This window comes from Mesocricetus auratus, unplaced genomic scaffold (genome assembly GCF_017639785.1).
Source record: "Mesocricetus auratus isolate SY011 unplaced genomic scaffold, BCM_Maur_2.0 Super-Scaffold_100125, whole genome shotgun sequence".
NCBI lineage: Eukaryota > Metazoa > Chordata > Mammalia > Rodentia > Cricetidae > Mesocricetus > Mesocricetus auratus.
In genome coordinates this window covers 241598-370944 of record NW_024429248.1, presented here as the reverse complement: position 1 = coordinate 370944, position 129347 = coordinate 241598, and the positions used below count along the sequence as shown (strand labels likewise).

General features: G+C 48.4%; 4 protein-coding genes and 2 long non-coding RNA genes across 13 annotated transcripts in view; 3 read left to right on the top strand and 3 right to left on the bottom strand.

Moving 5' to 3' along the window:
- The window catches only part of Znf282 (zinc finger protein 282), a 26444-nt gene extending 21145 nt beyond the window's left edge, over positions 1 to 5299 (bottom strand). Inside the window, exons 1-2 of the mRNA XM_005087168.4 lie at positions 4996 to 5299; positions 2378 to 2797 (exon numbers count right to left, since the gene is read on the bottom strand). Coding sequence (XP_005087225.1) covers positions 2378 to 2797; positions 4996 to 5160 — 585 coding nt within the window. The 5' untranslated portion in view covers positions 5161 to 5299. The remainder of the gene's footprint in view (positions 1 to 2377; positions 2798 to 4995) is intronic.
- A 9866-nt stretch (positions 5300 to 15165) lies between these two features.
- On the bottom strand, positions 15166 to 42552 carry Znf398 (zinc finger protein 398). Of its 2 annotated transcripts, none has more exons than XM_013126030.3 (6): positions 42281 to 42552; positions 37558 to 37953; positions 24947 to 25073; positions 24500 to 24613; positions 19183 to 19299; positions 15166 to 17087 (listed from the first exon to the last, which is right to left on the bottom strand). In XM_013126030.3, the coding sequence occupies exons 1-6, from the start codon at positions 42302 to 42304 to the stop codon at positions 15931 to 15933; spliced, it is 1935 nt and encodes a 644-aa protein (XP_012981484.1). In that variant the 5' UTR covers positions 42305 to 42552; the 3' UTR covers positions 15166 to 15930. The 2 variants fall into 2 exon arrangements, with proteins under 2 accessions (XP_012981484.1, XP_005087226.1); XM_005087169.4 differs by having other exon boundaries at positions 19183 to 19296; positions 42281 to 42550.
- Positions 42553 to 43081: 529 nt separating this feature from the next.
- Positions 43082 to 46807, top strand: LOC106022639. The gene is made up of 3 exons (XR_001197563.3): positions 43082 to 43140; positions 43288 to 43390; positions 46608 to 46807. It is a non-coding gene; the product is annotated as an uncharacterized LOC106022639 (long non-coding RNA).
- Positions 46808 to 55701: 8894 nt separating this feature from the next.
- Positions 55702 to 73670, top strand: Znf786 (zinc finger protein 786). 7 transcript variants are annotated; one of them, XM_021223658.2, is made up of 6 exons: positions 55872 to 56190; positions 56868 to 56977; positions 57199 to 57247; positions 60296 to 60422; positions 65245 to 65400; positions 69126 to 73670. In XM_021223658.2, the coding sequence occupies exons 3-6, from the start codon at positions 57218 to 57220 to the stop codon at positions 71111 to 71113; spliced, it is 2301 nt and encodes a 766-aa protein (XP_021079317.1). In that variant the 5' UTR covers positions 55872 to 56190; positions 56868 to 56977; positions 57199 to 57217; the 3' UTR covers positions 71114 to 73670. The 7 variants fall into 7 exon arrangements, with proteins under 7 accessions (XP_040592790.1, XP_021079317.1, XP_040592791.1 ...); XM_040736856.1 differs by lacking the exons at positions 56868 to 56977; positions 57199 to 57247 and adding an exon at positions 55702 to 55803 and having other exon boundaries at positions 56069 to 56190; XM_040736857.1 differs by lacking the exon at positions 56868 to 56977.
- LOC121136439 lies at positions 66760 to 76525 on the bottom strand. Its single transcript, XR_005873506.1, has 2 exons — positions 76476 to 76525; positions 66760 to 67840 (listed from the first exon to the last, which is right to left on the bottom strand). It is a non-coding gene; the product is annotated as an uncharacterized LOC121136439 (long non-coding RNA).
- A 253-nt stretch (positions 76526 to 76778) lies between these two features.
- On the top strand, positions 76779 to 96492 carry Pdia4 (protein disulfide isomerase family A member 4). The gene is made up of 10 exons (XM_005087172.4): positions 76779 to 77052; positions 82136 to 82310; positions 85039 to 85244; positions 87035 to 87173; positions 90292 to 90497; positions 90618 to 90776; positions 91691 to 91842; positions 93849 to 94005; positions 94688 to 94921; positions 95740 to 96492. Exons 1-10 carry the CDS (start codon positions 76965 to 76967, stop codon positions 96153 to 96155), a joined length of 1932 nt encoding a protein of 643 aa, XP_005087229.1. The 5' UTR covers positions 76779 to 76964; the 3' UTR covers positions 96156 to 96492.
- Positions 96493 to 129347: the final 32855 nt, after the last annotated feature.

Genomic DNA, 129347 nt, shown 5'->3' with positions numbered 1-129347 from the left:
GAGGGAGTCCAGAGAGATCAGCATCCTAGAAGCCACATGCAAGGTGTTTCCAGGAAGGAGCAGCCGCCTGCTACTGGTGGCGGGCTTAAAATGGTGACGGCAGAGACCAGACTAATGGTCTTATACTGTGGACATAATGAGGACCTTAGGAAAACCATAAAAAGTCTGGCAGGAGTTGGTTACACAGGGAGTTATCTAGTGACCAACTTACTGGAATATTGACAACAGACAAACCTGTTGGATGAGAACAAAGGACCCAGGCAGCCCAGTTCCTCCGCTACATAAGGTGCAAGGAAGGATACAAAATGAAGGGAGAGCCTACATATTTCAAAAAGTCCTAGGCCAGCAAGATGGCTTAGCAGATAAAAATTTATGCCTCACGCCATATGGTGGCACACCCCTTTAATTCCAGCACTTGTGAGGCAGAGGCAGGTGGATCTCTGTGAGTTCGAGGCCAGCCTGGTCTACAAGAGTTAGCTCCAGGACAGCCTCCAAAACAATACAGAGAAACCGTGTCTCGAAACCACCTCCCCCGCAACCCCCCCAAAAAAAAGAAACCAAAAAAAAAAATTAATGCCTCACAAGCCTGATGATCTAAGCTCAGCCCCAGAACCCACGGCACAAGGAGAGACTCACGTCCTGAAAACTGTCATCCAACCATGTTTGACTGTCAACTTTGATTAAAAAAAAAATGGAGAAAAAGAACCGATCGGGGGCAGAGTAACGTGGAACTGGTCATACTTTAAAAGGAGCCCTTACATTTCAGTGTGAATACTGAAATATTTACGAGTAAGATGATGATGATGATTAAAAGGGCAGGGCCTCACTTTGTAGCCCTGGCTGGCCTGGAACTCACTGTGCGGATTAGACTGGTCTCAAACTCACAGAGCTCTGCCTGCCTCTTGCCCCACAGGGGCTGGGATTAAATGCATGCCCCATGATGGCTGGTGTGAATGAGTAAAACTACTGATGCCTAGGGTTAGCTTCCAAACAAAACAAGAGCTGGGAAATGAAGAGGGAAAAACAAAAACAAAAACCCACATCAGCCAAGAGTCTGATTGCCGAAGCTCATGACCGGCACTCGGGGTTCATTACAATGTCCTATCTGTTTTCGGCATGCATTTGAAGGGCCTGTAGTAAAGCGACAGGGAAGTACTGGATGGGACAAACACAGATAGCTCTTTGGAGGCGCGTCTCCGCGCTGATGGTGAGGATGAGGGTGAGGTAGGGGGAGGTGTGGGGTGAGCACACATGATGGTGGGGGTGACCCAGGAGAGAGGAGACAGCCGAGGAGGAGGAGGAGGAGGAGGAAAGGGTAGGGGTGCGCAGAGTCACGGGGCAGCTGGAAGCAGAACCCACACAGACCAAGGAGTGAACTTCTATACTCCTATTTATGGTAGCCTCTTTTTTTTCGTTTGTTTGCACATAAGAGGATAATTTGTGGGAGTCAGTTCTCTCCTGCGGTCTAGGCTCCCTGAACCAAACTTAACTCATCAGGCTTGGGGAGAAGGGCCTTTACCAAGCCGTTACCAGCCCTATTTTGCCTTGTTTTTAAATTTATTTGTTTTTAAGTGTGTGTGCACGGTGTGTGTGTGTGTGTATGTGTGTGTTGCGAATGAATGCTGGTAGCTGTGAAGGGACTTTGGATCCTCACTCGAGTTATAGACAATTGTGAGCCACTTGATGTGGATGCTGGGAATTGAATCCAGGTCCTCCGGAAGGATAGCCAGTGCTCTTAACCATTGAGCCATCTCTCTTGTTTTTGTTTTACTGAGACGGGGGTCTCACTCTACAGACCTGGGCTACAACTCACTATGTAGCTCAATCTGCCCTCGAATACACGGAGGCCTACTGCCTCAGCTCCTGTGGTGTTTGGATTCCTGGTGGGAGCCACCACACCCAGCTTTGGAGGCAGGCAACAGGGCCACTGGCTTCAGAAACGGCAGTGCTGGAGAACCAGGAGGAGGGTGGAGGAAACGGCAACAGAGCAGAATTCTAGGTTTTGGAAAGACCCGCCTGAAATCAGTGACCTTAACTCAAAAAATGACTCTCGGCAGCACTGCAGTTCAGACCCGCTGTCAAGTGCGTGAAACCAAACAGTAAAGAACCACAGTTCAACCGGCAGCGAAACAACTCAGGGAAGCTGGGGCAACACCAAAGCCTGTGAGATAAGCGCATGGGGGCTGCTGTGGGGAACGGGGCCAGCTCTGCTGGGGCACAACACTCCGAAGGGCACAGGACAGACCTCACAAAGCCATCGAGACAACAAGGAACCAGTGACATCTGCGACCCTTGACAAGATGAAGTCAAGGGTTTGTTTACCTGCCTAGGTCCTCACCTCTCTAGCCCTGCCCCTGACTCCGCCTCCGCCACATACCTTGGGGGCCTCCCCCTTGCTGCCAGGGGGCAGCCGCAGGACCCAGAAGTTCCGGTTGCGCAGCAGGTTCTCCAGGTTCTCCAGCCGGCGCTGCAGCAGCCCGTACTCCTGCAGCAGGGTCCCCAGCACGGCCCACTTGCTCTCCATGTGGTTGCCGAACTCCACGGCCGTCTTCTCGCAGTCAGCCAGCTTCTTCTCCGCCGTCCCCGTGCGCCCCTCCAGGTTCAGCAGCTGACTGGCCTGGGCGTCCACCTTCCTCTCCACAGCCTGGATGGCAGCCACCACGGTCCAGAGTGAGATCTCTGCGGTGGGCAACTGGGGTTCGCGCATCATGCGGTCAGGAAAGACCGGGGCCCTATCCGGGAAGGGCGGGAACTGGAAAGGCATGGGCCGCCTGGCATCCATGTCCCATTCTTGAGCCTGTTGTACAAGGGGAGAAGGGGAGAGCTCGCGATAAGGACACGTGTGAGAGGGAAGGCCCGAAACAGGGTAAACTAACCAGATGCTATGGGGCATCTTTCTTCCACCCAGCCTCTGCCTCTGGCTGTACTCGTCAATGACGCCAGTGATAGCTAGGGCAGTCACCCATCCGTCCACCTAGCCACTCTTCCTTTCCTTCTCACGAGAGCCAGGCTGGTTACTGGTTCACCTGCCTTGGCCCCCTGGCAAGTCTAGGTCGTGGCCCCCTGCCCAACCTGTCACAGACCCTTCCTTCCTCTGAATAGGACAGCTGCTTTCTTCCCGGGGTACACCGAATGTCAAACTTCCCATTTGGCTCTCACTCTCCGTTTCGAGGCAGGGATTTCCGTGTAACCTGTCTGAAGTTAATCTTCTGCACAATCTCTCTTGCAGGTTAGGGCAAGAATGACTGTCTCTGCTTTACAGATGACGAAACCGGGGAACAAAGACGCAGCTGGTCATCCTTCAGCACCGCCCCCACAGTGCCAACAGGCAGGGTTCTAGGTGCCACGGGTAACACAAACGCCTGGCAAACAGGCGGCCGCTGCCATCCCTACTAGGCCTCCACGCACAGCTACTTTTTCATAACTATGCAAAAATGAAAATAGGTCTGCTAGACAGTATCACTTATTAGACAGGAAGAGGGGACGTTCTTCACCCTCACGAGGGACTACGAGGAAAAGCTCTGTACGCTTCCTTCTCTACTTCCTGATGAGGGGGGTTCCCCATGACCCAGACAGAGCCTCCTTCTTTATTTTCCAGGAGGTACAGGCCGGGAGCTGAGCCCTATGGCAGAGAAAGGAGAATGGAAGGCAATCGGGGTGTGCTGGGTAACAACACAGGCTGATAACCCACACAGGGACAGGAAGTGTCTCTTTCTTTCTGCGCTCCCTGCTTCCGCTGCTGGGAAAAGTGGAATCCTACAGCCGTGAGGTGAGCCGGACAGGCCTCTTGACAATCATACAAACTATTTTTCTCAAAATTCAGGGAAGCTGTGACAGTCAGAGAACCACTCCCCTCTGACCCGGGAGAGAGAGCGCCGGGGCCCTAGGGATGCCAGCCCCTGCCCGGGACGTGGTGACTCTGGGGTGGCCATCAGTGCCATCCATGGGGCTTACGGAGGGTTCAGAGAAGGGGATAAACAGTGGCGGTGGAAGTTTAGGAAGTCAGAGGCTGTTGCATTTCAGACCTACTGCTGATCCGTTCTGCTCAAAAAAAACAAAACAAAACAAAACAAACACCGCGACTCCAGATTGACTTGTCAAGTCCTAAGCGGTTGAAAATCAGCGGGGAGCATGGGAGCCTTCTGCAAGGCGTCCAGTCCGGGGGGCAACTCAAAGCCTCCCCCTCTGACACAGTGATCTGCATCCACTCTGAACCCTCTCCCCCCCACCCCTCCTTGTGTTTTATACCCAAGGCCGCGCTGGCTAAGTCTTGGGCACCCTGAGATCATTTACGGAGCCTTAAAGAAACAACCGGAGTCTCCTCTCTCAGCCCCCCACCCCACCCCACCCCAAGACCACGCTCAGGGATGCGGTTTGGGCGTAGTCGGTTGTCTTAAGCTGCTCGGGCGATTCCAATACCGCAGCCAAGTTTGTTAACCCAAGACGACAAAGTCCCCTCCCTGACCCTCCCCCGGCTCACACCCCCCCTGTCCAGAGGGAAAGTGGACTGCTCTCTACACTCGGAGAAAGACAGCACCAACCAAACAGCTTTGAACCCCCTTTTTTTCTTTTCTTTTTTTTTAATCAGACTGACTACAGTGTAAACATGGTTGGACTGCTCCCCCTCTGCGGGCCGGGGAGAAGGCCTGCCGCAAACCCAGGACGCCAAGAAGAACCCCGGGTCTCCCCGCTCAGTGAAGCCGAGCCGGGTCCGGAGCAGCGCGCGGCCCCGGTGTCTGCATCCCGTGGGCCCTGGGCCCCCCCCACCCCCGGGCAAGCACCGGCCCAGACAGCTGCACCGTGGCGGTGCGGAAGGCCCTGGTTCCCGGGGCCTGCGCCGGGAGGGTGGGGGCCCCAGCTCGGGCGGCCGCCCGGGACCGCAGCCGCCGCGAGACTCCCCCGAGGCCCAGCCCAGGCCCCGGCCCCGGCCCCGGCCCGGGCCCCGCCCCGCCCCCCACGGCAGCGGCCATGGCGCCCGCGGGCGCTGCACCCCACCTGCATGGGCGGCATTCCCTCGGCCATTTCCGCGCGCAGCGCCGGCTCCTGGTGGCAGACCTCCTCCGGGGGCAGAGCCTGGGCCCAGCTCCAGCTCCCGCTGTCCAGCCCCAGGCCCTGGATGCCCAGCTGCTGAGGCTGCGGCCGTGTTGACACAAACTGCATCCTGGGAGTGCTGTTTCCCCGCTCGGGCCGGCCAGGGAGAAGAAGAACGTTTTCCAGGCGCCTTCCCCCTTGCCGGGGCCGGACAGCTCCATCTACAGCCCGTAGGAGCAAACAGTCCCCTTTGGTTGACGCTCCCCGCCCTCGCAGCCGGCGCGCCAGCCAATGGCCTCGGAGCTCGTTGCCCGCCCGCCTTGCAGGCTGGCGGCGGCGGAGGGGGACGGGGGGGGGGCACTCCCGCCGCCCTCAAAGAGGAGATGTGGCGGCGGCTGACCCGGCCTCTGGGTCTGGGGGTGGTCATCCTTCATGCCTCCAAGCCATGCTGGGGGCCTGGGCTGTGTGGGGCTTTTGATTTCTATGACTTCGGACATCCCAGGAGAAAATGGTGCCTCCACCCTCGTGAAAATGTCACTGCAATGTTTGCTGAACACCTACTATGTGTCAGATTCTGCATAGGCAGAGGGTGATTTTTTTTTTTTTTTTTTTTTTGGTGGTTGCATGTTCTTGGGTTTAAACCGCAACGTCACTGGCTGGCTGTGATTTTTTTTTTTTTTTAACTATGTGCTGTCTTGTCTCCAAGCTGCCCATGCTCTATACAAACAAGGGTGGAGGTGTGTGCGTTAGTCGTATATTACTGCTGAAAACTTAGGAACTGATGTCTGGTAGGCTCCCAGCAAAGGTAGTTAACCGGATCCTTTTGCCAGGCGTGGTGATAATAGACCAGCACTTGAGAGATAGAGACAGGTGGATCCCTGAGCTTGTTATGGCCAGCCTGGTCTCCAGAGTGAGTTCCAGGCCAGTCTTAAAAAAAAAAAAAAACAGAAAACAAACAAACAAAAAACCCAAAGAGGTAATTACACCCCAAAGGTAAGTCCCTGTAGTTATCTACAGCATACTGTCCACTTTGTCTCCCTAAGTGACCAGTCCTTATCTTGCCTGGGGCAGTGAGTGCTCTACAACGCTTATCACCTTATGGAAAAAGCCAGACCTGGTGGAAACCATGAGTTTTAGTACACTTAAAATTGAGAACAAAGCCGGGCGGTGGTGGCGCACGCCTTTGATCCCAGCACTCGGGGGGGGGCAGAGGCAGGTGGATCTCTCTGAGTTCGAGACCAAGCCTGGTCTACAGATCAAGTTCCAGGACAGCCTCCAAAACAATACAGAGAAACTCTGTCTCGAAAAATAAAACAACAACAACAAAATTGAGAACAGAATGAAGCTGTGGGCAGGGGTGGAGTGTAGGGGTGGGGTGCCAGAAGAGCTATATCTTCAGAAGGACAGTTACCAAGTGCTTTCTGAGGCATCCTTCCAGAATACAGAAACGAGTATTTCATAGACTATTCCCAAGGAGCTTGGGGGCTATAGTGAAGGCTATGCTTCCAGAAGTCAGTGATTTCTCTCCCTGTTTCCTGGATACAGGTTGTGCATGCGTGCAAGTGCACCTATCCACTATTAATAGAGGAACCAGGCAAGTTCAGCCTGGAAAACTCTGGGCAAATATGTTTCTAACAACAATCCACATCTTAGAAGACATATTCTGACCTGTGGGATGTCGTCAACTCTATTTCCTCTTTCCTAGAGATGGAGCAGTAGGTTTAGTCCCAAGTGTTTAAGCTATCTCCTCGGGATAAAACTAATATGATTTCCTGCCTTAAGTATGTAGTGAGTGAGTCATAGCTATGTCCCTTTTTATACAGCGAGACACCACCATCTCGTTCAGTTTCCTCTTTGCAGGTAGAGCCATTCACGCCTTTACCCCGTGGCAGAGTTTCTGCTCAGGCTAGAGGTCCAGGTCACATTTTTTTATATGAACAAAATACACAGACAGGTTCAGATGTACATTTTCAACATATCTGCATTATTTTGTAACCATCAAGTCTACAGGGCACAAAACTCTATAATTGATAGGAGGTGTGGGGTAATTAAGGAGCACTTCTGGAAGAAAAACAAGGATGAGCCTGAAGGGGGAGCTGCTGGAACCGCACTGGTCATGGGTCCTATGATAGGTGCTCCAATGACCTGCAAGGCAGCCTGAACTGGGAGTGTCCAGCCATTTATTAGAGCAGTCTCCAGCAATCACTGGTTAACTATGAGCTTCCTGGGGGAGGAAAATGGAGGTTAAAGTATCATAGTTAATGTATACTTTTTGCAAGAGGTAGACTTGGGCTTAGCCCTTGATCTGCCAGGTAGACATTGACTGTTTCCATCTTCTCTCCAAGAATTCTATAGCTATTGCTCTGGACAAAGGACAAGAGAAGGGGACTCAAAAATTTTAGAACATTTATCTACCATTTCCTAAAGCTCTCCAAGCCTCCAGTGATATATATCTATATCTCTCTCTATATATATAGATATAGATATCTATCTATATATATATATAGTGGGGGTATGCTAGTCTATTTTAATGTTGAAAATTATAAGCTAATGTCTGGCGCATAGTAGGTACTCAGCAAAGGGAATTACTTCGCCTCTTTGCCAATATGGCAGTGCACACCTTTAATTCCAGTACTCTGGAGGCAGGCAGGTAGAGTTTTATTTGATAAAGGAAACGGAATAGGTTTACGCTCCGCTTAAGTGAAGGGGAAAAGACTTCTATCTACTGAATTAAGCTCCATCCCTGATTTAACCAGCAGGCTCTCCACATGTGACACTGAGCATCCATCATCAGGAAGATCAGGAGTTCAAGGCCAGCCTGGGCTGCCCTTGAGCCGGTCTCAAAAACAACGACAAAACCAACTAGCCAGATAATGTAACAATCCAAAAGAGGCTATGGGCTGCCAGTGTGACCACTGGGATTAGGAAACAAGGGCAACCTCAGACTCGAGCCTTCCGCCCTGCTGGCATGTGCGTGGCTATAGACCTATACCTCCAGAATAAAATCATGGCCTCCCACTATGGCGCCAAACAGCCTTTATTATTCTCTAGTCCCCACTCTCTGCCCTAGGAAAGCAGGCCAACTTAGGTTACTTCCAGTTCAGAAACTAACTTTCTCATTCAGTATCTTCTAATTCTCACAGGCACTCTGCAAGCACTTGAGGGAACTTGGAAAAATACAATCCATTCTCTGTCACAGAGCAATGAAGCCATGCCAGCCAGAGTGGGCCCCTGGCTTTTAAGTTCCTCCTAAGCCTCCAGGTCATTCTCATATTCAGCCAAGAACAAACTAGTGCAATAGTCATTTGTACATCTCCTTGCCCTTACCCCACAAGATCATATGAGAAAATGAAAATCCTGAATCCTACTGGCTAGTGTGGGTTAATTATTCTTGGTATCTGTATCCTGTTTATTCACTGAGGTTGGCTGTTAGACATTGCATTTCTTATGCTATTTTTATTTTTTTAATTATAAACTAGAAGCCAAGAACTGATTGGCATACATTAGTTCATATACATTCTTAATTTTGAATTGTTTGGTTTGGTTAAACAAAATCAAGTCTCCAGGAATGTGTCTGCTACCTTCCTGACCTGCTATTCTCCTTATATTTATGAATATTATATATGAAGCATATAATATGATAGTAAAAGCCTATAATCTCAGCCCTTGGAAGGTGAAGATAAAGATCAGGAGTTCAAGGTCATCCTCAGTTATATGTCAAGTTCAAGACCATACTAAGCTACATGAGACTACGTCTTTAAAAAAAAAAAGTTGTCTTGCCGGACAGTGGTGGCAGACACCTTTAATCCTAGCACTCCGGAGGCAGAGGCAGGTGGTCTCTGAGTTCAAGGCCAGCCTGGTCTACAAAGTAAGGGCCAGGACTACCCAGAGAAACCCTGTCTCAAAAAAAAAAAAGTTTCTTGCAAAAAGTCACAATCCTGGAGCTCTTGTTACAGGTAGTTATGAGCACCCAACATGGATGCTGGGAACAAAATTCTGGTCCTCTGCAAAAGCAACAACTGCTCTCAACTCCTAAACCCTAATTCCTAAACTCCAGCCCATATTTTTAAAGATAATTTCAAGCCCATAATTTTTTAGGATTTTTATTATAAATACTGCTTTGCTAATAAGCACAAACCTACACAGTTCAGTGTAGTTTTATAAAGCCCTTTATTTGGAATGTAACTTGACTGATTTGAGAACTTTGGAATCACTGTTTTTGAGGCTGTTCTTTCTACTGAGACTGTATTGTCCTGACTTCCGTGCTGAACTTAGGCATGATATGGAGGGGACATTTAATTGACCAAGTTGACCAAGGCCATCTTTATGTCTACGACCGTGGTCAGTTCTATAAGAAGAAAGAGAGGCTGGGGGTTGCAGCTCAGCTGGTGGAGTGCTTGCCTAAGAAGCACAGAGCCCTGGGTTTGGTCCTTAGCACTCCATAAAACCAAGGTGAGGTAGGAGGATCAGAAGTTCAAAGAAATCTAGGCAAATCAAGTTTGCAGCCAACTTGGGATACATGAAACCCTGTCTCAAAGAAAGCAAACAGAAAAAGGAGAAAGTGTGGGTTAGGGTTAGGGTTAGGCATGATGGCATTCATCTGTAATCCCCTCCCTAGGGAAGCTGAGACAAGATTGTGGGGCCAACTGGGTTACATGGTGAAACTTGGTCTTCAATAAACAAACAAATGAAAACAGCAGCAGGGTCAGAAAAGGATAATACCTCTCCCTCCCTTGACTTCAAGTGACAAATGACTCCTTTCACAGGACAAACAGCATTTTTCCAGGTATTTTGAGAAAGGACACTGTCGGCCTTATGATAGTATTTGTGAAACGGAAATATTTGAAGAAACCTCGATAACCATTAGACAGAGATTCTGTCTCCTCTGGAAGCGCTAAGCTGCTGTATTGTTCCCATTCCTGGATACATTTACGAGGTTCACAGATCCTGGTGTAGGGGCCAGGGGAATTTTACAGCTGACTGAGTTAAGATGTGCATGGGAAGAGAACCTGGGGCAGATTCCCAATCATAGAATCTAAACTGGAAAAACTGAGAAACATGTGAAAGAATATTTTTTAATTCCTTTTTTTTTTGTTTTTTGTTTTTTTTTGAGACAAGGCTTCTCTGTGTAGCCTTGGCTGCCCGGGAAGTAGCTCTATAGACCAGGCTAGCCTCAAACTCGCAGAGATCCACCTGCCTCTGCTTCCAGAGTGCTGGGATTTAAAGATATGCACCACTATCACCCTAAAACTCTTCGTTTTAAAACAGTGGTTTAGAGCACTTGTTTCTCTTGCAGGGGACTCAGGTTCAATTCCCAGCACCCACGGAGCAGCTTGCAAACATAACTCCAGTTCTAGGAAATCTGACACTCTCTTCTGACTTTTCCAGGCACAAGGCATGCTCATGGTGTACACACACACACCTACATGCAAGCAAAACATTGACACGTAAAATAAAATCTCAAAAGTGAAAATCTTTAAAAGAGGAGTAGGAGGAAAAAAAGAAGGAATGTCAAGAGAGAATCAGAGCTACATGGAATTGTAGCATCAGGAACATGTGGACTGGCAAGTGCAGAAAATAATCAGTAAGAGATCATACTAAATTTATGAAAAAGATGGTAGCAAAAGGCTGGGCCAGCTACGAGTCATGTATTTCTATGGAGAAGTCTTTTTTAACAAAAGATGTTTGTTTTTATGTGTATGAATGTGTATATATATGTACCACAAGCATGTCTGGTGTCTGCAGAGGCTAGAAGAGGTCATCAGACATCAGATCTCTTGACACTGGAGTTAAAATTGTAAGCCACCGTGTGGGTGCTGCGAGCTGAACTCAAGTCCTCTGAAAAGGCAGCGAGTACTCTTAACACAGAGTCATCTCTCTTGCTCCAACTCTCTGGCTCCTCCTTGTCCCCTTCCCCCTTTCAAAAACAGGGTTTTCTTATGTAGCCTTGCCTGGCCTTGAATTCTCAGCCACCTTCCTGCCCCAGCTTCCCAAGTGCTGGGGTAACAGGTGTGAACCACCACACCTGGCCAGACCTTGGTTCCTAACACTTGGCACTTCCAGTTCAGCCTGGCTTTGTAATTACCTTTCAGGTTAGTTCTGTACAATGCTGTGTTGTGGGTTCTTAAGCCCTAACACCTGTGACATACAAGAGGCATTACCACTATCTTATAAAGAAACTAAGTCTTCAGAAGGTAAAACAATAATGTTCTATTACTTGAGATTTGACTTTAGGTCTGATGTCAGAAGCTCTGTTCCTAGACATTGATACTGTACAAATGATGATGAGCCTTAAGTCCCTGTACCCTCCTTAAGCCCACTCCAAATCAGTCTGACCTTTGTGTGTGTCTTCGTGGAGACCGGAGGACTTTGGGAGCCATTGCTCAGGAGCCACTGACTTTGTTCTTTGAGACAGGGTCTCACTGACCTGAGGCTTACCTTAGGCTAAGCTGGTAGGCCAGCAAGAGCCTCCCCAGTGCTGGGATCCAAGCCCATGACATTGATCCTGGCCTTTTCACGAGATCTAGGGATTAGACTCAGGTATTCATAAATAGCAAGCACTTTACTGAGATATCACTCCAGTTAATCCCTAATTTTGACTTCTTTTTTTTTTTTTTTTTTTTTTTTTTTGGTTTTTCGAGACAGGGTTTCTCTGTGGCTTTGGAGGCTGTCCTGGAACTAGCGCTTGTAGACCAGGCTGGCCTCGAACTCACAGAGATCCGCCTGCCTCTGCCTCCCGAGTGCTGGGATTAAAGGCGTGCGTCACCAACGCCCGGCTTAATTTTGAACTTCTAATTATCTTATTTATAGAAACCTAAAACTTGCCAAAAGATCAGCCTATTGTATATATCCCATATGGTAAGAGGCTGGCCCATTGCTACAGTGAACCAGAGTGAAATGAGCAGTCAAAAATATCCATCTAGGCCGGGCGTTGGTGGCGCACGCCTTTAATCCCAGCACTCGGGAGGCAGAGGCAGGCGGATCTCTGTGAGTTCGAGGCCAGCCTGGTCTACCAAGCAAGTTCCAGGACAGCCTCCAAAGCCACAGAGAAACCCTGTCTCGAAAAACCAAAAAAAAAAAAAAAAATCCATCTAATGGCACATGCCTTTTATCCCAGAACTTGGAAGGCAGAGACAGGAGTTCAAGGCCTGTCTTGCCACTACAAAGGCCAGCTTGATCTACAGAGCAAGTTCCAGGACAGTCAAAGCTACATAGAGAAACCCTGTCTCAAAAATCCAGTCTGTGTGTGTGTGTGTGTGTGTGTGTCCAAATAGATATGTATATAACAACATTAGGTCCTCATTTGAAAATGCCTCATTGCTTATCAGGCAACTGCAGAGGCTGCTTTTTTGTTGTCTAAGAAGCTGAGGCTTAATAAGAGGGGAGGAATGTACTGTCTCCCTCAAGAAATAACTTTGGATTTCCAACCCATTGAAATGAAAGGAACTTAGGTACCTTTTTTTTCAGTGAAACTTTTGAGACTGAGACAGTATTTGCTATTGTCTCATAAGCCATGGGAACTGGCTAAGACAGATACGGATATCATCTCAAGAGAAGCCTAGGGGAGCCCCTACCAGAAACTTTGTAGTTTATTAATGAAGGAAGTGATGTAGAGCATGTGTCTCTCTGGAGTTCATGACTAAGGTGTTTTCCATTACCAAATGCCCTGTAGGAAGGGACCAATCATCTTTCACTTTCTAAACAATTAACCAACTTACATTTATTTTCATATCTGTGGCTGAAACAGAGCTTATCCAGTGTTGACAATAAAAACCATAGCAAGTAAAGAATAGTTTCCGGTTAGCGCCAACTCCTGGATGCACTCTGAGGAGCAGGTTTTGGGCCATCATCTAGGGGACAGACAGATCCATAGGACACTTCCGGGGTTCCCTCTTCCCTACAGGGATTGGACATGAGCACTAGGCTCTAGGTGCCTCTTTAGTTGCCAGGGTTAAATGTATAGTTTCTCTCAAGACACCAGATACACAAAGAGATTCTACTTGCTGAAAAACTCTGTTGAACTTTACATTTTCCAATGAGCCACTTTTGAATCTTTGACAAATAGGTTCTACTTGATAGAGATTGATGAATGGAAAGAATTGACTATTCAACAGCTGACGTCCCTACTTTGAGCCAGACTAAGGACTAGTATTGATTCCACATGCTTCCAAGTCTCTGGGATGGCCCTGCACATTCTCTTTCATTTGGTTTTATGGCTCTTGTTTGGTTGGCATTTGAGCTATATTCTTTTTTTGGGCAGTTAAGATCCCTGCTGGCTATGGCTCCTAACAGATCAGGCACTGGGATCCGTTGGTATCACTCTGGTACACGGGCCTCTCATTAACTTTTACGTCCTTGGTAAACCTGTTGAGTGCAGATGAGCTTTAGGTTTTATCTAGCTCCACATCACAGCTTCAGCAGGCATCTCTTCTTGAGCTCACCCTGAGGATAATGCTTTCATTCCTTCTTTCTCAGGTGCAAATATCACATTCAAGCCCCTAGTGGGCTATTAATGAAGCTGGAACCTGATTTTGGATTTCAGAATTTCCAAGTTTTCCTGTGGGATGGTCCAGGTTCTGGTTAAGCTCTTTATCCCAATAGACCACAGTTCTGCCATCATCTGTCTTGTCTATGCCTTTGGGGTTTTCCCTGACAACAGGCTGAAAGTTAGGACAGCAGACCAGGTCTCACATGCATTTCCTATGTCTCCCAGGATCCTTGGTATTAATGTCATGAAACAGCAATCTATATACATGATTATCCTGAAGAGCAGCATGTTCAGGCAGAACTTTGCCAGGCAAACACCATCTCCTACCACAGTTACACTAACTATGCAATTGAAGGTTGGGCCTAGTAATAAGGAGAAAGCATTTTCTTCCTTATCCAGAAAGTGTCATGTCTAAACAGTTATAGATCACATTCTAGACATCACAGAAGACTCTGGGGGAATGATGGGGTGTGGGAATAAACAGCTTCCTGACCCAAATATAGGGCTTTTACGTTCTCTGTATTCTACTTTAGGGCCCACTAGGAGCAGAACAAGACAAGCTGGTTTCCACCACGTTTCCACACGAGTTTCTCTGCTTTGGTTTCTCTGCCTCATTTGGCTTTGTCTAGACAGAAGTCAAAGGAAGGGCAGCATTTTGGCAGAGAAGAACTGTATCACAAGATTCTTTCTTTTTAAAAAAAGTTTCTAGAGGCTCACCCAGCTTCATTCTGGTGATAGAAATGTGAGAGCTGGAAAAGGAAGAGGACACTTGGGAAGAGAACTAGGTTCAGATGCTTTCAGATGACTAAGTGAGCCCAAGAAAAGAGTGCATGGTTGCCATGACCCCCTCAAAGTACAGCAGGTGGCTGAGCATGATAGTCCATGCTTTTAACCCTAGCAGTCTGGAGGCAGAGTCAGACAGATCTGAGTTCCAGACCAGCCAGGGCTACGTAGTGGAGCCCTGTCTAAAATTAGCACAACAGGTAAGGCGGATATGATATTCAGCTCTCAGTGACTGAGGAGGGGGTCTCTGTTCACTGTCAGGGGGCGTGGGAGCAGGCAGAGATGTGAATCCTTCCCTCAAGAGCATCACATCACAACACGGCTATCACACTAGGAGGGAACAAAAGCCCTGAGCTCAGTGGCACTTTCTAAAGTGCTTGGATGTCTTGACAAAGTACCGTGAGGATTGTAAAGAAAATCAGGCATGAGGGTGTGCCCAGAACATGAGGCAGAGGCAAGCAGATCTCAGAGAGTTCAAGGCCAGCCTGGTCTATGAAGCAAATTTGAGGCCAGGAGATACGGTGAGACCCGAGAGAGAGAAAGAGAGAGAGAGAGAGAGAGAGAGAGAGAGAGAGAGAGAGAGAGAGAGAGAGAGAGAGAGAGAGAGAGACAGAGAGACAGAGAGACAGAGAGACAGAGACAGAGAGACAGAGAGAGACAGAGAGACAGAGAGAGACAGAGAGACAGAGACAGACAGACACAGAGACAGACAGACACAGAGACAGACAGAGACAGAGAGAGACAGAGAGACAGAGAGACAGAGAGAAACAGAGAGAGACAGAGAGACAGAGAGAAAATCAAACATCAGAAATGGCTTGGAAAAGAGAAGTGATAAATTGATATAAATGACTCTAAACTCATGATTCATGACTCAGGCAGACTTTTAGGCCACGATAGATATCGTTGTTGTCTCTGGGATCTTTAGCCCCTAAACCTGGAGAGAAAAACTCTTCTCCTAATTTTCTAACTAGGACTGTGGTAAAGTTCTCTATCCTTTTAAAAGCTGCTACAAGAGTCTGAATGTTTCAAACCAAGCTAGAAAAAACTAAGAACTGTCCCCTTAAATAAGCTATCAAAGTCAGATTTCTTGTTCACCAACATTAAACAAAATGTGTTAGCAGTCAGAATCTCGGCCTAGGCAGGCAGCCTCAATCATCACGTTTAAGGGAAAGGTGACTACGCAGGTGTGAACAGAACTTAGCTGGTTTCGGAGACACGGCAACATAGCAAGCAGCTAACGCACATTCCCCCAACGGCCATCTCACCACCGAGGAATTACAGAAAGGCTCGGAGCATTCTCCCGCCCAGATGGCTTTAAGGTTCGGGGACTCTCTCCATGCATCTGTGTCTACCTAGAGGCAACTCTCACTCTGCTATCCAGACAGAAGCCGAACCTCAATTCCCAAACCCTGCTCTTGTGGTATCTGAAAAGACGCGGGTGCTGGATTCTCTTCCAGTTTCCAAAATACGGTATTCTTGTGGACTTCCAAAGCACAAGCATGTCTCTAGTATAGAGTGCAGACTCCCGAATTCCTTTATGTACCAGGTAATAATTACTGTGGGTCGCGGAGCTTGTAGGTTTTTCTCCTTGACCTTCTGCTCTGCTGTGAACACAAATAACCAATGGTCTACAAAACCACCCCTCCATTCCCTTCCCCATACCACTGACTAGATTCTAGACCTTCGGTGCTAACACCTAGGCCAGAGGTTTCCAGGGCAGTCAAGAGTGGACCGGGTGGGTCCGGTGGCTGTGTGGAAGGGTCCCTATCCCCGGCGCAGCCCCCACTGTGACCGGTCCGCAGGTGGTCCTTGAGCGTCTGCTTGTAGCGGAAGCTCCTTCCACACAGTGCGCAGGGGTAGGGCCGCTCGCCCGTGTGGATGCGCTGGTGCTTTATGAGGTGGTGCTTGCGGATGAAACTCTTGCCGCAGTGCGGACACTGGAAAGGCCGTTCCCCCGTGTGCAGCCTCCGGTGGTTTAACAAGTGTTCCTTCCGCATGAAGCTCTTGCTACAGTCCGTGCACGGGTAGGGGCGCTCGCCTGTGTGGATCATCTGGTGGCGAATCAGCGCCGAGTGGCCATTGAAGTCGATGCCACACTGAGGACAGGAGAAGGGGCGCTCCTGTGCATGCCCCCTCTGGTGCAGCAGGAGGCTGATCTTCAGGCTGAAGCTACGCCCGCACTGCGGGCAGCGGAAGGGCCTCTCGCTGGCATGGGCTCGCCGATGGCCGGTGAGTCGAGCCTGGTCGGCGAAGCGCTTGGGGCAATCGGGACAGGGGAAAGGGCGTTCCGTGCTGTTGTGGACCCGAAGGTGGTATGTGAGTCTTGACGGGTGGGTGAAGGTCCGGGCGCAGTGAGGACAGGTGGGTGGCGTGTCACTCGCGTGGTCCTGGGAGGTGCTGCCGAGATCCACCTGTGGGGCGAAGAGCTTGGGGCACTGGGCGCAGGTTAAGGGGGGCTCGGCAGCGTGGCTACACTGATGAGTCATCAGCGTGTCTTGGCTGAGGCTCTTGCCACAGTGGTGGCAGGAGAACATCTGCTCTCCCATTGGAGGCGGCAGCGGGTAGCTTCCCAGCTGAGTGAAAGTCACCTGCCCCTCTGAGGCTTCGGGCAGCTCAGGCGCTGTCCGTCCGAACGGTGTCCCGGGCGCACACTGCGGGCTCTTGAAGGCTACGTCTGCAAACGTATCCTTGGCTGCCTGTGGTGGGGGCGCAGAGAAGGCGGCTGGAACTTCAGGACACAAGGAGGCTCTAGCCAGGTCTTCAGCTTTGATGACAAGTTCTTCGTCTGAAAGAGGGGACTCAGAGTCAGCTCACCAGCGCCTCTCACGAACGAACAGGTCTGGCAGGTTGCTCTAACTGCTCAGGGAAACTCGGGCAAGAACTCTCATTACTGACAAGGCCCCCGCCGAGTGTGGGCCAAACCGTTACAAACAGGACTGTGCGCCGATGCTCCATCTTGCAAAGGCTTAGTACCAATCTTCCCCATACTGTTCTGTTTCACTTCTCCACTGCCTGTCCTAAAATCATCTTTTCGCTTCCGCTCTACCTCCTATGAGACACTTCACTTCCGCTCTACCTCCTATGAGACAGACCCTTCCGCGGAGTCCGCCGACGCTGTCTTCCCTGAAATAAGAATGTCTGCCCTGAAATAAGAACGCCTTTCCACCTCTATATCTGGCCATTCTGCTCTCCCTTTTCCAGGGTGCTTTCCCATCTCTCTCCCTGTCTTCCCAAAGCACTGTCAATCTTTTAGGCCCACCCTGACCTCACACTCTTTACTAGGGATGGGACTGGCGGTGGGTGGGGCATCAGACAGGGTTTCCTGTAACTCAGGCTAGCCTCAAGCTTGAGTCTAGCCTTGGACTCCTCAAACGCGGGGAATATAGGTTGGCTTTGCACACTCTTGGTGATGCATTACCCAAATACCTAAACTAAAACGGACACATTTTTCGAAACCTCAAATGTCTTTAAGTCATGCATATCTAGCTCACTGCTGCACACCTAACAACGACATGCCTAGGCTGGTGTGCATGTCTGTGGTGTCAATCTCCTAAAGAGCAGAAGCCAGCACACTCCTCAGCTGCACTTCCCAGAGTCTAGAGAAACATCGGACACAGACATTTTAAAAAGCATAAAACAAAACAAAACAAAACAACAAAACCCAAAAAATCCAAACAACAGATTCTATTATGCTATATAAATAATGGAGTCCTCTCTGATCTTCAGATTTTCTTTTATAAATTATACTGCCATGCTGCAGATGTGGAGGTCAGAGGCCAACCTGTAGAAGTTGGCTCTGTCCTTCCACCGTGTGAGTCTTGGGAAATCAAACTTGGATGGCCAGGCTTGGCAACAGGTGCCTTTACCCACTAACGCATCTCACTGACCAAGCATCTCTTTATATTTCAAGAAGTAAATCGCAGTTGACCTTAAATCTTGTTATAGAAGGAAACACTTGTTTCTTTGTCTACTGTTATTTTTCCTTTTACTGAGGGGAAATATTTCCATTTGCACTCCTCCAACACTTTTGCCTATTTCTCTCTACCCCAGTCCCCATTTTTGTTCTATTATATTTTGACTGACTGATCTATTTGATTGAGTGACTGAGATAGAGTCTTGTTGTGTATCCCTGATTGGCCTAGAACTTACTAGTTCTGCCTCCTGAGTGCTGGGATTACAGGCCACCACGCCTGGCTCTGTTCTAAGTGATTTTTCAAATGCTCTGTTTTTCTAATTCCCACATTTTTAAAATTCACTTATACATACTTACTATTCTTCCGTTTTTCTGAGCCAGGCAGTGGTGGCCTGGCTCGGGAGCCAGAGGCAGGCAGATCTCTGTGGATTCAAGACCAGCATGGTCTACAAGAGCTAGTTCCAGGACAGCCTCCAAAGCCACAGAGAAATCCCATCTCGAAAAACAAAACAAACAAACAAACAAAAACAAAACAATCCCATTTTTTCTTTTTTAATATAGTCCTAAAGATTAAACCTAGGGTTTTGTGCTTGAACCACACTTTTATCGCTGATGTACCCAGTCCTAACACTTCTAATTTGCTGTGTAAGAGTACATTTTCTGGGCTGGTAAAATGGCTCAGTGGTCAAATGCATTTGCCATCGAGCCTGACAACCCGTGTTCAATCTCTGGGACCCACATGCCCTTGGATTTCTGCATGTACCTCCCCGCACACTAAGAAATTAGTGTTCTCTAAAATGCATTTCCTACTTAAAATTTATCTTGGTGGCCTTTTGGTTTCATTTCTAACCCTTATCTTTCCTTTCTTCCCCCTTGTTTCTTGTCTTTCTAGAACTTTCCAGCTGCATCCTTCCGTCACTCCCGATGTGAGCAGAATCTGAACATCTCTGTTCCCTCTGTTACTCACCAGGATAGGAGCCCTTGTACAGGTCACTCTCTTTGGACTCCTGGGGGACTCCAACCGGAGGCTCTTCCTCTTGTTTGATCCAAGACAGAATATCTGAGGTTGACAGGCCAGGCTCTACTTGTGGAGAAAAAGAAACAGTGGTTTTTCAGGGACTTGGAGCAGAGGGTGAAACCGGGCTGGAGAGTTGGCTCATTGGTTAAGGCACTTGCTGCGACTTGAAAAGAACCTGGGTTTGATTCCCGGCACATAACCATTTGTAATTGCAGTTTAAGGGGATTCGGTGGCCTCTTACGACCTTCTTGGGCATTCAGTACACACACACACACACACACACACACACACACACACAGGCAAAATATTCACATACATAAAATAATAAATGAATCTCTTAAGAAGGTGACATAATCATGTTCATTGGTTAAGCATGACATAATTTTTTTGTTGTTGTTTATTGTTTGTTTGGGGTTTTTTTGAGACAGGGTTTCTTTGTACAACAATCCTTGCTGTCCTGGAACTTGCTTTGCAGGTTAGGCTGGCCCTGAACTCATAGAGATCCACCTGCCTCTGCCTCCCAAGTGCCTCGTGCTGGGATTAAAGGTGTGTGCCACCACTTCACGGCTTGACATTATTAATTTTGTACTTTTTTCCCTTGGCTATGTGGCTGTGGCTGGCCCTGGATTCACAGAGATCTACCTGCCTCTGCTTCTGAAATACTGGGACTAAAGGCATCACCACCACATCTGTTTACTACAACTTGTTTTTTTTCTTTTTTTTTTTTTTTTCAGTTTTTGTGGTTTTATTTAAATGCAGATAAAACACGCACACCAGCCATCTACCCGTTTTCTTCACTGCGAAGCCTGGCGTTGGGACTGGTGACTCTGGTGGCCTGCTGTGCTGCTCTTTCTACGATGGATTTCCGGTTCTTGGAGGAAACGCTGTGAGCAATCTCAGCACAGAAAGAGTTATTGCGCACCAGAAACTTCCGGAAGCCGCATGTGCTTGGCTTTCTGGTTGCTCCTATAACCAACGTTGGGCATCAGGATTTGGCCCTTGAATCTTCTCGGATCCCCGTGGTCAATACCTCTGTTTCCTCCAGTTTTGTTTAATTTTGACATATCGGTCTGACTGGTGCTGGATGAACCTCTTGCCCTCTTTTCGTTGATCTTGGACTTCATCGGGGGGGGGGCAGCCATGATGCCACAAAGGAGATGGCAGCCACCTGGCAGGTAGCCCCGAGGAAGCTTGTTTTTTCCTTTAAAGACATAATAATCTCATGTATCCCAGATTGGCCTCAAACTTGTTAGGTGACCAAGGAAAACATTTAATTCCTAGTCTTTCTGCCCCCGCTCTATCTGTATTGCTGAGAACACAGCTTGTGCCATTATGCTTGTGAAGCGTGACTATAAAACCCGTATTTCTGATGGACGGGGTTTCACTCATTTGGGACCATCTCTTCATAACCACCAGCCTTCTATAATTTTATTGTGTGTGTGTGCATGCGCGCGCGTGTGTGTGCGCGTGTCTATGCGCGCGTGTAAGCTTAGAGCAAAACCTGAAGTAGTTGATTCTCTACTCTCTTTTAGCTTAAGTTTAATTTTATTTAATTAACATATTTTTCATTTATCTTACATTCCAACCACAGTTTCCCCTCCCACCTCTACTCCTGTTCACCCCCTCCCCCTCCTCCTCCATTCAGAAAGGCATAGGCTTGAACAAAGCGTGGCACAATCAAGGTGAGGTAGAACCAAGTTCCTTCCTTGTACCCCAAAAGTCAGCTAAGTGCAGGGACGGACAGGTCCTGATCTCACTGCTAGGATCCTTACAAACAGACCAAGCTACACCACACGCAGAGGGCCTTGGTCGGTCCTATGCGGGTTCCCTAACTGTTGGTCCAGAGTCCATGTGCTCTCCCGAGCTCAGGACAGCTATGGTTACCTGTTTTCACTCTGTGGGGTTTAGGGATCAAATTCAGAGCATCAGGCTTGACAGCACATATCTTTACCCACTGTCTCAATGGCCCTACCTCTTCCTGTCTGTCTGTCTGGGTCTGTCTGCCTTCCTTTCCTTTTCCTCCCTTCCTTCTACCTTCCCTCCCTCTTCCTCCCTCCCTCCCTCCCTTGCTTCCTCCTTTCCTCCCTCCCACCCATCCTTCTCACCCTTCCTACCTTCCTTCCTTCCTTCCTTCCTGTCTGTCTTTGGTGGGGAAGGGAGGCAAAGTCTCCATTTGTAGCCCTGACTAACATACAACTTCCTGTGTAGTCTAGGCCAGCCTCAAACTCACAGAGATCCACCTGCCTTTACCACCACACCCCACCCCACCCTTTTTTTTTTTAAAGATTTATTTATTTATTACTTATACAGTGTTCTGCCTACATGCCAGAAGAGGGCACCAGACTGAATTGTAGATGGTTGTGAGCCACCATGTGGTTGCTGGGAAATGAACTCAAGACCTCTGGAAGAGCAGTCTAGTGCTCTCAACCTCTGAGCCATCTCTCCAGCCCCACCCTTTTCCATATATATATATATATATATACAAAATCGAGGAAGGAACAAAGACACGACTGGACTTCACTTACCAGCTTTGTTTGTACCTCACAGTAGCAAATAGGAAAAGCAGGTTGCTGTTACTGAAATCTACACAGCAGATAGTCTAGTCTTTGGATTCTATTCTTATTCAACCTCTGCACATAGTTTCTGGCTGATTTAAAAGACACTGGAGGGAGCATGGGAGATAGCTCAGCAATTAAGAACACTGGCTGCTCTTCCAAAGGACCTGGGTTCAATTTCCAGAATCTACATGGTAGGATAGTAGGTCACAGCTATCTGTAACTCCAGCCCGGGGGGATCCAATGCCCTCTTCTGCCCGCCATGGGAACTGCACACATGTGGTACACCAACAAATATTCAGGCAGAAGACCCATACACATAAAATAAAAACAAAGATAAGCACTAAAGAAGCAGAGGCAGGCAGATCTCTCTCTGTGAGTTCAAGACCAGCATGGTATACATACTGAGCTTAAGGATAGACAAGGCTGCAAAGAGAGACCCTGTCTCAAAAAAGAAGAAGAAAGAGGAGGAATAAAGGGAGGAGAGAGGGTAAAAGGAGGAGAGGGAGGGAGGGAGGGAGGGAGGGAGGGAGGGAGGGAGGGAGAGAGAGAGAGAGAGAGACAGTGTGTGTGTGTTTAAAAAGACATTAAAAAACTTAACATAGTGGTATATGTCTATAATCCTAGCATTGGGAGCTGGAGATAGAAGATTGTGAATTTGAGGATGGAGAACATAAAAAGACTGTTTCAAGAAACAAAACAATTAGTACAGTAGTTATTTGTTTTTGTTTGCAAGAAATAAAACTATAATTAACCTACGAGGCCTTTTGAAGAACTAACTATAGAGAGCTTTCATTTATTCTCTGGATATTAGCAGCTTTCTAACTAGCCCAATTTAGCCAAAAAATAAAAAGGGGGGGGCATCCTAGGCCTGGGATGTAATAATAAAAACAAGAGCTGTGAAACAGTATGTGTGTGAGGAAAAGTGGAAGGGGGGGTGGGGAGTAAGAGAAGACAGACAGACAGACACAGAGAGAGAGAGAGAGAGAGAGAGAGAGAGAGAGAGAGAGAGAGAGAGAGAGAGAGAGAGAGAGAGAGAGAGAGAGAGAGAATGATGAAGCTCTTTGGAGGGGGAGAGTTCTTTCAAAAAGAATCCTTAATTCCGAAATGACTTAATACATCTCTCCCATGGTTCCGAAAACAGTGACCTGTGCCATTTAATAGGCAAATATAAGGATCAATCAAATGGCACACACCTTTCGGCCCTTGGGAAGACTGCTAATTGCTAATCAGTTATCGTTATTTTTGTATCTTTTCAGTGAACAAGGCTACAGAGTACACACCATTTAGGGGGGAAAAAGCATCATGATGTCATTTTAGTATTTTGGATTCACATTTAAGATCACCAGATGTGATGATTGGCTGTAACTGTCAGTTTGAGTCTCAATGAGGGACGGTCTACGTTGGGGTTGACCTGCGGTCATATGGAGCTGTGTGACGTGAGTAAATCAAGCTGAGCACCAGACAGCAAGCGTGTGGGCTCGCATGCGTGCGCTCATGTCTTCTGCTCTTGACTGCGGATGAGGCGTCACTGGCCTCTTCAAGCTCCGTGCTGCAGCTCCTCCACAATGATGACTGCTGCCTGGAACTGTAAGCTAAAGTAAGTGCTTTCTTCCCTAAACTGGGTTTCGTCGGGGCATCTTATCACAGTAGCAGAAATGAAACTAGAACAAGTGGTTAGTAGTCCTCTCCACGGGAAAGAAACAGGGCTCATTTCCTGTGTCAGAAGGGAAATTCAGCACAGGCCGAGACGTTCTTCTTGAGAAGGAACTGGAAAACTGAGCATCTTACTATGCCCCAACTGCCAACAGTATGCTTTCTTCTGACTGCCTACTTTCCTCTTTGCAGCTCTGTAATTTGAGTACCTTAAGCAGAAGAGGCCTGTGTGACAACCCCAAGAAAACCCTGAGTGTCATTATAAGCTTCTATAATGGTTTTTTGGTATTCGTTGTCACATTCAGTGCTGGGGGGGGGGTTAAATGTGTTTTGTGAGATCCCATAGTGAGGGGACTCTGGGAGGCTTCTGGCTTCCTCCATGTATTTTTTTTTATGCTGCTGCTTCACATCCATTTGCTGTAGTAAATCTTAGCTGTGAGTCTGACTGTATGCTGAATCCTGCGAGAGTTTGTTTTCTGATTGGTTCAAGTTACACGAATCATATTCTCGAGTTTTCATAAATATCTATGCCGATAATCACCATTGCAAGCTAAAACTATAAACCATCAAAACAGTATTAAGAAAATCAAACACGGCAGGTGGTGGCCTCAGTGTAAGTCAGAACTCGGGAGGGAGAGGCAGGCAGATCTCTTTGAGTTCAAGGCCAGCCCGGTCTATAGAGTGAGTTCCAGGACAGCCAAAGCTACACAGAGAAATCCTGTCTCAAAAGCAAAAAGAAAGACACAAAGAAAAAGAAAATCAGACACACTGTTTGATCAGTTTCAGCAAAAAAAAAATGTACTGATCTAAATATATGCAAAAAAGAAAAATACATACCTCAAAAGAAAAACAGGAGGGGGCTATTGCTCAGTGGAAGAGTACTTTATTAACATGCAGGAGGCACTGAGTTCCTTTAGTGTTCAAATGTCCATTCAAAGTGTAAAGCATTTTATCTCTGAGCGGCTCTGGACACCTTTAAGTCACACTTTCTTCATATTAAGCCCCCTTACCTGACCAGGAAAAGGAGCTTAAGAGTATATAACCTTTTCTCTCACCTTCACTGGCATCTGCAGGGATCTCACTTGCCTCTGGTCTTGGTTGGTCATCTGCACTGTGTTCTCCTTCTGGTTGAATCTGAGATAAGACATCAGGTTGACTCATGGCATAATCTAGGAGAGGAAAAATGGAGAGCAGGTATGACAAAGCGATAAATCAGTATGACAACCAGGCAGGCAGCTGAATGTTTGCGCTCCACAGTCAAGGAATTAATTTCCTTTAGGTCCTTTATCACTTCTCCTCATCTATGGACCTCCAACGATTTACTCAAGAAAGCAGGCGAAAGAAAATGTAACGTATGAGAAAATGCACACAGGAGGTTAGCTCTGTCCTCTTTGGCTTAAAACCAGACTCTGAAATGTATGAGGACACTGGAGGAAACGGAACTATCTAAGCCCTCTTGGGACTACTGGCACCTCATTCAAAAGGTGCCAACTCAGCCTCACCCATGGAGACGAGAGACTCGTAGTTGCCCTTCATGATGTTCTTGTAAAGTTCCTTTTGCCATTCTTCTAATTTTTCCCACTCTGGAGTGGAAAAGTAGATGGAGACATCATCAAATGCAACGGGCACCTAAAATTATAATCACATGGGTTAGTTACTCCCTCCCATACGAGTCGGCTATCCAATAAATCTTTTCCTCCACGCATTAGCTATTTCACTTAATTTTTACAACCTTAAAGGGAGGTCAATAAGTATTCTAGGGCCCGTGAGATGACTCAATGAGTAAAGGCATCTGTCACCAAGCTTTGTGGCCTGAGTTCAACTGCCACAGCCTATGGTAAAAAGGAGAGAGGGGAGAGTCTCCTAGTTATCCTTGGACCTTGACACCTGTGCTGTGGTGCGTCTGTACCCAGATATAAACACATGAAATGCAGGTGTAATCTGAAAAAAATACTTTAAAAAATATTCTAAACTGGGCATGGTGGCGCACACCGTTAGTGCCAGAACTTGAGAGGCAGAGACAGGCAGGTCCCTGAGTTTGAGGTCAACCTGGTCTACAAAGTGAGTTCAAGGACAGTCAGTGCTACAGCTTGTCTCAAACCAAACATACTTTTAAATAACTTATGCTGCTTTTCTTGGGGTTTTTAAATACTATTTTTACTAATTGAGAATTTTATCTGTTAGCTTACTTTGTTTTTTTTCGAGGGTTTCTCTGTGTAGCCCTGGCTGTCCCGGAACTTGCTCTGTAGACCAGACTGCCTCTGCCTCCTGAGTCCTGGGATTAAAGGCTTGTACCACCACCACTTGGCATTAATTGAGAATTTACACAATGTATTTTAATCATATTTATCCCCTCTTCACAGATCTACCCCCACCTTCTTATCCACCCAACTCTTTGTTCTTGCTCTCTCTCTCTCTCTCTCTCTCTCTCTCTCTCTCTCTCTCTCTCTCTCTCTCTCTCTCTCTCTCTCTCTCTCTCTCTTCTAAAGTCCCTTAAGTATAATTTGTGATGTTCAAATATTCTTGGGTATGGGGCCTGCATGCCAAGAGTCATTCTTTATATTTTAGTGTTCCCAAACTTATCATTCATCATTAATAAAACCCTAAAACCCTTACAAAACACAAAATAATATGTAGCTGGAACCCTTCCAGAAACATATTTAGATGTCTTGTAAACACGTGACATTGAGTAAAAACATCTCAGTGTCACAGGTTCAAACTTCAAGCTGAGAGCAGAAGCCCGGCTGTGGTGGTGCACACCTTTAATCCCAGCATTCTGTATTGTTGTGGAGGCTGTCCTGGAACTCGCTCTGTAGAGCAGGCTGGCCTCGAACTCAGAGATCCGCCTGCCTCTGCCTCCCCAGTGCTGGGATTAAAGGCGTGCACCACCAACGGCGCGGGTCCAACTCTTGATACAGGTGGTTGTGAGTTACTGTATGTGGGTCCTCTGAGAAGCAACTGCTGAACCACTCCTCCAGTCCCTCTAATCCTTTATGGGCCTCTAAGACTTGTACTCTCTCCTGCAGTCTCTTCTGTTTGTATTCATGAAGAGATTTTCCCTTTCTGGTCCACTACAGGTCTGTCTTCATGACTACATTGTTTCTCCTCTGACGCATTCATTCACCTACTGTGTCTGTTTCTCTCTTTTGATATATTTCCAACTTCTAGTTACACTTTTTCAGCTTGGCTTCTTAATTTTTAGCATCTAACCATGTCCTTCAATATCTGGTTTGTGCTTGGCAAGTCATTCTTTGACTAAAAAATAAGTCACTTAAACCTACAAAATACCCATTTGCTATTTTGGATCATATGGATCATAATGTTCATTGTTTCCCATCTTCAATGCATTTTCCATCTTCTGCATCTCAATGTTGCAACTTGTTGCTGTTTCACCAACGCACGCACTGACGCTCCTTTCTAGCCATCTCTGTACCATCTGGGAAGCCTGCAGTGTTTTCACACTTATCTTTTTCAGACTGCTTCTAGACATCATGTCTCCACTTTCATTTTCTCTAAATACATGAATGTGTTTTCATATTCTAGTTTTTTTTTTCCTTTTGGGGGTTGGGGTGGGTTGGGTTGGAGAGTCAGCCATGGGTGCTGGGAACCAAACTCTATTATCTATTTTTTGTGTATACAGTCTTCTGCCTACATGCCGGCGGAGGGCACCAGATCTCATCAAGGTGGTTGTGAGCCACCATGTGGTTGCTGGGAATTGAACTCAGGACATCTGGAAGAACAGTCAGTGCTCTTAACCGCTGAGCCATCTCTCCAGCCTCCGGGAACCAAACTCTCACATTTTTTGGTTTCGAGCATAGCTTTTAATACCTAAACCACTTCTCCAACCCTCAAATTTGTTTTTCCCTTATAATATAAAAATACCACAAAGTACCATAATTTCTGATGAATGTCTTCCCTTGCAGCACATGTTTTACAAATTCATTCAAGATCTTTTTTTCTTTTAAGAAATGGAGGTTTTACTATGTTGCCAAGGATGCTCTTAACCCTGAGCGCAGGTGCACAGCACTGTCCTAAGCTCCCTTTAAGAATACTCTGTCGAGAGCCGGGCAGTGGTGGCGCACGCCTTTAATCCCAGCACTCGGGAGGCAGAGGCAGGCGGATCTCTGTGAGTTCGAAGCCGGGCTGGACCGACAGCCTCCAAAACAACACAGAGAAACCCTGTCTCGTAAAAAAAAAAAAAAAAGGATTCTCTGTCGAGCTGGGTAGCGGTGGCTGCAGCCGGTAACCCTAGCACTGGGGGAGCAGAAGCAGAAGCAGGCTGATCTCCGTGAGTTCAGGGCTACACAGAGAAACCCTGTCCCAAAAAAACTAAACCAAACATACGAAACTCACCATCTAGTATTTATCAGCAGAGTGGGACATTTCATTATCTGACTATCCATTTCACCTCGAATCTTATTCCTCTCTGTCCAGTTCACACCTAGCTCTTATAATTTAGCTGATATTACCTGTTGTTAGAGAACAAACTCATTACACTGGCAGTCTTTGAAGGACATTTCAGCTTGTCTTTTTAGAGATGGAGTATTTGTATGTAGCCCAGTCTGACCTGGACCTTGCTGTGTAGCCAATGGAATGGATCTGATGCGCCTGTCTCCACCTCCTAAGTGTTAGATTCTAGGCATGTGCCACCAAGCTCAGTCTCTTTGGAGGATTTCTACTTGAGTAACAGAATTTTTTTGGGGGGGTGGGGGGTTCGAGGCAGGGTTTCTCTATGGCTTTGGAGGCTGTCTTGGAACTAGCTGTTGTAGACCAGGCTGGTCTCCAACTCACAGAGCCTCTGGCTCCTGAGTGCTAGAATTAAAGGTGTATGCCACCACTGCCTGGTTCAGAAAAACAGGATTGTTAAAGGAAGAATAGTAAGTATATATAAGTGGATAAAAAATATGGGAATTAGAAAAACAGTGCATTTGAAAAATCACTTAGAATAGAGCCAGGTGTGGTGGCCTTTAATCCCAGTGCTCAGGAGGCAGAAGCAGGTGGATCTCTGTGAGTTGGAGGCCAGCCTGGTCTACAAAGCTACACAGAGAAACCTTATCTCGAGCCCCCTTCCCCCGGGTAAAAAAATCTGAAAGAAACCTAAGTCCATGAAAGACACAGAGAATAAATAAAAATAAAGTTAAAAACAAAACAAAAACAAAAACAAATGGAACAGTCTTAGTTGGAGGTGGTGGTATGGTGCATGCTCTTACTTTTAATCCCAGCACTTGGGAGGCAGAGGCAGGCAGATCTTTGTGAGTTCAACACCAGCTGGATCTTTGGCATGGTTCTAGGACAGCCAGGGCTACGGGGGTGGGGGGGGGGGCGGAGGAGAAGAAGAAGAGGAAGAGGAAGAGGAAGAAGAGGAGGAAAAAGAAAAGAAAGAAACAGAACTGCATAGAGAGCTCTGCTCTTTTATTCACATTTCTACAGCTAGATCCCAAAACCACACTCTCTCACTAGTTTCTAATTCTTGTAGTTTTAGGTTCATAATAATTCAAGTTTTTATGGAGCTAGTACCTGGTAGCATCGTTTCTTCTAAGTCTTCATTTTTTTTTTGTACTAATTCCCCTTAAAGCTCTTCAAGCACAACTGAAATTTTTCCTGGTGACTTTATTTTTCACTAAAGGCACTTAATAAGTTCATTTTATAGCACCGTGTGTTCATTCCACATCCACTTTCAAGAGTCAGATGCTAGTTTTATTTTACTATTTGGCAGTTGGTTACTTACTGTTTTATTTTTGAGACCAGGTCTCACTCTGTAGCCCAGGCTGGCCTGGAACTTGATATGAACTCACTGAGCTATGCCTGTCTCTACACTGAGTGCTGGGATTAAAGGCCTGAACCAGAGTTGATACCTTTAGAACCCTGACTAAGAATCTGTCAGCCCACTATCTTTTCCAGGAGAAAAACAGTAAGGAAAAGTGTCCACATTGGAAAGTGAGCGGGCAGTCATGAAAAAGTTCTGGTTTCCTTTCCAGGAATATTTCCCATTTCCTTCTTACTAAGGCAGAACCTACAGGCCAAACTGTACCAGATTTACACACAGGGTTGCCAAAGGGCAGGGAAGGGTACTTCCATAGCGCTGGCTACTAACACACACTCAGCCCATCTCACAGCGCACTGGGGCTAAGCGATGAGGCATTGGCTTAAAAAATGTGGTCCTATGGGGGGGGGTGTTGGTTAAGCCCACCACACCTATAAGGTCTCCCAGCAAATAGGGGATACAGCATGCAAGGAAGGACAATGAGAGGGCATAGTGAGGAGGAGTCCCAGCAGCAGGAAGGAGAAAGTGGAACAAGCAGGCACAGCAGCAAGAGGAGGAAAGGCAGAATCGGGGAACAGGAAAAGCTCACGTCCCAAAGAAACACCAGAGACACGAGGAGGAGCAGCAAGGGGAAGCCTTGAAGCAAAAAAAGGAGGCTGCCCCAGATGGAATCCCGAGAGATTCAGGAGGAAGACAAGAACTCGCTGGAGAAAGCCCACAGGAGTCACTACCTCAGACTACTGTCCTTCCTCCTCAACCTCCTTACTCAATAATATTTTCATTTGTCTTTTTAATTATTTATTTATCTTTATTTTATGTGCATTGATGTTTTGCCTGCATGTATGTCTGTGTGAGGATGCCAGATCTGGTGGAACTGGAGTTACAGACAGCTGTGAGCTGCCATGTGGGTGCTGGGAATGAACTCGGATCCTCTGGAAGGGCAGCCAGTGCTCTTAACCACTGAGCCGTCTCTCCAGCCACCATTTGTTTTATTAATTTTTTAGATAAGGTCTCATTATATAGCCTAGCTGGCCTAGAACTCGCTGTAGAACTTAAGTTGGCCTGGAATGCATGATCCTCCTGTCTCAGCTTGGCTTCATTAAATAAATCTTAGTATCTACTTAGCTGTGAGATAATGAAAAAAGATGTTGGAAAACTTAACGCACAGTTCACAATTGCTTCAGGGAAGAAGGAGTTAACCTCTAGAGCTATGCATTTTGGGAAGGTAGAGACCATTACTTACGGTCACTGCAAAACAGTTCTGAACATCCACTACAGACAAAATTCTCCCTAAGCACCAAAGTTATTAAAGTATAGTTTCTGGTCAAAAGGGGCATATGATTAAATGGAAATGGATAATAGAGACAGGAAATTTTAGAAACAGATTTCTAATAGATGACCATAAAAGAGATGGAATTTGAGTTTAATCTATAAGTTTCAGGCTACCCTGATCTATGTAGGGAATTGCACGTCAGTCAATGATGTATGATAAGACCCTGTCTCAATAAATCAAACATAGAGGGAGTTAGGCAGTGTCTCAAAATCTCTGAGGAAGAAGTATTTTCACAAAATCTTTGAACTAGTTAAAAATACCAACCTCACATTAAATTATTATTACTCTATATTTTTGTTGTTGGTTGTTTGTTCTGTTTTTTTAAAGATACTGTCTTGCTATGTAGCTCAGGCTAGTCTTGAACTCACAGCAATCCTTCTGCCTCAATCTCCTGAGTACTGGGATTACAGGTATGTGCTACTATGTTTGTTTGACATTTCCACATTAAATTAAAGACATTTCCAGCCAGGTGGTGATGGCACACACCTGTAATCCCAGCACTCAGGAGGCAGAGGCAGGCGGATTTCTGTGTTGGAGGCCAGCGTGTTCTACAGAGTGAGTTCCAGGACAGCAAGAGCTATGCAGAGAAACCCTGTCTCAAAAAAAAAAAAAGTTAAAGACATTTCCAACATGAAACACGTCTCCTATACATCTTTTCTTAGGAAGTTTGAGGACGTACTCCAGGAAACAAATGAGTAAGAAAGTATACTGGTGCTCGAGACACGCTGCCTGCCATAAAGGAATGAGTTAACGCAGTCTCAGGACAAGACAAGTACAGTAGGCTAAGAAAGCAATGAATCCGTATTAGACTTAAGATAGAGGAGAATGTGGACTATGAATCCAGGCCAGCAAAGGAGAAGGACACCGGGAAGTCTTAGAGGAAAGAGAATATGCAGTAACAGAATAGACAGCAAAGAACTCTCAAAGACCTGAGGCTGCAGTAAACGTAGTGAGCTGAAAAGGATCACCTCTACGGGAAGATACAAGAACAATGTGAGCCTTGGAGAAATGCAGCAAAGGGAGAGATGCACAAGGAAGTGTGCTAGAGGCCTCAGAATTTCATTTAAAAAAAAGCATGTGAATAGCAAAGGTTTAAAAAAGGACTTTTCCATCACTTGGCAACAAGGGAATAGTAAACAAAATCCTACTTGTTCATTCTATAACCAGACTCCTTTATCAGCAGGCAGTAATCCCAAAGCTATACATAGAAATGAAATCTGGCAAATGAATGTGTTTCACTTTGCAGAATTTCAAAAATTAAAATATGTGCACCATACAATAGACAAATTTTCAGGGTTTCAGTGGGCCACTGCTCTGAGCTCTGAAAAGGCTGATTCTGTTAATACACATCTATTAGAGATAGTGGCTATTATGGGTATACCTGCACAAATAAAAACTGACAATGCTCCAGCATATGTCTCTAAGCAAACTGAAACAGTTTTTTAAATATTATAACATAAAGCATATAACTGGTATACCACACAATCCTACAGGACAAGCAGTGGTTGAGAGATCTAATCGTATTTTAAAGGAAATGCACTATAAACAAGCAGGGGGAGAACAAGTACCCCCCAAACACAGATTATGTAATGCTCTGCTAAAATTAAACTTTCTTAATGATATTGAGAATGGAAAAACAGCCACAGAAAGACAATGAACAACAGAAAAAAACTTCTGAACTAAACCAGCCAGTGTACTTCAAGGACATGTTGACCTCAGTATGGAAACCAGGATATGTGTTACATTGGGGTAGGGGTTTCCTCTTTGTTTCTACAGGAGGACAAAAGCTTTGGATACCATCAAAGTTGATCAAGATCTGGTTTGAACAGGAGAAACCTCTTTTTTTTGCTTTATTTTTATTTTACGTGCATTGGTGCATGTGCCATGTTGTCAGGTCCCCTGGAACTGGAATTACAGACAGTTGTGAGCCGCCATGTGGATGCTAGGAATTGAACCTGGTCCTCTGGAAGAGCAGCCAGTGCTCTTAACCACTGAGCCATCTCTCTAGCTCCAGGAGAAACCTCTTGATGAGGAGAAATGGTAGGTCATACACCAAGGTATATCCCACGAGTTGTATGGAGACCTCACAAAGGTAGGGGGAGTGTTTTGTTCTTGTCTTTATAAGGAAAACAGAAAAAAGAAATCTCCAAAAAGCAAAAAGACACCGAACGTGTAGATGCCTAAAGAAGACAGAATAGCTATCCTGAAGGAACCGTCTACTCTCACTTAAAAAACTTTATGTATATAGTTTTACCTGCATGTATGTCTGTGTGTCATATCCATGCCTTGTGCCTGTGGAGGTCACAGCAGATGCCCTGAAACTAGTTGTGAGTCTCCATGGGGAAGCTGGAAATCGAACCTGTGTCCTCTTGAAGAGCAGCCAGTGCTCTCCAGCCCCTTACTTTTAATAGCTCTATACTTAGAAAAAGAGAAAGAAAGAAACTAACTCCATTTTTAGCACTCTTTTCTTCCCATTTACTCTACAACTGTGCTATTCTTATTCTGTCTTCTATCTCTATCTCTGATTTGTTTTCCTGATAACTCACTGGTATAACCTGCTGAGGCTCCTCTACTTATTTCTTCTACCTCTGAAGCTTAGTCTCTTGTTATTCACTAAAGACAACTCTTCCATCTCATAACTGACAATACTATCCCCATGTCAAGGACTCTTCACCCTTCCTTGAGCTTCTGGAACCCGACATTGATTGCCCAGTGATAACGACTCATTCCTTCTACTCCCTGAGGTACTGTGACCAGGCAAGGCAGCGCATAGGTTCCTCCATCTTATATCCTTGCTGAAGCCATTCCAGGTTTAACTAGAATCTCATCTCCTTGACCGTGAATCCCATGGAAAACAACCCAACTCTATCCTAGGAACCAAAGGTCAAGATGCCCTAGCTAACTTACCTCAGCCTTTGCTAAAACTGCCTGTTTGTGAGGAATCTCCCCTCCAGCTAACTGTTTATCTTAGCTGCCAGTTTGTGAAAACTCCCCTCCAACTGACCACTTATCTCAGCTTCTGTTAGACTGCTTGCTACAAACTGCTTACTTCTCGAAAGCGCTCCCCTGCACCTACTGAACAAGGGGCCAGGGTGTAGTTTCAGCCTTTAAAAACCCTATGTAGTGGATGGGAGTTGGGATGGATACTCAGGTCCCTGAACACTTGGATGTGGTCTCAGTCTGCCAGAATAAAGACTTTCAATTGGCTATACACTGTGTCTAAGTGGTCTGAGTGGGTCATCTCTTGGGAGCTCTCCTAAAGGAAATGATACCATCTATTCAGTTCATTTTCGTTTTCTAAAGATTTACTTTCATTTTACGCATCAGTATGAGTATTTTTCCTGCATGTAAGTTTAGTGTGTTGTGTGCATACCTGGTGCTTGCAGAGGCCAGAAGAGGGCACGGGTCCCCTGGAACTGACTGGGACCTGACCCCAGATCCTCTGTAAGAGCAACAAGTGAGCCATCTCTCTCTCTCTCTCTCTCTCTCTCTCTCTCTCTCTCTCTCTCTCTCTCTCTCTCTCTCTCTCTCTCTCTCTCTCTCTCTCATATTTTGGTTTTTTGAGATAGGGTTCCTCTGGCTGTTCTAGAACTCACTCTGTAGACCAGGCTGGCTTTGAATTTAGGAGATCTTCCTGCCTCTGCTTCCTGAGTGCTGGGACTAAATATGTGCACCACCACCACTCACCTGGGAATTTCTCAGTTATTAAAATAAGAGCCTAAGAGTCCGTAAAGCTACAGAGCATATGCTTCAGATCCAGGTGGTTAAAAATACAACCCCGTTGTCTATTGTTAGTAGCCATAAGATACTGGGCAAGTTAGGACTTTTAAGAAAATTATAAGCCTTGAAATAAGTAAAACAGAACACTGAGTCATTTATCCCACAGTCAATTTACAATGATCGTTATTCTCATTTCAAATTCCCGACAAATAAAATCCTATTTCCAGTTCCCGTTTCTGTCTACTCCTCTTCATCTTATTGCCATAGCTGCTTTCATCCAAACCACTCTCACTTTGTTATTAATGCTCCCTCGCGATTTCCACTGTTGCTGTTCTTTCCCTGACAAATCTCCACAAAGCAGCTAGCATAAATCTTTACAACAGCCAGGCGCTGGTGGCGCACGCCTTTAATCCCAGCACTCTGGAGGCAGAGGCAGGTGGATCTCTGTGAGTTCGAGGCCAGCCTGGTCTACAGAGTGAGTTCCAGGACAACCTCCAAAACAATACAGGGAAATCTTGTCTCGAAAAACCAAAGAAATAAATAAATCTTTAAAACACAAGCCAGAAATAATTCCTGCACTCAAGTCCTGTAGTTTCTTCCCATTGTACTTAAGTTTCTACTTCAAATTCCTTTCCTTGGTCTTAAAGGTCATAATCTCAGTCATGTATTATAATGTCTATGGAGTTTATAAAATTATTCCACTTTGAACTCCAAAATATTTAAAGTATACCAAGCCAGTTGACTTTCTGCTGTTGTTTTTGTTAAGGATAAAGTCTTGGCAGGCTGATCTCTATGAGTTTAGGGCCAGCCTAGTCTACAGAATAAATACCAGGACAGGCTCCAAAGCTTCACATAGAAACCCTATCTCCAAAAAAAAAAACAAAAACAAAAACAAAAACAAAAGAATAAAATCTTGGGCTGGAGGGATGGCTCAGAGGTTAAGAGCACTGGCTTCTTTTCCAGAGGTCCTGAGTTCAATTCCCAGCAACCACATGGTGGTTCACAGCCAACCATAATGAGATCTGGTGTCCCTTCTGTCATGCAGGCATATATGCAGGGAGAACACTTTATACATAATAAATACTAAATAATAAAAAAATGTTTCAGGATAAAAAAAATAAAGTCTTGCTAGGGAGGTGGCACACACCTTTAGCTTCAGCATTCGGGAAGCAGAGACCGGCAGATCTCTGTGAGCTCAAGTCTACAGAGTGAGTTCCAGGGCAGCCAGGACTACACTGAGAAACCCTGTTTCAAAAAAAAAGGAGAAAAGAATAAAGTCTTATTTTTGTAGCCCAACTCATTTCAAACCTCCATTCTTAGTTGGACATGGTGGTGCATGTCTTTAACTCCAGTACTTGGGAATCAAAGGCAGGTACAAGCAGACCTCTGTGAGTTCAAGTCCAGCCTGATCTACATAGTGAGTTCTAGGCAGCCAGGGCTATCTATGTAGAGAGACCATGTCCCGAAACAAAACAAAGCATCAATTTCCATCCTCCTGCCTTAGCCTCCTAAGTGCTAAGATTTAAAAGAATGTGTCATCATGCCAAAGCAGGTGATTCCTAGGAACAATGAGAATTAAACAATGATTTCACTACCTACTTCTTCTGCCAACCATGCTTTTATTCAAGTATGCATACTGGCTAACTGGCCTTTTTGGCCCTTTTCTGTGTTATAAATCTACTGTGCCCTGGAGACTTTGTATCAACTACTCTTTCCTACCTGGGAAGCCCTTCCTCAGATCTTTCCATAGTCTTTGCCTCTTCCTGAAGTTCACGCAGCTCTAACACACACACACACACACACACACACACACACACACACATGTCTACAAATGTTTTGCTTGCATGCATGTACACTTGCGTGCCTGAGTGAGTGGTTGAAATAAACACGTGGTCCTATAGGAGAGCAGCCAGTAACCCTAACCACTGAGACATCTCTCCAGCCCTACATTCCTACCCCTTAAAACAGGACCTCACTGTATATCCCTGGCGGGTCTGGAACTCCCTATGTACCATAGGCTGGTGGCAAATTTACAGAGGTCACCTGTTTCTGACTCCCATGTTCTGACATATGCTACCATACCTGGCCAAATACAGTTTTCTTGGTGAGACCTTCTCAGGCCTCCATATGAAAACAGACCACTAGAAAGCACCTGACTTTATTTTTATCAAAGTACTTAAAAATGTTTTACATGTTACAGTTTTTTTTTCTTCAGGAAGACGTGTAAATAAGCAGAAATGTATTCAAGAAATACTTGTGGAACCCATGTAAAATGCTCCATGCCATTACATGAGATACTGAAGCAAGATTCTAAGTTGTGAACAGGTCTGGGCTACATATCAAACTCCTAAGTCAAAAAAAAGTTATTTGAGGCAAGGTCTCTCTATGTATTCCTGGCTGTCCTGGAACTGTTATGTAGATCAGACTGGCCTCAAACTCACAGAGATCCTCCTGCCTCTGCTTCTAGAGTGCTAGGAATAAAGGCATGCCTGCCCCTAAAATTTAGAACTAAAAAGGTCCCTGTCTATGAACAAATGTGTGAATGAGAAAGTATATTTGGAAACTAGGTGTCTCACTGTCAAACAGTGATCATCAAAACTTCCTTTCTGCTTTATGAACTAGTTCCTTCAGAAGACAGGGTACTAGCATCTCAGCACGCTTGTTCTATGAATGACAGCTCAGACTCACAGATGACCCCTAGCCCTTATAAGAACCACATGATCACAATCCCTTACCATTGTCTTCCCTCTAACTTTTCACCACAATTGTCAGCCAAATTTAAAATTGGATGATTTAAATGAAACTGAATTCAATTTTCTCACCAAGATTGTGGCAGACAGTTTTACAGAGAGAGAGAGAGAGAGAGGTGACTCATAAATGCAAAAGTGAAAGAAAGTAAAAGAAAAAGGATCCAGAGAGTCAACTATGGATGGGAAAGAGTTTTCGATCTTTCTATCCGAAGCTTGACTTTCTAAATGTGTACTGAGCCACTGATGTCCGAAGCCTGTAATCCTAACACTTAGGAGGTAGAGGCAGAAAATCAGCAGTTCAAGACCAGCCTTGGCTACATGACTCTGTCTCATAAACACAAAGGAAAGGGAAGAAAGACATGAGCATTGTATGGTTCTTAAGTGAACAAATATAAAATACCTTCAGAGTTCCATCAACCTAAGAAGTTTTAAGAGGAAATAATAAAAAAAAAAACCCAAGTAAATAACTGACCACCAAGACCACCCCCTAAAGTGCTAGTTGTCCGAGCTAGGGGTACTACTGAAACCTGGAAGTTGGGATATTACCTTTGGGATATCTCCTTTAATACCTGGAGGCAGCCGCAGGATCCAGAAGTTCCTGTTGCGGAGCAGATTCTCCAGGTTCTCCAGCCGCTGCTGCAGCAGCCCGTACTCCTGCAGCAGGGTCCCCAGCACGGCCCACTTGCCCTCCAGCTGGTTCCCAAGCTCAGTCGCTGTCTTTTCGCAGCTGGCTAGTTTCTTCTCTGCTGTCCCTGTCCTGCCTTCTAGGTGGAGGAGTCGCCGGCCGTGGACTTCCACCTTCCTCTCTAAGGACTGCACAGCAGCCACCACTGTCCACAGGGAGATGGCTGCGGTCTGCAGGTGTGCCTCGTTTGCTGCTGGAGGTGGAGGCAGAGGAAGGGGCTGCAGGGATGTAAGGCATTCCGAGTCCCAGTCAGAGGTCTACGTGCAGTGGAGAGACGGGGCAACACATTGAGAGTTAGAAGGAATCCTAACTCTAAACCACAAGAAGAAAAGGAGCTACTAAACTGTCCAGCTGATAGTAATCGAAACAGTTTCGGTATAGTTTTACAGTGCCCGTGTCAGCCTTGTGCTCTGAAGCCTGTTGGCATTGAAAGCCAAGGGAACTGTTTTGGTGGGTTCAATAATGAGTTGGGAGGAGACAGCAAATAAATAAACTGGCCCGTTTCTCTAATAAAAGGCTCAGACGTCCAGGCTGCTGCTGCCTCCTCTGGAAGAGGCGAATGTACACAAGAATTCTCACCAGGTTTCACTGCCCTCTGACAAATCTCTTAAGAATTTATACTAGCCCTGCCAATCACTCAGTTTATACACTACAACGATACCACTGGTAATAATTGGACACGCTGTGGATATTGAGTCTAGAGAGAATAGGACAACCGTTTTCAAATATTCCAGGGTTATAATATTGAAGGGAGAACAGAAAAATCCAAAGGACACACTAGAAGAATACATGGAAATTTTCAGGCTGGTAACAATGTTTCAATTAGATGTTTTCTTCCAAGAAAGTCACAGGTTATTTGTTCATTACTGAATGAACTTGGACACAGAGTATCATTAATGGAAGAAATCTGTACAGCTAATAGGAGGCTGGACTAGGCCTCCGCGAGGTCCAGTTCTCTGGACCCGACAGACCATTCTGGCCTCTTCCCTCCCCACTTCACGCCCTGTCACGTCCTCATTTCATCTTATCCCCACCGCGTTAATGGTAACTTTAGTCCTGTGATGATTCCATTGGCTCCTGGCCCACCACCCGTATATGGCTTTGCTTTCTTCCCTGCTTGGCCATTTCTGCCACTTTTCAATCCATTTCACTCATGTCTCTACTACCTCACTTCCTTGTCTGACTTCCTACTTTGAATGATTCACTTTCATTCACTTTTTTTTTGTTTTGTTTTTGCTTCTACAAGCAGTCTTGAGTGAGATCTTAAAACCACGTGAGATGCTGTCAGCATTCACCAATTTGTCAATGCTCAGTGCCTGGAGGTAGTATCTTCCACAAACTCTCACACTAATGTGCAAAAGAATCAACTGTAAGGCCGGGCGCTGGTGGCGCACGCCTTTAATCCCAGCACTCTGGAGGCAGAGGCAGGCGGATCTCTGTGAGTTCGAGGCCAGGCTGGACCGACAGCCTCCAAAACAATACAGAGAAACCCTGTCTCGTAAAAACCAAAAAAAAAAAAAAAAAAAAAAAAAAAGAATCAACTGTAAGAAGCCGGGCAATCAAGTCAGTGAGGTACCAAAGCAGAGAAAGGCACTTGCAGTCAAGCCTGATTATCTGAGATCAATTTCCTGGGACCCAAACAATGGAAAATGAGACTCGACTCCCCCCAATGTTATCTTCTGCACTGAGGAAACCAAGTCAGGAAGATTGTTGTGAGTTTGAATGCAGTCTGGGTTACCTAGTGAGTACCACCAGCACGGGCTACAATAGCAAGACTTTAATCCCAAGTCTCAATGCAAAAATAAAAATAAAAAACAAAAAGCATTGAAAACCTAGGTAAAATACATTTTTTTTCATTCAGTAAGTGTAAGGAAAAAAAAATGGAGATGGTGTGCTTTAAGCAAGCTCATGGGGGATGGATGCCGCATCTGCTGACCCAGGAAGTACACAGGGAGGACAAAGACTTGTCCACACTGTACCCTTACTCTCCAGAGACGACCATGGTGTCTTACTTTAAGAAAACAGCATTTGGGAGGCAGAGGCAGGCCAGCTTGGTCTACAAAGCAACACAGAGAAATACTGTCTCGAAAAACCAAAAAAAAAAAAAAAAAAAAAAAAAAAAACAGGGCTATACAGAGAAACCCTGTCTCTGAAAACAACAACAAAAGGAAACTGAAGTAATGAGACCTAGCTTTTTCTCCATACTTCCACCCCACAACAAACCTATCAGTAATAATACATGTGTTCTTTCTTCCTTCCAAGGATTCTGATCTTATTTAAAGCCAGTCCACTTGGACTCTGAATACCAACCCCTCTTGCCTTAAAAGGTACATTTAAAAAAACAAAACAAACAAACACTTAGTGTGGTGCACATGCCTTTGATCCCAGCACTTGCTGAGGCAGGAATACTTCTGTGAGCTTGGGGCCAGCCTGATCTATATGTTGGCCAGTTAAAGCCACACAGAGAGATTCTGTTTCAAATAGACTCAGTAGTAGTAACAGTAGTAGTAGCAGTAGTAAAAAATTGTCAGTGAAGTGCTCAATCACCGACGGGACATCCACATCACTGCCCGACCCCCCAAGGCTCAGAGACCATTGAGGAAGAAGGGGAACAAGATCCTAAGACCCACGGTTGGACTGGAGTGAGTCCGTGTCTTCTGGACAGGACAGGACGGCTGCTCTCGTGAGCTCCTGTCCGCTGTGGCTGCCTACATGTACAATCAAGCGAGTGGACATAATAGCACAGAAGGGGAAGAAGAGGGTCATGAGCCCCCACCCATAACTGGGGAGCTATCAACAACCCGCGGCATCTGGGGTAGGGAAAAGTCCATCTTTAGGGGTGTGGCCCCTGGTGGGTCAACGACATTTCCAGGGGATGGCCTGCACCGAGGAGTATATGAGAAGCAAAAACTGGACTCCATGGGTTATTTTATTTAAAAAAGAGACAAAAATTGGGAGACACTGGTAAGGGAAGCAGGAGCGAATCTGGGAGGATATATTTTAAGTCATTCAGGCTTGTTCTATGTATATCAGTGTCTCGTCTTCATGCATATGTGTGGCATCGTGTGCATGCCTAATGCCCTCAGGGGTCAGAAGAGGGCATCAGACGCTCTAGAACTTGAGTTACCGAGCGCTGTGAGCCACCACGTGAATGCCGGAGCTGAACTGCCGGAGCAACAAGTGCCCTTAACTACTGGGCCATCTCTCCAGCCCCTACAAATATTTCTTAAAATTACAATTAAAAAAATATCAGTATCTCCCAATTCTTCTTCATAAACCAGACTTGCCCAGGTCAGTCATCATAGCCACTGATACCGTGTGATCCGTGAGGACTTGAAATTTGGTCAGTTCAACCGAGATATGCTGAATATATATAAAACCCAGTGGTATGAAGACTTAGTATGAAAAGCTCTAACATCTCATTAATAATTTTGTAATATTGATTACTATTGAAATTTTGCATACGTTAAGTTAAATAATTCACATCACTGAAATTAATTTCCTACTTTTACTTTTTTTCCCCTTTCCTTCTTTTTTTAAGACACATAATCTGGTTATTTGGCCAAGGATATCCTAAAATTTCTGATCGTTCTCTCTCTCAGACTCCCAAATGTGAGCCACGCATGGTTTTACCTCCTAGAACATGACTAGTAGGGAATTAAAAGTATGTGCACAGCTTTCAGCAAACACCTACAGGATACACGATGGTCTCTACTGTGTTTCAAATTATTTCTGGCTCTGAAAACAAAACAAAAAAAAGTCCGGGAGCAAGGACGACATTCTCCCCTGTCCTATTCCCCCCAAACCACCGCTCCTCTGTTTCCTTCTCTTATTTCTTAACCATTTCTCAAGCCGGACCTGCTTTAAAAAAAAAAAAAAAAAAAGTCTCTCTGATCTGACCCGAAGGCTTCTTAGGTGGCAAACAACAAGCAAATAAATACACTTTCCCGGTCAGAACGCAGTGTTAAGCAACCGTTCCCCCTTTCCTTAATGGCTGTGTGCAAGGGACTGGCCCCTCCCGGGTGCCCTGGGGGCTCTGCCATCATCTATCTGGTGCCCGGCCGGGCCCCGCTGCAGGCCTGCAGCAAGCCGCTCAGCGCAGCGCGCGCGCGCACGCACGACCGCTAAGCCTGCGCTCTCTAGTCGGCCCTTCCGAGGTCCCCCCGCTCCCGCCCCGCAGGGCCTGCCTCGGCCTGCCCGGGGCTGGCGGGGCACGCGCGACTCTGCCCGCCGTCGTTCACGCAATCTGTCTGGGGGCAGCGGCGTGGCGGCTCCCGCCCTCGCCGCCGCGCAGGTGACCTGTCCCGCCGCACCTAAGCCCCGCAAGAATGTCTGGCGGATTTCGGAGAAGAAAAAAAAAAAAAAAAGAGGCGCCTCGAGCCCGCTTCCCCGTCCGGCGTCCGGCAGGCTAACGCGCAGGAGACGCACCGCCGCGGGTGAGCCAGAATCCCCGGATCCGGGTCCCCGTCCCCACCCCTCGCGGTGGCCCTGAGCCGCAAGACCCACGCGGGCGACCAGGCCCGCGGGCGTCCCCAGCCTCCTCGCTTCCCTCCCCGATGCCCGGGTGACAGAGGCGCCCCTTACCGGAGCGGCGGTCGCTTCAGCCATGACCCCTTCCTCCGCTGCCCGGTCCGGTCCCCGGGGGAGTCGCCGCCGCACGCAGGCCGGGCTGCTCTGGGCTCTCCGCGAGCGGCGAGAAGCGGGTCTCTCGCGTTGCTCTCACTGACAGAACTCGCGGGGCGGCGATCCGGCTTCCGGGAGCGCAGGGACGCGGGGGAGCTGAGGAGCAGCTGGCAGCCTCCGCCGCACCGGGCTGCAGCCACCTTTCCAGCCGGGCGCTTTGTGGACAGCGAGGACCGCAGGCGCTGCGCCGGGGCCGGCCTAGACGCGCCCCGCTCCTGTCAAGTCCTGCCGGGCCAGCGCGCCCCCTGGCGGCCCCAGGATCTGGCGCACCCTTCCAGGGGTCAGCTTCTGGGAAGAGTTTTGGGGAACGGGAACCTCCCCTCCACACCGACTTGGTTGGTTTTCTCATCCGCCCAGAAAACCCCGCAGATGCTAAGTAGTTTAAGGCGCCGGAGGCAGCGTCTGGGCTGGACGATAGCCCCATCTACTACCAGGGTAGAAATGAGTTAGGGTGGGGTGATGAGGTTGTATCATTCGTAGAAACTGCAAACGGGTGAAGAAAAATCACATTCCGCGTGGCTTGTACTGGCAACAAAGACCATTCTGTTTGGGTTACTGCTTCTCTTGGGCTTGGCTGAGAAGTGGAATTTTTATTAATGTTTGCTTATTTTTTAGTGTGTGTGTGTGTGTTTCCCTGTACTTGGGCGTCTGGTGCCCATGGAGGCCAGAAGAGGACGGAGGATAGCTTGTCCTTGGAGTTGCAGACAGTTGTGAACCATCATGTGGGTGCTGGGAACCAAACCCAGATCCTCCGCCGAGAAGTGAGCTTTTTGTGGTTATGTATCTGCTGGGTCTGGACTAAGGGACAAGCGAAGACAGAGTTGTGTGTTTAACAGACTGTGGGGTAGAAAGATAATCATACAACCGTAACATTCCATCATACCTCTCCTTTTAAACATGTATTTCAGCAAATGAATGCATTTAACAGCAGATAATTCCCCAAAGCGTGAGGATCACCCTGTTGGACCACTTCCACTGACAGCATACTGTGTTATTTCATGTCCATACAAGGTAAGTACCTTATATGTAATTTGAGCATGAACTGTGGCCAGATGGTACATAGCTGAGAGTTAAAAATCACCATTCTCCGAACCAGAACATCACCGTAACAGAATGAACTTCCAGAAGAAGATGAAGAAGACTGACCTCGGGGAAAATATTTAGTGGTTTTATTATTGAAAGACATAGTTTTAAAATTTGGACTTAAAAGGTAAGAACAAAACCTGGTATGGTGCTATTTGTCTAAAAGGGTAGATTATTGAACCTACTCTGAAAAGAAAAAAAGGGGGATACAGATATGATAGAATAAAAGGGTAGATTATGGAATCTGCTCTGAAATGAAAAAGAGGAGGCTATAGACATAAGACAAAAAGGTAGATTATTGAATCTACTCTAAAAAGGAAAAATGGAAGATATAACTATGACAAGACAAGAAGGTAGATTATTGGATCTACTTTTTAAAAAGCAACTACTAGTTTTAAATATTTTACATCGGATTGGACTTTTGTATATTCTATACAAATTTTGTATATTGATACAAAGTTGCAATTGATTTTGTTAGAACATGTTGTCCATCCTTTTCTAATCTTGTTCAAGGTATATAGTTCATTTAACAATGTAATGCAAATCTTTAGTTCTTTAAAGTTATTATTACCAACTGTGTAGGATAATAAGGAAATGCAGGTTAGTAATTAGTCACCTATTATAATTAAATTTGTAGTCATATTGGGTATATTTTCAAGGTTAAAAGAGATGTAATTTAGATAGAAGCGCATCCTCAAACACTTCAGAGAGCTATAGACTATGACATTTAAGATGTTTTAATAACAGATCCTTTTGGGTTTTTTTATGACAATGAGACATGCCTGCTCTTGGCAGCACCAATCTACTTCAGAGATGATGGGCATCAAAGAAACTCCCACATGGAGTTTACTTTCTTTGTGGCAAAGGTAAGCCACTGGGCAAGAAAGTGCCCTTGCCTCGACTGCTGATAGTTTGCTGTCCAGATTGGACAAGCAGGACACAAAAGAGAATCACTTCAACCCTTGCCAAGACAATGCAGAACCGTCCTTCAAAGCTCCTACATTATTATCCTGTTGAATAATCTAGGCTTATAGGCTGAAGATGGATGTCTCAACGTTGCAGAGGAACCTTGGGTGACTGTCCAGGCAGCCAGATGTTTTTGTCATTTCTCACATTTTTTTGAAAGTCTCTTGCTTGTGTGTTAATATCATTTCCTTCTCGGGTCTCTGAGGGAGTTGAAGACTGGATAGTTATAGTTTTCCTTGTTTACCAGATGCAGAAAGGAAACTCACTAAAGAGGTGTAAAGCATAAAAGCTGGAGAGACATAAAAAGATAATTTTGAGTCTATAATGCAAGTTAGAATAGAAAGTGAATTAGGTACAACACTTTTGGATTCACCAAGATAGGATAAATGTGTAGTATTTTCTCTGAATTTGTCAAATGCAAATGGACTAGACATTGCTGATATATTTATTGCATGTATATATTATATATAGTTATTGTACTTATCGTATATAGTTTTTCTTATATTAGTTATTGTTAGAATGGAAGCTTTTCCCGGCTCCTGGCATCCGTATACCCAAGGAGTCTGTGATGTTACGGTGGAAGTTCCACCCAAGCCCTCCTCCCCTGTGTCCCTCCAAACCCTGCTGCATCTCAGAAAGCCTGACAAGTGATGACCACCCCCCCCCAGGTTCTCAGGACCACTCCCACAGGGTAGTTAAGCTGTCTCCCAGAGAACAGACTCATGGTTTTTCCAGTTTCCCTTTCCTGTCTCCTTTCTGGGGCACTGGGAGGCCTTCTGGGAGCATTGTATCCATTAAATGTGGGCTTTTTTCTAATACGGTTTGATTTGGTCTGATTTGGATTGCTGCGTCAGTGGAGAGGCTTATCAGGGTGCAGAAATTTTTCAGTTATAACCTTCTTTTTTTATTTTAGACCAAAAAAAGGGGGGGGAATGTGATGATATTTTGTCTATAGTCTAACAAATAAAACTTGCCTGAAGATCAGAATACAAAGCTGGAAACACTAGTTAGCCATAAAGGTCAGAAAGTGGTGGCTCACACCATTAATACCAGCACCTGAGAGGCAGGGGCAGACGGATCTCTGTTAGTTCAAGGCCACCCTGGGCTACACAAGATTGAATCTGTCTAAAAGAGGTACAGAGCTCACTCACACAGAGGTGATCCCAGCACTTGGGATCCCAGCCTTTAATCCCAGCACTAGGGAGGTGGAGACAGGGATGATATGCCTGGGTGGAGAGAGGAATATAAGGCAGGAGGAGACAGGAGCTCGATGGGATCTGAGCCAGTCTGAAGTTTGATGGAGACAGATACAGTCTGAGGCCTGAGGATAGGATCGCCCTGTTAGTCTGAACATTGACAGAGGTTCTCTGATCTTCAGCACTAACCCCGATATCTGACTCTGAGTTTATATTATTAAGAACAATTAGAATTCCTGATCTCTTGTGAGTTTAAGTCTAGCCTGGCCTACATAGCAAGTTCCAAACCATCTAAAGTGACACAGTGGGACCCCGTCTAGCAGAAAAAAAGAGTAGCAATTTCCATGCTCTCTGGGCCCCTGTTAAATTGTCAGGTGTACCTGTGGACACTAAATGTGGACATTTGTATTACTAAATAAGATTCCATGTCTTTTTATTTATTTTTGGCTTTTGAGGTACATAACACAGGTAGTGGAGGATGACCTCAAACTCCTGATCCCCCTGCCTCCACATCCCAAAGCCTGACAGACGGCTCCCAAATAATGACATGGAGACTTCTTATTAACTATGAAAGCTTGGCCTTAGCTTAGGACTGTCTTAAACTCTTGTAACTTCTTAAATTAACCCATCCCATTCATCTGTGTTCTGTCACATACCACCCATCCTGCTTCCTCTGTCTCCCGTCTCTCTTGTGCCTGCGTTCATCTCCTCTTCCTCTCTCTCTCCCTGGAAGTCCCACCTAAACCTCCTGACTAAGCTATTGGCCGTTTGGCTTTTTGTTTATTATACCCATCACAGCAAACACATCTTCACACAGTGTACACATGTCCCACGACAGACGAGTGAGACACTGAGTTCCACCAACTAGCTCTGCCTGTTCGAAATGGGGATGCTGTCACCGAGCTCTTAGATGCTTCTTCCCCTAACAAGAATTGTTAAAGACTTCTCTCATATTTAATTATTTGTTTTAAATATTTTTTCAGGGAGCACTGGATCTGGAGAGATGGCTCAGCGGTAAAGAGCACTTGCAGGACTGTGATCCTGTCCCCAGAACTACATGGCAGTTGGCGGTCATCTGTAACTTTAGTTCTGGAGCACCTGGGTGTCCCGCGCTACCGTCTCGCCAGCAAGAACGACGCAGAACACTCGGATCCTTCTGCAGTAAAGCTTTAATGCATCTTGAGAGATAGATGATCAGCTTCTTAGAGGGAGACCCCAAGCTAAGAAACCCAGCCCCTTATATAAGCCTAGGAGCTCCGAGTGAGACGTGTAGAGCCGGGATTGGTGGTTTGCACATCACCCCAGATGACGCCACGGGAGAGGCACAGCTTAAACGGTTAACTCCAACTGACAGCAGATGTCAGCGCCATCTTCTAACGGTTAACTCCAACTGACAGCAGATGTCAGCACCATCTTCTAACGGCAATAGCGATAGCGAGGGCGGCTCCTCACACCTGGGGACCTCTTCTGGCCTCCGGCTCCTGCGCTCACACGATGCACAGAAATTTACAAAAGATCACACACATAAATTAAAAAAAAATAAATCTAAAAACAAGAGAATGGCTTGCTCGGTGGTTAACCGTGTTTCCTGCTTTTGCAGAGGACTTAAGTTCTGTTCCCAGCACCTACGTGGTACTAACAACCATCTGTAACTCCAATTCCAGAGGATCTGGTGTCCACTTCTGGCCTCTTCTCTCATTTCATACACATGTGTACAGACAAACAGGAAGGCAAAACACTTTTATACATAAAATTTTTAAAAATCTTTAAAAACAATCCATGACTATATGCTCACATTTTAACACGTAGTTGCAGCCTAAGGGTTGTCATCTCAGAAAGCAAAAATATGTGCTTACCCTTAGACCTCTAGTGATTGTGCTTGGTTCGTTTTTTTGTTTGTTTGTTTGTTTGTTCGTTTGTTTTGTAGTAGATAGAAACTTTAAACAGGCAGCTGTCCCATAGCTGGAGAATAGTTTGTTTTAACTGGTAAATTTATACTTTGTAATATTGCTTACCAAATAAAGGGAATAAAATAAAATATTGACTATAACAGTATACCAGTATCAATTAGAATGACTGTACACCTTGCCAAGACAAGGCAAGACAGAATTGTGGGTTTAAGCTCCACATTGTGTGCTAATTTGTAACATGAATTACTAAAAACCCAGAGATGGATATTGGGGTTCAAGCTGATGGTCAGGTAAGCAAAGCAGTCAGGCCACTAGCTCTTACCTCTCTACCTCAGACCAAAATGGGTGATCTGTCTCCAGTTATCCTCAGAGTACAATCTGGACTGCTATGCTCTCTTCAATGTGGCTGGAGAATAAATCTCTAAGACTGACTTTGCTTCTTCTTTTTTTATCTCTCAAACCCTTATATTAAGGGCATGTGATCCCAAGTGCTGAGAACACCTTTGGGTGAGCCGTTTCTCTTTTGGACTGGATCAGTTTCGTGTAGTCGAGTGTGTCCTTGAACTAACAGAGATCTGTCTGCCCGTCTCCTGAGTCCTGGGATTAAAGGTGCATGCCACCACTGCCTGGCTCTGTGGCTTGAGTCTAGCTTTTCTTTCTGTTCCCTCAGGCAAGCTTTAACAAATCATAAATAATATATATATCACATCAACTCCCTGGTTTTGATATTATAACATAATATATAGTGTGACCTCTGGAGGAAACTAGTTTCGGAAGTTTTTTGTTGTTGTTTTGTTTTGTTTTTTGAGACAAGGCTTCTCTGTGTAGCTATGTAGACCAGGTTGGCCTTGAACTCATAGAGATCCGCCTGCCTCTGCCTCCCGAGTCCTGGGGTTAAAGGTGTGCACCACTACCACCTATCCAGAAGATATTTTTTGTACAATTTTTGTAACTTCCTGTGGCTCTGTAGCTATTCCAAAATATTTTTTTTAAATTAACACAGCCAATAAATACTGGGCCCAGTCCTGAATGGCAATGGTTACTTTTCTAAATAAGGTATCTCCTTTTAGATGGGGTGTGTGTTCCAAGGCTTGCTAGTCAATCACTCTCTTTGCTTTATATGTGTGATTCTTTTGTGTTGCTCATTGTGTGGAACCATTTAAAGGTAGCTATAGATAGCATACATAAGCATAAGTATGTTTTCTTGTCTTCTACTTGTCTTAATTTTATGTGTTGAAGTGTTTTTGCTTGCATGTATGTACGTATACCATGGACATGCCAGGTACATTGTAAGCCAGAAAGTGGGGGGGGGTGTCTTAGAACTGGAGTTACATGTAGTTGTTAGATGCTACATGGGTGCTGGGAGCCAAGCCCAGATCCTCTGCAAGAACAGTGTCTTAGTTACTTTCTTATTGCTGTAATAAGACATCATGATCAAGGCAATTTATAGAAGAAAGAGTTTATTTGAAGCTTACGGTTTCAGAGGCTTGGAGTCCATGACCATCGTGGTAGCCGGCAGCCGGCAGGGGCGGCACTTGAACAGTGGCTGAGAACTCATATCTGAGTGTACAAAAAGAGTGGCCAGCATCTTTTGAGACCTCAAAGCCCACTCCCAGCGACAGATCTCCTTTAACAAGGCCATACCTCCTAATCCTTTCCCCAAAAAGATCCACCATCCAGGTCCCAAGTATTCAATCGTCTATGGGGCAATTATCATTCAAATTACCACAAGTAGCCAGGCAGTGGTAGCTCACACCTTTAATCGCAGAGTTGTAAGGGCTTTGAACTACTTTATTTACGTTTCCTGATTTGTAACCTGCCTTACCTGATTTGCTTGCATCCGTGTAGAAGGTAAGAACTCCAGAAATAGGCGTTTTTTTCTCACCATACGTGGAAGAATCCAAATCGTTTTCTTTATTAATTTGATTCTCTCTGTTTTACTAATCATTCCCAAAAAGTTACTGCAAGCCACTTGCCAATATTCATTATCCTTCCCTAAGGAGGAACAATGCCAGAAAAAAACACAAAAACAATCTCAAGTCCTAAAGCTGCACCACTCATTACTGAATGCTAAGGATCTCCAACCAAAGTGATTCATGTACAGTTCTGGATCTTATCTGCTTACTTCGGGTCGTGCCAGACAGCGTCTGGAAGGGACCGAGAAGCCTCGCGTCCGCCGCAGCCTGCTGGGATCAGAGACCCACAGTCCCGCAGTCCGAGGCCACCGTGGTAGTGGTCACCCGAAGGCTTGTGGGCTCCGGGGAAAGAAAGACCCCTACCCCGTCAATCGGCTGACATTTTGGAGGCAGAGGCAGGCTGATCTCTGTAAGTTTGAGACCAGCCTGATCAGCAACAGCTAGTTCCAGGACAGCCTCCAAAGCCTCAGAGAAACCCTGTCTCGAAAAACAAAACAAAAACAAACAAACAAAAAATTACTACAAGTAGCAACTGCTCTTAGCCGTCTCTCCATCCTCCAAAACTCTGATTTTGCTGTTGTTGTTTTTAGACAAGGTTTCACTATATATCCCTGCCTGACCTGGATCTCAGTATGTAGACCAGGTTGACTTGAAACTCATAGAGAACGACCAGCCTCTGCCTGCCAAGCGCTGGAATTAAAGGTGTGCGCCACTACACCTGGCTTTTACCTAGCATTTCTAGCTGTGGGAAAAGTGAAAGAGGAATGTGGTGACTGATAAGGAATTCAGAGCTGAGCCAGGCATGGTGGTGCACGCCTTTAAGCCCAGCACATGAAGGGCAGAGGCAGGTGGTTCTCAGTGAGTTTCAGGTCAACCTGGTCTACATACTGAGATCCAGTATAGCCAGACTATCCCGGGGAAGCGGGGAGAATTGCAACATAATCTAATTGCCCCTAGAAGTGTATTCCTTTTATTTCCTTAACTAATACTTTGATGCCTGCTCATGCTGCCAAAATAAGACTAATTTCCTACTCAAGGAATAGATTAAATAGAAATTTGGGGAAATTATACCTCAACACTTCTCAAACTCATTAGTTAATTCTTGTATTGTGAGGATCTTTTTTTTTTTTTTTTTTTTTTTTTTGCTTTTTCGAGACAAGGTTTCTCTGTGTTGCTTTGGAGGCTGTCCTGGAACTAGCTCTTGTAGACCAGGCTGGCCTCGAACTCACAGAGATCTGCCTGCCTCTGCCTCCCGAGTGCTGGGATTAAAGGCATGCGCCACCAACGCCCAGCTGTGAAGGCTCTTTTTACTGATAAAAATTAATAAGTAATTCCAGTCTAACCTGAAGGCCATTCCTGTTTGGGGAGTTATACTTCCTTTTATCAGTGGTATTAACAGCAGCCAACCACTTGAAATCAGAGAGAAAAGAATTCTTAGCAGAAGGAAGAAACAATGCAAATGTGTGAAAATAATTTTAAGGAGCTGGAGGCATAGCTCAGTGGCTAAGAGCACCTACATTGGCCGGGCATTGGTGGCGCACGCCTTTGTTCCTAGCACTCGGGAGGCAGAAGCAGGCGGATCTCTGTGAGTTCAGAGGCCAGCCTGGTCTACAGAGTGAGTTCCAGGACAGCCTCCAAAACAATACAAAGAAACCCTGTCTCGGGGGAAAAAAAAAGAGCACCCACATTAGTCAGTTGCCTGTAACTCCAGATGATCTGATATCTCTCTGACCTCTTCCTACATATATGTGTGAGTACATGCCCATGTGTGCACGCGTATATGCACATGTGCACACATGCATACACACACACACACACACACACTGATTTAAAAAGAGAATGGTATTGAATGGTATTTGATAAGCTTTTTTTCTGGGGGCACTTCTTGAAGCTATAGCTTGCGAACCTAGATGGAGCAATGGAGAATGCTATCGTTAGGCAGAGACCAAGGGTACTGCAACAAAACAAAAGTGGCAGTTAGGCCCTCTGAGGATGACCTGTTGGCTTTGAAAAGCAGAGGTGACTCATCACACTGTGGTAAGATGACCTTAAGATGACGAATCATCGGGTTTTCCCAGTCTTGTTTCCTGGATCTTTCTTTCTGAACAGTTGGTTAGAATTAGCAAGAATCATGTTGCTGGGTTGGTTTGTTTTGTTTTCTGGAGATAGAGCCTCACCGTGTATCCCTGGCTAGTCTGGAACTCTCTGTGTAGATCAGGCTGGCATCCAGCTCACAGAGATATATGTGACTCTGCCACAGAAGTTCTAGGATTAAAGGGATATGCCAACACAGCTGACAAAAAATTACTATTTTAATAAGACCTGGGTTTGATCCCCAGAACTCACATAAAAATGCAGACATGACAGCAATTCAGAACTCATGTAAAAATGCGAGGTGTGGTGTGACAGGCAGACTTGTCCTCCAGCCTCCATGCACATCCATACAGATTTATTTATTTATTTATTGAGGTGGAGTCTTACTACACTGTCTTGCCAGCCTGGAACTCATAGGTAGCCCAGGCTGGCCTCAAACTTACAGAGATAAGCCTGCCTCTGCCTCCCAAGTGCTGGGATCAAAGGTTTACACCACCATGCCCAATGTCCCCCCCCTCCCACCTCATTAAAAAAAAGGATAAGGGGCTGCTGAAGTATTTATCTAATTATTCTTTTGTCAATAAAAACTCAGGAAAAGGAGTCATGGCTCAGGCCTTTAATCCTAGCACTCAGGATGCAGAGGCGGGTGGATCTTAGTTCGAGGTCAGACTGGACTATGGAGTGAGTTCCAAGATAGCTAGGGCTACACAGAGAAACCCTGTCTCAAAAGAGAAAGAAAAGAAAAGAAAAGTTTTAAAGAGTTAAAATAGAACCAAAGGATTATGAGATTAGTGGCAATAATCCCATGATTTTGGTTTTTATTTTGTCCCATACCAGGTTGGCTTTTCTTATATGAGACAGAGATTCTGTATTTTCCTTTAACAAGTATGCTTGGGTTTAGAGAAGGCAAGAGCCATGTTCCAACTCCAAAGCCAGCTTTAATTTTTAATTGAATTGGGACTACAACAAGGCCATTTGTCTTATATGTCTGTAGAGAATGGCAGAAACATTTGGGAAGGTTTATGAAATTTTAACCTGTTAGAAATATGCTATGCCATTAGGCCAGTTTATTCATTTTTGGGGTACATTTTTCTGGATGTCTCATTTGTTCAGTGGTCTTTAGATTATCCTGGGAAGACAAAAACAAAACCCTGCCCCAGCCTTAACTTTGTGGAGTTTCTCTTTTTGGCAAGTTATATATGATCAAATGAAAGGCATTTGTTAGTCTTATAAGTTAGTTTAGACTGAATGGCCACACTGTTTGGTCAGCTATTGCCTCTCATAATCAAAAAGTCTCACCTGCTTGAATCTAATCTTTATCAAATTTGATGGTATCCATAACTTTTCTTCTCCTGTAGAAACAAAAGTCAAACCATTCCCCAACATAACACATATCCTGGTTTCCATTCTGAATTCGACACATCATTAAACTATTAGTTTAATTCAGCAGTTTTTTTTTTACTATCCAATGTCTCTCTGCAGGTGTTGTTCCTATCTCATTAACATTTAAAAAATTTAAAGTTAGGTGTTGCTCCAGCCATCCCCCATGGTAGAGGGATGAAGGGTCCGAGCTAATGGGTTTAGCTCATTAAACAACTACAATAAAACACTCTTTCTTTTGCATTGAAAAAGAATTAAAGTTAATAAAGCATTGTGTAATCAATCTATCTCCGAGGGTCTCTATTACCCCTTTCATTTATTTATCTTTTAAAGTGTGATTAGATATTTTTATAACTGCTTGTCCTGTAGCATTGTGTGGTATACCTGTGATATGGTATACCTATAACACGCTTTATGCTGTAATATGTAAAACACTGTTTCATTTTACTAGAGATGTTTGCTGGAGCATTGTCAGTCTTAATTTGTTCATGTATTCTCATGATGGTCATAAGCAGTTGCCCATTCAAATCCTGAATATGTATCTATGGTATGGTGGACAGTTGCCTCATGATCTCATGCCCAGAGTTGATGAAGAGTTTATCTAATTATTCCTTTATCAATTAAAAACTCAGACATCAGATATTGGGGTAAGAACTTGATTGATCAGAGAAGTGGTGGAGAAGCGGCCAGTGACCTCCTCTCTCTCTCTCTCTCTCTCTCTCTCTCTCTCTCTCTCTCTCTCTCTCTCTCTCTCTCTCTCTCTCTCTCTCTCTCTCTCTCTATCTCTCTCGCCTCCTTAGATTCCAAAGGGCTGAGCCTCTTTCTAAGCCCCTCCCTACTACTTCCTTGTTTCTCTATATGTCCTGGGTCCTCCAAAACCCCTATGGCTAATCCACTCTCTGTGGTGATATTTTGTTTATCATCTAACAAGATCAGATTGCAATGCTAGCCACACGAGCTAGCCATAGAAGATGGGTAGTCACATAAATTTCTGTGAGTTCAAGGTCCCCTCCGGGGCCTTGTGAGAGTGAATCAGTCTAAAAGAGTTCACACCTTTACTCCCGGCACTAGAGAGACCGTAAGGAACGCCGTGTGTTCGGTGGAGTCTGAGGATTTGTATGAGTCTGAGGTAGATAGAGGTAAGAGCTAGTGGCTGGCTGCTTTGCTTATCTGGTCTTCAACTTGAGCCCCAATATCTATCTCTGGGTTTTTATTATTCGTGTTACAGCTCTCTGACTCAAGGTAAACTTTATTGCAAGTCTCAAGATTGTCAGAGCGCAACCAAAATATCCCAAAACAGATTGCAAAAATGGCTCGGCTGTTAAGAGTGCTTGCAGAGGACCTGGGTTGGATTCCCAGCATCCATGTGGGATGTCATTTATATCCCATGTCATTTACACCCTTTTCTGTCCTCTGAGAGGTACTAGGCACATGGTGCATAGACATACATGCAGCCAAAACACTCAGATACATAAAATAAATCTCTCCTTAAAAGGGAGAGGGTATTGGACGTAGTGGTGCTCGTATTTAATCCCTGCACTCTGGAGGCATGTGAATCTCTGTGAATTGGAGGCCAGCCTAGTTTACATAGTGAGTTCCAGGGCGGCAGGAGCTATGTAGAGAGACCCTGTCTCAAAAGAGGGAGGGGAACATGGTGGTGCCTGCCTTCAATTCCAGCACTCAGGAGGCAGAGGCGGCAGGATCTCTGTGAGTTGAGGCCAGCCTGGTCTACAAGCATGTTTCAGGATCACCAGTAGTATATAGAGAGACTTTATCTCAGCCAATCAATCAGTCAGTCAGCCAGCCAGCCAGCCAGTGAGATGACTCAGCTGGTGTTTTGCTTACACTTATGCTCACCAAAAGAGAACATTGGGTCCCATGGTGAACTACAATTACATATGGTTTTGAGCCACCATGTGGGCTCTGGAAATTGAACTCAGGACCTCTGGAAGAGTAGCTACCTTAACCACTGAGCCATCTCTTCAGCCCTCTGAACTGAGTTCAAAGATTAAAAGAACCCTTTATACTTAGAAAACAGGGAAACAGGTGAGATAAAATGTTGCACACCTGTAATCCCAGCATTTGAGAGGTAGAGACAGATTAGGAGTTCAAGGGCACCCTCTGCCACAAAGTGACTTCGAATCAAGCCTCACCTAAATGAGATACTGTCTCAAAAAAGGTTAGGGCTCTGGAGAGAAGACTCAGTGGTTTTGATTCTCAGCACTTACATAGCAGTTCAGGTCTGGGTGTAACTCCAGTCCAGGGATCCATTGCCCTCTTCTGGCCTTTACAGACATGTACAGACATGCTTGTAAACAGTAAACAACCATATACATAAAATCTTTAAAGAAAAACAAACAAGAAACCAAAGTAAAAACAGACTGTTTGGCATGGTGGCCCATGCCTTTCATTACAGCACGGTAAGGTGGGTCTCTAAATTTAAGGCCACCCTGAAATTCATATTGATTTCCAAGAAGACAGTCAGAGCTACATAGTGAGATCCTATCTCAAGGGGATGGGAGAGGTCAGTTTTTACTACACATTAAAATTATTTGTGTTATTTTGTTAGGCAGGGTGGGTGTTGGGGGCTGGGTGACAACTTTGCAGAATTGTTTCTTTTTCCCTCTCTTAATCTCTACATGAATCCCTAGGGTCAATCTGAGGCTGTCAGGCTTCGGCAGCCGGTGTTCTGCCTACTGAGTCAATTGGCTGGATCCCATGTACGCTGTTTCTAAAACAAACCACTCAAATAGCAACACGTATGTGTATTACATGCCACTGTTCTGTGCCAAGCAGGTACATGCGCACACTGGCATAACTATTCAGGGCTATTTTATTTCTCTGTCTACTGGCTCGAAGCTGCACACTTTTTCTCTATGGTACTTTAGCCAGATACCTACCTCACCAGGAAATGGTTTGAAGTTAATCGTGGGGGGGGGGGAGGAGTGGATGCCAGCTGTCTTCCGTTCATTCTCCCTTTCACACGTTTCTGTCAATTTCTTACTCTCTCGCTGTGTTGCCATTTCTCCCGTGTCCCCTTTTCTACGTGCTTCCCCATCTCTTTGTCTGTTATCTTTAGAACCTAAGGCTTAGATGTGGTAGGTTCTCTGTTTTCACTCCGAGTGTCCGCCTGTCAACCTACAGCAGGAGCCTGATGCCTGACTGGCCAGCTTCGTTTACTAAAGCTTCTCTCGTCAAGGGAGGGAACTCCACCCATGCTCATGGACAGCATTTGTGGAAAAACACGCACCTCCGGCCCTGACCAGGTATACCTAACCCCTTTTCTCTTGTGTCAACCTGTTCCCGAGTCGGGGAGGCCCTATTCCCCAGCCACTTCCTTGCCCGTCTTAGTCTCCCCGTGTCAATTCCTGGGCCCATTTCAAAGATGGACCTTGTAGGGTCCCTGTCTTTGTCTCAAACCCACTCTGGAGGTCTCGGCCTCCCCTCCCCTCCCTTCTCTCCTGCTCCATCTTTGCAGCTGCAGAGAAAAGTGGGCTGTGGCCACGAGAGGCTCGGGGCGGGGGTGGGGTGGGGTGGGGTAGGGTGGGGCGGGGGTGGCTGACCAAAGCCGCTCCTCCTGCCCGCAGGGGGCGCTGTGGGGGCGCAGCGGGGGCGCAGCGACCGCTGCGTTGCATCCGCGCTGGGGTTGGCTCTGGGTCTGGGGCGAGTCGGGTTGGTGGCCTGGGCTCGGGGAGAAGCAGGAGGGGCCGCTTCGTCGCCGGGGAGCGTGGGCGTTGCCAAGGCCCAGGTTAGGCGTGTCCGCGCTGGCCATGGCCCGACCTGCTCCGGTAAGGGCCCCCAGCGCTGACCGGGCTCAGGGCGGGGGCAGGGGCGGGGCCGCGGGGCGTGGGGACCCCCAACAAAGCCGGGTCCGGCAGCCGCTTCGCAGCCGCCTCTCAGCAGCTGAGCGAACAAAACGCCTCCGGGGTTTGGGTCTCCGCAGGTTTGCGGTGGTGTCCTGCGCGCTCACGGCGTCGGCATTTAGCCCGCAGACTGTGGCGTTCCCTGCGCTCACGTTGAGTGTGTGAGGAAGAGGGACCTCGCGCCAGGAGGGTAGGAAAGGGGCAGGGAAATCTGCAAGGAGCTCCCGCTGTTTGATTTGTTTCGTGTTTTGTTGACATCAGGGTGTAGAGGGAATGACTTGTTTTGTTTTGATTTTTAATTGTGCTGTCCTAACTGCTCTATTAGGCATTCATGGTTATGTTAAGGCGGAGATAACTAATTTCAAAACACTGTGCTTTCTTCATGAATGTACAGTTTTTTTTTTTCTTCAGGGTTACGTGTATACAAAGGATGGGCAGCACGTTTATGAGTAGACTTTTGGTAAGTGGCGAATGCCCATTCCTGTAGATGGAAAAATAAGCAATAAGAGATATTCTTCCATAAATCCTTTTCACTTTCATGAAACGACGGTTGTGAATTTATTAAAATAGATAAAAAGGCTCAGTTGCAAAAGTACAATAGTTTCTCCTAATCCACAGGGTATGTTCTCTAACCTCCTCCCGCCCCCCCGTGGAAGCCTAAAATGAAATTACAGTTGGAGCTCTAAGGTGATACTCGACTCTTAACCAAGCACCTACCGTAGTACACTATTGCTTGGAACTCTTGCACTTTAAATTATGACGGCAAAACGGGCATGGATTTTTTGTTGTTGCTACCATCATCACAATTTCACAGGTTGAAGGTTCATTCTTGCTGCAAATTTTAGCGATTTCAGCATAGAACTTTTTTTTGTTTGTTTTGTTTTGGTTTGGTTTTGGTTTTTACGAGACAGGGTTTCTCTGTATTGTTTTCGAGGCTGTCGGTCCAGCCCAGCCTCTAACTCACAGAGATCCACCTGCCTCTGCCTCCCGAGTGCTGGGATTAAAGGCGTGTGCCACCACCGTCCGGCAGAAATTTTTTTAGAGTGGAAAAACGGGAAACTTTACTCCTGAAGGAAACACTTTGAAGCTGGACATGGCATTGGGGAGTCAGAAGCAGGAGGATTGCTGTAAGATTCGGGCCAGTGAGACTTGGGGCGTGAGACCTTGTCCCAAAAACCAAAACAAAGTACAACTTTACAGCTTTCCTTTGACATTTTTATCAGAATTGCCGCAAATACCTCCTCTTTCACTTTGGTGGCATTAAGAAAAGTAAGGGTGTGTGAACACATATTTTGATATAGAAAAGGAGTGGATATATATATATATATACATATATATATATATATATATTGTGGGGGAACTGGGCTGTGTTTTTTAGCTGAAAATCTCTAGATGCCAGTTAGCACACCTCCTGGAATTGTTACAATCAAAATTGTCTCCAGGCATTGCCTGTGTCCCTTGGAGGGCAAATTGCTCCAAATGAGCTCTGTTAACCTAGTGTTTCTCACAGAGGAAACTGCACATAAGTAGATAGGAAATTTTCTTTTGTTTTTCCTTAATACACCAGCCATGTTAGGACAAACTGGTGGGTTTGTTTTTGCTTTTGTATTTTGAGACAGGGTCTCTCTACATAGCCTTGGCTGTCCTGGAACTCACTCTGTAGATCAGGTAGGCCTGGACCCCAGAGCTTCCTGCCTCCAGAGTGCTAGGATTAAAGACATTCGTTACTATACCTTACCTGGCACAAAGTTGTTGTTTTAAAATAAATGTTGCTGGGCGTTGTTGACGCACACCTTAATCCCAGCACTTGGGAGGCAGGAGGATCTCTGTGAGTTTGAGGCCAGCGTGTTCTCCAGAACGAGTTCCAGGACAGGCTCCAAAGCAATACAGAGAAACTGTGTCTCAAGAAAACAAAAACAATAAAAATAAGTAAATGTTATAACACAAGTTACTTGCATACTTAAAATATTGGGTTTCACCAGGGTGATGGTGGTGCACACCTTTAATCCCAGCACTCAGGAGGCAAAGACAGGCAGGTCTCTGTGAGTTCGAGACCAGCCTGGTCTAGTTCCAGGATAGTCTCCAAAGCCACAGAGAAACCCTGTCTTGAAAAGCCAAAATCCAAACCAAAACAACCAAAATATTGTGATTTACCAGGTGGTGGTGGTGGTGGTGGTGGTGATGACTGCGGCGGTGGCGGCGCACGCCTTTGATCCCAGTACTTGGGAGGCAGAGGCAGACAGATCTCTGTGATTTCAAGGCCATTCTGGTCTGTTGAGCCAGTTCCAGGACATCCAGGGCTAGAGAAACCCTGCCTTTAAAAAAAATTGAAATAATAAATACTTTAATAGTCATAGAAAACAAATACATGCCAATAACAAATGAAGTTAAACTAAGTTTAAAAAATCAGTAAGGTGTAGTAGGGTTATAGTCATATAGGAAGAGTATTTTCAACTAAAAACATATAATTTGCATAGTTCTAATTATGAACTTCAGCATCAGTTTTCCTAGTCAACCATGATAAACACAAATACTAAACAATTTTGAACTAGGGATATCACTCAAAGGTAAAGAAGTTGCCTAGCATGTGCAAGGTCCTGGGTTCGGTCTCTCTCTCTCTCTCTCTCTCTCTCTCTCTCTCTCTCTCTCTCTCTCTCTCTTTCTCTCTCTCTCTATGTCTCTCTCTCTGTCTCTGTGTGTGTCTCTCTCTCTGTCTTTCTGTATGTCTCTCTCTCTCACACACACACTCTTTAAAATTCAGGTTGTTTATACCCTTTAACTTAGAAACACTTTAAGTTTTATTCTACGAAAGTAAATACATAAAATTTACAGAAAGTAACAGTGCATGTTATGGCCCCTTAATGGGCTCTATCTTCCCTGTGGAATATGATGTAATCATGCAATTTACCCCAATGTGAGTTTACTTCCTTGTATTGATCTGAAAAAAAAATGGCCATGACACGTTAAGCGAATGAGGTTTCGCACTGATTTGGCTTCATGTTTGTGAAGAACATGCCATCCCACACACGCAAATATATAGTTTGAAGGCACATCCAAGGTGGATACAGTGGTGGTGGCTGAGCATAGATTAGGGAAACAAATACTTTTGTTTATTTATGTAATTAATTTTTTTTAGTTTATGTACGTGGGCCTTTTGCCTACGTGTCTGTGCACCATGTGTGTGCAGAGGAAGGCATTAGGTTCCCTGGGACTGGAGTTATGGAGGGTTGTGAGCTACCGTGTGGGAGCTGGGAATGGAACCTGGACCCTCAGGGACAGCATTCAGTGCTCTTGACTGCTGAGCCATCTCTCCAGTCCACAAACCACTTTACCGGAAACCATGGTCTCACTGTGTAGTCCTGGCTGTCCTGGAATTCGCTCTATAAGCTGGCCTCATACTCACAGGGATCCACCTACCTGCCTCTGCAAATCACTTTTGTGGAAGAGACTGAACTGGAGTTACTTTGTAGCAATCATGACTGTGTCCGTACAATTTCTTTCACTTCAGCTCCCGCTGACTTTTGAAGATGTGGCCGTTTATTTCTCTGAGCAAGAGTGGCAGTATTTGGAAGCGTGGCAGAAGGAACTTTACAAGCAAGTCATGAGAGCCAATTATGAGACTCTTGTCTCTCTAGGTAAGGAGCTTTCAACTCCTGGGGTGAGACTTGCAACTGGATCTTTTTTGAGAGCCCCTCGGTCACTTGATACTCCAGTTAGGTAGCAAGATTGCTTAGGTACTAACTCAGAAAGGCCTTTTATCTCTTTGTGGTTGTTGTTAATAATAAGGTGCACATTACCCTTCTTCACTCAGGGGTGGAGACGTTACAGGACAGTATGTAAGAGAACATGTGATGTCACACAGTCAGAGGTTTCCTATTAAAGTTTACTCTGAAATTGCCTCGTTTTCTACCAGGAAGCACACCTGCCTCGTGCCCATAAAAGTACCTGTGTGCCTTAATGTAGAAATTGCAGCTTTATAGTGGGGTTAAAGACTGCAAGAATCTAATGGTCTTCCATGTTGAGTAGTCATGAAGTCAGAAAGAGTGCATACTCTAGGTAGGATAATGGATGGGTTTTTTTTCCCTTTGGTTCTCTCCTCCTCCTCCTCCTCCTCCTCCTCCTCCTCCTCCTCCTCCTCTTCCTCACACTCACCCCACCTCTTCCTGTATGTGATCCTGGTGATAGCATCCAGGTCTTTGCCTGTGCTAGGCAAGGGCTTTACCACTGAATTAAACTTACATCTCCTTTATAGTTCTTGTTTTTTGGATTTTTCTTGCTTTTTTTATAGGTTTTTGTTTTGTTTTGTTTTGAGACAAGGTCTCACTGTATAGCTGAGGTTGGCTTGGAACTCACTACATAGACCAACCTGGCCTCCAACTCACAGAGATCTATTTGATTTGAGTTCTGGGATGAAAGGTGTGTAGCTGCCAGTGTGGTGGGATTTGCTGAAGAGGCAAAGGCAGGAGGATTATAAATTCAAGGCTAGCCTGGGCTACACATTCACACTTTTTTAATCCCAGAACTTGGGAGCCAGAGGCATGCGAATCCCTGTGAATTTGAGGCCATCCTGGTCTATGTGAATTCCAGGATATAATGGACTAGAAAGAGATGCTGGAGAAAAAAAAACTGTGAACCACATGCCTGGCTAGTTTTTCCCATTTATCAAATGAATTTTTTAGTGAGTCTGGAGCTGGAGAGATGACACTCAGTAGGTCAGCAGGGAAAGCACTTGCCTCGGCGGCGGCATGGAAATCTGAATTTGCATCCTCAGAACCCACATTAAAAGATGGGTTCGGTGGCACGTGCCTGTTCATAATCCCATCCATTGGCCAGGTTGGAGGTCAAGACAGGTGGATCCCTAGAAGACTGAAGGCCATCCACCCTGACCTACATGGCAAAAAGTTTCAGGCTAGTGACAGATCCTGTCTCAAAATTTAAAAGGTGGAATGTAGCAGGTCTTTCTTTGGACTGCCAGCTCCCAAATGATGACCCAGAGACTTTTCATTAATTATGAAAACTTAGCCTCAGCTTAAGCGTGTTCTCAAGTAGCTCTTAAAACTTAAATTAGAGCCGGGTGTTGGTGGCGCTGCACTCGGGAGGCAGAGGCAGGCGGATCTCTGTGAGTTCGAGGCCAGCCTGGTCTACAAGAGCGAGGTCCAGGACAGCCTCCAAAACAATACCAAGAAATCCTGTCTCGAAAAAACAAACAAACAAACAAAAAACCTTAAATTAGCCCCACTTACATTAATCTACATTCTGCTTCATGGCTCATTCCTCAGTACGAGATTTCCTCTGAGTTCGGTTGATGAATTTCCTGCCTCAGGCTCTTTCCCAGAATTCCTACCTCTGCCCGGAAGTCCCACCTATCCTCTCCTGCCCAGCTATTGGTCCTTATGAAACCAATCAGAAGATGCTTTATGTGAGTGAGGAAGGGCAGAGACACACCTTCACAGAGTTTACAAAAAAAAAGATTATCCCAACAGTGGAAGGTGCCCTAAAAACCAATACAACGCAACTTTGTCCCTTGACTTCCGCGCGCGCCCCCAGCCCCCTACGTACATAAAATCATGCATAAAAATCAGCCTGTTGCATCCTAAAAACCAATATGCAACTTTGCCCCTTGACTTCCACACTCCCCAGCCCCCTACGTACATAAAACCATGCATAAAAATCAGCCTGTTCAATAGGAGTCAAGGGCAATGGCGGAGAAGCCCACAGAATCAGCCGACCCAAGCTGTTAACTAGGGAACCAGCAGCATAGGGCTGAACTAGGACCTCTGAATACAGGTGACAGTGGTGCTGGGCTTGGGCAGTGTCAGAGGCAACTGGCAGTGGGACCAAGGTCTAGCTGCAGTGTATAAACTGACTTTGTAGAACCTATCCTCTGTGGAGAGATACCTTGCTCAGCCTAGACAGACAGGTAGACGGTCCTAGGGAGGCCTCACCCTCTCCCGGGGATCAGAAGGGGGGTGGGAAGAACGTGAGGAGAGGTGGGAGGGGGGAGCCGGGATTGGAATGTGTAAAATAGATTAAAAAGATTAAAAACTGAAAAAAAAATTAGCCTGTCCAGAGAAGCATACAATACAAAAGATGAAAGGCTCCTGTTTGGGTTTTGTTTTTAATTTATGTGTACAAGTGTTTTTGCTGTCCCTGGAACTGGAATTACAGGTGGTTGTGAACCACTGTGTAGGTACTAGAAATTGAACTGTTGTCCTCTGCAAGAGCAGCCGGTGCCCAAGACATTGCTCTCGCCCCAGAGCAGGGACTTTTTAAACCATTTCTGGTTTCATTGGTAAAGCAGTTACTTTGCACTAAATATGGTAACACTCGTTTCTTGCTTTGCTAAGTTTAATAACTTAAGTAGTTGATCAATTAATTTGAAAAAATTGAAATATTGCCTTACTTATGCCATCCCTCTTTTATTTTTCGCCTTCCCAGTGTTTGATAGGTTTTTGATGTGTGTCTATTGGGTAGTTTTATAATTTATAATAATGTATTTAAATGTCGAGACTATATCCTATTAACTTTTTTGCTCAGGATAATTTTAATTTTATTATTATTATTATTCTATGTGTATAAATGTTTTGTCTGCATGTATATCTGTGTACACATGCATATGTTGCACACGGAGGTAAGAAAAGGGTGTTTGATTCCCCTAGAATGGGAATTACAGATGGTTATGGGTTCCCATGTCGGTACTGAGACCTGAACCCTGGTTCTCTGAAAGAGCAGCAAGTACTCGTAACCTCTGAACCATCTCTCCAGTCTGTAGATTAATTTTAAAAGGATTTGCAGAGCTTACGTTTAATTTATTATTTTTTTTCTTTTTCCCCTTTTATTGAAGATTTTTGTTTGTTTTAGCTTTTGTTTTGTTTTCAGACGGGATCTCTCTGTGTAGCTCTGGTTGTCCTGGAACTTGCTCTATAAACCAGGGCTGGTCTTGAACTCACAGAGATCCGCCTACCCCTGATTGTCAGATTTTTTAAAAAAATATTTTATTTATTTATTGTGTATACAGCCTTCTGCCTGCATGCCAGCAGAGGGCACCAGATCTCATTCAAGGTGGTTGTGAGCCACCATGTGGTTGCCGGGAATTGAACTCAGGACCTCTTAACCGCTGAGCCATCTCTCCAGCCCCCAGATTCTTTTTTTTAAATGTACATGCTGATTATAGTTTCCCTCCCTCCACTCCTCCCAGTTCCTCCCACACACCCTCCTATCTGGAATAATGTCCTTTATGTCTTTCATTAAAAAACAAACAAAACAGTCTTCTAAGGGATAATAATAAAATATACATGTTCTATTATCATGTAACTCAGTGTTTAAAGATGAGCTAATTCCTTTGACATTCTCATCCATGTCTCCTGCTTATTCTTGACAGCCATATATATTCTCATAATCTAAAGTTTCTGAAACATATTCTTTCATCATAGTTAAGTTTTCTAGGTTCTATCTATGGATTATTCCTAAAACTTGTAACCCATGGCATTATTTTATTTTACACAAGAACCAGTTAAAGCAATTGAACTGGTAGAGGAAAAAAAAATGTAATCTATACTGCCAGCCCTGGGCCATCCCCAAATGTGCCTCCAAAGCACCAAGTTCAATGGATTGTTTTTATCATACTCCTCGGTTATTAAGTCATGTTTCATCTTAACTTTGCTGTCAGGCAGTGACCCGCTATGATTTTTTTAATTGCTTCCTCCTTTACTCATACTTTTATTTACTCCCTTAGATCATGCCTCTGCCAGTTTGCTTCAAAATAATATAGATATTCAAAACAGTTCCACTCAAAATCCAAGGGTGACTTCTCATGGTCTATAAGCTGATTATGAGAAGCACAGAACAAAGGGCCAAGAGCAACCAAGGCAGTGCTTTCGTTTATTTTACAAAATGGGCGGTGATAAAATAGATACCAAGCTATCTGGCAGGAACCGCATGGCCAGCACATGCTTCAGCTGAGGTGCTGAAGCTTCACGCCCACCTGGAAGAGCAAGTTGAGGGCTTGTGGAAAAGTTGACACGCAGCTCACTTCAGTGGATATCAGCACCTATGATATCCCTTTTTTTTTAAACTTTATGTGTTCATGAATACGCTGCCTCGCGAGCTGTAGACAGTTGTGAGCTGCTGTTTGGGTGCTGGGAATTGAACCCAGGTCTTCTGGAAGAGCAGATCTCTGTGAATTTGAGGCCGGCCTGAACTACCTAGTGAGACATCATCATCATCATCATCTCGATCATCATAAAGCAACTGCCCTTTTGTTTTTGAATTAAATAAAGTATCATTAGATATGTGCAGACTACGAAAACATGGCGCAAACTGGCAGAGCATGCCGTGATGGACGGGTGAGTCTATCTGTTGACATTTATCGTTCTGGAAGTAGACTTTGAGAAATGTAAAAATGGACGGGCTTTATAACACTCAAGCCAAACTACCCTGTTTGACGTCTCTGTACAGATAATGGACTTCCAAAACCAGAACTGATATCCTGGCTTGAACTCAGGAGAGAGCTCTTCGGCACCTTGGGAGAAGAGCAGAAGCTAGGGAAAGGGGTTCGCTCCTCTATAGATGACGTGCACCTTCATCCAGCCATCGAGGAACAGCTGTTTGAGAGTGAGTACTAAGAACCTAGTGTCCCAAAATGGATGGTAGGAGCTCAAGGTTGCCCTCATCGGCATAGCGAGTTCAAGTTTGAACTACATGAGACCCTGTCTCACAAAAGAAAAAAAAAAAAAAGAAGAAGAAAAAAAAAAAACCCATGGTCTTAACCTAAACACATCACATTCAGATTTCTTGTTTTCTTCTCTGATCTTTTCTCCTTCCTGTTTGGCTGACCCAAGGCTTGATGTTGCGTATATTTTAGAGGAGGACAGTAAAGCGTAGTGGTTAGGTATGTGAACTCTGAAGCCTGCTGAATCTAATCTCCTTTTGTAAGCGACTGCCATAGCTGCTTTTCTGTCGTTGCTGCAGAACACCACGACCAAGACAACTAATAAAAGGAGGCATTTAGCTGGTGGCCGAGGGTTGCAGAGGCTTAGAGTCCATGACCATCACGGCAGGGAGCGTGGCGGCTGGCAGGCAGGCGCGGTCCTAGAACGGTAGATGAGAACTCACATCTCCTCCACAAGCAGAGGCAGAGAAAGCCCACTGGGAACCGCAGGGGCTTTTGAAATCTCAAAGCCCAGTGACACAGCTCCTCCAAGAAGACCACACCTCCTAATCCTTGCTAAAAAGTTCTAACACCTGAGGACCCTCACCCTATATGAAAACACGAGTCTTGTGGGGCCATCCTCATTTGGGCCAGTTAGTAGTATTTAAACTCCTTATTATAAAATGATGCAGATCCAAGAGCCTACAGTGTAGTGTTAAAAAGGAATAATCTGTACAGTGCTGAAGTAGTCATTAATGAGGAGTTAAGAATGGGCTAGTTTAACCCACAGAAACAGCTGGCCTGAACAAGGGGGAGCTCTTGGACTCTAGATTGATGGCTATGTGGAAAGCATGGGACTGACCCAGACCCCCTGAATGTGGGTGTCAGTGAGGAGGCCTAGGTAATCTATGGGGCCTTGGGTAGTATTTACCCCTGGTGTACAAATAGACTTTGAGTGCCCACGCCACAATGAGGGATGCTCTCTCAGCTGGGACTCTTGGGGGAGGGCCTAGGCCCTGACCTGGATGACATGACAGTTATTGGAGATCTACCATGGAGGGCCTCAGCCTCCTTGGGGATCGGAGTGGAGACTGGGTGGGGGCCTGGGGGACCTGGTGGGGAGGGATGGGGAGGAGGAGAGACAGAGGGAGCGGGCATTGACATGTCCTAAATAAAATAATAATAATAAAAAGTAGTCATTGATGGAAGCTGTTCTGATGAGGGACAAACAAGGCTTAGACTGGCTTTTCCTATCTTTGTGACCAAAGCAGTCAGTCTTCCAGCCCCTATGATATCAAAAGAGAAGTGACATGCTACCAATATACCATGGCCCGGTACAATATTTACTATTCCAAAAATGGAGAATGGGGTATAGCAAGAAAATAGAGGACCAAAGCAGGACCCATATCCAGCAGGGCAAACACTAAACCCTGCAGCTCCATATCTATCATCTGGGGCTTATGACAGAATCATTTGGGCTCCTTCGGCCCAGGGCAGTTCCATCTCTCTGTAGTACATATGAGCGCTCTCTCTCTCTCTCTCTCTCTCTCTCTCTCTCTCTCTCTCTCTCTCTCTCTCTCTCTCTCTCTCTCTCGGGCCAGCTCCAGTTTGTTCCTGCAATTTTCCCGAGCCGTGGCATCTCTAACGTCCTTGGGTCTGTTCCTAGTTTTACACAATGACCTCTAGAGACTCCCTGCAGGAAGTCTGACCCGGTCATGCATCCTGTGACCTCAGTAGCTTTCTAGAATGGTGTGGGACAAACCTTCATCACCCCTTTATTCTTACATCATCCATGCTGACAAAAAACCCATAACACATGAAGAACGCCGCCAAGTCCTATTGCCAACTTGAGATGTAGCCTGGCCCCCTCTTGACCACACCGACAGCAGCCTCCGTGTGCCGACCACGTTTCCATTGGCATTTTAGTCTGCCAGGTTCCCAGCAGAATGGCCTGTTGAGGTCTTCTTATTGTCATCCTATGGCTTCACATTCTCTTCCACGGTCCTCTGGCAAACCAGGTCCGAGGGCCTAAGAACTACGAGATCAGATTTATCACAGCAGTGACTCCAATCTCCAAGGCCAGTTTTCCGTATTTGTTACCTTTCTAATTGTTGTGATCAAATACCTTACAAGAAGCAAGTTAAGAAATGAAGGGTTGCCGGGCGTTGGTGGTGCATGCACGCCTTTAATCCCAGCACTCAAGAGACAGAGGCAGATGGATCTCTGTGAGTTCGAGGCCAGTCTGGTTATAGAGTGAGTTCCATCCAGTACAGGCTCCAGAACTACACAGACAAACCCTGTCTCGAAAAACAAAACAAAAACCAAAAAAGTAAGAAAGGTTTATCTTGACTCTTGGTCTGTAGGCATACGGTCCATCATGTGGGGTGGCTGATCACATTGCACCTATAGTCGGGAAACAGGCAGGTGAATGTCTGTGCTCAGTTCTTTCTCTCTCTTTCATATTGTTCAGTCTGGGACCCTACCCCATGAAATCGTGCCATCCATATTCAGGGTGATCCTCAGTTAACTCTCTCAGAAATTCCCCACATACATCCAGAGGTGTATTTCAATGGTGATTCTAAGCCAGTCAAGTCGACAGTAATGGGTCACCATCACAGACAGGGATGAAGAGCCACAAAGACAGCGTGTATCTGTGGTATTTGTTAGGGCTGCGTTAGGATCTCATTGCTGCGGTTAAATTCTGATTCTAAGTCTTTGGATGTTCCTGCAGCTCTAATACTGGTCAACAGTTATGGAAGATGACAGTATGTCAGGCACCATATTAACTCATTCACAACCCTCTTTTATCCTGTTTTTTATTTGGGTATATGGATGTTTTGTTTGCATACCAGAAGAGGGCATCAGGGCCCATGGAACTACAGTTATAGATAGTTGTGGGTGCTGGGAATTGAACTCAGCACCTATAGAAGAGCAGGCAGTGAGCCATCTCTCCAGCCCCTTAGATTTATTTATCACACACGTGCGTGCGTGCACACACACACACACAGTCCTGTTTTTATTTATTTTATTAGGCCAGGCATGGTGGTGCATGCCTTTAATACCAACACTTGAGAGACAGAGACAGGCAAATCTTCTCTGAATTTAAATCCAGTCAGGACCACATAGCAAGTTCCAGGCCAGCCTGGGCTACACAGAAATACCATGTCTCAAAAAGAAATCAGCCATTTACTTTGTTATTTATGTATATGGTGTGTATGCCTGTGTGAGTTTATGTGCTCTGTGTGCGTGGAGGCCAGAGAATGGAGTTGAATTCCCTGGAACTGGAACCACCTGTCAATCTCTTCTGCCCTGTTTCCCAGTGTTTACAGGGTAAAGAGCCGCAAACCAGAAGCAATCAGCTTGGCAAGGTTTGCAGTGGGCAGATGGGATTCATACCTATGCAGTCCGTTTCCGGGCCTTAGACCCTACCTTTGAGACTTACATTTTCATCTTCCCACTTTAGTCGTAACCCAGATCTGCTCAGATTAGTCTCTGCAAATGGTTACCGAACTCATTTTGGCCATGAAGTAGAACCATGGTTACCGAACTCATTTTGGCCGTGAAGTAGAACCACGTATCATGTTTTGTAGTTTAGTGGGAGCATCCAACCACCACAGGTTGACGGTTTCATGGACTTTTAGTCATGCCAGAGACAAAACATATACTGAATTCTTCTTTTCATTTTCAGGTAGCCAGCAAGCTGTGAAACCAAGAGGAACCACATGCCACCTCCAGTTAAATCCTCTAGAGAGTCAGCATTCCTTTGGGCTTGTTTTAGTAGAAAAGGAAGATGTTTCCTTCAGGCAAGACCAGGGTGTCAATCTTGTAGATGCACAAATACGCAGCCTTGGGGCTCTAGTTTCAACAGTGCACAGTTCCAATGAGGCTGCCCAAAGAGAAGCACTCCTGAGTCACAGAACCCCAGATCTCTCTGGCTTGCAGAAAGACCCCTCTCGGCCGAGCACCCAACACTCCTGTCCTGTCTGTGGGGAAAACTCTTGGGAGAAGAACCACTTAGTGAAGCGTCAAAAGGGCCACCCCAAGGACCCATCACACGGGGTCTGGAAGGAGCTCGGCAGTCAGGCTGATGCCCAACAGCCGTGGAGCTTCTCATGTCCTAAACGCGGGAGTAGCTTCAGCCCGAAGCAACATTTGGTGGGACATCTAGATGCTCACACAAGGAAGACCCCACCTCAGCGCCCCACATGCAATGTGTACTTCCGCCGTGAACACGCCCTTCTCAGCCACCATCTCAAGCACAATTCTTCCCAGCGCCCTAAATGTGACGAGAGCTTCCCAACGGGCAGCAATGTTCACCAATGCCAGCAGAGCCAAGAGAGGCCAGCCTCCTGGAGGGAAGACACCAGTGTGCCCTCGGGACAAGAGCCAGATCCCAGCCCGGCGGACTATGAGGGCTGCTGCCACGAGGGTGGCAAGCCGAAGAAGGCCCCGCGGTGTAGCTGTTGTCTAGGTAAGGGCAAGCCCTGCTCATGCGCAGGATGTGGCAGTTGCTTCCTCTCACAGTCTAAGCAGGCCAGCCTCTGCAGGGCACACACAGGAGAAAACTCCTTCCGGCGTCCAGACGGCAACGAGTGCCTGCAGAATGTCCGCGGGCGCGTGCATAGCGGGGAAAGTCCGGGCTCCACCCAACGTTGCAAACTCACAGAGCATACCCAACACCTCAGCCGGGTGAAATCATCCTGGTGTGCCCAACGCGGAGGGAACTTCGGCCAAAGGGAACTGAGGCACCAGCAGCTTCCCCCAGAGGGGAAGCCCTTCCGGTGCACAGCTCGTGAGTCGCGCTTCCGTCCGCAAGGCAGCTTGAGAACCCACCAAGCGCGACGCGGGCCGTTCTCCTGCAGCGAGTGTGGCCGAGCCTTCGCCCACCCGTGCAAGCTCCGCGAGCATCTCAGAGTGCACAGCGGGGAGAGGCCCTTCCGGTGCCCCGAGTGCCCCAAGAGCTTCCGCCTGAAGGGCGTCCTGAAGGCCCACCAGCGCACCCACAGCCAGGAGAGGCCGTTCTCCTGCGGGGAGTGCGGCAGGGGCTTCACCAGGCGCTCCAAGCTCACGGAGCACTTCCGCGTGCACAGCGGGGAGAGGCCCTTCCGGTGCCCGGAGTGCGGCAGGGGCTTCCGCCTGAAGGGGCAGCTGCTCAGCCACCAGCGCGTGCACACCGGGGAGAGGCCCTTCCGGTGCCCGGAGTGCGGCAGGGGCTACCGCGTGAAGGCCGACATGAAGGCCCACCAGCTGCGGCACGGCGGGCCGATGCCCTTCTCCTGCCGCTGCGGGAAGGGCTTCGCCAAGCAGTCCAAGCTCACGGAGCACGCGAGGACACACACCGGGGAGAAGCCTTTCCAGTGTCCCCAGTGCGACAAGAGGTTCCGGCTGAAGGCTCAGCTGCTCAGCCACCAGGGCCTGCACACGGGCCAGAGACCTTTCCGCTGCCCTGAATGCGGCAAAAACTTCCGGGAAAGGGGTCACATGCTGAGGCACCAGCGCATCCACAGGCCCGAGAGGCCCTTTGCCTGTGGGCACTGCGGGAAGGGTTTCATTTATAAGTCCAAACTAGCCGAGCACGCCAGAGTGCACGCGAAATCCGGCCAGGTTCCCCGTGATGCCAGCATCAAGGAGAGGCTTGGCCAACTGTTTGCAATGATAGAGGCTGACTGGAGTTGAGGTGGGCGGGCGGGACATGGAAGCTGTGAGCAGAGCTCAACGGCCAGGGTAGTCTGAAGAATGGTGGCTAACCACTGGCAAACAGGCTTTAGGGGAAAAAAAGGGGGTTCTACACTGATCTAAAAAAAGTACAAATTAAAAATGGGAAGCTGCGGGGAATTTTCATTTGAAATACCACTAATTATAGGTAAAAAAGAGGTATTTGTCCTTCCAACTGATCTGAGTGCCTTTCACCCAAATGCAGTTAGCTCGAAAGTTCTGTCTTACACCAGGAGGGAATCCCTCCGGTACCACCGTCAAAGCTAAAAAAGGAGTCTGTTCAATATCAAATCTACTCTTCTGTTCTCTTCAGAGTATGGTTGTAGACGGTTAAACCCAGCAAATTTTATTTCTGTTGTGACACACTTTTAGATTTGCTTTGGATTCTTTTATTTTGAAATCGATGGCAGTAAGGTGATTTCCTGTGAATGCTGAAGTTTCTCATCAGGGTGCTCGGTGATTACCGAGTTGAAGAAACAAAAAAAGCAAAGATGTTGAGACGTTTGGACACAGATCAGGGGTTGAGTTGGTCGATAGAGATTTGGGAGTTCCAGAGTGGAGATGCTATTTGGAACAAAAGTGAATTTCTCAGCCGGGTATTGGTGGCAAACGCCTTTGAACCCAGCACTCGGGAGGCAGAGGCAGGTGGATCTCTGTGAGTTCGAGGCCAGCCTGGTCTACATAGCTAGTTCCAGGACAGCCTCCAAAGCAATACAGAGAAACCCTGTCTTGAAAAACAAACAAACAAAAAAAGTGATATTCTTAAGAATGAATGAATATTTAAGCAACTGACTAAAGTATACGAAGAAGACAAAACAGGTATCATGATATATGAATGACTTATACTCTCAAATCTTTTAAAACTATAGAGATCAGAAAGGGTTTCTTTTAAAGTTAATTTTAAACTCTAATGTTACAGAGAAGGAAACAAAAGCTACCATAAAGTCTCCCCCACAGCTTCAAGCCCAGTTGGTGACTGTGTTGCAGTTCCCCCATCCTACCTGCCCAACAGATTCTCACTATGAAGTCCTGACTGGCCTGGGATTCACTATGTAGACCAGTCTGGCCTCAACTCATATATATATATATATATATATATATATATATATATATATATTGCCTCTGTCCCCAAAGTTCTGGGATTAAAGGTGTGGGCTACCATGTAGAGCTCACTGGACTTTTTAGAGAGATCTCATTCCAGGGCAGGGATTTCTTGCACTGCACTTAATTGAAAAATCTAGAAATCCATGTGATGTTCTGCGGATAGTAAATACCTCAAACCAGACCCGACCCCACTACCTAACTAGTTAATTACAGAAGGGGAGAAAAAGAAGGCTTTTTTTCAAATATAAAAGAACGGCACAAGGGGGAAAAGAATGGACACAACCAAATGCTCGGTGTGAAAAATCACAGGCACAGTTACCAGTAGCACCTTGGATGAGACCAACAGGTGAATAAGAAGGAAATCTTGAGATAAGGAAGATAGGTCAATGATTAGTGAATTGTGATTTGGGAGACAAAGAGATGTTTTAGGGACAAAATGGAAACTTCTATCGGCTTGGCTGCAATTCCTTGCCTCACTCTTCATCAAGACTGGTTTTTGTTATTGTTTTTGTTCGTTTGTTTTTTGAGACAGGGTTTCTCTTTGTAGCTTTGTAGACCAGTCTGGCCTCGAAACCTGCACAGAGATCCGCCTCCCAAGTGCTCGGATTAAAGACGTGCACCACCACTGCCCGGCTGTTTTGTTTTTTAAAACTAATTTATGTGTGCAGGTACTTTACCTGCTTGTGTGTCTGTGGATCATGTGCATGAATGGTTCCCAGAGAAGCCAGAATAGGGTGTGTACTACACTCTGGATCTGGAGTTAGGGCTTGCTGTGAGCTGTCACGTGGGTGCCGGGATTCAAACCCAGGACCTCTACAAGAGCAGCAAGTGTTCTTAACCGGTGAGCCATTTCTCCAGTCCTCTTTATTGGTTTAATATTTACTCATCCTTCTGCGTGTGTTTGTGTATGAGGGCCAGCGCACGTGCCATGGTGCTTGGGTAGAGTTCAGAGGACAACCTTTGGTGTCCGGCCTATTTTTTTTTTCTACCCTGTTTAGGAGGGGCCTCTTTTTGTTTGTCTCTGCGCTGGCTACTCCAAGTGAGTAGGCCCTTGAGCCTCGAGCTTCAGGATCGATCTGTCTCTGCCTTGTACCTCACAATGGAAATGCTGGGATTACAGATGTATGTACCACGGTGTCCAGCATTTTATTTTAAAATTATGTATTTAATTATTTATTTAATTGTATGGGTCTATTCAATGAATGCTTGTGCACCATGAGGATCCAAACTGAGATCATCTGCTGAACCATCTGCCCAATCCAGGAGTCTGGCCTCTAATCCAAAATGCTTCCTCAAATAGCATAAAATATTACAAAATGTATGCACTATTGTGCTCTGAAAACTACTTTGGCACACAGGTTGTTTTTTTTTTTTAATAAATCTCAAATGAAGAAATAAAGTGGTAGAAGCTAAATTCAGTGTCATGCAGTGTGACTCCAGAGCAGGCTTAAAACTCGATAAACTTTTCTGTTTTTAATATAAAATTATGCTTTTTAAAGTATTTTAATGCCTAATTCCCACAAATTCCAACAGCACGTATCATTTTGGTAGCAATATCAAATACTTAAAATAGCATTTAATAACAATAAAACTTAAGGAGTATAATTTTCTTAAGGGGTAGGGATCATGGCACCATGGTAGTCCACATGTATGAGAACTTGGATTGGTCCCCATCGCAAACAAAATTTAAAATGTATTTAGCTGATAAGATTTTAAAAATTAGTGGCCAGTACCCTAAGCATAAAAAGGAAATAACTGAGCCAGCTCTCCATTTCTACAAATTTAGAAATAGCTTACCAAGAGCAATATTATTATTATAGCAAGATTATTATTACAATAATAATAATAGATTTTCCAGGCCTGTGTAGAAAGTCACTGGACATACCTAAATGTTAACCTTGCCCTATGACATCAAAGGTAGTCAGTACTCAGCTATAGGGAAATGCAATTAAAATCACATTTAGAATATTGCTATATTCTAAAACATGATCATAGACTCTGAGTATGAAGAGGAATACAGTAGGCAGCCTCAGACAGCTTCCAAGCATCTAGTTCTGAGGGTAGGTCCCAGAGGCATATTTTAGTCTGTAATTATAATTCTAAGTGGGTATGTCAAGAGAAAGCTAACTTCCATGAAGTGATACAGTGTTTATGTATTTTATGTATATGGGTGTTTTGTCTGCATGCCCATTTCTTTGCATACCAGAAGAGGGCATTGGGTCACCCGGGACTACAGTTATAGATGGTTGTGAGCCACCGTGTGGGTGTTGGGAGTTCAACTTAGGACCTCTGGAAAAGCCACCAGTGCTCTAACCACTGAGCCATCCCCACAGCCTGAAGTGATACTATGTTACAAGTGAAGGATTTAAGAAAAAAAAAAAAAACCCGGGGCCAGTCCTCTGGCCCACCCTTTAATCCCAACCTTGGGAAGGCAGAGGCTGACTATGAGTTTCAGGCCAGCCCGGTCTAAATAGCAAGTTCAGACCTCGTCTAAAACCCCAAAACAAAACAGGAAACGAACCTGGTGTGGGAGAGGTGGCCCAATGGTTAAGGCTACTTACTGCTCTTGCAAAGGATCTGAATTCAGTCTCTAGTACCCACGTTAGATGGTCCGCAAGTACCTAACTCCAGCCATTGGATGATCCGATGCCCTCTTCTGACCTTTGCAGGCACCTACGCTCACTCATGCACGTACCTAACACCTACCTAACACACATAATCTAAAAGTAAAATTGAGGGCCCGGAGAGATGGCCCCGCTATTCTTTCAGAAGACCTCCGTGTGATCTGCAGCACTCACATGATGGCTCACGACCATTTGTGACTACAGTTATGGGAGTTCCAGTACCTTCCTCTGTCCCTCTCAGGCACCAGGCATGTAAGTAGTACATAGACATACATGCAAGCAAAACACCCATGCACATAAAATAATAAAAATTAAAATGAGGGGCTAGAGAGATGGCTCAAATTCAGTTCACAACACCCACACTTTAACTCCAAAAAAAATCCGATGACTTCTCACATTTGAGGACTCTAGGAATACACATACACATGGTACGCACACATACGTGCAGGAAAAACAAGCTTACGTATAAATCTTTAAAAAAAAATCTTGAAATATGGAGATTACGTTTGTTTTCCTGGGCTAAATCGATCTTCTGCTTTTGTCTCCAAAAGTGGGTGAAAGAAAATGTTTCTGAAGATAAATTCATTTCTTAGGGGCTTCATTTGTTTCCCTTTCTAATGAAAAGAATCGCATCAGCAATTTTTTTTAAGTGGAACTATCGTTGAGTTCTCCAGGAAATACAGGAAACTTGTCATCTCATGTGTCATGAACCTCATGAGACCAGAGCACGTAGGCTGTTGTGCCCTGTCTGGTCTTTCCAGACATGTAGTCTGAACTTCCTGATGGTGGACATGCATGCCAGAACTGTCACGGATTCATCCGTAGACAGGCGATCTAGATGGTAAGGGCTCTCCCAATGGGCTGCTTCTCTAGGGAGTGCTTCTCTAGGAGCAAAGGAAAACACATTCAGACTGGCCTAGGAGACTAGCCTATTAGTGTTAAAATGACAACCCAGGAGAGTAGTCATATATATATAACTTTCCCCCTTGTATACATAAGAAAATACTGCTGGACGCGGGCATTTTATCTATTTAGCCTCAGTGGTCTTCTATATCGCTTCAGATGTATTAAACCAAGGATGCCAACACTAATAACCAGCACAGGATTCTCTCCTGGCATGCAAACCTAGTTTCTCCTCCAAAACAGTCACTGTTATCTCTCGATCTAAACCACTAGATTGGTTATCTAATTTTTTTTTAAAGAAAATCATAGACTAAGTCATAGAGTCTTAGTTCTGATTTTTCTCTCTCTCTGAGAAAAGATCTCACTAGAAGTCATGAGTCCCTTGCCTCCAGAGGCGTGGGCCACCACACCCAGCTCTGAATTAATCAATTTACTTCATAACTCCTTCTCTCCCGACCTAACATGCAGGAAAGAAACCCAAGCTTTAATAAGCTCAAACAGAAAAACCAGGAAGCCAAAGAACATGAGAACAGAGGCAGGCAGCGTCCCCGAACTCTCCTTTTTTTTTCCCAGGAGAGCAGCTCTGTCCACTTTTCAGTTTCCCAGTCTTCCCGGACAAGGGCAGGCGGGACCCTAGAATGTCTTATTAGGCTTGCACCCACCCCACCATCCATCTCCTCCGGGTTACTTACACGTGTTCTTCCTGCCTAGCTCGGCCAAAGGGAGCGAGCCTCCAGCCAATCCCCTCCCCTAGGAGCGCCCAAGCCTCGCCTTTGTTCTCCCCCCCCCCCCCACCGCACACTTTCTAAGCCTGTGCGCTCGGGGCAAACCGAGTGGCAGCCTGTGATTGGTGGTTGCGGCGCAGCCAATCAGAACGGGGCACCTCATGCTAGGGCTCGGAGTTTTAAACGCCGAGCTGCGGGGCGCGCCGACGCACTGGGCTCAGGCAGCCGGGGAGGACCGTGTGGGTGGGGCGTCCCGGCTCCCGTCCCGATTCGCGCGGGGATTGGCCGGCCCGTGGCTTCCTCGCCCCTGGCCAATCGGCGGGCAGAACTTCCTGGAGGGTTTTTTTTTTTTTTTTTCCTCCCCTGGCTCCGCTCCGGCGTCGCTCGGGAGGTCGGTGAGAGCTCGGCGGTGGCCCGGATACCTGCAGGCCTCGTTCTCTCGCTCCGCAGCCCACCATGAAGCTCCGGAAAGCCTGTCTGCTGGTCCTGCTCTTGGCCCTGACTCAGCTGCTGGCTGCGGCGAGCGCTGAAGATGCGCAGGAAGGTGAGCGGGGTGGGCGGGCCGGAGCTGGCGAGGAGCAAACGTAACGTGGGTTGCAAAACCTGGTGAGGGGCGCCTGACGGGGTGGTTCGCGCAAAAACACACACACACACACACACACACACACACACACACGCACACACGCACACATACACACACCCTTGCGAGAATTAGTGACTCCGAGTCCGCCGCAGACCTGCTGGAGTTTCAGTGCAAGGGGGGGCTTGGCCCCTTGTGAATTCCTTACTCGTAAGACGTGGAAGGATTTGCTCCTCTTGCCCTGGTGAGTAAAAATTCCTGGAGAGTAACTCTCCCATGGAGGGGAAGGTCAGACGTTGTTTCCAAAACCGGTTCTAGAGAACGGGACGTAGGCGGGAGAGCCGCTCGTAGGACCTGTAAGAGTCAGCCGCGGATATCGGGCATTTACTTAAAAAAAAAAAGTGGAATTTGGAAATAACGCAGGCTTTGTTTTCGTCTCTCGTGGAAACGGTAGCTGCCGTTCCTGCTACAAACAATGTTGGGCAGCACCTGTTTTGCATGTACTCTAGTGGGAACAGTGTTTGTAACGCATAGACGTTATGCCCCCCCCCACACCTTTTCTTCGAAATCATATAACCGAAAACATGAGAGCTTTGAAATTAGGAAGTACTAGTTAACATCGCTGTTCCTAGAGAGCAGATCTGATCGACACCTTTCCCCTATCCTCCTAACCACTAGCTTGTTGCCTACCGTGTTTATTCTAATATAAACAAACCCCATTTTCTAAGATAAGTGCGTTGGGGGGGGATGTGAACTTTATACTCTTAGGTTGAGTAAGATCCGCATGGATCATTGATTCATGGCAGAATAGACTGGGGGCGGGTACACGTGAAAGTTTGCGAATCAGTGTGATTTGGTGGATATTTTTAGAACATAGCTAAAAAAAAACCACTTGGCTTTTTTTTTTGAGACAGTTGTCTGTTTTAGGGTGGTATTTGTTTTGAGACAGGCTTGGAGCTGGAGGCTGGCCTTGAACTCAAGAGATCTGCCTGCCTCTGCCTCCAAGTGCTGGCGTTAAAATGCATGTAGTGTGAATTCTTGAGAGGCCTGGGTGAGTGGATTTCAAAGGCTGTTTAGACTAGCCAGTGTTTTATCTTTTGGGTCACTGTTGCAGTCCCTGGGAAACAGTTTGCCCCGGGTGAACTCAGGAATCCCTGGGGTGTCTGGGCCAAGGACAGTCCTCCTGGGCTGCTAGGTCCTCAGGTTTGGTAGGGCTGGTGATGTGGTTCAGTGATACATCACTTACCCAATATCTACAAGGTATTGGATCCCACCCCCAGCACTGCAAAAGGAAGGGAGAGAATTCGGTTTCGCTCTCTAATGCTTGGTGTATACAAAATATCATCTATAATGATTGATCATCAACTACCTCTCTTTTCTTGCTGTTCACTGCTTACTGTTTGATGTTGGCCTAAAGGTTGTTTGTCCAGCTAGCTGATAGTAGCTTCTCCTTGGCAAGGTGGATTATGGCCCACTGAAGAAGTAGGCCATCCTTACAGTAAGTTACTGCCAGTGCCTGGCCTGGTCAGGATGCAGTGTTAATCTTCAAATTTGTTGGGTGTATAGTGGACAGGGATTACAGTAACCTCGTAGGTGTCCCGTCTTGCAGGAGTGTCCAGCCTTACCTTGTGGGTGTGGAATGTTTCGTTTGTTTCATGCCAAGGAAGGCTGCACCCTTTCAGAAGGCGCTGGGAGGTTTTGAATCTATTTTCTAGGCTTTAAAAGTGAAACCAGTCCGGAGGTGTAACTTGAGTTTGTGGAGTGCTTGAATAAGTGGGTTTCGTTCATGAAGCTCCTGAATTCAACCCTTAGTAACATTTCAACTAAGCATAGTGGCACACACACACTTGTAATCTCAGCCCTCCAGAGTTGGAGACAAACTAGTTCAAGGCCATCTTCTGCTGCATGCGGAGTTCATAGAAGCCTGGGATATATGAGATTGTCTAGGGAAAAGTGAAGCCTAGCTAGAAGTAATCGGTACAATAAGACATGGTTAGCTTGCAGGGATGTGTTGGTTCCTGATAGACAGGATTAAAAAAAACTATTGATTGAAGATGTAATTCCGTGGGATAGCACTTACCTCAAATGTACAAGGCCCTGAGTTTGATCTCTATCACAGCAAAAACAACAAAAAGACTAATAGAGCTAACCCCCTTCTCAAATTGCAGCGGAATCAACCTTTTAGTTTTCTGGATTGGGGGCAGGGTTGGAAAGATGGTGCTTTTAACCACTAAACTATTTGTCCAGTTCCCAAAATCATCTTTTTAGTTGTATTTATTTATTTGGTATTTTGAGACAGGTTCCTCTATGTAACAGCTCTGGCTGTCCTGGACCTCAATTTCTAGATCAGGTTGGCCTTGAACTCACAGTGCCGGGATTAAAGGTGTGCACCACCACCATCTGTATTTGTTTTATAACTTTGCGTGTGTGTTTGGGTATTTTGCCTGTCTGTGTGTCTGCGTACCATGTGTGTTCAGTGCCTGCAGAGGCCAGAAGAGGAAGCTGGAATCCCTGGAACTAGAGTAAGACAGTTGTGAGCCGCTACATAGTGGCTGGGAATGGAATCCTAGACCTTCCAGAAGAGTACCCAGTGCTCTTAACCATCTCCTCTGGCATGTTTAATCAGGAAAGATCCCTTGCTGATGAGAGCCCACTTTGGGCTAAGCATGGGCAAAAAGTCCCTTGGGTTTAAGGAGTTGGGCCGCAGAAAGGCTGTCTCAGACAAAGAGAAAAGTCTTTGTATTATTTCTTCTTCTTCTTTTTTAAATTCACTCTGAGGGCTGGAGAGATGGCTCAGCGATTAAGAATGCGTTCTGCTCCTCCAGAGGACCTGAGTTTGATTCCCAACAACCAACATTAGGTAGCTCACAAACACCTGAACTCTAGCTCTGGGACAGAGCCTCTGGGTACCTGCGCTCATGGGCACATGGGCACATACTTACACATAGTTTTAAAAATAAATCTGTAAAAAAAATAAACAACTCAGTTTTCCTTTTATGATCTTAATCTGAGATAATCAAGCATGTAGCTGTGTTTTAAGTATTTTTTAAGTCTGGTTTTTCTCTTTGAACAAGTATTTATTTGTTTGTTTATTTATTGAGGCAGGGTTTCTCTATGTAGCCTCAAACTCAAGAGATCAGCCTTCCTCTCCTAGCCATGTTTCCTAGCTTGAAGAGTGGACTGAATTCCCTAATGCTTTCTTTCTAGTCCCTGACTGGAACAAGTAGCCTGCAGGCAGAATGAATATGGTTGACCACAAACCCTGCTTAACTTCTCCAGCCTCCCTGAATGCAAAGATGAGATGCCCACCAGGCATTCTACTGGGGCAGAGAAGCCACAATACATGCTTGCATCCAGCAGATCATTTAGGGAGTGGGAAATATTGGGTCTGCCTTTTAGAAAATCACTGTGAGTGACTAGTGGGCCATTCCGTGTAGTGTACGTGAAGTCCTAGCATTGGTCAGTAAGTGCTTCCCCTGTTAGGTTGTTATAGGCAGAGCTCTTGAAGGACCAGCAGCATTGGGCTTGGTGAACTTAGTGTTAAATATTAAGGGTCCCAAAGGATGGTTTGCTGTGATTCAGGAGCACCAGTACATACGGGGTGGACTGTCAGTCACGACTGGGAATGGATTCAGCCTGATGTGAGTATAAGAGAATAAGCCATCATACTTGGCTAGGGACTCATATCCTCTTCACTCTGCTCTTTCCCGGACACCTGACAACCTGTCCCCTTGGTTCTTCCCTATCCTGAACACCTGTTTTGATGGTGCCCAGAAGGAGGAAGAAGTAGGCAGGAGAAGCACAAGCCAGCTTGGTTTCTACTCGGAAAATGGGCATCTTAGAGCTATTTCTCTTACCTCTAACAAAGGAAGAATGTAGGCCTAAATTGCAGAAAAGGCAAGGCGGGAAAACGTAGTGTGGAGTTGGAGAAAAGTGAATAAAATGTGGCTAATGGAGATGAAATGGCAGTAGAGTCTTTACAATTATTCTACAGGTTGGTAAATTTCATTGATAGTGATCAAAGCTGACCCCCACAACTCCAGAGCTTCAGAGTTGTAGAAGAGCCATGTCATGGGTGTGTGGGTGTAACACAGGGTCCCATCGTACCCACAATTATAGAACCAACATTGGATCGCTTAATACATTCCACACGCCTCGGGTACACTCACAGTCCCAAACAGTCACTAGCAGCGTTCTTGACGGAGCTTCTGGAAAAAAAAAAATAATTGGCCCTTTGACACGTCCTGGCTTTAGAGTGAAAGGAATAGTGTACTTGCTGTGCATAGATCTGTTTACTGCCGTTACAGTCGGTGTAGAAACTAGTTAGTGAGAACCAGAGCTCCATACTTTCTTGCATCTGCAGAGTTAACAGCACAGGTGGTGGCGGCGGCGGCGGCGGCCTCATCTGACAGTAATGCACACGTCTCATCGCAGCACTCGGGAGGCAGAGGCAGGTGGATCTCTTGAGTTTGAGGCCGGGCTGGTCTACAGGAGCGAGCGTCTTTTAGTGTATATTTAATGCGCATTGGTTCCATAAGCCTGTAGAGTTGTCATTGTCTCAATATCTCTTCCTCCCTGTGTTACTCAGAGTTGCTTTTCTAAGAAAAACATGGTATCTCCGTCTTCTTCCCCTTTGGCCTTCTCCTGAAGGATCAGACCTTTTTTTTAAAAGAATATGAGGTAAAATGATCACAGCTTTTTCAGAAGTAGAACTTAGGTACGTACCAGAGAGTGAATCTTGTGTTTTTTGCAAACTTAGGGGGAATAGGCAGGTAAAATATCACTTGGGCAAGGTTTATTGAGGGCCTGGAAAACAGAAGGACAGTGGGCTTTGAGTCCATGGTATGCCGATCCTACATGTATGTCCTGGGGGCATTTGGATTACCCTACATAGAATTTAAAATAGCCATACAGTATGCAGATGTGGAACAGAATTTCTAGGGTAAGGAAATACAGCCCCCATGGCTTGTTATTGAGAGTTTGGGCTTCTGGCAAAGTTGTGAAAGAGTCATGAGTTTCCTAACCAGCGTGGGTCTTTTCTGGTCAGATGCTTCAGATACAGAAAATGCCATTGACGATGAAGAGGAGGAGGATGAAGAAGATGAAGAGGAAGATGACTTGGAAGTTAAGGAAGAAAATGGTGTCTTGGTCTTAAATGATGCAAACTTTGATAACTTTGTGGCTGACAAAGATACCGTGCTACTGGAGTTCTACGCCCCGTGGTAAGCACCGGCATTTGGTTGGCATTTGGTTCTTACAGCTGGGCATCCTCTGTTTGCTTGACCTCGGTCATCCAGGGCCTCTTTGAAATGAAGGGTCTGATTGCAACAGTCGCAAACTCTTTCCTTTTTCTCTAATACTTTACAGCTTGCAGGAGTCGTTTCTCCTTCCGTCATGGGTTCAGGGGATGTAGCGCTCGGATCGTCGGTCTTGGTAGCAAGTGACTTTACCTGCTCTGCCGTCCCACCAGCCCTAGAACTCCAACTGTTGATGCCAGAGTGTTGGGAACTAGAGCTCAGTCCTTCATCCGGCTGGCATTAGTCAGCCCACACATAGAACGGCAGTCTCAGTTTCTAAACAGGCTGGCAAGGCAGCCAGTCCCAGGTGCAACCTGTTGACCATGGGGTTATTTTCTTGTTTTGTTTTTGTTCTCCTGTACAGAGCTTTTGGGGGGAAAACACACACACACACACACACACACACACACACACACACACACACAAATTCTTTTCCTGTTTTGTCCCTTATGATTTAATGGAAACTGTTGTATTCCCTCTGCTGTTTTGCATTTCATAGCCCTTCTGTTCTTTCCTCTTCCTCCTGTGATCTCTCTGTTTCATTTCTGAGGTGGCAAGATGTTTTCACGTTCTTCTTTTTCTAATATGTGAGGTAAAAACATACCATTGTTTTCTATAAAAGTAAATGTTCTTTTTTAGCAGTTCTGAAGTTATATTTTTGTTTTATAGATAAGCTCTTTTTATGTTTTTTTTTTTTTAATTGCAAGAGCTCTCAACACTCTTGAGGACTCCAAAGAGCTTTTAGTACAGGTCATGTTTATCGTTTGCTGTATTAGAAATTAAGACAGGGGCGGGAGAGGTGGCTCACCAGTTGAGAGCACTGGAACCTGGCTCACAACTGTCTGTCTGTAACTCTAGTTGCAGGGGATCTGGCGCCCTCACACAGATGCAAATGCAGGCTAAGCATCAATGCACATAAAAGTAAATCTTAAAACAAAAGCCTAAAATTTTTTTATATTTATTATTATTGGTGTGTGTGTGTATGTATGTAGGGTTTTTCAAGACAGGGTTTCTCTGGGTAGCCTTGGCTGTCCTGGAACTTAACTCTGTAGACCAGACTGGCTTCAAACTCACAGAGATCCACCTGCCTCTGCCTCCCGAGTGCTGGGATTAAAGGTGTGCACCACCACTGCCCAACCCGTATTTATTATTATAAAATGTCTGAGAATGTAGTGCACTTGTGCCATAAAGTGTGTGTATAGCAGTTAGGACAACTTTGGGGGGTCAGTTTTCACCTATCTCAGGATCTGGGAAAAAAGAGCTTGTACAACAAGCTCTTTTACACACTAAGCCATCTTGACAACTCTGCAAAAAAGATGCTTACTAGCTCATTTTTAGCAACTTTGTTTTTGTGATTCTGGGAATTTAACTCAGAGCCTTGAGCATGTTAGACAAGTGCTTTACCACTGAACTGTACTTCCAAAGCTAGTAGTTCATTTTATTATTATTATTATTATTATTTAAAGATTTATTTGTTTTATGTAGATGGATGTTTTACCTGCATGTACATTTGCACACCAGAAAAGAGCAACAGATCTCACGGAGCTACAGTTTTATAGATAGTTGTGAGCCTCCATGGTGGGTGCTGGAAATTGAACTCAGGCTGGGCGTTGGTGGTGCACGCCTTTAATCCCAGCACTCGGGAGGCAGAGGCAGGCGGATCTCTGAGTTCGAGGCCAGGCTGGACCGACAGCCTCCAAAACAATACAGAGAAACCCTGTCTCGAAAAAAGAAAAAAAGAAAAAAAAAAAAGGAAGAAGAAGAAATTGAACTCGGGAACTCTGCAAGAACGACCAGTTTCTTAACCGCAAATCTCCTGCCCAGTAGTTCATTTTCAAATAACAGTAACTTTTACATGTTAACAGACTGCTAATGTCTTTGTAAGTCGAGAAGCATCTGGAAAATCCTATCGTGTGCTCAGATTGAGTGTAAAAGATTTCCTGTGTGAATAAGTTAACCTCAGACAGACCCCATAAAGAAAGTCAGTGGGCCAAGCTTTGAGACAGAGTTGCACGTTAATCCAGCTTTCCCTGTCCCCCGTAAACAACAAAATGCACAGATGCTTAAGTTCCTTTAGTAAAATGCACTGTTGTCGCATATGACTTGTATATGCCCTCTCGTATTCTTTAAATCATTTCTGGATTATCATCTAGCTCAACGTGTTACTTAGATAGTTACGCTGCTCTGATTAAGGAATAGTGATAGGAAACTCAAAATCCACACAGATGCTGTAGCTTTTGTTTTTTTTTGTTTTGTTTTGTTTTTCTGTGCTGGAGATGGAATGTGGGGCCTTGCACAACAAGGCCGGCCTCCTACCGCTTGAGCTACATCTACAGTTCTCATTTGATTTTGAGCCGTTCTGTGGATAGTTTTGGTCCATTTTGTGAATAATTTTGATTCATTCTGTGAAAATGCCTCTTGTGGACGTGGAGGGCCGCGTGTAAATGGAAACAATCATGTAGGTTTAGAGTTGACGGTATTTGCCCAAGGCTAACCCTAGATCTCACAGCTCCTGTGGCTGTTCTTATTTGTTGTGAGTGTGGCATGTCTCAGCTGCAGGTCTTTCCATAAAGCCTCCCCTTTTTTTAATGTCTTGTTGGGTTTCAGTTCTGTGGGTACCAGTAATCCTTTTCTTCTTCCTTAAAATTTGTAGGTGTGGCCATTGCAAGCAGTTTGCTCCGGAGTATGAGAAGATCGCTAGCACTTTGAAGGATAATGATCCCCCCATTCCTGTTGCCAAGATCGATGCCACCTCCGCGTCTATGCTGGCGAGTAGATTTGATGTGAGTGGCTATCCCACCATCAAGATCCTGAAGAAGGGACAGGCCGTTGACTACGAGGGCTCGAGGACCCAGGAAGGTGAGCGCCAGGACATGAGCTGCTGGGGAATGGTCTCTCTCTGTCTCTCTCTGTCTCTCTCTGTCTCTGTCTCTCTCTCTCTCTCTCTCTCTCTCTCACACACACACACACACACACACACACACACACACACACACACACACGATTGCCTTTAGCCAAAGACATGCCTCCTTAAAAAACATCCATCAGATGCTGATGAATTTCTCATTCCTAACGTGGGATTATAGAAAGAGTGTAAAACAGGGTCTAGATCTTTGTAGCCATGAAATAAACACATGACCTAGACAGGCCCCTTCTGTATGATTTTTTTTTTTTGAGACAAGATCTCTTTAATTCAAGCTTCTGCCTGAGCCTTTGTAAGTATAAGCCGCCGTGTCTAACTTCATTTCTGCTGCAGAGACGTGGCTCCTTCCATGGTGTGTAGCGTGTTTGTCTGTAGGTGATTGATGCTCATTTGCCTCGTAATGTGAAGCGTTTGATTAATGAAGAATATTTATTCCCTCAACCTGGGTGATGGAACTTCTTTCTTTCTAAGAAAAGGTTTGGTTCAGTAAATTGCTTCTGTAGTCTGCAATGATATTTTTACCCCCACTTCCGAAAGCAAATGTTTTTTGTGTGGGTATAAGAATAATTTTTCTCATTTTACACAACTGTTAGAGTATCTTTTTTACTTGTTTATTTTCCACTTCAGCCGTGGACTCCATTTCTGGGAAATGGAGTCACAAGTAGGTATTACCTTACCTGGATTTTTAGTTAAAATCTGTATTATGTTTATTTGTGTGCATGTGTGATTGTGGGCTTGCAGTGGTGTATATGTGGAGACTGAGGACAACTTGTAGGGTTTGGTTCTCTCCTGTCATGAGGGTCTTGAGGGTTGGCCTCAGGTCCTCAGCTTTGGTGGCACGTGTCTTAGAGTTTGAGCTGTCTGACTAGCCCCTAGGCACGCATGTATAGTCACTTTCCAAGGGATTCTGTTGCCGCCTGAGCGGTAGGAGCTTCTGCTCTTCTTCTGAAATTTTCTGATTTTTTTTTTTTTTTGCCATCATTTTCATGATGCCTGTGATGCTTGTGCTACATACATGGTTGAGCACATGCATAGTTTATATGTGCTGCAAGATTGATAAATAGTTAATCTGTCTTAGTCACTGTTCTACTGCCGCAAAGAGACATCATGACCAAGGCAACTCTTAGAGAAGGAAGCATTTAATTGGGGGCTCACTTGTGGTTTCAGAGGTTTAGTCCATTATTGCCATGGTGGGGAGCGTGGCGCCTGATCCGTAGCCAGAGAGCGAGGCTGGGCCTGGCATGGGCTTTTTAAAACCACAAAGCCTACCCTCAATGGCACCTCCTCCAACAAGGCCACGCCTAATAATCTTTCTCAGACTGTTCCACTAAGACCAAGCATTCTAACCTAGAGACCTTTCGGGGCTCTTCTCGTTCAGACCGCCACATCCTTCTTTATGAAACTCAGCTGGCGATGACCACTGAGGATTCTCCTGCAGCCAGTTCAGTCTGGAATAGAGGAAACCACTCACTAAAGTAGACTGCATACCACCAAGAGAAGGCTACGGTCAGCAATGACGGTGGAAATGACGTATTGGGAATGAGACCTTCTGACTCGACTGTCTTCCCAAACTCTGGGGTGGCTCTGATTAAAGATCACGTTTTCTATCCTTGGGGATCTGGACACTTTCTCCCTCAGCTCATGGGTTGAGGTAAAGTGCAGGCTAGCTTGGGGGGCAATGCTTTCAGTCTCATTTGTTTCTGTTTGTTTTGTTTTTTTTTTTTAGAAATTGTTGCCAAAGTCAGAGAAGTTTCCCAGCCCGACTGGACACCTCCACCCGAAGTCACGCTTTCGTTGACTAAAGATAACTTTGATGATGTTGTGAATAATGCAGACATCATTCTGGTGGAATTCTATGCCCCGTGGTATGTTGGCACTAAGACAGTGAGTGTTCGGCACCCTGCTGAGCATTGGTAAAGAGTTGCAGGCCACAGCCAGCGCAGGTTAACACAGAGGCGGCAGTCTGGAAATGTGGTGGCTATAGGGGGAATCATGGGAGTGCTTACAGAAGGAAGGGAGTTCTCACTTTAAACTGTGTTACTGTGTGGGTGTGGGTATGGTGTGTGTGTAAGAGTACAGGTGCGTGTGTCATAGCGCATGTATGCCAGTAAGAGACCAGCTCTGTGGAATCGGTGTTCCTCCTACACCTTTGTTCTGGGGAATTGAACTCAAGTTGTCAGCCTTGCACAATGAGCACTTTTACCTACTGAGCCGTCTTTTCAAGCCTGCGTCTTGCTGTGTAGCCCAGGCTGGCCTCCCAACTTGGAGCAGTACTCCAGCCCGGACCTCCTGAGTTCTGTTATGCAGGCGTGTCCACACCTGGCTGAGAAAAGACTTGGACCCTGGCCTCCCCAGTAAACGAACTGTGGCACCATTTGTCTTGGTGAATTCTTCAGTCCTCAGCCAAGGGTTCTGATTTTTGAGCTGGCTTGGCATTTTCCAGGGTAGGGTTGCAGAGCGTTTGTTTACACTGTAAAGATGTGCGTCTGCCTAAGGCACGTTCTGATTGGTTTAATAGAGAGCTAAATGGCCAATAGCTAGGCAGAACAGGTGGGACTTGCGGGCAGAGAGACAGAAATTGGGAGGAGAGGGATCTAAGTGTGATTTCTCCAGAGACTCTGAAGAAATCGGACCCGTGGAATAGAACAGAGGTTATGTGGCAATATGTATCTTGAAAGAGACAGTGTAAGTTTAAGCTAGTTGGAAGAAAGCCTACGCAAAGGCCAGGCTTTCATAATTAGCATTAAGTCTCAGTGTCGTCATTTGTCAGCTGGTGACTCAAAGGGAAGTCCAGCTACATACAGGGCTAGAATAGAGACTAAATTATGAATTCTGGTTTTTTTGTTGTTGTTTTTGTTTTTTTGGTTTTTTTGGAGGCTGTCCTGGAGCTCACTCTGTCGACCAGAGATCAGCCTGCCTCTGCCTCCCGAGTGCTGGGATTACAGGCGTGGGCCACCAATGCCCGGCTTAAATTATGAATTCCGGATGTGAGCAGAAGGCATTAAAAGTGTCCTCGAGTGTCTGTATGGAGGAAGCCCTAGAGTATCTGCAAGGAAAAGAAGCTTGTGGGCCTAGAATCAGCAGGTAGAGCCTGTGACTGACGACGCACAGCAAAGGGGATAGGGTACCTTGTGATGGTGTTCTGTGTCGGTCATCCTTGGGCGTACGGGTGAAAAGACAGCACGGAGGGGTGGGAAGAGGAAAGTGAACCGGGGAGAAGGAAGGAAACAGCCTAGCATATTGGGGGAGCAGGTAAGCCCACGTCAGTGCTGGAGAGACGTAAGCCCTTACCTTGCTACGGAAGGGACCTGGCATGGCGGACAGGACACGGCGTTGCACTGGCGGGTCACTTGCTCGTTCTGACTCCTAGTTACTGTTCTTCGCTGTGAAGAAACACCGTGATAATGGCAGCGTGGAGAACAGAGGGTTTTCGCGGGTTTGTGGCCCAAGAGAGATAAGAGTCCATATGACGGCAGAGTTGGGACATCTTGAACCATGAGAATGAAGAAGAGAGCAACTCGAAAGTGGTGGGAGTCTTTCTAGCTCCGAAAGCCCCCTCCAGTGACACCCAAATCCCTCCAACGAGGTCACAGCTCCCAAGCTTCCCCAAACAGCACCACCAAATAGAGACCAAATTCAAATGTCTGATACTGTGGGGCACTTTTCATTCAAACCACCGAAGTGGCCCCTCAGGAGCTATTTATAGCAGACCCTGCACCCAGCAAGCTCATTAGGCACCTTATAAGCTCATGGAACCTAAGAGGAGAGTTACCCTTTACTTGTAGATAGTTTACATGATATACGATGTATCCTTTAATTAATCAAGTTTCCTAAAGACCCAGACAAGACAGTGTTAATGAGAGCCTGAAGTGTCTGGGGAAGATAGGAGTCATCAGGTTCTTACGGTGTAGATTGTCTGTTTTGTTTATTTTTGGTGGTTTGTGTGCTCCCAAAGGTTAAACCCTGAGTGCCAGTCAGCTAGACCTGTGCTCTGCTGCTACTCTGGTCCCTAGACAGTCTATGTTAACCATAATAATCTTTTTTTTTTTTTAACCCTAAACCATTTATAATTTTTTAATTTATTATTAAGTATACAGTGTTCTGCCTGCATGCCAGAAGAGGGCACCAATCTCGTTACAGATGGTTGTGAGCCACCATGTGGTTGCTGGGAATTGAACTCAGGACCTGTGGAAGAGCAGCCAGTGCTCTTAACCTCTGAGCCATCTCTCCAGCCCCAACCATAATAATCTTAATTGCAGGTGCCTCTGGGCTCATGGTTATCTCCTGCTCTGGTGGGTTTGTAGGTTAAGAACTTGTCACATTCTAATTCTCTGTGCCTGTGTAACATTGTTGCCTCTCTCTGAGCCTTCACACCCAGCTAACCTGTTGCCATGTCTACACTTGACGTTAGGTAAAGGCCAAGAAAGCAGTAGCTGTCGGTGAAGCCACTCTTGACTTGCATCATCGACAGCCTGCAGTTCCCAACCAAGAAAATCCTCTCCCTTCTTAGGACATCGGCTCTCTTGGCTTTTCCTTTCCTTTTCCTTGTACCACAATCCGTGACGCTTCTGTCTACAAACACATGGGCCCCAGCATGTGTAAGCCGCGGCAGGAAGCTCATGTTATAAAAAATTGGCTAGCTAGGCAGTAGTGGTGCACGCCCTTAATCCCAGCACTCAGGAGGTAGAGGCAGGCGAATCTTTGAGTTTGAGACCAGCCTGGTTTACAGAGTGAGTTCCTGGACAGCCAAGGCTGCACAGAGAAACCCTGTCTTGGGGAAGGGGAGGGACCCAAAACAAACCAGAACCTTGGTATGTGTACTGTGGGACCTGTCTTGCCATTTCTCGCTTAGGAGATGACTCCAAGATTTGGTAGGTGTAGCTGAGTTGCTTGGGAACTTGAGATTGGTCTCCGTATCTCATTTAGCTAGTAAATGAATCCACGCCGTGACAAGTCCTAATGGGATTGACTTCCTTTTGGCAGGTGTGGACACTGCAAGAAACTCGCCCCTGAATATGAGAAGGCCGCCAAGGAGCTCAGCAAGCGCTCTCCCCCGATTCCTTTAGCCAAAGTTGATGCCACGGAACAGACAGACCTGGCCAAGAGGTTTGATGTCACTGGCTACCCCACTTTGAAAATTTTCCGAAAAGGAAGGCCTTTTGACTACAATGGCCCACGAGAGAAATATGGTATGGCTGCCACCTTCCTCATACATGTGTGGAAAGGGAACTTCCTTTATACAGCTGGGAGCTAGAGGATGTTGCCAGCTGCAAGGAGCCCCCTCCCTCAGACATGTGCTCTGCTCCTAGGAATTGTTGACTACATGATTGAGCAATCTGGGCCTCCCTCAAAGGAGATTCTGACCCTGAAGCAGGTCCAGGAATTCCTGAAGGATGGAGATGATGTAGTCATCATTGGGGTCTTCCAGGGAGACAGTGACCCAGGCTACCTGCAGTATCAGGATGCTGGTAAGTACTGACAAAAAGAGCGTGTCCTGCCTTGCTCCTGTGTCTTGGGAAGTAGGCTGTTTTGTATAAAATTAGCGCAGTGATAGAGTCTATAGCACACATCAGATCCTGGACTCAAACTGTGCACCACAGAAAGAGTAACTGTAGCAAATAGTTTGATGGAAGAACCAACTTGGTGCTTGTGGGGATAAGCTGATTTCTCTGGTAGCGCAACAGTTTTTCCTGCTCACAATTCAGACTGGCAATTTGTTTGTTTGCTTAGAGACATGGCCTCTCTGTATATGTATGTATCCCTGGCTACCCTGGAACTCATTACATAGACCCAGGCTGGCCTCAAATTCACAGAGATCTGCCTGCCTCTGCCTCCCAAGTGCCGGGATTAAAGATGTGCGCCACTGTGCCCAACTCTGTCTGGTGTTTTGTCAAAACTGCAAAGAGGAGCTCAGTTTGTTTGGTCCCACTTGGTTAGTTAACTATCTGTTCTTGACGAATCAGGAAGAAAGTTACCCAGGGAGAAGCCCAGCCTAGCCAGGGCTTTGGCCGGATGCAGTCCCTGACCTCAGAATGAGCACTTGACATCTCTGTGCGAGGTCACAGGAGCATGTGGTGCTTGCGTGTCCTCTGTGAGGAACTGTTATCCCCAACGCCAGCTTGCTACTTGTCATAGACAGGCGGTGACATTTACTCTAACAAATAGCTCTAAGTTTCTGTGAACGTGATTTTTATATTTCTGGGAAGTTCTAAGATATTACATCTGTGCTGGGTTTTAAAAACAGACTCCTTTGCATTCCTAAGCTCTGGATATTGTCCATTCAGAATTTACAGTGGCAGTCATACCCTTCAGGCCCTTGCTTGGCAAAGGAGGGTCATTAACCTGTTATTTAACAACCTAATATATTCTGTTAATTTGTCAGCTAACAACCTGAGAGAAGATTACAAATTTCACCACACTTTCAACGCTGAAATAGCTAAGTTCTTGAAAGTCTCCATGGGGAAGCTGGTGTTGATGCAGCCCGAGAAATTCCAGTCCAAGTATGAGCCCAGGAGCAATGTGATGGATGTCCAGGTGAGTGAGGGCTCCTCAGGGCTGCCCCGCTAGCCCCTGGGTGCTCCACACGCTCAAAGCATCTGGGCTTTGAAATGTGAGTGTTTTCTCTGCCCACAGGGCTGTGGCATACCTTAGTGTGGTATACCTTAGTGAATTCCTCTTAAAAAGGAATTCACTGGAGCAGTTGCCGAAAGCTCCGTCCTGATCCACAGGCAGAGAGAGGCTGGGCCTGCCATGGGCTTTTGCAGTCTCAAAGACTACCTCCAGTGGCACACTTCATCCAACAAGGCCACACCTCCCAATCCCTCTCAGGTAGCGCTGCTCCCTGATGGCCAAGCATTTAAGTATATGAGCCTGTGGGGGCCATCCCTATTCAAACCACCAGACATTCCCAGAAAGACCACAGAGCTCCGTGTATTTGGCCCTCACACCTCCCTTCTATTCCTCCTATGGTCTGCATACCGTTAGTTCCTCAGCCATGCAGAGGCTTAGGTCCCTTTTCTTCCCTGGACTCAGAGTACGGCCACCACTCCTTCAAATACTGCTGTCATCTTTAGTTGCAGACCATGTGACCAAAGAAGGATCCTAATTGGGGCTATGGACCCTATGGTCAGACACAGCCCTCATAGATGTGTGTGTTCCCAAGAAAGAGTTTGGAACATTACATTATTATTATTATTATTATCATTATTGGTTTTTGAGATTTTGAGTCAAAGTTGAAGACTATTTTAAAGGGAGATGGATTTGTTTGCTTGGTTTGGCTTTTCAAGACAAGAGTTTCCCTGTGTAACGGCCTTGGCTGTCCTGGAACTTGCCCTGTAGACCAGAGTGGCCTCAGACTCACTGAAATCCACCTGCCCCTACCTCCCAAGAGCTGGGACTGAGGGCGTGTGTCCCTGTTCCTGGCAGTTGAGTACACATTCCTGAAGGGATCCTTACCCCAGAAAGGTCATCTTGCCTGCAGACCATCATTGCTGCCCGGCTTTTGAGTTTGCTTCCTAGTTGAGACTTGTCTCGGGCGATGGCGCTGTGATTACAGATTCGGTGTGGTCCTTTGCTGCCGGACCTGGTTTTTGGACCTCGTTTATGCGTTACTGCAGGCTCTGGGCCACCTTTGCTTGCTCTTGTAGCAGATCCCACACTCCCACTGACATCGGAACAGACCCTCTTGTCACCCTGTCCTCTCTGGCTGCTGCCTCGGCCCCGTGTGCCTTCTGCTCCCTGGCTTCCCCGTCTACACAGGAACCCCGGGCTCTCTGTGTTTTCTCGATTCTGTATGACACGTGTAGAGGCTTGGGCCAGCAGGTTAATAAACTCGTACCAGTTTCTCACCCATCAAGGTAGGCGTCTGTCCTTCCCTCGGTGGCTGTGAGGTGGTGTCTAACGGGCTTGACTTGGAGTCCTGAGTATGAGCCCTGGGGACCTCCAGTCTTCAGGACAACTGCCTGGGTTCTGTGCTTCCTTAGTAATTGCTATCAGACACATGTCAGAGGCGCCATGTAACCCTGAGGAACGTTGTGAGCCAGTGTTAAGGCTCACACTGTTGAGCCTAGCCAAGCACAGCCACTTGTTAATGGCTGCACTAAGCCAAGCCCCCAGAGAAGAGATGGTCTCAGGGGTCAAGCAGCTCACCAATCCTGTAGCTTTGTCAGGCTCTAAATCCTAATTTGAGGCTGCGCTGCTCTCTAGTACAATCTGAAGGTGAAAGGTGTGGTTACTCGTGGCCAACTGGGAAGCTTTGTCTGGCCACCTACTAGCTGGAGTTTCATGTCACCTCATCTGTAAAATGGCCTTCAGGGCTCTTGTGGAGCTCAGTTAACTGAATATGGAAAGACCCGCACGGGTCAGTCCATGTGTAGTTAGTGTCTAAGACCCTTAAACACTTTCTCATTGGGCTTCTGAATTCATGTCAGAAGAAACGGTCTGTTGATGGTGGCTATGGGGAGTTTGTGCAGTGTAAGCCCTGAACCTTTCAAAACGTTTATGCTTGACGGTGACTCTCACCCGTGCCCTCTTTAAAACAGGATTCCACAGAGCCGTCAGCCATTAAGGACTATGTGGTGAAACACGCTTTGCCCCTGGTGGGCCACCGAAAAACCTCCAATGATGCCAAGCGTTACACCAAGCGCCCCCTGGTAGTTGTGTACTACAGTGTGGACTTCAGCTTTGACTATCGAGCTGGTGAGACTGGGATGGGGCCTACTGTTTTTAGAAATCTCCCCCTAGGGCCCTTAAAGCTAGTGGTGTGGATATATTTTACTTATAGCATCGGGTTTTCAGTTCCGAGCCTTATAATACCCCTTTTTCCAAGGCGGAGTTAAAGAGTCAAACCTAGGGCCAGAGAGATGGCTCAGGAGGTTAAAACATGCAGTGCCAAGCCTGAGGACCTGAGTTCAATCCCCAGGACCTAGATGGTGCGCAGAACCAATTCCTGCAAGTCATTCCCTAACCTCCACACACACGCTCTTACTGCATGTGCATATTCACACGCATACCCACAAAACAAATAAACACTGTAGTAAAATCAAAACAAAATAAACAACAGCAAAGAAAACAGATCTCAACAAGAGTCAAGCCTAGCGCCTCCTTAGAGGTGACGTTGCAGATGTGCCGAGCCGGCTTCCGACTCCAACAGCGCTGTGTTGACCGCACAGCTTTGCTAGGAGTTAGCTGGGTTTCCACCCTTGGGCTGCCTGCTCACACGTGGTGACTCCACCGGACCCCCTTTTCTGCCCAGTTGAGGCGTATCTGGGACCCGCGCCTTGTCAGAGACCCCCTCAGTGCCAGAGTCTTAAACCCCACAGGCCAGGCCAGGCCAGTTGCTCTGCTTGGCCGCGTGGCCCACAGCTCTCGTCCATTTCAGCCACTCAGTTTTGGCGTAACAAAGTCCTGGAGGTGGCCAAGGACTTCCCTGAGTACACCTTTGCCATCGCGGATGAGGAAGACTACGCGACAGAAGTGAAGGACCTGGGGCTCAGCGAGAGCGGGGAGGACGTCAATGCGGCCATCCTGGACGAGAGCGGGAAGAAGTTCGCCATGGAGCCAGAGGAGTTTGATGCAGACGCTCTCCGCGAGTTTGTCACAGCTTTTAAGAAAGGTGAGCTGAGCTCAGAGTCTCCGTTTGGGCAGAGCACAGAACCTGCACGGGCCAAAGGAGTGGCTGCCTTCCTGCAGTGTACGAGGGGTGTGGATATGGGTCAGGAGGTGCTTGCTGTGGAGGCAGGGGGAGTGCTGTTCACACCCCCGGCAGTCACGTCCAAAGCGCGTGTGCCCGTGCATGCCTGTGACCCCAGCACTGGGACCCAAAGGCAGGTGAGTCCCTGCAGTTTTGGATCACAGAGTGGACACACACACACACACACACACACACACACACACACACACACACACGTATGTACGTACGTCCCAGTGCTGTCAGTAGCTCTCCGGCATTGACTGGGAAGTGTCTACGTCAGCCTGGGCTTTGCAGGGACTGGAAGAGTAGAAGATACTTTTTTCGTGGCATTTGCCCGTTGTTTGGGAAAGGTTTTAGTGGGGCCACCTGAGAAGTGGGGCTAACAGCTTGTGAGAGCCGAGCCACTGAGTCAAGTTGCCTCAGTGCCTGGTGCAGGCAGAGCACCTGATCCATGGCCTTTGAGTGCTGACACCTCCTACCTGATCCATGGCCTTTGAGTACTGACACCTCCTGCCAGATCCATGGCCTTTGAGTACTGACACCTCCTGCCAGATCCATGGCCTTTGAGTACTGACACCTCCTGCCAGAATCCATGGCCTTTGAGTGCTGACACCTCCTACCAGATCCATGGCCTTTGAGTGCTGACACCTCCTACCAGATCCATGGCCTTTGAGTGCTGACACCTCCTACCAGATCCATGGCCTTTGAGTGCTGACACCTCCTCTTCTTGTGTTTGGCAGGAAAACTAAAGCCAGTCATCAAGTCACAGCCAGTACCCAAGAACAACAAGGGGCCAGTCAAGGTGGTAGTGGGAAAGACGTTTGATGCCATCGTGATGGACCCCAAAAAGGACGTCCTCATCGAGTTCTATGCGCCCTGGTGCGGGCACTGCAAGCAGCTGGAGCCCATCTACACCAACCTAGGCAAGAAATACAAGGGCCAGAAGGACTTGGTCATCGCCAAGATGGATGCCACTGCCAATGACATCACCAACGACCGATACAAGGTGGAGGGCTTCCCCACCATCTACTTTGCCCCCAGTGGGGACAAGAAGAACCCAGTTAAATTTGAGGGCGGAGACAGAGACCTGGAGCATTTGAGCAAGTTTATAGATGAGCATGCCACAAAGAAAAGCAGGACCAAGGAAGAGCTTTAAAGGCCTGGTGGTCTGCAGAAGGTGAAGGGACCAGACTGTAGTGGACATCTGTTGGCCACCAAGCAACAAAATGACAGTATCTTGACTTCCTTTTTTAATGCTTTGTTGTGCCACTTCATGCTCTGAATACTGAATAGCCATGAATGACTCGATAGTTTAGACCAGAATTTCCTTTGGAGGATCCATCTGTTTTTATCATTTGGGGTTTGATTGGTTTGGTTTTTAACCTTTTACTTTAGTATTTCCTCAAACAAATAAGTTTGGACCTTCTGTGTGAGAATGTTGTTTTTGTTTTTGTTCTTTTTTAATTTAAAAGTTGAAAAAGTCTTTTGCCAAATCGTGTTGTTTGACTTTTATTTTCTTGTTCATACATTTTTTTTAATCTTAAAAACAGGTAACCGGCCGGGCGTAGGTGGCGCACGCCTTTAATCCCAGCACTCGGGAGGCAGAGGCAGGCGGATCTCTATGAGTTTGAGGCCAGCCTAGTCTATAAAGTGAGTTCCAGGACAGCCTCCAAAGCCACAGAGAAACCCTGTCTCAAAAACCAAAAAAAAAAAAACAAAAACAAAAAAAAACCAGGTAATCGTTGGTGTGTTTTTAGGTTTGTTTTTGTTTTTGTTTTTTAATTTCTTCCTGTTAATGATACCAAGAGAGGGCTCTCCCCCAACCCTTAGCCAGGATGGCATTTCAGCCCCGTCTCAAAAACAAACAAACCAAAAACTGTTGGGAAATATATCTACCCTTTCCTAGGATAGAATAGAAGTAAGAGAGACCAGGCCTGGACTAGTAGGCACGACTTTCAACCTGAAGAAGGTGTCTCCCGTCTGACCTCCTGGTAATCCCTGGGGAATTTCATCCAGGGTGCCAGAGAGGCCTTCGCCCTTGGCTGAAGGGGTGTGCGATGGCGGGTTCTGTCCTGATGGGAAGTACATGAGTGCCGCTGATGGGGCTGAGGAGGGGGTGGGCTGGCATTGATTTAAGAGGGTCTGTCGAGACATAGGTCTGGGGGATCTGAATGAGTGGGTTTCGGCTAGAGAGTTTTCTCCTTCCCAACTCTACCTCTGCCCTCCTTAGCTAAGCACTCCCCCCTGCTCTTTTAGACAGAAGACAAAGGCTCTGTGCAGTGGCTGGCTTGGCAGGACTCTTCCACGAGATCTGCCATAACCTTGAATCTGACAGGTGGAATTGAAGGTGTTCCAATGTCCAGGTCTTTGGTCCCCAGTAGGATGAGTCTGCTGTCTCAGGTTACTCCCATCCTAAGACGAAGCTTTCCCTTTGTGTTAGCGTGCATCTCAAAGAAGGGAAGGTGTGGACAGTTGCCCAGACATTTTCTGGGGAAAATGAAAGTCCTATTCAGCTTTGCCAGACGTGGTGCATCTCCGGGGGGGGGGGGCGGCTGCCTTACTCCAAAGGGCCAAGAACGAAGAGAACTAATCTCTTAAGAGAACAGCCACGGGGCTGGAGAGATGGCTGTTCCAAAGGTCTCCATGGGGCTGGAGAGCACTGACTGTTCCAAAGGTCCTGAGTTCAATTCCCAGCAACCACATGGTGGCTCACAACTACCTTGAATGAGCTCTGATGCCCTCTGCAGGCATGCAGGCAGAAGATTGAAATAATAAATATTAAAAAAAAAAAAAAAAGAGAACAGCCACAAGGCTTCATTTCTGCAAGTCCCTCCTGGAACGATAATGGAGCTTGACTGGAGATCCTGGGACCAGCCCTGGAAATCCCTGGGTGTTTGCCAGGAACACGGAAATCCAGACTGTTCGAACCAATTTGCACATAAAAAGATACAAGGATGAGATAGTGTGGCTCCTTCAGCTACCAGGGTTAATTCTGATGATCTGGCAGTCGGGGCCTTCCTTGTCACTGCCCATGTCCTGTATCTCCCTGGGGCTGTGCTCTTGGAAGGGGCTGGGGGGATCATTTCCTAATGAAGTGTATGTGCGTTGTTGCCCCTGTTAGGATCTTCAGACTCTCAGGAAGAAGCAGGTTGCACCTGCCCTCACCTGAACTAAGTTATCCTGCCTCTCACAGCACGCGGCAGGACCCTGTTCTTACCGATCAGTCGGTAGAGAGCTTACGGGCTGACTACCCAGACAGACAACCGTGAGTTGGCAAGAAGCTCTTCAAGTGTTAGTCCTTGGCACCTTTTTGTTTTGTTTTTGTTTATTGCTTTAATAAGTTGTCTGCTCAGGAAAGATCCCACTCCACAGTGTTTCTCTGTGTAGCTTTGGAGGCTGTCCTGGAACTTGCTCCATAGACCAGGCTGACCTGGAACTCACAGAGCTCCACCTGCCTCTGCCTCCTGAGTGCTGGGATTAAAGATATGCACCACCACCGCCTGACTTGGAAGATTTTATTATATGTAAAACACTGGCATAAATTGTGAGATTTTGTTTTGTTTTGTTACTTAGATTCTTTTCCTATTTTTCCAAATTCTTTCTTCTCACTTCTTTTATTGAAAATAGATTCTTGTTTCATAAAATATATCCTGATTATCGTTTCCCCTCCCTCTATTCCCAGTTCCTCCCCACAGCCCCTCTCCTCTGGATCCACTCCCTTTTTGTCTTTTATTAGAGAAGAACAGGCCAAACATGACAAAATTAATAAGATGAATCAAAAACAATCATGGAAGTTAGACAGGAGGAAAAGAGTCCCAGGAGCAGTCACAAGAGCCAGAGATAGACTCGTTCTCACAGTTCCATGAAAATTACTAAGCTGATAGCTATAGTGTTTACACAGAGGACCTGGTGCAGACCCATGCAGACCCTGTGCTTGTTTCTCTGAGCTCTTCCGTGCCCTGATCAGTAGATTCAGAGAGCCTTGTTCTCTGGGTGTCCTCCGTCCCCTCTGGCTCTTAAAATGTTTCCTGCCTCCTCTTCTGCAGGGTTCCCTGAGTCTGAGTGGAGGGATTTGATGACGATTTCCCATTTATACTCTCCGAAATGTCTGGCTGTTCAGGGTCTCTTCCTCCATCCGCTGCTGGAGGAAGACTCTGATGATGACTGAGCAAGGCACTGATCTATGAGTATAGCAGAATATCAAAAGGAGCCATTGGTTTTATTGACTTGTTTGTTTATTATTTATTGTCAGTAGTGTTTCCTTGGCACCTTCTGTATCATTTGCAATCTTGGAGTAGCAGCTAGGAGCAGCTGCAGCTGGCGCCCTCTAGTGTTAGTGCTTTGGTATCACAGAGGCTGACTCTGCCTCTTCTAGAGGTCTCATGGAGTCAGGCAGTCAGGAATCCTTAGACCTTTGCAGCGGTTAGTCCTGTAGCTGCTGAGCAGTTTTGGTAATGGGATTTCTCAGATCCTGACCCCGGCCAGTGTTAACTCCCAATCTTGGGTATCTGAGACCCTTGGCTCTAAAAGCTTGACAACTTCCTGGAACTCCAGTGGCCAGGGCTTATAGTTTTTGTCTCTTTACATCCCTTTTCCTTCGGTTTCAGATTTCTGTTCTCTTCTATCATCCTTGATCCTGCCCAGAACCAAACTAAAAACCATGTCATATATGCACGCGTGCTTGCATGCGTGTATTTTTAATCTCTGACCCCCCAGTTAAGCAGCATTTTTCCTTATGAGTGTGCTATGTCAGAAACACAGATGTGTTTGTTTCTTTTCACTTTATCAGGATGTATTGTATAACAAGTTTGCAAGGTGTGTGGTTTCAAGGACAGCAATTAGCTAGATACCTCTGGCTGAGGTGAACACAATTTTTTTTTCTTTTTTCAGTTCTCAAGACAGGGTCTCTGTCTCTCTCTATGTAGCCTTGGCTGTCCTGGAACTCGTTCTGTAGACTAGGCTGGCTTTGAACTCAGAGACCCACCTGCCTCTGCCCCCCAGGTGCGGGAATTAAAGGCTTGTACCACCACTGCCTGGGAAACACAGATTCTTCATCTCCAGTCTTCATTATTAATAAGAACTCTCAGATCACACATTACATATCACACAATAATACGTACGTTTGTATATATGTGGGTTGAAGAGGGGCTGCACAGGGCTACAAGGAGCTTCAGTGAGGCCCCAAAAAGCCAAAGCTGGAAAACTGGGAGGAAGGCAATATATCTGTGTTCTGGGGATAATGGACTGGAGCAGCTTCAGCGGCTGCTGGGAATCAAAACCCAGGTCCCCCTGGAAAGACGAGCTTGTGCTCTTAACTGCTGAGGCATCTCTCAAGCCCCAAGTGCTGGTTCTTGGCACACACACCAGGTGATCAGATGGCTTGTGGGGGCTGTTGACATCACAGTTCTAGGTGTCCATATCTGTATGGGGCACATTTAAATGACACCCTTAGTCTGGTGTGTCCATTTGTCAGTTTGTGTCACGTGGGCGGGTGCTGGTCACAGTTATCTTCCGTCCTCAGAATGGAGTCAAATGCTGCTTCTAAAATGGAGTTCCAGGGCTGGGCGTTGGTGGCGCACGCCTTTAATCCCAGCACTCGGGAGGCAGAGGCAGGTGGATCTCTGTGAGTTCGAGGCCAGCCTGGTCTACAAAGTGAGTTCCAGGACAGCCTCCAAAGCTACAGAGAAACCCTGTCTCAAAAAAACAAAAAAAAAAAAAAAAAAAAAAAAAAAAAAAGGAGTTCCAGGGGCTGGGGAGATGGCTCAGTGGTTAAGAGCACTGGCTGCTCTTCCAGAGGACTGGGGTTCAGTTCCTGGCACCCATATGGCAGCTCACAACTGTCTGTAATTCCAGGGGATCTGACACCCATGGCAAAACACCGATGCATATAGAATAAAAATAAAATTTTAAAAAATGGAGTTTCAGGGAGATGGTCCAGTAGGTGAAAGGACTTGCTGCCAAGCCTGACAGCTTGAGTTTGATCCCAGGACCCATGACCCACTGTGTCCTCTGACCTCTGTGCCATGGCTCATGTGCCCCCCCCCTACATTCATATACACTAAGTTAGGTTAAAAAACATTTATATAAAGTCATGGAGAGGTACAGTATTTATACAATTGTTACTTAGAGCAGGGCACAGTCTGATCTCAACACTCCATGGGGTATTTTCACTACCAGCATGCTAATTCCCGTTGAGAGCTGGATCTGAGAAAGACAGTTTTGCTCTGAATATCTTATTTTGCAGAGATGGCTTAGTTGCAAGAGTGCCTGCTGTGCCAGGCACAGGTGGTGCACGCCTTTGATCCCAGCACTCAGGAGGCAGAGGCAGGCGGATCCCTGTGACTTCAGGCCAGCCTGGTCTACAAATGAGTTCCAGGACAACCCCTAACTCAAAAGAACAATGCTTGCTGCCCTTTCAGAGGACCCACATGGTGGCTCACAGCCATCTGTACCCCAGTTCCAGTGGGTCCAATGGCTTCAGCAGGTACCAGGCACACATGTGGTATACACACACACACACTCATGTGTACATGTGTGTACACATCAGTACAGGTGCCCATTGAGACTAGACCCATGCACTAGAATTTACAGTTGGTTGTGAGCCACCTGATGTGGATTCTAGGATTTGAACTTGGGACTTCTGGGAGAGCAGCAAGTGCTCTTAACCATGCAACCATCTCTTTGGTCTAAGAAAGATAATTTTTTTTAAAGTACAAATCCTAATTCCTAAGGCATCTGTATGGTTCTACTAGAAGTCTGAAGTGTGATCTCATCTTCAGAGTTTTGCAGCAGAGGAGAGTTTCAGCAGGGGAGTAACACAATCAGAAGGAACTGTCAGTGAGAGAAGCAACATAGAATGCTTAGCGGAAGTCAGACCTGGTGTTAGAGAAGAGTTACGTGAGCTGGTAGAGAGAGTCTGTGGTACTCACCTCCCAGGCTGAAAGGCAGAAGGGTTAAAGTAGCTCAGGGCTTGTTTGGTCATTGGAGAAAGCTAGCGTTTGAGTGCAGGTCTCTTTTGTACTGTTGTATTTTCCTTGTAGAAAATCCAGCCTAGTAGCCGGAGACACTGGCTTCTTGCAACAACGTAGCATGAATCAGAACTAAAGAGCAGGACCTCGGAATCTCCAAGGCACTAACAGATGTTGAAGGTGGATACAAGGCACTAACAGATGTTGAAGGTGGATACATGCCATGGCGGATGGAAATGGACCAGTGAAAGGGACGTAGACTGCGCATTGGAGACCACACTGGGCTTGGAATCCAGTACTCGTTAAAGCCCTTCCTAATCTGCCACCACTTACTAACTGAGCAAACCTCCTAGCTGGCTGATAGATTTTTTTCCCAAATAACTGAAATTCACCAGTGATTAAAAACTATCATCGTGAAATTTGTTTACTGTTACTGTGTGGGTGTATGGTACGTGTGAGTGTGAATGCACACACATCACAGGACCCCGTGGAGGCCACAGGCAGTGTTTCAGGAGTCTCTCTTCTTGGATTCAGAAGGTCTTTGGTCTTGCATTTTTACCCGATGAACCATCTCACCAGCCCCAAGCGCACAAGCCAGGGATGCTTACTCAATACATTTTCAGTGCTATGCAATTGTCTTTTCCGTCACCAGTTTTCAGTCTACTTGGATTTGCTCACGCTGGGCACTTTATAGAAATGCACATAATTTCATCCAACACATGGTCTTTTGTGTTAGGTTTCCTTCACTAATGTGGTGTTTTCAAGATTCACCCACAGAATAGCATGTATGAACCAGCCATGATGGTCTCTTATAGTCCTCTAGAGCCATAAGCCAAAATATGCCTGCCCCTCCTTTTGCAAGCTGTCCTGGTCATGGTATTTTATCCCAGCAATATAAAAATAGCGAATACATCCCTCAACCTCATTTATACATTCATTCCATCAACATGTTTACTGAGCCCCTGCCCTGTGCCGATGGCCTGCAATTCTGCTTTCCTGGGGTCCTCAGAGGGCTGTTTGAAGCATGAGGAAGATTTTTCATCAGAAACAAGTTAGATCTGACATTACTAAACCCTGGAGGTTCTGCTCCTTCTACCAAAATACCAATATTGGTATAGTTTGGGCATAGGAAAATGAGGTAGAGACTGCCCCATTTAAAAATGCTCCCGTTTTGTTTTCCCTATCTCGAAAAACAAACAGAAGAAAACAAAAGGGGGGGGTATTTTAAAACGGGTCAATCTTTCGTTTGTCTTTCTCTGTATGTAGCCCTGGTTGTCCTGGAATTTGCTCTGTAGACCACACTGGCCTCTAATTTACAGAGATAGACCTGCCTCTGTGCTGGGATTAAAGGTGTGTGCCACCACCGCCCAGCCAGAGCCTGTTTTTTCCATTTGGGACTGAAGAGTTCCAAGGACATTTCTGGGGAAAAGGACATCTGTAAGAACACAGAGCCGCCGGGCAAGAGCTGGTTCCAGGACAGCCTCAAAAAAACAAGAGAAACCTTGTCTCGAAAAACAAAAAACAACAAAACAAAACAAAAAGAACACAGAGCCTAGTTGGTATGCTATATAACAATGGTCACTAACCCTTCTTCGTCCTGGGGTCTTGTTATTTGAAATGATGGAATCCCTGGAAAGGTAGACAGGTTCCCTGCTTATGTGATGTGGATAATCTGGCAATTTTCAGTTTGTCCCATTACAACCCCGTCCTTGCTCCAGAATACTCCTGACGTGTGCCCCTTTTTGCATTCAGGTGGACCTCAGGTCCTTGGCTTCTGACTGGTTTCTGCCTTTTGACCCTGTCAACTCCCAGTTCCTAAGGAGTATCCAAGCTGCACGGACAATTTCCCTTCGCTGTGGTTGGTGGAGCTGCACCGTTTTGTTTGGGTCGGATCACTCGGGGCTTGAGGAGGAGCTGGTAGTGATGGAGTTCTGGGAGCACATTTTTTTTTTCACTTGGGAAAGTGGTGACTTTCAGAGCGCAGCGTTCAGCTGAAGGGGTTACCGTACGAGTGAGACTATCTGCGCCATTTGCTGCAGTCACTCAAATAGATCTGGAGAAACACACCAATGACGAGACGCTAAATTTGCATACCTCTTTCCCAAGATGCTCAGCAAAAATCAGCAGCATCTAGTCTTGATGTCCAACGCTCATCAAATTTATTAATGGACACATATCTCCGGATGTTTATATAACACATAATATTTATGTTACGGATGTAAATTATACATGCAGGAAGAGAGTCACCATAACTGAGAAATACTTACGTTCTTGGGCTTTAATTATTTCGGAGTGAGGATGGTTGTTTCGGCTGGTCCGAAGGTAGTGAGTTATCTCAATTGATTGTTCACAGTCAGTTACAGATTGAACTCCAGTTCTACACTTTCCCCCCTTCTCACTACTGCATTTGACTAGTCTATTTTTGCGGAGCTGTCATTCTCCCGTTTTTTTTTGTTTTTTTGTTTTTTTTTTTTTGTTTGTTTGTTTGTTTTTTTTTCGAGACAGGGTTTCTCTGTGTAGCTTTGGAGGCTGTCCTGGAACTAGCTCTGTAGACCAGGCTGGTTTCGAACTCACAGAGATCCGCCTGCCTCTGCCTCCCACCGTTTTTTTTTTTATCTTAAAAATAGCAGGAATCAAATGACGATGTAGCGTATATGATATCATTGAGGGAATACAGGAGAATACTGTATGACTGTTCCCCTTTAGGACAAATAAAAAAAAGAATTTGGTGAAACCAATCACACACCAAAATAAAACAGATATAATAATAACTGACAAAGATACTACATGTTCTAAGACAGTAAAGAGAGGAGATTGGGCGATGATGCAGTTTCCTGCCCACTTCTTAACACAATAATTGCTTTTATTTAATTTCTACAATATGCTTGAATCATTTAGGGGAAGGGAGAAGGGAAATTAAAAGCTTTGTAGACCTTTAATACTTTTTAAAGTATTGTCACAGTAGGGTTAAAGGCTGATACTGAAAGACCCCGAATTTATAGAAATAAAATATAAGCTTAAACAGGGAGAACTTAAGCTTAAACACTAGAGAACTCAGAAAGTAAACAAAGGACCACATCCCAGGAACTGGCCAAATCACAGAATGGGATGTATGGTTTAGCAACCTTAATTGCAGAAGGGCTGTAAACCCACAAAAGGCCAATTTCCGGGCTGCTGACCACCTGTGGCGAACTGACCAGGGCGTCAGAGATGGGCAAACAAGATTCGTGGGAAATAAGGAGATGATAACACCATTTACTTAGGGAGAGGTGATTAACTCATACCAAAGTTTGAGGAATTTACAACGTGTAGGTCAGGAAGACATCTACTTCCCCTGGTCAGTAGTCACGCACCCCCCCCCCATCACAAGATAGGGACCCCTCCCAAAGGCTTGTGGTTTTTGTCTTTAAAAGCTGATTGTAACTGAACCTCGGGGCCAATCGGTCTAAAAGCTGACCGAGAGGCCCATCTGCAGATGCCTAATTAAAGCCTCTTGCGTGTTGCATCAATTGGCGTGTGGACTCTTGATTCTTGGGGCGATGAATCCAGCTTGGGGACCCCTCCTCAATTCGGGGTACCCCAACAATACTTAAACCACTCAGCTTAACAAAATTAAGAGATAATCGTTGACAATCGTGTCGTGTTTAAAATAGAGCTGTAGCTGAACACCTTTAGTAGCACTGGGTCTGCAAATCGAGTTCCAGGACAGGCAGGGCTATTACACAGAGAAAACCTGTCTCCAAAAAACAAAAACAAAACAAAAAGCTGTAAAAACACATGTCTCAAAAAGGAAGGCGTTTTGGAGGAAGAAAAAGCAGGTCCAAGAATTTCATACAGACTAGACATGAAACTCAGAGAAACAGCCTGCCTCTGCCTCCCAAATGAAAATACAGAAAAATGTGGGAGAAGACCAAGTTCCTTGTGGGGATGCCAAGGGAAGACTACTCAGAGACAATTGCAGACCCAAGTTGCGCCCGCAGGTCTCTTTGTACGGCCTCGAGAACCATGGAGGCAAGGCCCTGTATAATGAGATTGTGCAATTGTTTCTGCTGAGGTAGAGAGAGAGAAAATTATGGGGACATGAGAAGGGAGAGGAGCCCCTCACCCAGGCCTACTGTTGAAGTCTCTCGCTAGCAAAGACGAATTTCAGCACATTTAACATTTTCTAGGGAACCTCATTATCAATCCCCTTTACGGGGAAGGATGTGTACTGAGTGCCCGTGGCTTTGGGCTTTAACCGATTAGAACTGCAAAGAAAGCGTCTGTGGGGCCACCCTCACTTATCAAGAGACAGAAAAGAAGACAAAAGGCTTCTTACAACCTTTTAAGATGTAACTCAAGAGAAACCAACATGGTCTTGTATGTAGCTGATGGTAAGCAGCTCTAAGAAGCTCGTACCCACACTTGAGTATGTCCTTTTTTTATTCTTCTGAGCATCTCTTCTTCTTTAACACTTGTGTTTTAAAGTCCTTATTTAAAAAGAAAAATATTTAATAAAACATCTAACTGTGATTCATACTGGCTTTTCTTGAAATTCTTTCCTGCAATTGAAGTGACAAGTCCCAGTTAGACTTGAGTTGCAGTCCCTAAATGAGTAGGCAACTCCTAGGGGATCTCGTTCGAGTTTGTTTATCTCTGCCAGTTTAAAAAAAAAAATCTGAAGTGCAACAGGTAGCAGCAGAGAAATCTCGTGCACCACAGCCAGAATCAGCCATTGGGGGAAGGCAGTATTGGGCATGAGGAAACGCACATGCGCAGTAGACACACAGAGTGAAGGAGCCTCTGCAAAGTCCAAGGGGAACTCAGAAAGCTTAAGATTCAGCCTTTTCTCAAGGCCTGGGGATTTTAAAAGTCTCTGGAATGGCTTCCACTCCTACTTCAGCGTTGGTCAGGTTGAAGACACATGCATTGGTTGGTAGGTCCACAACTACCGTTGATAGGTCCGCAAATGTCCTGATTAGGCGCTGAACTTGTTGAACCAGCAAGAGCCCTCAGGTTGGACTGGCTCAAGCTCAAGGCCACCAGATCCGGACCAGTCACACACAGGTTTGGGCCAATCAACCACCGCATCTCTCTTTAAACTGATGAACCCTAAAACTAGGGGAGGAAAACTCTTCAGAGACTTACAAACAAAACTAAAAAAAAACATAATAAAAATCAAAAAACAACAACAACAACAACAAAAAACTTCTTGAGTCCCATTCTGCTTTGCACGTATGTCTGCCGCATGTGTTTCCACACCCCTAATAAACTGTTTTCCTCCACTGTTAATTTTGACTGCTGTTTTCTGTGATGGTTGAGATTTCTCTGACGCTACCTGTGGGGCTTGAGATTTTTTTTAATTCTTTTTTTTAATACTTTTTAAAAATTAAATATTTAAATTAGGAACAAGCTTGCTTCCCATGTCGGTCCCAGCTCCCTCTCCCTCCCCTCTATGCCCCCCCACCAGCCCCCTTTTCTTAATTCTTTAACTGGCAGAGAAAGCAAACCCAATTAAGATTCCTAGTGTGTAACAAAAGGGAAGGCAGTTGCTGGCTCTGTGATCACAAATAATTAAAAAAGGACAGCGATTGCAACAAAACAGGTAGGTCCGCTGAAGCCAGAAAGATCTTTACAACTCTCTTGTTGCTTACGAGATATGGGATATCTTCATGGTGCTTATTTCATCTAGTATTATTTGCAACCTAGTGATGTTAGTAGGACAAGTGAGAAAATGTGATTCAGAGACGCCACACTGGTGAGCTCACGGTGAGTCCCAGAGTCGTTACTTGTAGACCTCTGACGACCTCTGGTCTTCCTTAGCACTTCTTACTGCTGTATGAGTGAATAATGTTACTTGGGAGACACTAAAAAATCAAGAGCAGTGAAAGCTTTGGGAGTTTCAGTAATGTTGAAAGATCTCATTCCATAGGTGTTGGGAGTGTATAATACCTTTAGACTTGATAAGAGACCAGAGAATGGTATCTGTAAAGCAATGAGTAGCCGTCGCAATAGTTACCAGTCCCCTCAACGTATAGCATGCTGACTCAGAAGAGTACAGAGTTCCGTGTTGATTTGTTTAATTAGTTGATTAATTAACTGCCCTGGTTGAATAGGAAATTGCTATGCGTCCCAGACATGAAATTCAGAGAAACAGCCTGCCTCTGCCTCCCAAAGGCTGGGATTAAAGGCATGTGACACCATATCCAGACAAAGATTCGGGCAAGAAATACGTTTCTTAGGGTGTCTTAATGCTGCTTTAGCAGAATACTGTAGATTGGGTAATTTATGAGAAAATAAATGTCTAGCTCTAGAGACTGAAAGGATCAAAGATTACATATAATAAAGGCTTTCTGGTTTTCACGAGGCAGCGAGTGGGAAGACAAAACGGAGATAGATTCTAGGTCCCCGAATGGCATAAGTTATTTCTGACGTTAAAATATCATCTCTCCAGCAAAAAGGCTGGTCAAGTGGAGCAGTGGGAGTGGAGAAGGAACAAAGAAATCTGTAACTGGCTGTGATCAATTAGTTGTAAACACCACTACTCTCGGACCAACCGAAACAGAGGTTATACACAAATATATATAAAGTTGAAAAAGGTTGACTCTTCACAGTCATGGTGAACTCTGTGGGACTAGTTTTAAAAGTATGCCATGTATTCCCAAAAGTATTCTCCTTGTACTCAATGAGAAAAACACAGAAAAGGATTTAGTTTATTAGAAAATCCATTAAAATTCAGAGAATTACAGGAACACCTGACAAAAATCTGACTCAAAGCATGCTGGGTGACCGTTATGCAAAATAGCACTCGCCAACCAAAGGAGGCGAAACAAAGATAAACTTTGAATCAAGAACAGTCTGAGCATGCGACCACCGAGAAACGCATTTCCCCGAGATTGTGAGAAATAGCATGGCACTAAGGGAGACACTGGCTTTTGTCAGCGTTGTGGTACTTGGGACAAGGATGGATTAGAATTCAAAGATCCTCACCCGGCTGAAAACAATTTAAGGATTAACCGCCGGGGTAGACAGTAAAACAGGAACTCTATCAGGGAAGAAAAAGTACGAATTCCCTTGACACCGACGTTTAACAAAAAAAGGAAACACTGAAACACGATGTTGTGTGTATGTGCGGGTAAGTTTTGACGACATTTATATGAAATCGGTGTCATGATATACTTAGGACTGCTCTGGAATTCTGTTGTTATTGTAACGGGAAGCCAGGGACTAGAACACGGCTGAAAATTAAGGACAAAAAAAAAAAAATGCCAACGCCAAAATACCAATGAGAGAAGGAGAAATGATTCCTCAGAGCTCCCTCGATCATAGCTAACGCGATAAACCAGGCCAGACCTCAGGAAACCCAACCAAGGTCTTCAAGCCTGAATGGATACCCACGCTTCCTTTGAGTCCCAGAAATTCCCCAAAACCAACCGCGCCGAGCCACGCCCAGCCACGCCCCGCGCCGACGGAATTCGCCCCAATAAACAACCTAAGTAGTGTGTTGCTTGTATTTCAAAAGGCTTAATATAAATGGCCCGGGGTTGAGAGGGTGTGTGAATAGTAAGAGGGTTGTGAATGAAAGCAGGGGCGGAGAGCGGGCTTGGTTGTTGTAAGCCGTGTAATTGAGGCGAACGTCATCGTGGATGAGGTTCGAGTAAGTGTTTGTGCAAGACATCTAATGCCGGTTGTGGTGGCGCACGCCAGTAGGATTTGCTGGAAAAGGCAGAGGCAGGATGACCACGAGTTCGAGGGCCAGCCTAGCCTCGGCTACACACTTTTTTTCTCCTCGCCTGAGACCTGCTGCACTTTTTCGTCTCTCCCGTCTGCGCTCGGCTCCTTTGCTTCGACCTCTTTTGCTCCGGCCTCATCTTCAGCCCCGCTGCCCGCTTGGCACAACCCCCGTTGCCATTTCCTCTGCCCCGTGCCCTGCCAAGTAACACCCGCCCGCCCGCCCGCCCGCACTCCACCGACGCGGCCTCTCCGCACGCTTGCACAAGCAGCAACCAGCTCCTCCCGCTTCCCGCGCTCTCCGCGTCCCGCGCTCAACCGTGGCCCGCCCTCGGGAGACCCCACCGTGCCCTTCAGCCCTTTCTCCGGCGCCTGCCTCGCCCTGCCTCGCCTCCCCGGCTCCACCAGCAAGCGCTCCCGCCAGACCGATGCGCCGCAAGCCACGCCTCCTCGTCCTCGCAAGCCGCACGCCGAGGTCTGGCCTCGGTGTCCACGAGCCTCCCGCGCTCCGGCTCCGACTTGAAGGAGACGCCGCCCTCTCCGGGGGTGCGAGTGCCACCGGGGTCCTCCCCGACGACGCCCACGTCCTCTTTGGCCCTGCCTGTGCGTCGCCCCCAGTGGCACAGCCACTCCTTTGGCCTTGCTTGGCCTTGGCCTCTTCGGGGCTCTCATTCTCACCCCAGGCCGTCTCCAACTTTTAGGAAACACCACGCCCTCGCCTTAGTTTGGACCACCTCCTCCCTCCCTTCCTTCCTTCCTTCCCTCCCTCCCTCCCTCCCTCCCTCCCTCCCTCCCTCCCTCCCTCCCTCCCTCCCTCCCTTCCTTCCTTCCTTCCTTCCTTCCTCCCTTCCTCCCTTCCTTCCTTCTTTCTTTCTCTCTTTCTTCCTCTCTTCTCGTTCACAGCAGCAATAATAGTAATAGTAGTAATAGCAGCATTAGTCGTGGGAGTGGAATAACATTATTAATAGCAAAAGTACTCCTAGCAATAGCAATACTGGTCCTACAAGACGAAGAACATTTTCATTTTCGGGCCTACTCCCAGGCAGGTATTTTTCAGCTTGCCTTGCCTGCCTTCATTCGGACATAGGGACAGGAACCACGGGGAGTCGGTAGAATGGGATAGCCTGGCCAAAGGGGGCACGCAGCGCGACCAAAAGGCAGCCCGAGTCCACAGCAGCTAACAGGGATTGAGATAGGTTGCAAACCTCCGAGGCTTGGCATCCTTTGAATACAGACTCAACTGAGACGTCGTGTTCGGTTGAATGACAGACTGAATGATGGTTTGTTTGTTTGTTTAGTGTCCTTCCGCAGAAAGAAGCCTTGGCTTTCGTTCCCTGATGGAATTTGGAGTTCAGCGGGCCACCAAGGGTCCCTGCCAGTGCTGCCAGGTGCTGAGACCCTCGGTGGAAAGAAGCCGGTTCAGTGTCTGTGGCTCTGCACTGGTCGTGCCCAGTGTGGATTCCCTTGGTGGTTGTTCCTGGGCTCCATGGCCTTGAGGGTTGCACGCAGGGGGAGGCGTCGGGTCGGGTGCGGAGCAATATCCAGCCTCGACCCCAGCAGGCTTGCGGGCACCCTCTGAGCCGGGTCCTTGCCCTCCTATTGCTCCCCGAGTTTGTCCTCCAGCTCCCGGTGTATTTCATGGAGGAGCGACGGCTGTTTTGTAACCTTCCTTGTGCTGAGTGCACTTTCTTAGGTGGGCTTGTCGGGAGACCCCTGCTGCTGCTGCTGCTGCTGCTGGAGATGGATGGAAGCGTGGATGGATGGTTGGTTGGATGGATGGTTGGTTGGATGGATGGGTGTGTGGGTGGATGGATGGATGGATCGGTGAGTGGATGGGTGGATGGGTGGATGGGTGGATGAATACAGGGTGGCTGGAAGGAGCAAAGGAGGTAGGAGGCAGGGTCAGATGGTAGGGCAGACTCCAAAAGGAGGCCTGTGGAGGACCTCGAGCTCACCCGTGAGCACCAGGGAAGCGAGAAACATGAAGCACGCAATGGATGCAGGGTCGTGTCTTCAAGTGAAGGGTTGCGTGCCCGTTTTGCACCCAGATGTCACGGAATGGATGTGGCTCGTAGCCAGCCAGGTGACCTGAGCTGTCTATGTGGCCTGGCCTCACTTGAATAGACCAGACCGTGGTGTTTATCCAAGACTCTGCCCCCGGGGCCCTTTGTCTTGAGCACTGTGTCTCAGTCTAGGGAAGCCATCCTCTTGGGGAGATGACCCCTGCAGGTTCCAATTTCAGCAGGGCCCAGGTGATGTCTCTGGGCTACCTGTAGGGCCGGGCCACCCCACACTCCTTCAGATGTCTCCGTGGAACTCGATGGCCGCTGTCGTGGATCTTAGTGTCAATGTCTGTGTTTTCTGAGGACGTCGGGCGACCCTCTTCGAGGGGGTCCATCCACCCCCAAAGTGGGTCTTCTCGACCCCCAGGTTGAGTTGGCTGGCTGCCCTAGACTCATGAGCATTGTTTGTCGGCCAAGGGGAGCCCTGGTCTTTAGGGGAGAGGTCGTATGTGCCTAGCCCAGAGTTTCGTCGCAAACAAATCCTAAGCCCTGCGGTCCCCAGGAAGCCTGTCCCCAAACGGTGCTGTGCTTCACTGTGCCTACGTTCAATCGTCTGTCTGCCCGGTGGTGTCAGACTCTCCAAGTTGGAATCAGCAGCGGCTGGCTGCTGAGGCGTGCCGAACCAGATTTCCTACTTGCCTCGCTCTGATGATGGCCACTCTGCCATCATCGCAGAGAGCTCCCCAGACAGAGACAAGGCAAGTCTCCGTCTCCGTCTTGGCAGTCCCCAGTGGGCTTGAGGCTGGGGACCCTGGCTGTCAAAGCGTAGGTGCCTGCTAGTGGCTCTGGACACTGGCTGGAGTCGAGGTGACCCCCCCAACTCGCCCAGGGTGTCCTAGGTAGAGATGGTGAGCAAAAATAGGCCTGGTGCCAGGGCCGGATGGGTCGGCTCCAAGAAGGTGCTCCTCCTCCTGGTGTGCTTCTCTGAAGACACACGCGGGTTGGATCCAGGAGGGAGGCAGGGAGCTGTGTTTGGGTGCTTGGGCTTGAGCCTTGTGCTGTCAGGAGGCCTTCCTTCCTTCCCCGCTCCCTTTCCCCCAGCCTGAGCGCCAAGCAAGCCCTCGCCTCCGGCTCAGCTGGGGACATGTGGCAGGAGAGGGCAGTGCGGGTCATGGAGGGGGGGAGAGCGAGCGAGCCAGCGAGCGGTGTGTGTCCTCCACTGAGGGTCGCCGGGTGCTTGCCCACCTGGCCGTCCCCAGCAGGGTGTCCAGGTCCAGGGCGATCACTCACTCGCCCAGGCTCCAGGCCGAGGACGCAGCCATGCAAGCACGACTTGCCGCATGGATAACCTCAAGTCCCGGGTGTCCCGGGCACCTAGAGGTCGGGGACCGGGGTGCTCGGGCCGTGAATTCCGGCATGGCGGGCTGCCTGGCGAGCGAGTGTGGACGGCGACGGGGCAGGGGCAGGAGGAGCAGAGAGGAGAGAGGGGCGGTGGGCGAGCGGGCCGGGTGGCAGAGGGTTGGGGCCCGAGTGGGCTGCGCGGGACGAGAGGGCAGGGAGGCCAGCGGCGGGCGTCGGTGCGTGTGTGTTCCCGGAGCGACCGGCAGGGGTCGGGCTGTCTGGGAGGTCGGAGGCCGGCGGTGCTGGCGGTCCTGGCCGGGCTGGCGGTGCTGGCGGTCCTGGCCGGGCTGGCGGTGCCGGCGGCTTGTGTGTCGGCGAAGGGCAAGCGGCGAGTGTGGTCGTCGGCGAGGAGGTGTAGAGGGCGAGAGTGTGTCGGGTGCGTGGTGGGTGTGGGTGGCTGAGAGCAGGGGCGGAGGGCGGGCGTGGTTGATGGGAGGCGTGTCGTTGAGGCTTACGTCATCGTGGGTGAGGTTCGAGTAAGTGTTTGTGCGTCGGTTGTGTCGCCGGTAGGATTTGCTGAAGGAGGCAGAGGCAGGAGGATCACGAGTTCGAGGCCAGCCTGGGCTACACATTTTTTTCTCCTCGCCTGGGGCCTGCTGCACTTTTTCGTCTCTCCCGTCTGCGCTCGGCTCCTTTGCTTCGGCCTCTTTTGCTCCGGCCTCTTCTTCAGCCCCGCTGCCCGCTTGCCACAACCCCTCGTTGCCGTTGCCGTTGCCCCTGCCTCTGCCCCGTGCAGCCCGCCCGCCCGCCCGCCCGCCCGCCCGCCCGCACTCCACCGACGCGGCCTCTCCGCACGCTTGCACAAGCAGCAACCAGCTCCTCCCGCTTCCTGCGCTCTCCGCGTCCCGCGCTCAACCGTGGCCCGCCCTCGGGAGACCCCACCGTGCCCTTCAGCCCTTTCTCCGGCGCCTGCCTCGCCTCGCCTCGCCTCCCCGGCTCCACCAGCAAGCGCTCCCGCCAGACCGATGCGCCGCAAGCCACGCCTCCTCGTCCTCGCAAGCCGCACGCCGAGGTCTGGCCTCGGTTTCCCTGAGCCTCCTGCGCTCCGGCTCCGACTTGAAGGAGACGCCGCCCTCTCCGGGGGTGCGAGTGCCACCGGGGTCCTCCCCGACGACGCCCACGTCCTCTTCGGCCCTGCCTGTGCGTCGCCCCCAGTGGCACAGCCACTCCTTTGGCCTTGCTTGGCCTTGGCCTCTTCGGGGCTCTCATTCTCACCCCAGGCCGTCTCCAACTTTTAGGAAACACCACGCCCTCGCCTTAGTTTGGACCACCTCCTCCCTCCCTCCCTTCCTTCCTTCCTTCCCTCCTTCCTTCCTTCCTTCCTTCCTTCCTTCCTTCCTTCCTTCCTTCCTCCCTCCCTTCCTTCCTTCCTTCCTTCCTTCCTTCCGTCTTTCTTTCTCTCTTCTCGTTTACAGCAGCAATAATAGAAATAGTAGTAATAGCAGCAGTAGTCGTGGGAGTGGAATAACATTATTAATAGCAAAAGTACTCCTAGCAATAGCAATACTGGTCCTACAAGAAGAAGAACATTTTCATTTTCGGGCCTACTCCCAGGCAGGTATTTTTCAGCTTGCCTTGCCTGCCTTCATTCGGACATAGGGACAGGAACCACGGGGAGTCGGTAGAATGGGATAGCCTGGCCAAAGGGAGCACGCAGCGCGACCAAAAGGCAGCCCGAGTCCACAGCAGCTAACAGGGATTGAGATAGGTTGCAAACCTCCGAGGCTTGGCATCCTTTGAATACAGACTCAACTGAGACGTCGTGTTCGGTTGAATGACAGACTGAATGATGGTTTGTTTGTTTGTTTAGTGTCCTTCCGCAGAAAGAAGCCTTGGCTTTCGTTCCCTGATGGAATTTGGAGTTCAGCGGGCCACCAAGGGTCCCTGCCAGTGCTGCCAGGTGCTGAGACCCTCGGTGGAAAGAAGCCGGTTCAGTGTCTGTGGCTCTGCACTGGTCGTGCCCAGTGTGGATTCCCTTGGTGGTTGTTCCTGGGCTCCATGGCCTTGAGGGTTGCACGCAGGGGAGGCGTCGGGTCGGGTGCGGAGCAATATCCAGCCTCGACCCCAGCAGGCTTGCGGGCACCCTCTGAGCCGGGTCCTTGCCCTCCTATTGCTCCCCGAGTTTGTCCTCCAGCTCCCGGTGTATTTCATGGAGGAGCGACGGCTGTTTTGTAACCTTCCTTGTGCTGAGTGCACTTTCTTAGGTGGGCTTGTCGGGAGACCCTGCTGCTGCTGCTGCTGCTGCTGGAGATGGATGGAAGCGTGGATGGATGGTTGGTTGGATGGATGGTTGGTTGGATGGATGGGTGTGTGGGTGGATGGATGGATGGATCGGTGAGTGGATGGGTGGATGGGTGGATGGGTGGATGAATACAGGGTGGCTGGAAGGAGCAAAGGAGGTAGGAGGCAGGGTCAGATGGTAGGGCAGACTCCAAAAGGAGGCCTGTGGAGGACCTCGAGCTCACCCGTGAGCACCAGGGAAGCGAGAAACATGAAGCACGCAATGGATGCAGGGTCGTGTCTTCAAGTGAAGGGTTGCGTGCCCGTTTTGCACCCAGATGTCACGGAATGGATGTGGCTCGTAGCCAGCCAGGTGACCTGAGCTGTCTATGTGGCCTGGCCTCACTTGAATAGACCAGACCGTGGTGTTTATCCAAGACTCTGCCCCCGGGGCCCTTTGTCTTGAGCACTGTGTCTCAGTCTAGGGAAGCCATCCTCTTGGGGAGATGACCCCTGCAGGTTCCAATTTCAGCAGGGCCCAGGTGATGTCTCTGGGCTACCTGTAGGGCCGGGCCACCCCACACTCCTTCAGATGTCTCCGTGGAACTCGATGGCCGCTGTCGTGGATCTTAGTGTCAATGTCTGTGTTTTCTGAGGACGTCGGGCGACCCTCTTCGAGGGGGTCCATCCACCCCCAAAGTGGGTCTTCTCGACCCCCAGGTTGAGTTGGCTGGCTGCCCTAGACTCATGAGCATTGTTTGTCGGCCAAGGGGAGCCCTGGTCTTTAGGGGAGAGGTCGTATGTGCCTAGCCCAGAGTTTCGTCGCAAACAAATCCTAAGCCCTGCGGTCCCCAGGAAGCCTGTCCCCAAACGGTGCTGTGCTTCACTGTGCCTACGTTCAATCGTCTGTCTGCCCGGTGGTGTCAGACTCTCCAAGTTGGAATCAGCAGCGGCTGGCTGCTGAGGCGTGCCGAACCAGATTTCCTACTTGCCTCGCTCTGATGATGGCCACTCTGCCATCATCGCAGAGAGCTCCCCAGACAGAGACAAGGCAAGTCTCCGTCTCCGTCTTGGCAGTCCCCAGTGGGCTTGAGGCTGGGGACCCTGGCTGTCAAAGCGTAGGTGCCTGCTAGTGGCTCTGGACACTGGCTGGAGTCGAGGTGACCCCCCCAACTCGCCCAGGGTGTCCTAGGTAGAGATGGTGAGCAAAAATAGGCCTGGTGCCAGGGCCGGATGGGTCGGCTCCAAGAAGGTGCTCCTCCTCCTGGTGTGCTTCTCTGAAGACACACGCGGGTTGGATCCAGGAGGGAGGCAGGGAGCTGTGTTTGGGTGCTTGGGCTTGAGCCTTGTGCTGTCAGGAGGCCTTCCTTCCTTCCCCGCTCCCTTTCCCCCAGCCTGAGCGCCAAGCAAGCCCTCGCCTCCGGCTCAGCTGGGGACATGTGGCAGGAGAGGGCAGTGCGGGTCATGGAGGGGGGGAGAGCGAGCGAGCCAGCGAGCGGTGTGTGTCCTCCACTGAGGGTCGCCGGGTGCTTGCCCACCTGGCCGTCCCCAGCAGGGTGTCCAGGTCCAGGGCGATCACTCACTCGCCCAGGCTCCAAGCCGAGGACGCAGCCATGCAAGCACGACTTGCCGCATGGAAAACCTCAAGTCCCGGGTGTCCCGGGCACCTACAGGTCGGGGCCGGGGTGCTCGGGCCGTGAATTCCGGCATGGCGGGCTGCCTGGCGAGCGAGTGTGGACGGCGACGGGGCAGGGGCAGGAGGAGCAGAGAGGAGAGAGGGGCGGTGGGCGAGCGGGCCGGGTGGCAGAGGGTTGGGGCCCGAGTGGGCTGCGCGGGACGAGAGGGCAGGGAGGCCAGCGGCGGGCGTCGGTGCGTGTGTGTTCCCGGAGCGACCGGCAGGGGTCGGGCTGTCTGGGAGGTCGGAGGCCGGCGGTGCTGGCGGTCCTGGCCGGGCTGGCGGTGCTGGCGGTCCTGGCCGGGCTGGCGGTGCCGGCGGCTTGTGTGTCGGCGAAGGGCAAGCGGCGAGTGTGGTCGTCGGCGAGGAGGTGTAGAGGGCGAGAGTGTGTCGGGTGCGTGGTGGGTGTGGGTGGCTGAGAGCAGGGGCGGAGGGCGGGCGTGGTTGATGGGAGGCGTGTCGTTGAGGCTTACGTCATCGTGGGTGAGGTTCGAGTAAGTGTTTGTGCGTCGGTTGTGTCGCCGGTTGTGGTGGCGCACGCCGGTAGGATTTGCTGAAGGAGGCAGAGGCAGGAGGATCACGAGTTCGAGGCCAGCCTGGGCTACACATTTTTTTCTCCTCGCCTGGGGCCTGCTGCACTTTTTCGTCTCTCCCGTCTGCGCTCGGCTCCTTTGCTTCGGCCTCTTTTGCTCCGGCCTCTTCTTCAGCCCCGCTGCCCGCTTGCCACAACCCCTCGTTGCCGTTGCCGTTGCCGTTGCCGTTGCCCCTGCCCCTGCCCCTGCCCCTGCTCGGTGCCCTGCCCAGCAACGCCCGCCCGCCCGCACTCCACCGACGCGGCCTCTCCGCACGCTTGCACAAGCAGCAACCAGCTCCTCCCGCTTCCTGCGCTCTCCGCGTCCCGCGCTCAACCGTGGCCCGCCCTCGGGAGACCCCACCGTGCCCTTCAGCCCTTTCTCCGGCGCCTGCCTCGCCCTGCCTCGCCTCCCCGGCTCCACCAGCAAGCGCTCCCGCCAGACCGATGCGCCGCAAGCCACGCCTCCTCGTCCTCGCAAGCCGCACGCCGAGGTCTGGCCTCGGTTTCCCCGAGCCTCCCGCGCTCCGGCTCCGACTTGAAGGAGACGCCGCCCTCTCCGGGGGTGCGAGTGCCACCGGGGTCCTCCCCGACGACGCCCACGTCCTCTTTGGCCCTGCCTGTGCGTCGCCCCCAGTGGCACAGCCACTCCTTTGGCCTTGCTTGGCCTTGGCCTCTCCGGGGCTCTCATTCTCACCCCAGGCGGTCTGCAACTTTTAGGAAACACCACGCCCTCGCCTTAGTTTGGACCACCTCCTCCCTCCCTCCCTTCCTTCCTTCCTTCCTTCCTTCCTTCCTTCCTTCCTTCCTTCCTTCCTTCCTTCCTTCCTTCCTCCCTTCCTTCCTTCCTTCCTTCCTTCCTTCCTTCCGTCTTTCTTTCTCTCTTCTCGTTTACAGCAGCAATAATAGAAATAGTAGTAATAGCAGCAGTAGTCGTGGGAGTGGAAAAACATTATTAATAGCAAAAGTACTCCTAGCAATAGCAATACTGGTCCTACAAGAAGAAGAACATTTTCATTTTCGGGCCTACTCCCAGGCAGGTATTTTTCAGCTTGCCTTGCCTGCCTTCATTCGGACATAGGGACAGGAACCACGGGGAGTCGGTAGAATGGGATAGCCTGGCCAAAGGGGGCACGCAGCGCGACCAAAAGGCAGCCCGAGTCCACAGCAGCTAACAGGGATTGAGATAGGTTGCAAACTTCCGAGGCTTGGCATCCTTTGAATACAGACTCAACTGAGACGTCGTGTTCGGTTGAATGACAGACTGAATGATGGTTTGTTTGTTTGTTTGTTTAGTGTCCTTCCGCAGAAAGAAGCCTTGGCTTTCGTTCCCTGATGGAATTTGGAGTTCAGCGGGCCACCAAGGGTCCCTGCCAGTGCTGCCAGGTGCTGAGACCCTCGGTGGAAAGAAGCCGGTTCAGTGTCTGTGGCTCTGCACTGGTCGTGCCCAGTGTGGATTCCCTTGGTGGTTGTTCCTGGGCTCCATGGCCTTGAGGGTTGCACGCAGGGGGAGGCGTCGGGTCGGGTGCGGAGCAATATCCAGCCTCGACCCCAGCAGGCTTGCGGGCACCCTCTGAGCCGGGTCCTTGCCCTCCTATTGCTCCCCGAGTTTGTCCTCCAGCTCCCGGTGTATTTCATGGAGGAGCGACGGCTGTTTTGTAACCTTCCTTGTGCTGAGTGCACTTTCTTAGGTGGGCTTGTCGGGAGACCCCTGCTGCTGCTGCTGCTGCTGCTGCTGGAGATGGATGGAAGCGTGGATGGATGGTTGGTTGGATGGATGGTTGGTTGGATGGATGGGTGTGTGGGTGGATGGATGGATGGATCGGTGAGTGGATGGGTGGATGGGTGGATGGGTGGATGAATACAGGGTGGCTGGAAGGAGCAAAGGAGGTAGGAGGCAGGGTCAGATGGTAGGGCAGACTCCAAAAGGAGGCCTGTGGAGGACCTCGAGCTCACCCGTGAGCACCAGGGAAGCGAGAAACATGAAGCACGCAATGGATGCAGGGTCGTGTCTTCAAGTGAAGGGTTGCGTGCCCGTTTTGCACCCAGATGTCACGGAATGGATGTGGCTCGTAGCCAGCCAGGTGACCTGAGCTGTCTATGTGGCCTGGCCTCACTTGAATAGACCAGACCGTGGTGTTTATCCAAGACTCTGCCCCCGGGGCCCTTTGTCTTGAGCACTGTGTCTCAGTCTAGGGAAGCCATCCTCTTGGGGAGATGACCCCTGCAGGTTCCAATTTCAGCAGGGCCCAGGTGATGTCTCTGGGCTACCTGTAGGGCCGGGCCACCCCACACTCCTTCAGATGTCTCCGTGGAACTCGATGGCCGCTGTCGTGGATCTTAGTGTCAATGTCTGTGTTTTCTGAGGACGTCGGGCGACCCTCTTCGAGGGGGTCCATCCACCCCCAAAGTGGGTCTTCTCGACCCCCAGGTTGAGTTGGCTGGCTGCCCTAGACTCATGAGCATTGTTTGTCGGCCAAGGGGAGCCCTGGTCTTTAGGGGAGAGGTCGTATGTGCCTAGCCCAGAGTTTCGTCGCAAACAAATCCTAAGCCCTGCGGTCCCCAGGAAGCCTGTCCCCAAACGGTGCTGTGCTTCACTGTGCCTACGTTCAATCGTCTGTCTGCCCGGTGGTGTCAGACTCTCCAAGTTGGAATCAGCAGCGGCTGGCTGCTGAGGCGTGCCGAACCAGATTTCCTACTTGCCTCGCTCTGATGATGGCCACTCTGCCATCATCGCAGAGAGCTCCCCAGACAGAGACAAGGCAAGTCTCCGTCTCCGTCTTGGCAGTCCCCAGTGGGCTTGAGGCTGGGGACCCTGGCTGTCAAAGCGTAGGTGCCTGCTAGTGGCTCTGGACACTGGCTGGAGTCGAGGTGACCCCCCCAACTCGCCCAGGGTGTCCTAGGTAGAGATGGTGAGCAAAAATAGGCCTGGTGCCAGGGCCGGATGGGTCGGCTCCAAGAAGGTGCTCCTCCTCCTGGTGTGCTTCTCTGAAGACACACGCGGGTTGGATCCAGGAGGGAGGCAGGGAGCTGTGTTTGGGTGCTTGGGCTTGAGCCTTGTGCTGTCAGGAGGCCTTCCTTCCTTCCCCGCTCCCTTTCCCCCAGCCTGAGCGCCAAGCAAGCCCTCGCCTCCGGCTCAGCTGGGGACATGTGGCAGGAGAGGGCAGTGCGGGTCATGGAGTGGGGGAGAGCGAGCGAGCCAGCGAGCGGTGTGTGTCCTCCACTGCGTGTCCCCGGGTGCTTGCCCACCTGGCCGCGCCCAGCAGGGTGTCCAGGTCCAGGGCGATCACTCACTCGCCCAGGCTCCAGGCCGAGGACGCAGCCATGCAAGCACGACTTGCCGCATGGATAACCTCAAGTCCCGGGTGTCCGGGGCACCTACAGGTCGGGGCCGGGGTGCTCGGGCCGTGAATTCCGGCATGGCGGGCTGCCTGGCGAGCGAGTGTGGACGGCGACGGGGCAGGGGCAGGAGGAGCAGAGAGGAGAGAGGGGCGGTGGGCGAGCGGGCCGGGTGGCAGAGGGTTGGGGCCCGAGTGGGCTGCGCGGGACGAGAGGGCAGGGAGGCCAGCGGCGGGCGTCGGTGCGTGTGTGTTCCCGGAGCGACCGGCAGGGGTCGGGCTGTCTGGGAGGTCGGAGGCCGGCGGTGCTGGCGGTCCTGGCCGGGCTGGCGGTGCTGGCGGTCCTGGCCGGGCTGGCGGTGCCGGCGGCTTGTGTGTCGGCGAAGGGCAAGCGGCGAGTGTGGTCGTCGGCGAGGAGGTGTAGAGGGCGAGAGTGTGTCGGGTGCGTGGTGGGTGTGGGTGGCTGAGAGCAGGGGCGGAGGGCGGGCGTGGTTGATGGGAGGCGTGTCGTTGAGGCTTACGTCAACGTGGGTGAGGTTCGAGTAAGTGTTTGCGCGGCCGTTCTTTCGCCGGTTGTGGTGGCGCACGCCGGTAGGATTTGCTGAAGGAGGCAGAGGCAGGAGGATCACGAGTTCGAGGCCAGCCTGGGCTACACATTTTTTTCTCCTCGCCTGGGGCCTGCTGCACTTTTTCGTCTCTCCCGTCTGCGCTCGGCTCCTTTGCTTCGGCCTCTTTTGCTCCGGCCTCTTCTTCAGCCCCGCTGCCCGCTTGCCACAGCCCCTCGTTGCCGTTGCCGTTGCCGTTGCCGTTGCCCCTGCCCCTGCCCCTGCCCCTGCTCGGTGCCCTGCCCAGCAACGCCCGCCCGCCCGCACTCCACCGACGCGGCCTCTCCGCACGCTTGCACAAGCAGCAACCAGCTCCTCCCGCTTCCTGCGCTCTCCGCGTCCCGCGCTCAACCGTGGCCCGCCCTCGGGAGACCCCACCGTGCCCTTCAGCCCTTTCTCCGGCGCCTGCCTCGCCCTGCCTCGCCTCCCCGGCTCCACCAGCAAGCGCTCCCGCCAGACCGATGCGCCGCAAGCCACGCCTCCTCGTCCTCGCAAGCCGCACGCCGAGGTCTGGCCTCGGTTTCCCCGAGCCTCCCGCGCTCCGGCTCCGACTTGAAGGAGACGCCGCCCTCTCCGGGGGTGCGAGTGCCACCGGGGTCCTCCCCGACGACGCCCACGTCCTCTTTGGCCCTGCCTGTGCGTCGCCCCCAGTGGCACAGCCACTCCTTTGGCCTTGCTTGGCCTTGGCCTCTTCGGGGCTCTCATTCTCACCCCAGGCCGTCTCCAACTTTTAGGAAACACCACGCCCTCGCCTTAGTTCGGACCACCTCCTCCCTCCCTTCCTTCTTTCCTTCCTTCCTTCCATCCTTCCTTCCTTCCTTCCTTCCTTCCTTCCTCCCTTCCTTCCTTCCTTCCTTCCTTCCGTCTTTCTTTCTCTCTTCTCGTTTACAGCAGCAATAATAGAAATAGTAGTAATAGCAGCAGTAGTCGTGGGAGTGGAATAACATTATTAATAGCAAAAGTACTCCTAGCAATAGCAATACTGGTCCTACAAGAAGAAGAACATTTTCATTTTCGGGCCTACTCCCAGGCAGGTATTTTTCAGCTTGCCTTGCCTGCCTTCATTCGGACATAGGGACAGGAACCACGGGGAGTCGGTAGAATGGGATAGCCTGGCCAAAGGGAGCACGCAGCGCGACCAAAAGGCAGCCCGAGTCCACAGCAGCTAACAGGGATTGAGATAGGTTGCAAACCTCCGAGGCTTGGCATCCTTTGAATACAGACTCAACTGAGACGTCGTGTTCGGTTGAATGACAGACTGAATGATGGTTTGTTTGTTTGTTTAGTGTCCTTCCGCAGAAAGAAGCCTTGGCTTTCGTTCCCTGATGGAATTTGGAGTTCAGCGGGCCACCAAGGGTCCCTGCCAGTGCTGCCAGGTGCTGAGACCCTCGGTGGAAAGAAGCCGGTTCAGTGTCTGTGGCTCTGCACTGGTCGTGCCCAGTGTGGATTCCCTTGGTGGTTGTTCCTGGGCTCCATGGCCTTGAGGGTTGCACGCAGGGGGAGGCGTCGGGTCGGGTGCGGAGCAATATCCAGCCTCGACCCCAGCAGGCTTGCGGGCACCCTCTGAGCCGGGTCCTTGCCCTCCTATTGCTCCCCGAGTTTGTCCTCCAGCTCCCGGTGTATTTCATGGAGGAGCGACGGCTGTTTTGTAACCTTCCTTGTGCTGAGTGCACTTTCTTAGGTGGGCTTGTCGGGAGACCCCTGCTGCTGCTGCTGCTGCTGGAGATGGATGGAAGCGTGGATGGATGGTTGGTTGGATGGATGGTTGGTTGGATGGATGGGTGTGTGGGTGGATGGATGGATGGATCGGTGAGTGGATGGGTGGATGGGTGGATGGGTGGATGAATACAGGGTGGCTGGAAGGAGCAAAGGAGGTAGGAGGCAGGGTCAGATGGTAGGGCAGACTCCAAAAGGAGGCCTGTGGAGGACCTCGAGCTCACCCGTGAGCACCAGGGAAGCGAGAAACATGAAGCACGCAATGGATGCAGGGTCGTGTCTTCAAGTGAAGGGTTGCGTGCCCGTTTTGCACCCAGATGTCACGGAATGGATGTGGCTCGTAGCCAGCCAGGTGACCTGAGCTGTCTATGTGGCCTGGCCTCACTTGAATAGACCAGACCGTGGTGTTTATCCAAGACTCTGCCCCCGGGGCCCTTTGTCTTGAGCACTGTGTCTCAGTCTAGGGAAGCCATCCTCTTGGGGAGATGACCCCTGCAGGTTCCAATTTCAGCAGGGCCCAGGTGATGTCTCTGGGCTACCTGTAGGGCCGGGCCACCCCACACTCCTTCAGATGTCTCCGTGGAACTCGATGGCCGCTGTCGTGGATCTTAGTGTCAATGTCTGTGTTTTCTGAGGACGTCGGGCGACCCTCTTCGAGGGGGTCCATCCACCCCCAAAGTGGGTCTTCTCGACCCCCAGGTTGAGTTGGCTGGCTGCCCTAGACTCATGAGCATTGTTTGTCGGCCAAGGGGAGCCCTGGTCTTTAGGGGAGAGGTCGTATGTGCCTAGCCCAGAGTTTCGTCGCAAACAAATCCTAAGCCCTGCGGTCCCCAGGAAGCCTGTCCCCAAACGGTGCTGTGCTTCACTGTGCCTACGTTCAATCGTCTGTCTGCCCGGTGGTGTCAGACTCTCCAAGTTGGAATCAGCAGCGGCTGGCTGCTGAGGCGTGCCGAACCAGATTTCCTACTTGCCTCGCTCTGATGATGGCCACTCTGCCATCATCGCAGAGAGCTCCCCAGACAGAGACAAGGCAAGTCTCCGTCTCCGTCTTGGCAGTCCCCAGTGGGCTTGAGGCTGGGGACCCTGGCTGTCAAAGCGTAGGTGCCTGCTAGTGGCTCTGGACACTGGCTGGAGTCGAGGTGACCCCCCCAACTCGCCCAGGGTGTCCTAGGTAGAGATGGTGAGCAAAAATAGGCCTGGTGCCAGGGCCGGATGGGTCGGCTCCAAGAAGGTGCTCCTCCTCCTGGTGTGCTTCTCTGAAGACACACGCGGGTTGGATCCAGGAGGGAGGCAGGGAGCTGTGTTTGGGTGCTTGGGCTTGAGCCTTGTGCTGTCAGGAGGCCTTCCTTCCTTCCCCGCTCCCTTTCCCCCAGCCTGAGCGCCAAGCAAGCCCTCGCCTCCGGCTCAGCTGGGGACATGTGGCAGGAGAGGGCAGTGCGGGTCATGGAGGGGGAGAGCGAGCGAGCCAGCGAGCGGTGTGTGTCCTCCACTGAGGGTCGCCGGGTGCTTGCCCACCTGGCCGTCCCCAGCAGGGTGTCCAGGTCCAGGGCGATCACTCACTCGCCCAGGCTCCAGGCCGAGGACGCAGCCATGCAAGCACGACTTGCCGCATGGATAACCTCAAGTCCCGGGTGTCCGGGGCACCTACAGGTCGGGGACCGGGGTGCTCGGGCCGTGAATTCCGGCATGGCGGGCTGCCTGGCGAGCGAGTGTGGACGGCGACGGGGCAGGGGCAGGAGGAGCAGAGAGGAGAGAGGGGCGGTGGGCGAGCGGGCCGGGTGGCAGAGGGTTGGGGCCCGAGTGGGCTGCGCGGGACGAGAGGGCAGGGAGGCCAGCGGCGGGCGTCGGTGCGTGTGTGTTCCCGGAGCGACCGGCAGGGGTCGGGCTGTCTGGGAGGTCGGAGGCCGGCGGTGCTGGCGGTCCTGGCCGGGCTGGCGGTGCTGGCGGTCCTGGCCGGGCTGGCGGTGCCGGCGGCTTGTGTGTCGGCGAAGGGCAAGCGGCGAGTGTGGTCGTCGGCGAGGAGGTGTAGAGGGCGAGAGTGTGTCGGGTGCGTGGTGGGTGTGGGTGGCTGAGAGCAGGGGCGGAGGGCGGGCGTGGTTGATGGGAGGCGTGTCGTTGAGGCTTACGTCAACGTGGGTGAGGTTCGAGTAAGTGTTTGTGCGTCGGTTGTGTCGCCGGTTGTGGTGGCGCACGCCGGTAGGATTTGCTGAAGGAGGCAGAGGCAGGAGGATCACGAGTTCGAGGCCAGCCTGGGCTACACATTTTTTTCTCCTCGCCTGGGGCCTGCTGCACTTTTTCGTCTCTCCCGTCTGCGCTCGGCTCCTTTGCTTCGGCCTCTTTTGCTCCGGCCTCTTCTTCAGCCCCGCTGCCCGCTTGCCACAGCCCCTCGTTGCCGTTGCCGTTGCCGTTGCCGTTGCCCCTGCCCCTGCCCCTGCCCCTGCTCGGTGCCCTGCCCAGCAACGCCCGCCCGCCCGCACTCCACCGACGCGGCCTCTCCGCACGCTTGCACAAGCAGCAACCAGCTCCTCCCGCTTCCTGCGCTCTCCGCGTCCCGCGCTCAACCGTGGCCCGCCCTCGGGAGACCCCACCGTGCCCTTCAGCCCTTTCTCCGGCGCCTGCCTCGCCCTGCCTCGCCTCCCCGGCTCCACCAGCAAGCGCTCCCGCCAGACCGATGCGCCGCAAGCCACGCCTCCTCGTCCTCGCAAGCCGCACGCCGAGGTCTGGCCTCGGTTTCCCCGAGCCTCCCGCGCTCCGGCTCCGACTTGAAGGAGACGCCGCCCTCTCCGGGGGTGCGAGTGCCACCGGGGTCCTCCCCGACGACGCCCACGTCCTCTTTGGCCCTGCCTGTGCGTCGCCCCCAGTGGCACAGCCACTCCTTTGGCCTTGCTTGGCCTTGGCCTCTTCGGGGCTCTCATTCTCACCCCAGGCCGTCTCCAACTTTTAGGAAACACCACGCCCTCGCCTTAGTTCGGACCACCTCCTCCCTCCCTTCCTTCTTTCCTTCCTTCCTTCCATCCTTCCTTCCTTCCTTCCTTCCTTCCTTCCTTCTTCCTCCCTTCCTTCCTTCCTTCCTTCCTTCCGTCTTTCTTTCTCTCTTCTCGTTTACAGCAGCAATAATAGAAATAGTAGTAATAGCAGCAGTAGTCGTGGGAGTGGAATAACATTATTAATAGCAAAAGTACTCCTAGCAATAGCAATACTGGTCCTACAAGAAGAAGAACATTTTCATTTTCGGGCCTACTCCCAGGCAGGTATTTTTCAGCTTGCCTTGCCTGCCTTCATTCGGACATAGGGACAGGAACCACGGGGAGTCGGTAGAATGGGATAGCCTGGCCAGAGGGAGCACGCAGCGCGACCAAAAGGCAGCCCGAGTCCACAGCAGCTAACAGGGATTGAGATAGGTTGCAAACCTCCGAGGCTTGGCATCCTTTGAATACAGACTCAACTGAGACGTCGTGTTCGGTTGAATGACAGACTGAATGATGGTTTGTTTGTTTGTTTAGTGTCCTTCCGCAGAAAGAAGCCTTGGCTTTCGTTCCCTGATGGAATTTGGAGTTCAGCGGGCCACCAAGGGTCCCTGCCAGTGCTGCCAGGTGCTGAGACCCTCGGTGGAAAGAAGCCGGTTCAGTGTCTGTGGCTCTGCACTGGTCGTGCCCAGTGTGGATTCCCTTGGTGGTTGTTCCTGGGCTCCATGGCCTTGAGGGTTGCACGCAGGGGGAGGCGTCGGGTCGGGTGCGGAGCAATATCCAGCCTCGACCCCAGCAGGCTTGCGGGCACCCTCTGAGCCGGGTCCTTGCCCTCCTATTGCTCCCCGAGTTTGTCCTCCAGCTCCCGGTGTATTTCATGGAGGAGCGACGGCTGTTTTGTAACCTTCCTTGTGCTGAGTGCACTTTCTTAGGTGGGCTTGTCGGGAGACCCCTGCTGCTGCTGCTGCTGCTGCTGGAGATGGATGGAAGCGTGGATGGATGGTTGGTTGGATGGATGGTTGGTTGGATGGATGGGTGTGTGGGTGGATGGATGGATGGATCGGTGAGTGGATGGGTGGATGGGTGGATGGGTGGATGAATACAGGGTGGCTGGAAGGAGCAAAGGAGGTAGGAGGCAGGGTCAGATGGTAGGGCAGACTCCAAAAGGAGGCCTGTGGAGGACCTCGAGCTCACCCGTGAGCACCAGGGAAGCGAGAAACATGAAGCACGCAATGGATGCAGGGTCGTGTCTTCAAGTGAAGGGTTGCGTGCCCGTTTTGCACCCAGATGTCACGGAATGGATGTGGCTCGTAGCCAGCCAGGTGACCTGAGCTGTCTATGTGGCCTGGCCTCACTTGAATAGACCAGACCGTGGTGTTTATCCAAGACTCTGCCCCCGGGGCCCTTTGTCTTGAGCACTGTGTCTCAGTCTAGGGAAGCCATCCTCTTGGGGAGATGACCCCTGCAGGTTCCAATTTCAGCAGGGCCCAGGTGATGTCTCTGGGCTACCTGTAGGGCCGGGCCACCCCACACTCCTTCAGATGTCTCCGTGGAACTCGATGGCCGCTGTCGTGGATCTTAGTGTCAATGTCTGTGTTTTCTGAGGACGTCGGGCGACCCTCTTCGAGGGGGTCCATCCACCCCCAAAGTGGGTCTTCTCGACCCCCAGGTTGAGTTGGCTGGCTGCCCTAGACTCATGAGCATTGTTTGTCGGCCAAGGGGAGCCCTGGTCTTTAGGGGAGAGGTCGTATGTGCCTAGCCCAGAGTTTCGTCGCAAACAAATCCTAAGCCCTGCGGTCCCCAGGAAGCCTGTCCCCAAACGGTGCTGTGCTTCACTGTGCCTACGTTCAATCGTCTGTCTGCCCGGTGGTGTCAGACTCTCCAAGTTGGAATCAGCAGCGGCTGGCTGCTGAGGCGTGCCGAACCAGATTTCCTACTTGCCTCGCTCTGATGATGGCCACTCTGCCATCATCGCAGAGAAGCTCCCCAGACAGAGACAAGGCAAGTCTCCGTCTCCGTCTTGGCAGTCCCCAGTGGGCTTGAGGCTGGGGACCCTGGCTGTCAAAGCGTAGGTGCCTGCTAGTGGCTCTGGACACTGGCTGGAGTCGAGGTGACCCCCCCAACTCGCCCAGGGTGTCCTAGGTAGAGATGGTGAGCAAAAATAGGCCTGGTGCCAGGGCCGGATGGGTCGGCTCCAAGAAGGTGCTCCTCCTCCTGGTGTGCTTCTCTGAAGACACACGCGGGTTGGATCCAGGAGGGAGGCAGGGAGCTGTGTTTGGGTGCTTGGGCTTGAGCCTTGTGCTGTCAGGAGGCCTTCCTTCCTTCCCCGCTCCCTTTCCCCCAGCCTGAGCGCCAAGCAAGCCCTCGCCTCCGGCTCAGCTGGGGACATGTGGCAGGAGAGGGCAGTGCGGGTCATGGAGGGGGGGAGAGCGAGCGAGCCAGCGAGCGGTGTGTGTCCTCCACTGCGTGTCCCCGGGTGCTTGCCCACCTGGCCGTCCCCAGCAGGGTGTCCAGGTCCAGGGCGATCACTCACTCGCCCAGGCTCCAGGCCGAGGACGCAGCCATGCAAGCACGACTTGCCGCATGGATAACCTCAAGTCCCGGGTGTCCGGGGCACCTACAGGTCGGGGACCGGGGTGCTCGGGCCGTGAATTCCGGCATGGCGGGCTGCCTGGCGAGCGAGTGTGGACGGCGACGGGGCAGGGGCAGGAGGAGCAGAGAGGAGAGAGGGGCGGTGGGCGAGCGGGCCGGGTGGCAGAGGGTTGGGGCCCGAGTGGGCTGCGCGGGACGAGAGGGCAGGGAGGCCAGCGGCGGGCGTCGGTGCGTGTGTGTTCCCGGAGCGACCGGCAGGGGTCGGGCTGTCTGGGAGGTCGGAGGCCGGCGGTGCTGGCGGTCCTGGCCGGGCTGGCGGTGCTGGCGGTCCTGGCCGGGCTGGCGGTGCCGGCGGCTTGTGTGTCGGCGAAGGGCAAGCGGCGAGTGTGGTCGTCGGCGAGGAGGTGTAGAGGGCGAGAGTGTGTCGGGTGCGTGGTGGGTGTGGGTGGCTGAGAGCAGGGGCGGAGGGCGGGCGTGGTTGATGGGAGGCGTGTCGTTGAGGCTTACGTCAACGTGGGTGAGGTTCGAGTAAGTGTTTGTGCGTCGGTTGTGTCGCCGGTTGTGGTGGCGCACGCCGGTAGGA

Coding starts and splice junctions, on each gene's coding strand:
- Znf398 (XM_013126030.3), bottom strand. CDS start 42,304: ATGGCTGAAGCGACCGCCGCTCCG. Junction 25,074..37,557: donor TTAAAGGAGATATCCCAAAG/GTAATATCCCAA, acceptor TTATAATTTTAG/GTGCCCGTTGCATTTGATGA. Junction 17,088..19,182: donor GTACAAGGGCTCCTATCCTG/GTGAGTAACAGA, acceptor CCCCTCTTTCAG/ACGAAGAACTTGTCATCAAA.
- Znf786 (XM_021223657.2), top strand. CDS start 57,170: ATGAATGTACAGTTTTTTTTTTTCTTCAGGGTTACGTGTATACAAAGG. Junction 57,248..60,295: donor CGTTTATGAGTAGACTTTTG/GTAAGTGGCGAA, acceptor CTTTCACTTCAG/CTCCCGCTGACTTTTGAAGA. Junction 65,401..69,125: donor CGAGGAACAGCTGTTTGAGA/GTGAGTACTAAG, acceptor TTTCATTTTCAG/GTAGCCAGCAAGCTGTGAAA.
- Pdia4 (XM_005087172.4), top strand. CDS start 76,965: ATGAAGCTCCGGAAAGCCTGTCTGCTGGTCCTGCTCTTGGCCCTGACT. Junction 82,311..85,038: donor CTGGAGTTCTACGCCCCGTG/GTAAGCACCGGC, acceptor TAAAATTTGTAG/GTGTGGCCATTGCAAGCAGT. Junction 85,245..87,034: donor GGGCTCGAGGACCCAGGAAG/GTGAGCGCCAGG, acceptor TTTTTTTTTTAG/AAATTGTTGCCAAAGTCAGA.